Source organism: Muscardinus avellanarius (assembly GCF_963383645.1).
Source record: "Muscardinus avellanarius genome assembly, chromosome: 19".
NCBI lineage: Eukaryota > Metazoa > Chordata > Mammalia > Rodentia > Gliridae > Muscardinus > Muscardinus avellanarius.
The window spans coordinates 31037361-31152360 of NC_137805.1; the positions used below are offsets into that span (position 1 = coordinate 31037361).

Genomic DNA, 115000 nt, shown 5'->3' on the forward strand with positions numbered 1-115000 from the left:
AATTTAAAAAAAAATAGGGTTTAGTTGGGCATGGTGGCACACCCTTGTAATCCTAGCACTTGGGAGGCTGAGACAGGAGGATCGCACAGGTTCGAAGCCAGCCTCAGCTACTGAGTGAAGCTCTCAGCAACTTAGTGAGACCCTGTTTCCAAATAAAATATAAAATAGGTCTGGGAGTGTAGGTCAGAGGTAGAAAACCCCTGGGTTCCATCCCCAGTACAGAAAAAAAAAAAAAAAACCACAAAAAAAAGAAAGAAAGAAGGAAAGAAAAGAAATATTAAATGTACATCCAGCTGTAAAGAGGCAAAGAAAACCAGAAAAATACAGATTTTTTTTTTTTTGAGGGTCTGGGGATGGAACCCAGGGGAATTCGACCTCCGAGCTACAGCCCCTGCCCTATTTTTTATTCTTTATGTTGAAACCGGGTCTCACTGAATTGCAGAGGGCCTCACTAAGTAGCTGAGGCTGTCCACGAACCGTGATCCTCCGGCCTCAGCCTCCCAAATGCTGGTGAGGAGGTAGAAAGGAAAAAAGGCAGATAGGGAAAAGGCCTCGGTAGAAAAAAGTTAATTTCCTGAGTTTCCTGAGGGGCGACAAATATCTGAAATTCCAAAGGCTCAGAGATAAGAAGGACCAGAGCTTCACAAAGCCATCTGTTTACTAATTAACAAACCCAGGAGCCCCTCACCAGCAAGTCTGACAGGAGACTCTTCAGAGGACTTGCAAATACCCTATGCAAATCCTGAGAGCTGTTTCCCAGAATTCCCAAAGTCACCCTAACCAAAGAGGACTTGCAAACGGTTGGGCAATGGCCCTAGGCGATCGGCAAATTGGGGCTTTTCCCTCTCGGGACCCCCTCCCCTTTTGGGGAGCTTCTCTCTCTCTCGCAGGTTGTATTGGCCCTGAGAGAAGGCAGAGTGCATCTGAGGGCACGTGGCTCGGGCTACTCTTGAGTAGTGACCTGAAGGCCTCTGCTGGACATCAAGGCTGATCAGGGCCCCTAGGGGTGACCCGCACCTCTTTTCTGGCAGATTGCGTGGACTCTGGGAGAAAGTAGTTTGTAATTGATGGCACTTGGCTCGGGCGACACTCGGGTAGTGACCTGAAGACAGCTACTGGACATCAGAACCCCGACAGCCTGAGTGGTGTTCAGCCTCTTTTCTCTATTCCCTTCTGGCAGATCGCATGGACTCTGGGAGAAAGCAGCTTGCAACTGAAAGCAAGTTGGCTTGGGCTACTCTCAAGTATTGTCCTGAAGGCAGCTGCTGGACCCAGAGTTCCAGCCCCTTTGGGGTGTTCAGCCACTTTTCCCCATTCCCTGCTGCTTCCAATAGACCTTTTACTCCCCTTCCTGAGGTCTGCGGGTGTCATTCTTCGCTCACCGTAGACAAGAACCCGGTAAGGAAATGCCGAGTTTCTTCTCAAGAAACTCCGTTTCATCTATGATGAAACTCCAGGTTTCTTCTCAGGAAACCCCCATTTCCTCTGGGGAGGGCTCAGAAGAAACCCCCGTTTCACTGGGATTAAAAGCGTGCGCCACCACGCCCGGCTCAGATGTATTTTAAACATATCAAGAGGTGGAAGAAAAGCTGGGCGTGGTGGCACATGCTTTTATTTTTTGCGGGTGTGGGGATGGAACCCAGAGGCATTTGACCTCCGAGCCACAGATCTGCCCTAGTTTTTATTCTTTATTTTGAAAGAGGGTCTCACTGAGTTGCAGAGAGCCTTACTAAGTAGCTGAGGCTGTTCGCGAACCGTGATCCTCCTGTCTCAGCCTCCCAAATGCTGGGATTACAAGCGTGCACCACCATGCCCGGCTTGGCACATGATTTTAATCCCAGAATTTGGGAAGCTGAAACCAGAGAGTCGCAGTTCGTGGACAGCCTCAGCTACTTAGTGAGGCCCTCCGCAACTTAATGAGACCCTGTTTCCAAATAAAATATAAAAAAGGTCTGGTAGAAAAGCCCCTGGGTTCCACGCCCAGTACCACAAAAAAAAAAAAAAAAAAAAAAAAACAGGGAGTGTAGCTTGGAGGTCAAAGCCCCTGGGTTCCATCCCCAGTCACACACACACACACACACACACACACACACACACACACACACACCGCACGAGACACTGCTGACACCGAGAGGCTGCCAGAGATCGGCAGTGTGGCACATAGCTGCTGGGCAAGGGAACTGGTCCAGCAAGCTCCCAGCTATTTGGCAGCCTCTCTCGCTGCACATCTTTCCCTACCGGAAATAATGTAAATGTACTTGTCTCTTAAGATTACATGATTAGTGCCCGGGGGTGGAGCCCGGGTGTCTAGCACCAGGCCATGAATAGTACATCTAGCACCAAAACAAAGTTAGATAGCTGGGTGTGGTGGCACAGTTTGTAATCCCGGTACTTGGGAGCTTTGTAATCCGGGTACTTGGGAGGCTGAGACAGGAGGATTTTATAGGTTCAAAGCCCACCTCGGGCCAGGTGTGGTGGCACACACTTGTAATCCCAGCATTCAGGAGGCTGAGACAGGAGGATCAAAGTTTGCAGACAGCCTCAGCTACTTAGTGAGGCCAGGTGTGGTGGCGCACACTTGTAATCCCAGCATTCAGGAGGCTGAGACAGGAGGATCAAAGTTTGCAGACAGCCTCAGCTACTTAGTGAGGCCCTTTGCAACTTAGTGAGACCCTGTTTAAAAATAAAAAATAAAAAGGCGGGCATGGTGGCGCACACTTGTAATCCAAGCATTTGGGAGGCTGAGACAGGAGGATAGCGATTCATGGACAGCCTCAGCTACTTAGTGAGGCCTTCCGCAAGTTTTTTTTTTTTTTTTTTTATGGTACTAGGGGTGGAACCCAGGGGCATTCTACCTCCGAGCTATACTCCCAGCCCTATTTTTTATTCTTTATTGTGAAACAGGGTCTTACTGAGTTGCAGAGGACCTCCCAAATGCTGGGATTACAAGCGTGCACCACCACGCCCGGCTGCCTTCTGCAATTTATTTATTTATTTATTTATTTATTTATTTATTTATTTATTTATTTATTTTGGTACTGGGGATGGAACCCAGGGACATTCTACCTCCCAGCGACACCCCCAGCCCTGTTTTATTTAATTATTTATTATTATTTATTATTATTATTATTTTTTTTGGTGGTACTGGGGTTCCTGGAAGCCCTTCTACCTCCAGGCTACACTCCCAGACCTATTTTTACATTTTTATTTGGAAACAGGGTCTCCCTAAACCAGCGCGCACAGCTGGCTTCGAACCTGCGCGATCCTCCTGTCTCTGCCTCCCAAGCACAGGGATTACAAGCGTTCGCCACCACGCCCGGCTTAATTCTTTATTTTTTTAAAGAAGTTTATTAAAAGATAAAAATACAGAAAATAGAAATACAGCCCCATGCCAAAATGGCATGAGGAGGTGACTCGAAATGAATACACCCTAATTCTTTATTTTGAAGCAGGGTCTCACTGAGTTGTAAAGGGCCTCACTAAGTATCTGAGGCTGGCTTCGAACCTGCGAAATCCTCCCATCTCAGCCTCCTGAATGCTGGGATTACAAGCATGTGCCACCACGCCCGGCTTTGCCTTCTGCAATTTAGTGAGACCTTGTTTCAAAATAAAGAATAAGAAATAGAGAGCTGGGCATGGTGGTGCAAGTACCTGTAATCCCCACACTTGGGAGGCTGAGACAGGAGGATCGCACAGGTTCAAAGCCAGCCTCAGCTACTTAGTGGAGCTCAAGCAGCTTAGTGAGACCCTGTTTCCAAATAAAATATAAAATAAGTCTGAGAGTGTAGCTCAGAGGTAGAAAACCCCTAGGTTCCATCCCCAGTACCACACACACAAAATAAAATAAAATAAAATAATAAAAAAGAGGAAACAAAAATAGGGCAGGGGTGTAGCTTCTTGGAGGTGGAATGCCCTGGGTTCTATCTCCAGTACCACAAAAAAAAAAAAAAAAAAAAGGAAGGACAGCTGGGTGTGGTGTCATATACTTACAATTCCAGTACTTCTGAGGCTGAGATACCAGGATCACAAGTTCAAGGCCAGCCTCAGCCACTTAGTGAGGCCTCTTCAGTTTAGTGAGATCTCCTTTCAAAATAAGGGATAAGAAACAGGGCTTAGAATATAGCTTGGAGGAGCTAGAATGTCCCTGGGTTCCATCCCCATTGTACAAAAAAGAAAGAAAGAGAAGGAAAGAGAGAGAGAGAGAGAGAGAGAGAGAGAGAGAGAAAGAAAGAAAGAAAGAAAGAAAGAAAGAAAGAAAGTCTCACTGAGTTGCAAGGGGCCTCACTAAGTAGCTGAGGCTGGTCTTGAACCCCATCCTCCTGCCTCAGCCTCCTGAGCACTGGAATTATAAGCACATGACACCTTGCCTGGCTCAAAATGCCTTTTCAAATCTTTATTTTTCTTTGGAGTGATCCTCTCTTTTACACTCTTCAACCGAGCTCTACAAGTTCTTTATAAATTCTGGGTATAAGCCGGGCGTGGTGGCGCACGCTTGTAATCCCAACATTCGTGAGGCTGAGACCAGAGGATCGCGGTTCACGGACAGCCTCAGCTACTTAGTGAGACCCTCCGCAACTCAGTGGGACCTTGTTTCAAAATAAAGAATAAAAAATAGGGTAGGGGGTATAGCTTGGAGGTCAAATGCCTCTGGGTTCCATCCCCAGACCTGCAGAAAAAAAAAAAAAATCTGGATATAACTCTCTTTTTTTTTAGTACTGGGGATGGAATGCGGGGCATTCTACCTCTGAGCTACAGCCCCAGTCCTATTATCTATCTATTTATTTATTTATTATTTATTTATTTTGTGGGTCTTGGGATGGAACCCAGGGGCATTCTACCTCCAAGCAACAGTCCCAGAAACAAGGTCTCACTGAGTTGGAGAGGACCTCACTAAGCAGTAGCCGGGCTGTCCGTGGACCTTGATCTTCCTGTCTCAACTTCCCAAACGCTGGGATTACAATGTGCGCCACCACGCCCGGCTCCCCTTGCAAGGTCTTCTATCATAGTGGAATATTAAACATTTATTTTATTTTTATAGCATGGGAAATTAAGCCCAGGACATTCTACCTCTGAACTACACCCTCAGCCCTATTTTATTGTATGTATGTATGTATGTATGTATGTATGTATGTATTTATTGTATGTATGTATGTATGTATGTATTGTATGTATGTATGTATTCATTGTATGTATGTATGTATGTATGTATGTATTCATTCATTCATTCTGTGTTACTGGGATGAAATCCAGGGCTACACTTCCAGCCCTATTTTTTTTCTGTATTTTATTTTATTATTTATTTATTTATTTTGGTGGTACTGGGGGTGGAACCCAGGAGCTTTTCTACCTCCGGGCTATACTCCCAGACCTATTTTATATTTTATTTGGAAACAGGGTCTCACTAAGTTGCTGAGAGCCTCACTAAGTAGCTGAGGCTGGCTTTGAATCTGTGCAATCCTCCTGTCTCAGCCACCCAAGCGCGGGGATTACAAGCGTGCGCCACCACGCCCGGCTTTTTCCCTGCATTTTAAAACAGGGTCCTACTGAGTTGCAAAGGGCTTCACTAAGTAGCTGAAGTGTCTATGAACCGCGACCCTCCTATCCCAGCCTCCCAAATACTGGGATTACAAGCGTGCGCCACCACGCCCAGATAATTTTTCTGTTTTGAAACAGGGTCTCACTTAATTGCTGAGGGCCTTACCAAGTTGCTGAGGCTGGCTGTGAACCTTTGATTCTCCTGTCTTAGCTTCCCAAGTATTGGGATTACAGGTGTGCATCACTAGTAAAAAAAAAGAAAAGGAGAAGAAGGAGGAGGAGGAGGAGGAGGAGGAGGAGAAGAAGAAGAAAAAGAAGAAGAAGAAGAAGAAGAAGAAGAAGAAGAAGAAGAAGAAGAAGAAGAAGAAGACGACGACAGCGATGACTATGACGACTAAACAAACAGGGTCTTGCTGTGTAGCTGAGGCTGGCCTCAAACCTGTGATCCTTTTATCTCAGCTTCCCAAGTACTGAGATTAGCTGGGCATGGTGGCACACGCTTGTAATCCCAGCATTTGGGAGGCTGAGACCGGAGGATCTTGGTTCCCAGACAGCCTCAGCTACTTAGTGAGGCCCTCTGCAACTCAGTGAGACCTGGTTTCAAAATAAAGGATAAAAAATAGGGCAGGGGGTGTAGCTCGGAGTTCGAATGGCCCTGGGTTTAATCCCCAGACCCGCAAAAAAAAAAAAAAAAAAAAAAAAAAAAAAAAAAAAAAAAAAAGAACACTACTGAGATCATAGGAGCAGGCCACCATACCTGGTCTCTCCCGAGCCTTTGATCAATGGCACTCATTCCTGCTTGTGACCCTACGCCTTCGTTGGGCTCTACTTCCCTTCAGGCTCCCATTTCTGAGCTGACTGGCTCAGAGTCCTGCCCTGTGACTCATGGGACACCAGAAGCCTAAACAGCTGTTGTTCCTTCCTGAGCCTGTGACGATAGCCTATTCCATCCGACACCTGCCACAACAAAATGTCCTCGGCTAGACGGCCAGTGGATGGTATTTGGAGCTCCGACTGACTGACTCCAGAGTCGGGATACTTTTTTTTTTTCCACTAGCAGAGAATAAACTGAGCTTATCTTTGGAATGTCAGCTCTCAGGAGCTGGGCTGCAGCAAGGACAACAGGTGGCTTGCAGACAGAAGGCCTCTGACCTCCCATGGGCCGTGGGAACTTGCTGGTGACCCCTGCCCCCCCACGGGCCGTTCAGGGTTTCATGGTCTTGCTGGGCCCCTCCTTTGCTGTTAAGGCCCTTTCCACCCTTTCCACATGCTATTAAGCATACAGCTGGCTTCGAACCTGCGCGATCCTCCTGTCTCTGCCTCCCAAGCGCAGGGATTACAAGCGTGCGCCACCACACCCGGCTTAGTCTTTATGTTTTATATTTTTTATTTTTTTGCGGGTCTGGGGATGGAACCCAGAGGAATTTGACCTCCGAGCTACACCCCCCTGCCCTATTTTTTATTCTTTATTTTGAAACCGGGTCTCACTGAATTGCAGAGGGCCTCACTAAGCAGCTGAGGCTGTCCGCGAACCGGGATCCTCCAGTCTCAGCCTCCCGAATGCTGGGATTACAAGTGTGCGCCATCACGCCCGGCTCTCATTCAACCGATTTTTACTAAACATCTAGACCGAATTAGAGGCTGGGACTAAAAAGGGGCCAGTGTTTGCCCTGAGGACCAGAGAGACCCAGCCACTCCTCACACTTGGGAAGGGAGCACCGCGAGGCCGTTGGAAGGTTCATCAGAACTGATCTCAGTGTGCTTGTCTGTAAATGGAGGCTTCCGTTGGTTGGTGGGAAAGCACCTGTGTCGAGATGTTGCTGGACAGATTAAGTAAATTCCTGCTTACACAAGACTTACACTAGTGCCTGGCTGAGTAAGTGCTCCGCAAGAGCTTGTTCAAATACATACGTACATGTGTACACACACTCGCATGTGTAAGTGCTTAGGACCCAGAGTAACAGGTGCTCCAATACAGTGTTACAATAATTACAGAGGAGGGTTTTTGTTGTTTTAGATTTTTTGGGGGGGAGGTTCTGGGGGTTCTGGGGGTTAAACCCAAGGGTTTTCTACCTCTAAACTACATCTCCAGTCCTATTTTAGTTTTAGTTTTTATTTATTTATTTATTTTTGTGGTACCGGGGATGGAACCCAGGGGTATTCTACCTCTGAGCTACGCCCCCCCAGCCCTATTTTTTATTGTTTATTTTGAAACAAGGTCTCGCTGAGTTGCAGAGGGCCTCACTTAAGTAGAAGGCTGGCTGTGAACCTGCGATCCTCTTGTCTCAGTCTCCCAAGTACTGGGATTACAAATGTGCGCCACCACGTCTGGCTCCTATTTTATTTATTTATCTTATATTTATTTATTTATTTGTCTGTCTATCTATTTATTTATTTTTGGTGGTGCTGGGGGTGGAACCCAGAGGCTTTCTACCTCCGGGCTATACTCCCAGACCTATTTTATATTTTGTTTGGAAACAGGGTCTCACTAAATTGCTGAGCGCCTGACTCAGTAATTGAGGCTGGCTTCGAACCTGTGCTATCCTCCTGTCTCAGCCTCCCAAGAGCTGGGATTAAAAGCCTGCGCCACCACACCCGACTTTCCTATTTTATATTTATTTATTTATTTATTTATTTATTTATTTATTTATTTATTTTGTGGTACTGGGGTTCCTGGAAGCCCTTCTATCTCCGGACTACACTCCCAGACCTATTTTTACATTTTTATTCGGAAACAGGGTCTCCTAAGCCAGCGCGCGCGCGGCTGGCTTCGAACCTGCGCGATCCTCCTGTCTCTGCCTCCCAAGCGCAGGGATTACAAGCGTGCGCCACCACGCCCGGCTTATTTTTATTTTGAAACCTGGTGTCGCTAGGTTGATGAGTCTCACTACTTGCTGAGGCGGTCCTCGAACCTGCGATCCTCCTGTCTCAGCCTCCCAAGGAAAGAGATTACAAGGGTATTGCCGCCAAGCCCAGCTACAGCTACATTAAGCATGTGAAGCTGATCTTGCTTTCTGGTTCCAAGAGTGGGTCTGTGGCCAGCTCTGGCTCATTGGCCACTCCTTCTGCTTAGATTTGGTGACTGGTCCCAGGATGCATATCTGACTAAAGGTAGACCAGTGGATTTCATCACACAAGCTCTTTTTTTTTTTTTTTTTTGGACTTAGTAACTTAGCTGTGGGATTGAAGCCTAGAGCAGCTGAGAACCAGGTGCAGAAGAAATCTGATGTAGCCAACAAAGATAAAAGCTGAGCTAAGCTATGAAGAAAAACAGTGCTGAAGATGTCACATAAGTCCCTAGTTCCAGCCGTGCCTGAAGCTACGCAGCTCTGCTTCGGGCCATGAGAGTCACTAGAGCCAGTCAGCGGTGTGGGCAAGTCTGAGTTGAAAGTCTTGACTAATACACCACGTCAAAAAGTGATTTACTAGCATGAGAACCACTGTACTAGAGAGTTAGCACAGCAATATTCATTGCAGACTCCACCCAGAAACCCTCTCAACGCCTGACAACAGCTGACTGTTAGGGTTTAAACTGTTGTGTTTGGGAGAACTGTCCTCCCGGGGACCATTGTTAGGCGCCCGGAATCTATTTCTGTAACCGCCGGTCCTCGTTCGGGACTCAAGATCGATATACACGAGTCTGAACTCTTACTGAAGATTTAAATGAGTTTATTACAAGATAGAAATAAAGAAGATAGTTACAGCCCTACACCATTGCAGGATAATATAGCAGGGTGACCCGAAAGGAAGTCACCGAGAATTCCTAGATACACAGTATTTTATAACCAGCCTTCTGACCCAACCAATCCGTCCCGCCCAGGGCCAGTCCTTTTGATGTGGGAGATTCCTTCCTGTCCGTCTGTCCTTGGGGTCTGTTTCTGGTACAGACCTCAAGCCTTTCGTTGCACCCCAAAATGTGTTATTTGATCATCAGATTCTGGTATCTCTAGAAGGCTTCGGGCATCCTCCCATGATTATTCAAGTCTGGGATCTCCTGAGGGTCTATGGTGTCCTTTCAGTTCCTGGGGAAATCTTATCTTTACAATGACAATGACCCTGAAACTATCTGTTGTCTTGCTAATCGCCCTTCTAGCCCTTTCTTTGAAGCTCTATATTTAAAAAACGGGAAATCTTTCCAAATACCGGTACATTAATACATTTTGAAGCCTCTTCCCAATACCGGTAGAAACTGGATAATAATCATATTGTATTCATTTAGTGAAATACTACTCAGCAAGGAACATGAAAATTGCTTACAGTTTCACTAATCCATATGGATGAATCTCACAAACATACGAATGAGCAGGAGAAGAGAGACGTATTCAGTGCATGTACCCTATGCTTCTATTAATTAATTAATTAATTAATGTTTACGGCACTGGGGATGGAACCCAGGGGCATTCTACCTCGAAGCTACATCCCAGCCCTATTTTTTTTATTTTGTATTTTGAAGCAGGGTCTCACTGAGTTGCAAACGGCCTCACTCAGTAGCTGAGGCAGGCCGCGAACCGCCATCCTTCTGTCTCAGCCTCCTAAGTACTGGGATTACAAGTGTGTGCCACCACGCCCAGCTTTGAGTATATTATTAATTTGAAAAAATTCAGTGGGATCTCTACATGTGAGATGTGTTTTTTTCCCCTGTATGTATATTATGCATACAGAAAAAAAGCCAGGTGTGGTGACATATGCCTGTGATCCCAGTATTTGGGGGGCTGACAGGAGGATCACAGGTTCGCGGCCAGCCTCAGCTACTTAGGCCTTCCGCAACTTAGTGAGACCTTGTTTCAAAATAAAGAACAAAAAATAGGGCTAGAGGTGTCATTCGAAGGCAAAATGCCCCCGGGTTCCAACCCCAGTACTGCCCCCCTCAAAAAAAAGAAATCGAGAGTAGGGGAAATGACCAATCTCAAGCTTCATGAATCATATGGGTACCTCTTCTAGAAATGATATCAAGACCGCCAAGTGTGGCCATGCTCACTTGTGATCTCAGCCCTTGGGAGGCCGAGACAGGAGGATTGCGGGTTCAAAGCCAGCCTCAGCAATTAGTGAGACTCTCTCTCGTCAACCTAGTGAGACCTTGTTTCAAAAATAAAAATAGCTGGGGATGGTGGCGCAAGCTTGTAATCTCAGCATTCGGGAGGCTGAGACAGGAGGATCACAGGTTCACAGTCAGCCTCAGCTACTTAGTGAGGCCCTTGGCAACTCAGTGAGACCCTGTTTCAAAATAAAGAATAAACAATAGGGCTGGGGGGCATAGCTTGGAGTTAGAATGCCCCTGGGTTCCATCCCTAGTACTACAAGATAAATAAGTAAATAAATAAGAAAAAGAAAATAGGGCTGAGGGTGCACTCCGTTTATGATCTGTTAGAAGAAACCAGGTTATGCTGAAGTAACAAATAGCCCCAATATCAGAGGCTTAAACCAAATTTGTCTTTTTGGCCCATGTTGTAAGTTCATTGTTGGCCCAAGGAAAGCTGGGGGAAGTTTCCCCTTCCTCCTCTTTTTTCTCTTCTTTTTCCTCCTCCTCCTCCTCCTCCTCCTCCTCCTCCTCCTCCTCCTCCTCCTCCTCCTCCTCTCTCTTCTTCTTCTTCTTCTTCTTCTTCTTCTTCTTCTTCTTCTTCTTCTTCTTCTTCTTCTTCTTCTTCTTCTTCTTCTTGGTGGTACTGGGGTTCCTGGAAACCCTTCTACCTCTGGGCTACACTCCCAGACACCTATTTTTTATATTTTTATTTGGAAACAGGGTCTCTTAAACCAGTGAGGCTGGCTTCGAACCTGAGTGATCCTCCTGTCTCCGCCTCCCAAGCGTGCACCACCACGCCCGGCTTTTTTTTTTTTTTTTTTTCAGGATGAAATCCAGGGGCAGTCTACCTCTGAGCTATACCCCCAGCTCTATTTTTTATTCTTTATTTTGAAACAGGGTCTCACTGAGTTGCCAAGGGCCTCACTAAGTAGCTGAGGCTGTCTGTGAACCACGATCCTCCTGTCTCAGCCTCCTGAATGCTAAGATTATAAGCGTGCGCCACCACACTTGGCTCGGGAGCTTCCTTCTTATTCTGAATTCAGCTGGCTCTGAGGAAGGTCGAGAATGATTTGGAAGAAGAAAAGGGTATGGTAGAGGGCTCACTGGCTCTTAGGGCTGCTGGCAGGAAGTGATGCCTGTGGCCTCTGTTGGAATCTTGCCCCCCCCCCTGCCCCCATAAGCCCAGTTGGCTAGGGGTTGGCCTCTCCTTCAACCAAGGATCAACCCCAGGCTTCCTGGCTCTGCCCCAGCTCTTTATCTGCCTATCTGCACATCGCCTCTGGGAGTTTGAGCTGAGCTGGGGATTTGGCTGTTATTTTACTTCTCTAACTAAGCTCGGGATTGGGCAATGGCTTCCTTGGGGTGGGGCCTGTAACCTTTTGCAGAGTCTGAAGGGCTAAGCAGGTCCCTGTGCTATTGAAGAGTTTTGCCTTTAGGCTGGGAATCCCTTTCTTTATTTGGTTTCCTTGAGCCTGCATTTGGGTATTGACTAGTACGGGGACCCAGTTTATAATCCCGGAGGTTTCTGCAGGCACAAACTTACTTTCTTTCCTTCTTTTTCTCCAACTCCTCCTCCTTCTTCCTCCTGGTACTGGGGATGGAACCCAGGGACATTGTATCTCTGAGCTACACCCCCAGTCCTATTTTATTCTTATTTTGAAACCGTCTCACTGTGTTGATGAGTCTCGCTACTTGCTGAGGCTGTCCTTGAACCTGTGATACTCCTGTTTCAGCCTTCCAAGTACTGGGATATGATATATAGCTATATATTTATGATAGGAATAATAAAAGCACCCATCTCAGGACTGCTGGGGGGAAGGGGATTGTTGCCTAAGGAAAGCTTGTGTCTCTCAGCAGGAGAGTTCACATTGACTACTGTTAATACGATATTCCTTCTGGGGGCCTTTCTACCTCCGGGCTATACTCCCAGACCTATTTGGAAACAGGGTCTCACTAAGTTGCCGAGAGCCTCACTAAGTAGCTGAGGCTGGCTTCTAACCTGTGGGATCCTCCTGTTTAAGCCTCCCAAACACTGGGATTACAAGCGTGCGCCACCACACCCGGCTACCATTACATTCCTTCTGTTCTGGGGGGGATGTCTCTTCCCTCGGGGATTACAAGAGTTCCGTCCGGCTATTCTTTATTTTTGAAACAGTCTCACTAAGTAGCTGAGGCTCTCTGCCTCTCAAATGCTGGGATTAAAAGCATGTGCCACCATGCCTGGCCTGATTTTTATTTTTTACTTGGAAACAGGCTCTGGCTAAGTTACTGAGGTTGGCCTTGAACCAAGACCAGCCTATCTCAGCCTCCCAAGTACTGGGATTACAGGGATGTGCCACCATGAGATCTTGGCTTTATGCGGAACCCGCCAGGTGCTGGTCCCGGATGCAATCTGAGGACAGACCAGGCGTTTGTTTCCTGCCTCGGGGCCTTTGCACAGCTGCCCCCCCCCCCAAGTGGGACTGCAGTTTCCCCAGGCCACCGTGGCTTTCTCATCTTTTAGCGTCAGTCCCTGCCACCTGCGCCGGGAGACCTCCCTGGCCCACTTCCTCTAACACATTCTCCTGTTGTACTGTGTTCCTATCTGCGATCAGAGGCTGATAGTATGAACCGATTTGTTTTTACCGTCTTGGACCTGAATCCAAGTTCCAAGAAGGCAGAGGAGATGCTATCTGTTTTGTCCTCAGTCGCATCCTCAGCGCCAGCCTTTAAGTAACGACACGAATGAATGAATGGATGAACGCACGAACCCACGAACGAGGAGGGCGGAGACCAGGCCCGGCTCCCCAGCCGGGGAGCTCTCCTGCCGCAGAGGGCGCTCGGCGGGGTCGCACTTTGCCGACGGCCCCTGGGCGCCCGCGTGGAGGCGCCGCGCTCGGACCCGCCCGGCACTTGAGCGACGCTCCCCGGCCCGGGGCGGCGGCCGCGCCCGCCAGGGGCCGTCGCCGTGTGCACACCTTCCCGGGGGCCGCAGCGCCGCCGCGGGCCGCGCAGGGGGTCTCCGGCGCGCACGCGCGCGGCTCTTGGGCGACGGTGCCCGGCGCCGGCCCCGCCCCGCCGCGCGCTCCCGCGGCGCTCGGCCGCGCGCCCGCCCGCTTCCTGTGTCCCGGCCGCGGCGGCGGCGGCGGCGGCGGCGGCGGCGGCGGCGGCGGCGGGAGCGCGAGGCGGACGCGGCGTCCTGCAGGCCCGGCCCAGCATGCGCGCCCGCCGGGGGCTGCGGCGGCTGCCGCGCCGCTCGCTGCTCGCCGCGCTCTTCTTCTTCTCGCTCTCGTCCTCGCTGCTCTACTTCGTCTATGTGGCGCCCGGCATAGGTGAGGACGCGCCCGGGACCCCCGCCGGCCTCCCCGGCCCCGGCCGCGCCCTCCGCGCGCCCCGCCGGCCTCCCCGGCCTCCGGCCTCCCCTCCCCGGCCTCCCCGGCCTCCGCGCAGCCCCGGCCGGCCTCCCCGGCCCGCGCAGCCCCGCCCCGGGCGAGTTTGAATGAGCCCCCTAGGAGGGCCGGGCCGGGGCCGCGGGGGTGGGGGCAGCCTCCCCAGGCCCGGACCCCCGGCTCCCGGCGCCGCCCTCCGTGACCTTGGCCCGTCCCCGAGGCCTCGGCTTGCCCCCTCTGTGCAATGGGGACGCGGCCCCGGCCCCTGGGAAGGTCTCGAGGAGGGGAGGAGGACAGGCGCGCTTCCCTCCGGGCGCGCATCGCTCCACCCGGGGCCCGGAGTTGGTCAAGATGAGCGAAATCCTCCATCATCTGTACCTTTCCGGAAAGAAGGGAAGGCGCCCGGGCACCCCGCGGCGCTCGGGGGCAGCCTCGGGGCCGGGCGGAGGTCGTGCGGGGCACGCCGCTGCGGGCGGGCGGGCGGGGGGAGCGGGTCCTGCCTCTGAAGGTCCTGCGCGGCTCGGCTGTGGCGGGTGGTGGTTCAGTAGGGCTTTGTCGCCTGCCGGGGCTGGATGGGCAGAACAGGGAAATTTCCCGATGGACCGGGAGGTTCTCGATTTTTTTTTTTTTTTTTGTGATTAAATCTTATTTCCCTGGATGGTCAGTATTCATGTGGGGTTCTGCACACTGGGGTCTGGGGAGAGAGGAGGCAGGCCGCCTCGGAGCGTCCTAATCCTTCGCCGTCTTATGGACGTGCTCGGGGGTAACATGTGGCTTGTTGGATTTGATGGGTAGATGGTAAAAGGATAACGGATTCTGGCAGGAAAAGCAAACTAATTAGATAACTAATTAGTGGAGTTAATTGAGAAAAGAATTCATTAGCACACTGGCTATTAGGTTCTCATAAAAATGTATGGGTAGTGTGGATTTTGACCTAGAGGCACTCTTCTATTCCACCCCCCTTTTTTTTTCTCCTTTTGGGAACATGGTAGGAATTTCGGGTCCAGGTTCACAGATCAGCTATATCGAAATGGGAAAATACATCCCACGAGGGTGATGGTGACTCTTTGGGCTAGAAAGGTCAGAAGCCAGATTCTCCCAACGGAAATGAAACTCACCCACTTAAGTAAGGTGCCTCTGTGGTGGGTTTTGGTAGATTTCGGCGGGTGAATGATGTATCACTATTACACCTGTTAACTACACCTGTAAAGTCCTGTGTCCCGGATCAGTAAGAGATGCAGAGCGCTTCAGTTTCCATCAGTATCTTCTTAGACCTGGCGTCTGAAAGAGCGGGATCTGTGGAGGTTTCAGATTCTGTTTGTAGGGAAGAGGAAGAGTAAAAGGGATGTTGAGAAGTCTTAGCGTTGACACGACCACAGTTACGCTTGGCGGTTTGTCAGATGTACTTATCTTGCAATTTTACCCCCCCCCCTTTTTTTAAACGAGCTTAATTTTTCAGATGTCTAATTTGGACGGTGCAGGGGCCAGCATTTCCCAAAGGTTAAGGCACTTGAGAGTAACGCAAGCTTTGATGTGTGCCTTGGGATAGGAGGACCTTATTCGAGACAGTTATTAAAATTAGTTTAGAGGCTGGGCGTGATGGCGCATGCTTGTAATCCCAGTACTTGGAAGGCGGAGTGAGACTGGAGTATCCAGGTTTGCCGGCCAGTCTCAGCTACTTAGTGAGGCCCTCCACAACTCAGTGAGACACTGTTTCAAAATAAAGAATAGCAGCAGGGCGTGGTGGCCCATGCTTGTAATCCTGGCACTTCGAGGCAGAGACAGGAGGATTGAGCAGGTTTGAAGCCAGCAAGCTGGTTTAAGAGACCCTGTTTCCAAATAAAAATATAAAAATAGGTCTGGGAGGGTAGCCCGGAGGTAGAAGCGCTTCCAGGAACCCCAGTACCACCACCAAAAAAAAAAAAAAAAAAAAAAAAAAAAAAGCCGGGCGTGGTGATGCACGCTTGTAATCCTTGTGCTTGGGAGGCTGAGACAGGAGGATCGCACAGGTTTGAAGCCAGCCTCAGCTACGTAGTAAGGCTCTCTTAGTGAGACCCTGTTTCCAAAATAAAAACATAAAATAGGTCTGGGAGTATTAGCCCGGAGGTAGAAAACCCCTGGGTTCCACCCCCAGTACCACCAAACCCCCCCCCCCAAAAAAAAAATAGGGCTGGAGGTGTAGCTGGGAGGTAGAATATCCCTGCACTCCATCCCTGGTACTGAAAATAACCTGAGGAGCCAGGCGTGATGACGCACGCTTGTAATCCCAGCATTTTGGAGGCTGAGACAGGAGGGTCACAGTTTGTGGACAGCCTCAGCTACTTAGCGAAGTCCTTTGCAAATCAGTGAGATCCTGTTTTAAAATAAAGAATAGCCAGGCATGGTGGTGCACACTTGTAATCCCAGCATTTGGGAGGCTGAGACAGGAGGATCACAGTTAGTGAACAGCCTCAGCTACTTAGCGAGGCCCTTTGCAACTCAGCGAAGAAGACCCTGTTTCGCAAATAAAAGGCTAAAGAAACGTAGAGCTGGGGGTGTAGCTCGGAGGTAGAAGGCCACTGGGTTTCATTCCTGGTACCAAAAAAAAAGAAAAGAAAGAAAAGGAAGTAACATTAGATTGAACTACATGGAATTCCGTATTTTGTAGGCCAACACAGTTGTACCATAACCACTTCCTATGGTTCAATCTAATACGTTTGCAAATAATGACACATCTGTTTTCTGGCAGGATGGGAAGTGGCAGGCTTGCATTTCCTTCCAGATTTAGTTTTTTCCGGTCCTTTTTGATGTGCTTTGTCAGCCCTTTGGTCCTGTGCTCAGGGTAAAGAGAAATCACCACTCCAAGAATACATTGCAGCTCTCTTCAGAAAGAAGACTGATTTGAAATAAAGATCATGTTAGTTGGTTATAAGTGCGTTAAAGTTACTTGTATATAATACAGTCTGCAAAATTTTAGCCTAACCATTACTTCAGGTTTTTTTTTTTTTTTTTTTTTTTTGAGATCTATTGCTAGTTCTTAAGACTACTGATAAACTGGGGGTTTTCCAAATAAACATATAAAATAGGTCTGGGAGTGTAGCCCGGAGGTAGAAGGGTTTCCAGGAACCCCAGTACCACCAAAAAAAAAAAAAAAAAAAAAGGACGGGCCAGAAAGTGTGAGGACGGGGTAGAGCTGACAGCTGAAGAGGGGAGCAGGGGCCGAGAGCGCGCTGCGAGATGCGGGGCCCCTTCTCTTCAGCCACCTGCCTCATTCTTATTTCCTGGGTCATTTGTTTTACCTGCATGTCAGAGTATCTGTTTTCCTTTCAGGGTTCTGAAGAAAACTTTTATTTATTTATTTTTGAAGATTTAAAGAAGTTTATTAGAAAGATAGAAATACAGAAAATAGAAATACAGTTCCATACCAGACTGGCATGGAGGGGGTGACTTTAAATGAATACACCCTGAAGAAAACTTTGAACTTCTTTATGGCCCCGTAGTTTAAAAAGAAATCTAAGGGCTCAGAGTACATTCCAGCCTGACCAGGTCTTTAAAAGATAACAGAAGCACACTGTTTACAAACACAGTATAGAATGCTGATTTTCAGAAGCCACAGGGAGTTTATGGTGCCATCACAGAGCAGGTGGTACAGAGGTTCCTGACCTCTGCAAATTGTTAAGATGGTAACCGATCTCGAGATCTCGTGCCTGTGCGTAGTTAAGGATAATAGTTTCTGCATTAATGAAATTTTGTTTAAAGATCTGTTCTAGCCGGGCGTGGGGGCACACGCTTGTCATCCCAGCATTCGGGAGGCTGAGACAGGAGGATCTCAGTTCGAGGACAATCTCAGCTACTTAGTGAGGCCCTTTGCAATTCAGTGAGACCCTGTTTCAAAATAAAGAATAAAAATACAGGGCCAGGGATGTAACTCAGAGGTAAAATGCCCCTGGGTTCCATCCCCAGTACCTACCCCCCCCCCCCCCCCCGCCCCTGCACACAAAAAGATCTGTGCTACCATTTAGTCCAATTTCTTCCTTGTTCTTTGATTTGAGGAAAGGAAATGAGGAATGACCCCCCCCCCCCACTGGGCTTGCTTAGTTCCAAGAAAAGTTTGATTTATAGCTAGCCTTTAGAAGGCAGGAACCAGGAATTCTCATTCCACATGACTTGACCAAATGACCTTGAGCAAGTCACTTGATTTCTTTTGATATTTTCAAAAATACAAAGCTGCCGGATGTGGTGGCACAGATCTGTACCCCAGCACTTGGGAGGCTGAGACAGGAGGAGCACAGGTTCAAGACCAGCCTCAGCAGCATAGGAAGACTTTCAACACCTATTGAGACCCTGTGTCCCAAAAACAAAAGGGCTGGGGGTGTAGCTCAGAGGTAGATGCCCCTGGGTTAAAAAAAAAAAAAAAAAAAAGTCAACCAAGCTGTTTGAAACTCTAGAACTGTAATTTTTTTTTTTTTTTTTAAAGAGATACTAGGGATTAAACCCAGGGGCATCTACCTCAGAGCCATATACCCAGCCCTGTTTTTTATTCTTTATTTTGAAACAGGGTCTTGCTAAGTAGCTGCGGCTGTCTGCAAACCGCGATCCTCAGGTCTCCGCCTCCCGAATGCTGGGATTATAAGCGTGCTCCACCATGCCTGGCCCTACACTTTTTAACATAATAAAATTTTCAGATTTTCTCCAGTCAAGTATAGCATGGAAATAATACCTCCTGATATCTCCGTGCATGTAACGCCCGGGCTTTTCTAGAGTGACATACACATGGGGAAATGAGGTTACTTTTCCCTTGCGACCCCCACACACTCTGGCTCACATATTTGAGTCTAGTATTGTGGATTCCTTCTTAGAAGGATTCTGTATTTGGAAAACAGGTTGGAGTTATAAAACTGAACAGCTCCACAATTGACCAGGACTTGGACGATGTTTTATGTTCTCTCTCCAGAGGTTTTACTATATTGGAAGCAAGGTCTTGGGTTTGGAGTCTAAGGAACCCTTCCTTCCTTCCCTCTCTCCTTCCTTCCTTTTTTGGTGGTACTGGGGATAGAACCCAAGGCCATCTGTCTCTGAGCTACACCCCCAGTCCTATTTTATTTTGATTTTGAAACATGGTCTTGCTAAGTTGATGAGTGTCTCACTGTTTGCTGAGGCTGTCCTCAAACCTGTGATCCTCCTGTTCAGCCTCCCAAGTACTGAAATTACAGGTTGGGGCCACTTGACCTGGTTGAGGTTTTCCTCCTCCTCCTCCTCCTCCTCCTCCTCCTCCTCCTCCTCCTCCTCCTCCTCCTCCTCCTCCTCTTCTTCTTCTTCTTCACTGGGCATCGAATTCTACCTCTGAGCTACAGCCCCAGCCCTAATTTTTATTCTTTATTTTGAAACAGGGTCTCACTAAGTTGTGCAGGGCCCACGTGGCTAAGGCCGTCCACCTGATCCTCCTGTCTCGGCCTCCCAAGTACTGGGATTACGGGCATGTACCACCACACCTGGCTTGAAGTTTTAGGAACGAAAACACTCCAGTCCTGGGCAATCTTTGGAAACAGCGATTCAAACAGTGCCAGTACTCCAGCCATGTGCTGGCTCCTGCTCCAGTCCTGACTTTTTCTTCTGAACTGAACTGGCCAGTGAGAGCCACAGCAGATAATCACTGGGAGGGAGGGCGCCCTTTGGGGGAGGAGAAGGGCCAGGAAGTGCCTCACTCACTCACCTGCCCCAGAGTGTTGCACGCCCACCACGGGGGAGGTGTGGTGCTCATCCAGCGCCGCCAGGAGACACACCTGTACCCGGAAAAAGCGAGGGATGAGACACTGAGGAAACTGGACTGAAAAGGGAGACGAGGTTAAGAGCGGGCAAGATAAAGAGTAATCGGAGCCGGCAGGTTGGGCGTGGGCATGGGAGGCGCCCGCGGGCACAGGCCTGCACTATCAGTGAAGGCGCCGTTACTCTGTGTCTAACCGCCAAGTAGAGGGCTCACCTGCCTTTGCGTACTGGCTGTGTGCGTGTACGTGTGTGTACGTGTGTGTACGCGTGTGTGTACGTGTGTGGTACTAGGGATTGCATCCAGGGTGTACTACCTCTGAGCTGCACTCCCAGCCCTGTTTTACTTTTTGTTTTGAAACAGGGTCTCTTTAAATGGCAGAGACTGGCCTCCTGTCCATCGTGTCACAAGCTCCCAAGTACTGGGGTTACAGGGGTGCACCCCCACGTCTGGTTTGACTGCGTATTCTTGTAGAAGTTCGTGAGAATGTTAAAGGAATGTAAAACCTGTGGGTCAGTAGCCTGTCATTTTCCACATACGGGAGGGCTTGGAATTCTATTTTTCTTTTTCTTTGAAGTACTAGGGGTGGACCCAGGAGCACTCTACCTCCAAGTTACACCCTCAGCCCTATTTTTTTTTTTTTAATTCTTTATTTTGAAACAGGGTATCACTAAGTTGCAGAAGGCCTTACTAAATAGCTGAGGCTGTCTGCTAACCATTATCCTCCTTGTCTCAACCTCCCAAGTACTGGGATTACAAGCATGCCACTATGACCGGCTGGAATTTTATTATTTATTTATTTATTTATTTATTTATTTTTACGGTACTAGGGATGGAACCCAGGGGCATTCTACCTCTGAGCTACCCCCCAGACCTATTTTTTATTCTTTATTTTGAAACAGAGTCTCACTAAGTTGCAAAGAGCCTCAGGAAATAGCTGTGGCTGTCCTAGAACCATGAATTCCTCCTCCTTAGCTTCCCAAATGCTGGGATTATAAGCGCGTACCACCATGTCCAGCTATCCATTCCTGGCTATAAAGATCTCATTTCTGTGGGTTTGATGTCCTTACTTTGTGGAGAGCTGCTGCAGGCTGGCGAGGGAGGGGTTCATGTGACATCTTCAGATGGGGGTCTCTCTCTAGGGGCCACAGAGATGCCCGCCATGCCACACTCTTGCTTTAGGACACTTGCCCGGGAACATAAGACGGATTCTGCTTTAGAAATTATTGTGACGAAGAAGGGCAGGAGTTCCGTGTGTTGTCTTGGTTAAAGGGGGAAAAACTCAGAATTTTCTGGGACTGTCTTGGGATATTGAGTTCTTTTCCCTTCCTTTTTTCTCTTTTCAGACCTCTCCTGTCCTCTGGGTGGCCCTTCCCCACTGCTCTCACTACAGCTTTAAGCTCGAAGTGGGCCTGGACTCGTTTGCGCGGTCCAAGCGAGCCCTGTGCTCAGACCCCTTGACACTGGGGAGCGGGGAGCCACTTTAAATAATGCAGAGCGCTTCTTTTGATAGTTGAGTGAGCACTGGCTCGCTGCTGGATACGGCTCCTCCTCTTTTCCAGGTCACAGCCGCAGGCGCTGTGCCCCACTAGGGGAGCCCGGCCACTGTTTCTGAGGTGCCTTGGTTACCAACATCAATTATGAACATGCTCCGAGGCGGCGGCAGCCTCGTAATGAGGAGCTGGGCCCCGGGTACCAGGTGCCGAGGGAGTGGAGCCTGGTAGAGTGTAGGGTCATGGGGTGTTTTGGATTTTTTATTTTGGTGGTACTGGGGATTGAGCCTGAGCCATTCTACCTCTGAGCTACACCCCCAGTCCTATTTTATTTTATTTTTTGTTTTGAAGCAGGGTCTCGCTAGGTGGCTGAGAGCCTCGGGACATTGCTGAAGCTGTCCTTGAACCTGAGATCCTCTTGTCTCAGCTGACTTCCAGGTGCTGGGATGACAGGGGTGTGCCACTGCCTGGCTTTTTATTTTATTTATTTTTGCTGTACTAGGAATTAAAACCAGGGGCATTCTGCCTTTGAGTTACACCCCAAGTCTGATTTTTTTTATTTGGCAGGGTTTCACTAAGTTGCAGAAGGCCTTACTAAGTAGCTGAGATTGGCTGTGAACATGCCATCTTCCTGTCTCAGCCTTCCAGGTACTGGGATTACAATTTTTTTTATATTTTGGTGGTACTGGGGGAGGAACCCAGGGTTTTTTCTACCTCCGGGCTATACTCCCAGACCTATTGTTTACTTTATTTGGAAACAGGGTCTCACTAAGTTGCTGAGAGCCTCACTCAGTAGCTGAGGCTGGCTTCGAACCTGTGCGATCCTCCTGTCTCAGCCTCCTAAGCGTGGGGATTACAAGCGTGCGCCACCACGCCCAGGTATATTTTTTGTGTTTATTTTATTACTATTTTTTTTTTGTGTGTGTGGTACTGGGACACATTGATCAGGGGCATCTACCTCCGAGCTACACCCCAGTCCTATTTTTTATTCTTTATTTTGAAACAGGGTCTCACTGAGTTGCAAACGGCCTCACCAAGTAGCTGAGGCTGGCCTTGAACTTGGATCCTCCTGTCTCAGCCTCCCAAGTGCTGGGATTAAAGCCGGGCATGGTGGTGCACCCTTGTAATCCCAGCATTTGGGAGGCTGAGACAGGAGAATCACCGTTTGAGGACAGCCTCAGCTACTTATGCCCTTTGCAACTCAGTGAGACTTTGTTTCAAAATAATAAAGAAATAGGGCAGGGGGTGTAGCTCAGAGGTAGAATTCCCCTGGGTTCCATCCCCAGATCCACAAAGACAAAAACAAAAACAAATGCTGGGATTATAAGTGTGCGACATCACACCCGGCTGGGTTTTTTTTTTTCTTTTTTTTTTTTATGTACTGGGGATGGAACCACGCCGGGATAAAGAGGAAATAGCCATGTTTGTTTGTTTGTTTGTTTTGTTTTGCAGAGCTGAGAGTGGAACCCAGGGCCTTGCTTATGCTAGGCCAGCACTCTACCATTGAGCAATGCTCCCAGCTCCTGTTTGGTCTTCTGATTCCTTAAAAATTGGTAATTCTAGCCGGGCGTGGTGGTGCATGCTGTAATCCCAGCATTCGGGAGGCCGAGACAGGAAGATTGCGATTTTCGGCCAGCCTCGCTATTTAGTGAGGCCCTCCGCAACTCAGTGAGACCCTGTTTCCAAGTAAAGAATAAAAAAGTAGGGCTGGGGATGTAACTCAAGGTAGAATGCCCCTGGGTTCCATCCCCAGTAACACACGCACACACGCACACACATGCGCACACACGCACGCACACGCACACACATGCGCGCACACGCACGCACACACACACACACACACACGCACACACGCGGTGATTGACGCACAGGAACACCGTCCCTGGGGCTCTCGCCCCTGAGTGGCACAGGCACTGGGTGGCAGGTGGCGGTGAGAGACGGGTGCCAGGCTGGTCCCTTGATGACTCGGAGCCATGCGGTGTGGCCACAGAATCCCCTCTTCCCTTCAACACGTTACAGAACTTGAAGGTTTTGCCAGAGCGTGGGGAAACGGGCAGTGTAACATAACCCTGCTGAACTCTTGCGAGCCTGACGTGGCAAAATTCGGGAAATTGGTATTTGTTTCCTGGTATCGGCTGAATCACACCTGTATTTATCTAACTGCAAGTGATAATAGTGTTTTAGGCAAGTGATACCTGGAAAGTTTTCATATTTGGGGGCCTAAGTTAAAAGTGCCAGGTATAGCCGGGCGTGGTGGGCACGCTGTCATCCCAGCATTCGGGAGGCTGAGACGGGAGGATCGTGGTTCGCGGCCAGCCTCAGCTACTTAGGCCCTCTGCAACTTAGTGAGACCCTGTTTCAAAATAAAAAATAGGGCAGGGGGTGTAGCTCGGAGGTTGAATGCCCCTGGGTTCCATCCCCAAACCCACACACACAAAATAAAAGTGGCAGGTGTCATGGCGCATGCCTCTAATCCCAGTACTTGGGAGGCCAAGACAGGAGGATCATAGGTTTGAGGCCAGCCTCAGCAACTTAGAGAGACTCTTTTTCAAAAAATAAGTAAATAAAGTAAAGTAGGGTTGGAAGTGGAATGCCTCTAGATTCAACCTTTAGTACTAAAATGAAAAAGGAAAATTACATATGTGGCTTTGCATTTGTCCGATTTGGTTCTTTTCTTTTTCTTTTCTTTTTTTTTTTTTTTTGTGGTTTTGGGTATAGAACCCAGGGACGTTCTATCTCTGAGCTATACCCCCAACCCTATTTTATTTTATTTCTCTTTTGAAACAGGGTCTCGCTAGGTGGCTACGAACCGTGATCCCCCAGTCTCAGCCTCCCGAATGCTGGGATTACAACTGTGTGCCACCACGCCCGGCTGGTTATTTTTTATAGCCAAATTCCTTAGTTGAAGCGCCGTTGGTCACACCCCTGGAGTGTGCTAGGTTTAGGTTCGGGGTGCGGTGGTGAACAAAGCCGGGCTCGCTTTGGTCAGGTTTCAGTTCCGCGTGATACTGTCCTTCTAGACGGAGGTGTGTGGCCGAGGAAGCGTTCGGCGAGGTTTCGCTTGGCGTCCCCGTCCATCCCTTCGTTGCCGGGAGTGGTGGTAGGTCCATCTCCACTGTAGACCGTCGAGGCAGCAGAAGACTAAAGAAGCCGCCAGTCTCAGCCGTGGGGCGCGCTGGCTGCGCCTGGTCCTGGGGTGCTCCCAGGGAGCGGAACTGCTCTGCTCTTACCTCCCACACCCTGAACTTGGTTAAAGACGCAGAGGCTCTCTGGGCACGAGGAGGGACGTGCCTACGTGCCGAGGCCTCTCCCAGCAGTCTGGCGCGTGGAGGTCCTCACTGAGCCCAGGGTCCCGTGCCCTGGTCGCCATTGCTCCTGGCGAATTCAGGCTCCTCGTAGCAGGCCGCCCGAGGTCTGGCCTCCCCTCCCCGCTCCAGCCTTTGCCTTCCAGCCACAGGGGTCTCGCCTGGTTTCTGGCATAGGTAGAAATCCTCACTTGCTGACTTCTGTCCTCCTGCTTGTCCCAGGCTCGGAATCAGCCAAGGTGCACGGGCCTTGCCTGTCCACGGTGGTGTCCCAGGGCCTGCGCGCCAGCTGCTCAGGACCCGCTCAGCCAGCAGGGCCCACGGAGGCGAGGCAGCCCGCTCGCCTGCCGCTCCCTTGCGGGTGTTGGTGCTCCTGAGCCTTCAAAGCGAGGAGCTGAAAGGATCAAATAAAAATGCGGATTTGTGAAAATGTTAACATCATAATTGAAAGCATGACTGGGGCGCAGTGTGAGGTGGAGGGCCACATGCCCATTGCAGGAGCTGCTCGGGGGCAGTGGGCCAGGGCTGTGGGAAGCTGGCAGGGCGCCTTTGCCCACTTTTTTTTTTTTCCAGTACTGGGGATAGAACCCAGGGGCACTCTACCTCTGAGCTACACCCCCAGCCCTTTATTTTGAAACAGGTCTCACTGAGTTGCAGTGGGCCTCACTAAGTAGCTGAGGCTGTCTGAACAGTGATCCTCCGGTCTCAGCCTCCCCAAGGCTGGCATTACAAGCGTGCACCACCGCGCCTGGCTTCAAATGAATCCTAACCATACTTTGATGTTGAAATCAAGTAGTTTGTATCTTGTCTCTATGGTGACGCTTTGATAATGCACGTCACAAGTTAATGTACGGTTTGTCTTGTGCCTGAAACGGAGGTGAAAAGATTCGATGAACAGAAGAAAACGACAAGTAACAGGAGGGAGGTAGAGCAGTTGTTCTGAGAGAGACTGGTGAGTGAGCCCAGAGCCTCACGCACGCTGGGCAAGCACTCTCCCCGAGCCGCATCCCTATCCATTTTTATTTCTATTTTTTTCTTTTGAGACGGGGCCCTTAGTAAGCTGGCCCATCTGGCCTCAGAGCTGCCGTCCTTCTGCCTGCAGCCTCTGCGTAGCCGGGGTTCTGGGCGTGCCACGTGCTTGGCGGCGCAGCTGTGCTTTTTGTGTGTGTGGTACTGGGTGGTGATTGGACTCAGGGGCATTCTGCCTCTGAGCGACAACCCCATTTATTTTTTATTTTGAAACGGGCTCAGTAAGTTGTCGAGGGCCTCAAGTTGCTGAGGCTGGCCTTGAACCTGTGATCCTCTTGTCTCAGCCTCTCAAGCACTGGGATTACTGGTGTGTGCCACCATGCTCACTCTAGCAGTTCTTGTGTATTCCTATGGACATTGCTTCTAGGTTGAGCCACACCCTCAACCCTATTTTATTTTTACATTGAAACGATCTCACTAAGTATGAGGATTGCAAGCATGTGCTGCCATGCCTGGCCTTATTTCTAATATTTTTTTGTACGTGTGGTATTGAGGTTTTGAGCTACACTCCCAGCCAATTTTATTTTTTATTTGGAAACAGGGTGTCACTAGGCTGATGAGAGTCTCACTACTTGATGAGGCTGTCTTTGAACCTGAGATCCTCCTGCTTCAGCCTCCCAAGTACAGAGATTACAGGGTGAACCACCACACCCAGCTTTTATTTCTAATTTTAATCAGAAAAAAATTTAGGTGTGCGTGGCACACGCTCGTAATCCCCGCGCTTGGGAGGCGGAGACAGGAGGATCACGTAGGTTCGAAGCCAGCCTCAGCTACTTAATGAGGCTCTCAGCAACTTAGTGAGACCCTGTTTCCAATTAAATATAAAATGGGTCTGGGAGTATAGCCCGGAGTTAGAAAGCCCCTGGGTTCCACCCCCAGTACCACCAAAAAAAAAAAAAAAAAAAAAAAGAAAAAACATTTAGGTGTGCTGGGTGTGGTGAGCACTCCCAGTACTTGAGAAGCTGAGACAGGGACATGGGCTTGTCACCAGTTTCGGCTACTTAGGCCTTCTGCAATTTAATGGAATCTTGTTTCAAAATAAAGAATAAGCCTGATGTGGTGGTGCATGCTTGTAATCCCCGCGCTTGGGAGACAGAGACAGGAGGATCGCACAGGTTTGAAGCCAGCCGTGTGCGCTGGCTTAGGAAACCCTGTTTCCAAATAAAAATGTAAAAATAGGTCTGGGAGTGTAGCCCGGAGGTAGAAGGGCTTCCAGGGAAAAAGAAAAGAAAAGAATAAAAAAAATCTGGCTGGAAATATAGCTCGGAGGTAGAATACTGAGGCTGGCCTCCAATCTGGGTTCAATCCCCGGCTTGGCAAAAAAAAAATAGAAAAGAAAAACCATTCAGGTGAATGCTGTGTCTTCAGCTTTATGGGGAGAGCCGCACTGTTATGATTGAACGTGCCAGCCTTTGCTTTCGAGAGGCAGTTCTTAGGCGATGAGGACCCGTCTTGCTTTTTTGGAAGAGGGACTAGGCAGGAGCACCTTCTGAGATGGGAGCGCTTGGGAGTCTCGCTCAGAACAGCCAGGTCCTTCTGTCTTGAGTGGAAGGTGGAGCCTGTGGCCTCTGCTGCTGAGGCCTGACCAGCGGCAGCTCGCGGAGGCCTGAGCATCCCTGTGGCCTGCAGGTCTCCTGCCGCCCGCCCGCGAGTCTCAGTGTGAGGGGGAGGGTGCGGTTGACGGTTTGGGTTTTGGTGTTGGGTTGATTTTCTGTGTTTTCTTGTTTTTCTGTGTTTTCTTGTTAACTCGGCCTGCCAGCCTTTTTCATTCTTGGTTATGGTATTAGGAGTCTTAATATTTGTAGGTATTAGGTGATTTGGATTTATTTGAATATCATTTGGCACTAGGAAAATTAACTCAAGGTTATAGAAAAGTTTAGACTTAAAAAGTATAGTATAATGGGTCTTTATGAACAAAAGTAATTGCCACCTAGTACTGGGGGTTGAACCTGGGCCTCACACAGGCTAAATAATCTTCCACCAACCTGCGTTCCCAGCACCTTGCTATTTTACTTTTCTTTTGAGACAGTGACTAATTGCCCAGGCTGGCCTTGAACCTGCAGTCCCTCTGCCTTAGTCTCCGAGTAGCTGGGATTACAAGCGTGTGCCACCGGGCCTGGCCAAAGCAATATTTTTGGTGAGATCAAGGCTTGTGTGTGTGTGTGTGTGTGTGTGTGTGTGTGTGTGTGTGTGGTACCAGGAGTGGAACCCAGAGGCTTTCTACCTCTGGGCTATACTCCCAGCCCTATTTTATATTTTATTTGGAAACAGAGTCTCACTAAGTTGCTGAGAGCCTCACTAACTAGCTGAGGCTGGCTTCCAACCTGCACGATCCTCCTGTCTCAGCCTCCCAAGCGCGGGGATTACAAGCGTGCTCCACCACACCTGGCTTGATCAAGGCTTTTCATAAGACATATAAAAGTAAAAGGGCCAGAAGGCCCTCCTTTCCCCCTAACAAAGGAGAACCGGGCCCAGGCTTGGGCTTGTCTGACGTGTCTGCTACAGGGTTCCTTAAAGCTTTGGAGAGCTGAGTGTCATGTTGGCTCAGGTGTCTTGCAGACCTGTGCAAAGGGATGCAAACAGTACACAAAGGCACTGGGACGCCGCAGCGCCGAAGGGAGGTCAGCTGTCAGCTGTCCAGTACGGAGAGCTAAGAGCGGGTCAGGTGACAAAGGGACTTCTTTGTGTCAGCAACTGCAGTGAACTGGACGAGTAAGGGGGGTCTGAAGCACTGGACCTCAGTGAAGCTTCCACAGAATTTCATTTTCGATCGGCCAGACTTTAATTTGAACCCTTGAATTCAGTGTCACCAGCAAGCCCACCTGCAGAGGACAGGCCTCCTCCATGAGGCGGCCTCGCAGTGGAGGTGCGGCGAGCTCCGGGCAGGTGCCTGGCTGCCGCCGTGGCTGCTGCCGCCGCCAACATCCCTTGCGGTGCTCCGCAGTATCCTGGGAGCACTGCTCGTGTTGATGGGGACCTGTGTCCTTCTGGCTCCCTCGGTCTCTTTTCGAGAATTTATTGCTAATTTCTGCAGCTGTACGCATCCGCGTTGACCAAAGTGAATTGGATGTTTACAAGAGGAAGGACGGCAAGAATGCCCCTTGCAGGGCTTGGCTGGCACAGGTCTTGTGGCTTGAGTTCAGGGACATTCCCAGGGGCCGCAAGTTAAACACCCCACGGACGTCACCTGAGTGCCATTATTTCTATTGCTTTCTTAGCTCTGTAAGTACAGTAGTAAAACAGACTGGCATAGATTGACGTTGTGGTTCCAGGTCGTCTTACGTGTGGGACAGGCAGGCTCTCTTCCTCGTGGATTTTGAGACTTAGCAGTGGATTATTTATGTAGGTGGTGTCATCGGAGACATTCCGGGATGAATCATGTGTAATTAGGATCCAGCAAGTGTCGCCGCCCTTGTTCTGTTGAACAATATTTTTAAGCTTATTAAATCAACTTTGAGAGTGATAAAAGGAAATTACAATAATTTATTCATAATCATCCTCACAAATGTTTTCGTTGTTTCCTTCCCATCTTTATATACATACAGATATTTGAAAGTTTCGTACCCTCTGAGTTGCTGGCTGAGGGAAGCAGCAGACGGACCGCCCAGTGAGAGCTGGGCTCCCGGAAGAGCAGACTTGGTCTCTGCCGTGCAGTTTTCCCCAGGGAAGTTCTCTTTGTTATGTCTGGATATAAGATTATTTCCAGCCAGGGATTCTCTCTTTCTTTTTTGGCAGTACTGGGGATGGAACCCAGGGGCATTCTACCTTTGAGCTACACCCCCAGATTTTTACTCTTTATTTTGAAACAGGGTCTCAGTTGCAAAGGGCCCCAGTAAGTAGCTGAGGCTGTCTGCGAACCACAGTCCTCCTGTCTCATTCTTCCCAGTGCGGGATTAGAAGTGTGCGCCACCGTGCCCAGCATTTTTTTTTTTTTTCCGGTAACTGGGAATTGAACCCGGGGTGTTCTACCTCTGAGGTACACCCTCAGCACTATTTTATTTTATTTTTTGAAACAGTCTCACTAAGTTGCACCTGGCTTCACTAAGTTTCTGAGGCTGGCTTGTAAACCAACAATCCTCCTGTTTCAGACTCCCAGGAATTCAAACTGGGATTGCAAGCATGCATCACCACGCCTAGCAAACGCAGGGGCAGTCAGTCTCTGTCCGACACCCTCAGTCCAGCCCTTTTTATTTTATTTTGAAGCAGGGACTCACTGAATTACTGAGGTTGGGCTGCCATCTTTGATCCCCTTGTCTTGGCCTCCCAAGTATGAGATCTCAGGCCTGTGCCACTATGTCTGGTTTCTGGCCAAGAATTCCTTTTTTTTTTTGGTGGTACTGGGGATTGGTCCCAGGGGCATTCTACCTCTAAGTTACACCCCCCACCCTATTTTTTTTATTCTTTATTTTGAAACAAGGTCTCACTGAGTTGCAGAGGGCCTCACGAAGTTGCTGAAGCTGTCCGCGAACCGCGATCCTGCCATCTCGGTTTCCCAAGTTCTGGAGTTACAAGCGTGCATTACCACACCTGGCCTGATAGCAGGGACACAGAGGCAGCGCGCCTGCGCTCTCGCCGACGGCGCAGGGTGACAGAACCATGGCTCCTTTGGAGCCAAGTCAAATCTCATTGTTAAAAACTATTGGTGCCGGGCGTGACGGCGCGTGCTTGTCATCCCAGCATTCAGGAGGCTGAGACCGGAGGATCGCGGTTCGCGGACAGCCTCAGCTACTTAGTGAGGCCCTCCGCAACTCAGGGAGACCCGGTTTCAAAATAAAAGAATAAAAAATTGGGCAGGGGGTGTAGCTCGGAGGTCAGATGCCTCTGGGTTCCATCCCCAGACCCGCAAAAAAAGCAAACCAAAACAACAACAACAAAAAACTATTGGTAAAATTAAGTGGGAGAATTTCAAACTTCAATGGATGTTTCAACACTATGGTTAATTTAACATGAAAATATAGTAGTTATTATTTCTTCCTTTGGAAGAAATTGGATTCCACAGAGTAGAGATCCAGCTTTTCTCAGGACACTGGTCTCCGTGACCACTTTTCCTAGTTTGACAAGTAAACTTAGGCCAGGCCTGGTGGCACATGCCGGCAACCATCCACTTGGGAGGCTGAGACAGGAGGATTGCAAATTTTGAGGCCAGACCGGGCAATTTAGTGAGACTCTGTCTCAAAATAAAATTTAGAAAAGACTGGGGGCACAGCTCAGTGTCGTAGCACTTGCTGAGTTCGTGGGAGGTCCTGTGTTTAGTCCCCCGAACCATGGAGAGGGGGAAAAAGTAAGGAAACTAGGAAAGACCAGAAGCTGTTGGGCCTCGTGTCACTGGTTTCTTGGCAGAAGCCGGGCTGGGCTGCCCTGGCCACGCGCCTCACGCCCCCGTCCTCGGCCGCCTTGTGTGTGGCGTGTGGCTGCTTGTCTGTAAGTCTCCAGTGGAGGAGTTCAGTGTGTGGGGAGAGTTCATCTGTGCGGCTTCTCCAGCATGACCCGGCTTCCTAGCTCTGTGGGACACCCCATTTGGAAGCTCAGAATTAAAATGAGGGTGTTTCAGGCCGGGCGTGGTGGCACGCGCTTGTCATCCCAGCATTCGGGAGGCTGAGACCCGGAGGATCTCGGTTCGCGGACAGCCTCAGCTACTTAGTGAGGCCTCTGCAACTCAGTGAGACCTGGCTTCAAAATAAAGAATAAAAAAAAGGGCAGGGGGTGTAGCTCAGAGGTCGAATGCCCCTGGGTTCCATCCCAGACCTGCAAAAAAAAAAAAAAAAAAAATTGAAAGGAATAAGTTGACATTACATGTGATATTTCTTTTTCTACTCCAGCCTTCACTTTTATTTATTTATTTATTTATTTATTTATTTATTTATTTATCTATCTATTTATTTTGTGGTACTGGGGATGGAACCCAGGGGCATTCTACCTTCGAGTGACACCCCAGCCTTGCTTTTTTATTCTTTATTTTAACACGGGGGTCTTACTGAGTTGCAAAGGGCCTCGCACAGGTTCACGGCCAGCCTCAGCAGTTTAGTCAGGTTTCAAAATAAAGAATAAAAAATAGGGCTAGGGGTATAGCTCAGAGATGGAATGCCTCTGGGTTCAGTCCCCGGTAAAACACACACACACACACACGAATTATAGAGCTTATGGAAGAAAGGGGGTCAGGTATATACCATCCTCAAATTTCATTAGTGACAATTAAAACAGGACCCTAATGAAAACATCAGCAGCTTTACAGTGTTTAATAAATGGCAGAATTGAGCACTTTACTTTGAAAAGGTGCAGAGTTTGCTTGTGGGCGGGGCGGGGCCGACTGGGGCTGGGCTGCTGGAGGCTCTGCAGTGGCAGGAGGTTTTCAGAATGGCCAGGCCCCGACTCCTCCCAGTGCTCAGTGACTCGGAACCCACCCTGAAGTTAAGAAGTTCACGCCAGCGCCTCACTTACTCAAGTCTCAGATGCCTGTTTTATGGCCAGTTGCCCCAGGAACGGCCCTTTTCTATCAAAAGGGTCTAGTTCAGCAGTATTATATTGAGTTGTCCTGTCTCTCGGTATCCTGGAATATCTGGAAAAGTCGGAGTCCTGGCTTGACTTTCATGACCTTGACACTGGGAGGACGGCAGGCCATCTGTTCTGCCTGGAGGCCTTCACTTTGAATCGATGCTCTCTCTGGTTACTCGGGCTCTGCAGCTTTGCAGCAAAAGTACAGATACAATGTCATATTTTTTTTTATATATATATGTAATTGTGGGGATTGAACCCAGGTTACTGTACTGAGCTACAGCCCTTTTTATTTTATTCATTTTTTAATTTTTTATGGTATTGAGGATTGAACCCATGGGCATTCTACCTCTGAGCTACACTCCCAGCCCTATTATTATTTTTTTTAATTTTAATTTTTATTTGTCTTTTTATTTTTCTGTGTGTGGTACTGGGGATGGAACTCAGGGGCTTTCTACCTCCAGACTATACTCTCAGACCTATTTTATATTTTATTTGGAAACAGGGTCTCACTAAGTTGCTGAGAGCCTCACTCAGTAGCTGAGGCTGGCTTCGAACCCGTGCGATCCTCCTGTCTCAGCCTCCCAAGCGCGGGATTACAAGCGTGTGCCACCACACCCAGCTTTTCCTATCATTATTATTATTATTATTATTATTATTATTTTTTTTTTTTGCAGTATTGGGGATGGAACCCAGGGGCATTCTACTTCTGAGCTACTGCCCCAGCCCTATTTTTTAGTCTTTTTATTTTTGAAATAGGGTCTCACTGAGTTGCAAAGGGGCTTTGCAAGTAGCTGAGGCTGTCCGCAAACTGTGATCCTCCAGTTTCCACCTCCCAAATACTGGGATTATGAGCGTGCACCACCACGCCCAGCTTCAGCTCTATTTTATTTTGAAATAAGGTCTCACTAAGTTGTGGAGAGCCTCACTAGGTTGCTGAGCCTCCCAGGTAGTGGGGTTAAAAGCTCTTTCTCTCTTCTCTTTGCTTCTTTCTTCCTTCCTTTCTATTTTTCTCTCCTTCCCTCTTCCCCCCCCCCCCCCCCCGTCTTTCTCTCTCTTTCTTTTTTTCTTTCTTTCTTGTACTGGGGATTGAATCCGGGGCATTCTACCTCTGAGCTAAATTCCCAGCCTGATTTTATTCTTTATTTTGAAACAGGGTTTCACTAAATTGCAGAGGGCCTTGCAAGTAGCTGAGGCTGCCCGCGAACCGTGATCCTCCTGTCTCAGCCTCCCAAGTACTGGAATTACAAGCGTGCACCTCCACGCCTGGCCCTCTCTTTCTTTTCTGTGTTGTTTGTGTGTTGTTACCCAGGCTGGCCTCCAGCTCCTGGGTTCAGTTAATCTTCCTGACTCAGCCTTCTGAGCTGGGACCACAGGCACCATGCCCAGCGTTTGAAATTCCTTAAGACCTTTTTCTGTGTCTCGAAGCTTGGGGTATTCCTGATTTCTTCCTATAGACTGCACTTTTTTCGTTTTTTGAAGAGATAGAAAAAAGGTGAGCCGGGCGTGGTGGTGCACACTTGTAATCCCAGCACTCAGGAGGCTGAGACAGGAGGACTGTGGTTCGTGGTCAGCCTCAGCTACTTAGTGAGGTCCTTTGCAACTCAGTGAGACCCTGTTTCAAAATAAAGAATAAAAAATAGGGCAGGGGATGTATCTTGGAGGCAAAATGCCCCTGGGTTCCATCCCCAGTACCGCAAAAACAAAAAACAAACAAACAAAAAAAACACATTGAAATGTGGTCTTGCTAAACTGCTGAAAGTTTCCCTAAGTTACTAAAGATGGTCTTAGACCTGCATGCTCCTGTGCCATCCTCCCAAGTGCTGGGATTACAGGCGTGCCCCAGGCTTCTGGCTGCCTAGAAGGTGACAGGGTGAAACGTTTAGCACACACAGCTGTGCTGAGCTCTTTTTCAGCCCAGCAGCCTTTCCTCCTAGCTGGGCACAGGCATTTGAGAGGCTCTGTTTCCCAAATGAACCCATCTTCTCCCCTCTCGGGGCTCAGGGGCGCAGGCACATATGCTGACCTGTCTGCAGGGCAAAGGCTGCTCCCCTGGTTTCCTCTCCACACGTCCTTGGCTTTGCACGTGTGGGCGTGTCAACACGCTAGATCTCTGAGGTGTAGATGTGCACAGGAGGACCCCAGGCTTGGAGAGGTAGATGTAGGCGTCCAGTCAGGGCACGCACAGGTAGGGCTGTTGGAGCCCAGTGTGCCTGCCCCTCCCCCCAGCCTGTGCTGTGTGTGCACACACGGGGAGAGGGGTTCATGTGGATGGAACCCCCGGAGCATCTTACCTCTGAGTCACACCTCCAGTACCACCACCAGAAAAGAAAAACAACAACAACAACAACAAAAACCAGGCTTGATGCTGCAAGCTTGTCATTACTTGGGAGGCCGAGACGGGAGGATCACGGGTTCACAGCCAGCCTCAGCTACTTAGGCCCTCCGCAACTTAGACCCTGTATCAGAAGGGCTGGAGTGTAGCTCAGAGATAGAATGCCCCTGGGTTCAATCCCCAGTACCACCCAAAAAGAGAGACAGACAGGCAGGCAGACAGTGATTTTTTTTTTTTTTTTTTGATGGTACTGGGATTCCTGGAAGCTCTTCTACCTCCGGGCTACACTCACAGACCTATTTTATAATTTTTATTTGGAAACAGAGTCTCTTAAGCCAGTGTGGCTGGCTTTGAACCTGCGCGATCCTCCTGTCTCCACCTCCCAAGCACGGGGATTACAAGCGTGCGCCACCACACCCGGCAAGACAGAGACTTTTAAAGAAGTCCACTTAGCTTAGCTGACTGGCGGGTCTTAGGAAGAGCAGCGGACCTCTGCAGCGCTCCCTTGCGGAGCCCTCAGTCCTGCTCTGTGAACTGCAGCTGGTTGTTGTTGAGGGTGCCCACATGCTTTGGTTATTTTCCAGGTACAGAGATGCGCCGTTTTGTGTCTTTGTTCCTCTGAGGCATTCTCCCTTGTCGCCCACGGTGGGCCGGGAGTGGGCGCCTCCCCGGGTGCTCCTGTTGCGGGGCTTCCCGCCCTGGAGTCCCCTGGCACCGGTGCCTCCTGTGCAGCATAAGCACCTGCTGCCAGCAGTCCCATGCAAACACTGGGCAAATGCCCCACCGCAGCCAGGCTCCTCGAAGTCCCATGAAAACGCCACAGAGGAGCCGGGCGTGCTGGCGCACAAGCTCGTCATCCCAGCACTCGGGAAGCGGAGACTGGGAGGATGCGGTTTGCAGCCAGCCTCAGCTACTTAGTGAGGCCCTCCGCAACTCAGTGAGACCCTGTTTCAAAATAAAAATAAAATAGGGCTGGGGATGTAGCTCGGAGGTAGAATGCTTCTGGGTCCAATCCCCAGTGTCGCCAATAAATAAATAAAGTACAGAAAGGAAGTTGTTTTTTTCCTCCCTCCCCTTCTCTCTTTCCCCCTCCTCCTTCTTTTCTGTGGTACTTGGGTTGAGCCCAGGAGCATTCTACCTCTGAGCTGTACCCTAGCCTTTTGATTTATTTTTTAAATTTGGACCAGAATCTCACTATCTTGCTGGGGTTGACCTTAAACCTGAATCCTCCTGTATTAGCCTCCCAAGTAGTGGAATCATAGGCTTGTGCCATTCGCACCTGGAGGAAGCTGGTTTCTTGATGAATAACCATCAAAACAGTAAGGATATTGATTGACCGCAGAACTGGGAGTTAACCCAGGGGTGCTCTACACTAACCCGCACCCCCATCCCTTCTGTTTCTTTTCTCTTTTTCTTTCTTTTCTTTTTCGCAGTGTTGAAAATTGAACCCAGGGGCACTCTAGCTCCAAGCCACACCCTCAGCCCTATTTTTTATTCTTTATTTTGAAACAGGGTCTCACTAAGCTGTGGAGGGCCTCACTAAGGAGCTGAGGCTGTCCTCAAACCACCATCCTCCTGTCTCAGCCTCCCAAGTACTGGGATTACAAGCGTTCGCCACTACGCCTGGCTCCCTTCTACTCCCTTCTATTTCTTTCTGAGACAAAGTCTTGCTAAGTTGCCCGGGCTGGCCTCACGCTTGGGACCCCCCCTTACCTCGCCCTTCCAAACAGGTGGGGTTACCGGCATCTGCTGCTGCACTCAGCTAGTAGGGTGGTTTATATTTAGAACTCTCCGACTCCTGAAATCAGGACGTTTACTTGGTCATCTATCTTACAAGTCCTTAGAAACACTTAGCAAGTTATATGCCGCAGTACTGTGCTCCCTGTAGGACACAGGGAATTTGCTCGAACCCGGGAGAGGATGTACCACGGTGCACCCAGGAGCCAGCCACCCCCGCCCCAAGCTCCTGTCCTGGCTGTGCAGCTGGCTGGCTGGGTGGGCTTGGGCCAGACGCAGTGCCGTTGTACTTCGGCATCAATTTCCTCCTGGGGACTGGCCATCGTTTCTACACAATAGTGAAGAGTTTAGCAAGGTCCCTGCAAAGTCAGAACCCCCCACACGTGTTGGCGATTGCCAGGGTCGATGTCCAGCCTCCTGGGAGGTGGCCATCACAGATATGGTCTTGACGAGTCCACATGTGGGACGGGATCTGAGGTGGAGAGGAGGTGCCCGATCCTGGGCCCAACTCTGCATCTTACACATGGGAAGTGACTCCTGGAGCCCTTTCCGTGTTTCCTCAGCCTCCCAGGCCACACCAGACTAGAGCCAAGTGCCAGACTAGCTGGTACTTTGCAGGTTGCTGCAGCGCCTTCGGGGCTTGTCGGGGGTGGTGGTGTGTGTGGTGACGACACCAGCATGCTTGTGGTTTTTGTTGTTGTTTTGGTTGAGGGTGAGACAAAGAGGCTTGCGTAGAAACAGAAACTGCACACTCAAATACCTATTGTGAATACATTTAAAAAACTTGGCAGAGCCGGGCGTGGTGGCACATGCTTGTAATCCCAGCATTCGGGAGGCTGAGACTGGAGGATCACGGTTCTCGGACAGCCTCAGCTACTTAGTAAGGCCCTCTGCAACTCAGTGAAACCCTGTTTCAAAAATAAAGAGTAAAAATTGGGCAGGGGGTGTAGCTTGGAGGTCAGATGCCCCTGGGTTCCATCCCCAGACCCGCAAAAAAAAAAAAAAAAACCTTGGCAGGTAGGAGGGAGTGACGGCGCACTCTTGTAATCACAGTAATTGGAGGCTGAGACAGAAGAATGCGGTTTGTGGACAGCGTGAGTGAGGCCCTCCACAATTTAGTGAGACCCTGTTTCCAAATAATCAAAAATAGGGCTGGGGGTATAGCTCGGAGGTAGAATGCCCCTGGGTTCCATCCCCAGCATCACACACACGCACGTGCGTGCGCACACACACACACACACACACACACAAAACGTGTATATGTGTATGTGTGTATATCTATATCTATCTATCTATATATATATATTTTTTTTTGGTGGTACTGGGGTTCCTGGAAACCTTTCTACCTCCAGGCTACACTCCCAAACACCTATCTTTTATATTTTTATTTGGAAACAAGGTCTCTTAAGCCAGCGAGGCTGGCTTCAAACCTGCTCAATCTTCCTGTCTCTGCCTCCCAAGCACAGGGATTACAAGCGTGCACCACCATGCCCGGCTATGTATATATATTTTATAGTATGCATATTTTTTCTTTTTAATTTTTTTTCCTAGAGACAGAGTGACTGTCAGATTTTAATCCTCTAAAATGTGGCCTCCACATATCCCACAGAAGACCCGCTCTGGGTGTGCGGTGTACAAGTGCAGGGTCTGAAGCTGGCCGATTGTCGAGTACTGGGATTGCAGGTGTGTCGGTGGCTGGCCCATTCACATACATATTTTAATGGACACAGTGACTGTAGTCGTGGGTATGGCATGGTGTTACAGGTATGCAGCGGGTAGCGGTGCGGCCAGGGCACTCGGTGGGTCTGTCACCTCAGACGTGCATGGTTTTTTTGTGTTGTAAACATTCAGAACCCCCCATTTTGAAATCTTACTGTTGTCAAACACTAGTTTTGCTCCTGTGCTGTGGAGCACTGGAAGTCATTGCTCCTGTGCAAATGCACCCAGTACCAGTTAGCTGTCCTCTCTCTATCCCCAACCCCTCCAGACACTATTCTGTTCTCTACAGCTTTGAGATGACTTTAGCTTCCACGCATACGTGAGAATATGCAGTATTTGTCTTTCTGTGTGTACCTTTCTTTTTTATTTTATTTTATTTTTTTGGGGGGGGTGGTACTGGGGTTCCTGGAAGCCCTTCTACCTCCGGCTACACTCCCAGACCTATTTTTACATCTTTATTTGGAAACAGGGTCTCCTAAGCATGCGCGGCTTAGGAGACCTCCTGTCTCCGCCTCCCAAGCGCGGGGATTACTAGTGTGCGCCACCATGCCCGGCTGTACCTTTCTTTTTTATCAGAATGACTCATTTTTCTATCTATAGGTTGCCTCAAAAATTAAAGGCATAATAAAATCATTTGAGCCTCAAGGAAGTTTTGCCTCAATCAACAAACCATTTACAGCTCTTATCTGCTATCTGTTAGATGATACCGGAGACCAGCTCTCAGGCATAATCTCTTCATTTATGTTCCGTGAACTGATTACCAGGTAACTTGTAGTTCCCCGCAGAGACAGCATTCCATTCTCTCCAGTCAAGGTTTTTAGTTGGTTGTCTGTGGAAGAGAAAGCCAAATAGCCAAGGGCAGTGACTTTTCTTTAGCGTATTTTATACCTCCATGAATTGAAGTAGCATTTCAGGAAACAAGAATAGTCAGATAAAGGATGTAGCCTCTGTTGGACGTGCCTGTCAGTGTACCTTATTTGCCACTGAATACTGTATTATTTTATTGAAAGATACCAGCTGAAAATCAGCTATTTCCCAGAAAAATATTAAGTTTTTTGTATGTGGTATTGGAGATCGTGCCCAGAGGCATTCTACCTCTAAGTTATACCCTCCAGCCCTTAAATTTTTTTTCTTTTGAAACAGGGTCTCGCTAGGTTGCTAAGAGTCTGCGAGGTTCTCCAACCTGAGATTCTCCTGTCTCAGCCTCCCAAATACTGGGGTGACAGGTGTTCACCATCACGCCCGGCTAAATTTGGCTTTTCCGAGATCGACTCTTTGTAGCAGACTAGGAGGTTGCTGGAGAGTAGCGGGCTGAAGGTGGCGTGTTCTGGTCAGGGCGTGCTGCGGCGCCCCCTCCACCGCCTGGCCTCTGATGGCGGGCTGGAGCCTCCCACTAGGACGGTCAGAGCTCTCCTCCTGTGCCCACAGTCACCTGTGCCCTCAGGGAGCGGCCGAGCAGGAGTCAGCCTGGAACCTGGCGCTCCCGCGCTCTTCGCCGGTGCTGTGTTGGGACTTGAATCTTCCCCCAGCCCGTGGGCCAGCGGCAGCCCTGCTGCATCCTCCAGGCTCCTGCTGAGCCTCTGACCTCTGCAGACACCTCCGGGGAAGCAGTCTTGACTCTTTCCAGGAGACTCCGGGCCTCTTGCCTCTATTTTTGTTTCTCCAGACTGGAGATGCTGCCAAGCTCTGCTGGGGTCTCTGCCCTCGGAGTGGCTGCAGCTGCGTGCCCTTGCTCTCCGCTGCGCCCATGGGGAGCCTCTCCGGGGCCTGCCTCCCCTACTCCGCTGCTTTGCTCTCCGTCTGCCCTCTGGCCTGTCCTCTCTGAGGGGCCTCTGGTGGCCATCGCCTCTCAGTTGTCACTAGATGCACAGGCTGCTGTCTGCAGACCTGTAGCCTCAACAGGAAAGGCACCGGAAGGTCTTCACAGCAAAGGTGAGGAACCCGGCAGTTCCCAGGAGCAGGAGCAGGAGCAGAAACGACTTCCCGCAAGCCTTTATGTGACTCTTAACAAATGTTGTTCCTTATTATGTTGTAGAAAAGCTGTTAGCCCGGTCCTTATTAAGGAAGAAGTAGTTTGCAGGTAATTGAAAAGGAATGTTTGTTAATCTAACAGTGAACGGCCAATGTGAACTTAATGTTTATGCAAGACTGCCACGCAGCGGCTCCTGCCTGGGGCTGAGGCAGGAGGGTCACAGGCTGGAGACCAGCCTGCGCAATGTACTGAGACTGTGTCTCAAAATAAACTCAGGGGCCTGGAGATGCAGCTCGCTGTGGACTGCCCCTGGGTTTAAGTCAGTTGTTAGCAGTGAGAGGTGACGTGATTGGTCTAAAGCAGAGCGTCTCTGTCTCAGCACTGTCAACATTTTGGGTGATAATTCTCTTTCTGGGGGGATCCTGTGTACTGGGGGTGTTTAGCAGCCTCCCTGGCCTTTATCTACTTCGATGTGAGGACTGCCTTTTCAACCCAGTTGTGACAACCAAAATGTCCCCAGATAATGCCAAATGTGGCCCGGGGAGCAAAAATCAGTCCTGGTTGCAACAAGTCAAAGCAAGATGTTAAAATTCCTGGTTTTCTCACACTGATCAGAGAAGTGGGATTGGATTTTGAGTGACAGGTCATCGTCCTTGGCCACTGCACTCGTCCTCCTGGGTGGCCAGGACTACCATGGCAGGCCCTGGGCCGCCGTGGTCCTTCGAAGAAGCAGCCGTCTTTCACCGTCCCTTGTTTTCTGGGAACTGGGAGCTTGGGCTGCTTACCCACTTGCTGCAGGGTAGAAGGGAGATCTGTCTGTCTGGGTGTCTAGGTGACCGCAGTGCACAGCTGTGTCTGTCCTCATCCCTGCCTGATGCATGTGCAGCAGTTCCTTAAGACCAGCCTGGCAAATCAGCACAGGAATGTAATGATATGAAGGTAGAGAGGACATAAAAAATCAGGGCTAAAACGAAGAGTTAAAAAGAAAAAAGGTGCCGGGCATGGTGGCGCACGCTTGTAATCCCTGCGCTTGGGAGGCTGAGACAGGAGGATCGCACAGGTTCGAAGCCAGCCTCAGCTACTTAGTGAGGCTCTCAGCAACTCAGTGAGACCCTGTTTCCAAATAAAATATAAAAAAGGTCTGGGAGTGTAGCCCGGAGGTAGAAAGCCTCTGGGTTCCACCCCCAGTACCACCAAAAAAAAAACAAAAACAAAAACAAATAATAAAATAAATAAATAAATAAATAAAAAGAAAAAAGGTGAGCCGGGTGTGGGGGCACACACTTGTAATCCCAGCATTCGGGAGGCTGAGACAGGAGGATCTCGGTTCTTGGCCAGCCTCAGCTGCTTAGTGAGGCCCTCTGTAACTCAGTGAGACCCTGTTTCCAAATAAAGAATAAAAAATAGGGCTGGGGGTGTAGCTCGAAGGTCGAATACCCCTGGGTTCCATCCCCAGTATTGAATAAAAACAAAGGGAAAAGGCCAGGACCAGCTGGTGCGGAACAAGACCTTGGCTTTAAAAAGAAGGGGGGGGGGGCGTGGTGACACATGTTTATAATCCCCGCCCTTGGGAGGTGGAGACAGGAGGATCGCGCAGGTTGGAAGCCAGCCACGCTGGCTTAAGAGACCCTGTTTCCAAATATAAAATAGGTCTGGGAGTGTAGCCCGGAGGTAGAAGGCCCTTGGGTTACATCCCCAGTACCACCTTAAAAAAAAAAAAGGAGGGGAGACAAGATATTTTTAAAAGGGAAATGACTTGGAGTAGACGTTTCTGAATAGAGTGGCGGTGCCAAGAATGACTTGGGCTGTTAGCTCTCTTTCTCTCTGCAGACATTTTCTGATGTTCCAGATCATTCTACCTTGGTGCCAGAGGTCTCATTAATAATGCATGGCTTTGTAATCGTCCTCCCCTCCCCAGGTGCCTCCTGGGTGCTGAGTCAGAGGAGACTGCCTCTCCGTGAAGAGGAGGCTCCCTCTGCAGTGCTCAGCGCCGCCGATTTTATCCGCATTTGTCTTGTTAGCAAGCTTTCACCTTATGGCTTCAGTTTGGAAGATGCATTTTTCTTCTGCCTAAAGAATATGTCTTTAAAAACTCTGGAAAAGTGGGGTCTCGGCTGTCTCGGCTGGCCGTGGTGGCACAACTCTTGTAAGGCCAGCACTTTGGTGGCTGAGACAGGAGGATCACAGGTTCAAGGATAGCTTCAGCAAGTAGTGAGACTCTCATCAACTTAGTGAGACCCTGTTTTAAAATATATATGTAGCCGGGCGTGGTGGCGCACTCTTGTAATTCCAGCGCTAGGGAGGCTGAGGCAGGAGGATCGCATCGCACAGGTTTGAAGCCAGCCTCAGGCACTTTGTGAGGCTTTCAGCAACTTTGTGAGACCCTGTTTCCAAAAAAAAATATAAAATAGGTCTGGGAATATAGCTGAAGGTAGAAAGCCCCTGGGTTCCACCCCCAGTACCACCAAAAAAAAAAAAAAAAAAAAAAAAAGCCCGGCATGGTGGCACATGCTTGTAATCCCAGCATTTGGGAGGCTGAGACAGGAGGATCACGCAGATTCGAAGCCAGCCTCAGCTACTTAGTGAGGCTCTCACAACTTAGTGAGACCCTGTTTCCAAATAAAATATAAAATAGGTGTGGAAGTATAGCCCGGAGGTAGAAAAGCCCCCTGGGTTCCACCCCCAGGACCCAGGTCATTCTGCCTCGAGCTCCATCTCCTGCCCTATTTTTTAGTCCTTTTTATGTTTGAAACAGGGTTACAAAGGGCCGCGGCTCTCCACGAACCGTGATCCTCCTGTCGCGGTCTCCCGAATGCTGCGGTTACAAGTGTGCGCCACCACACCTGGCTGGTGCTTGAATAGTGTGAATTGCATTTGATTTCTGGGATGATGGCTGCTATTTTTCTACTTTTCCTAGCTGTGGTCTGGAAGTGTTTCTTTATAGTCTATAAATTTTATTTTGTAAAAGTAAAAATATTTTCGAGTCACCTTTATGATAGTCTGCGGTAGGAGACAAACAGGACGGCATAGTCAAATAGTTGATTGGGGCAGGGGCGCTGGCGTCGCGCCTCGCTCTTCCCAGCCCTCTCCAGGGCCTGGCCTTCCAGGGCGCCGCGTGGCCGCTCTGCCTGCTGCCTTCCACCACTCCGTCTGGGTGGCAGCTTTCCATTTTCTCTTGGTTGGGAGATGCTCTGAGAGGCCCTGGGTAGAAGATGAAGAGCGGCCGGGCCAGCGGGAGCACTTTGTGGGGAGCGGCTGCGTGCCTGTCTGCCTTTGACTATGGCGCAGCCCGGCAGACTTGTTAAATCCATTCCCCAATACGAGCTGGTGCGCGTAAGTGCTTGATTAGGAGTTTCCTAGAGCGGCAGCGGTCACCGTCGTCATGGGTTTTAAAGGTAGCTTAGAAATCATTGCCTCTCTTCGCAGTCAGAAGAGCATAGGGGTAAAAGTAATGGCACGAGGACTTGGTAATGTCTGTACAACGTCTCCGTACATCTAGACTTACTCAAAATGAAAGGCTTAAACAATCAAAAATCTTGTAAGAAATAACGGTAACTGACTGACTGAAGACACCGTGTGTTCCAGCCACTAGGTTTCGAGTCTCACATTCGCTGGTCACTCTTACGAGGTCAAGAAGTCCAGGCAGGCGTTGTGGGCCAGCCGCACGGCTGAGCAGGGTGGGGGCTCAGACCTCTATCTCAGCTGAATGAAAGCCCCATCCCGCCCCAGGCCAGCGCTGTTCACTGGGAGAGTCATTAGGGCTCTGCAGTGTATGATACAGCTCCACAAACATGCCTGCCTCTCTGTTACAGCGGCCGTAATTCTGCATGGGACATGATGGTTCAGTCATTCGTCTGCAGTCTGGCTGATGAGGACTTGAGCCTACGTAGCCCTCCTCCGAAGCTGATACTTTGAACCACCAAACAGTTTACCTGGCATCGGTTTGGTGGCGCACGCTTGTAATCCCAGTACTTGGGTGGCTGAGCCAGGCGGATCGCGGGTTTCCCGCCAGCCTCAGCTACTTGTGAGGCCCTTGACAAATTAGTGTTTCAAGATAAGAATAAAAAATAGGGCAAGGGGTGTACTGAGAGGTAGAATGCCCTGGGTTCAATCCCCAGTACCAAAAAAACTCCCCCCAAAACAATTTACCTGGCAGTTGATTCAATTTAGAGAGGAATATAAAACCAGAAAATGCCTAGTAGACCAAACAACAAATTTATGTACAAAAAGTTTGCAGCTTCTAGGCTGAACACCATTTGTTCATGAGATCGGAATATTTTTTTTGTGTTTGTGTGTGTGTGTGTGTGTGTGTGTGTGTGGTACTGGGGTTCCTGGAAGCCCTTCTACCTCCAGGCTACACTCCCAGACCGATTTTATTTTTGGAAACAGCGTGGCTGGCTTCGAACCTGCGCGATCCTCGTGTCTCCGTCTCCCAAGCGCGGGGATGACAAGTGTGCGCCACCACGCCCGGCTTGAGATCGGAATAGTTTACATAGGCCCAGCTCGCCGGGACCACAGCCACCTAGGAGGCCAGCCCTTACACAGCTGGCTCGGGTGCTCCGAGCCGGTGAAAAGGCACCAAAGCAGGCAGGTACTCATGCCTGCACCAGGGCTTTCTTATCTGACATCCCACATGTTTGCGGGGGGGTGGGGGGTGTGTGCACATGTGCGTGTTTCTGGAAATTGAACCCAGGAGCATTCTACTTCTGAGCTACACCCCCAGCCCTGTTTTTTATTCTTTTTTTTTTTTTTTTTTGAAACAGGGTCTCACTAAGTTATGGTGGGCCTCGCTAAGTAGCTGAGGCTGTCTGTGAACCGCGATCCTCCTATCTGGTCTCAGCCATCCGAATGCTGGGATTACAAGCGTGCGCCACCACGCCGGCTCTAAAATTTACAGTTTTAGTAAGCATTCGCGTCAGTGGCGCTGCATAGGGCGACAGCACCGTGCCTCCTCCCCATCCCCTTCTAGAACCTGGTTTCCTCCTGGCAGAGGCCGCCGCCCTCCACAGTGCGAACGCCTGGGACTTGCGGGCCCCAATTGCTCCATGGAAGTGGCCTGTATGGACGCTTTCTGTATTTTTGCGTCTGGCTCCTTCGCGGTGTGTTTTCAGGGTTCGCCTGTGTTACAGCATCCTCGGTATTTTCAACACTCCTCTGGCTAAGGCCTCGTATTGTCTTGGTTCTGAGGAACTGTCTGCAGAGGGCTCCCCCTTGGCCTTAGGTCCAGAGCATCATGACCTGTGTGTCCAGGAAGCTCTCTTTGTTTTTGCTTTTGGTGGTATTGGGGATTGAACCTGGGGGCGTTCTGCCTCTAAGCTATGTCTCAAGCCCTGTTTTATTTTTCATTTTGAGACAGGTTGCTGCTGCTAACTAAGTCTGTTGAGGCTGGCTTCAAATCTGCCGTCCTTCTGTCCCAGCCTCCCAGTGCTGGGATTGCAAGCGTGTGCCATGACGCTCGGCCCAGCAGCCTTAGGAGTTTGCTGCAGTGGCCCTTCAGCCCTGCAACCCTCTTGCTTCTTCGATCCAGTACCAGTGGTGTTGAGTGGCTGGCTCACTCTCGGGCCAACGTGATTGGATGGCTCTTTGATACTACGTGATAGCACTTTTTTTTTTTTTTTTTGCGGTACGGGGGATGGAACCCAGGGGCATTGTACTTCTGAGCTATACTCTCAGCCCTATTGTTTTTAGTCTGTATTTTATTTTATTATTTTATTTTATTTTTTTGTGGTACTGGGGATGGAACCCAGGGGCATTCAACCTCTGAGCTACACCCCAGAAGATGCTATTAAAAAGTTACAGCGCTCTCTAATGCTCAAGGTTCTTATGAAAAGGTGGCAGTAATACCTCGGGGAACAAAGAAATCACAAAAATATAACTGTTTAAAGATGAGCACAAACCCTGTCCCAGGGCTGGCAACAAAGGTAGCAGCAGTCAGAAGTCTTTCTCCGCTTTTCAGCATGACTCCCCACCCATCACTCACCAGAAAACAGTGGCCAGTCACCTTCATCCAGGACGAGGGCCACTGCGAAACAGCTTCTGTGACTCAGCTTCTAATTTGCCTGTCGGAGGCCTCAGTGGTCGGCTGGCTGCACGGCCTTGGTGGAAGAGAGCTGCTCAGGGGCCAGGTGTGGTCCTAGGGGTGCCCCAGGGACCCTCCTCAGCTACGCACACCTGCCTTTAGTGTGCACCACCGCCTCCCGCGGGCCTCTCAATTATTTATCCAACAGTGGATTAATTCACAGATGCGATCAGAGCCCTTGGATTCAGTCATTGCCTGAGAGCCATCCTCTGGACTTGGCTGCGCTAGAGACCACGCCTTCAGCATGTGAGATGGGCAGTCCAGACCCAAGCTATAAGGCCATTTAAGCTGTTCTTTCTTTCATTTGTTTATTTAGGTCCTAGGATTTGGACCCAGGGGCATTCTACCTCTGTGTCCAGTGACACCCTAGTTCTGTTTTAATTTTTTTTATGGTACTGGGGATGGAACCCAGGGACATTCTACTTCTGAGCTACACCCCAGCCCTATTTTTTATTCTTTATCTAGAAACAGGGTCTCACTGAGTTGCAAAGGGCCTCACTAAGTAGCTGAGGCTGTCTGCAAACCTAGATCCTCCTGTCTCAGCCTCCCAAATGCTGGGATTACAAATGTGTGCCACCACACCTGGCTCCCTATTTTATTTTTTTATTATTATTATTATTATTATTATTATTATTATTTGTGGTTCTGGGGTTGGAACCCAGAGACATTTGACCTCCGAGCTACACCCCCTGTCCTGTTTTTTATTCTTTATTTTGAAACAGGGTCTCACTGAGTTGCGAAGGGCCTCACTAAGTAGCTGAGGCTGTACGCGAACCGCCATCCTCCGGTCTCAGCCTCCCAAATGCTGGGATTACAAGCATGCGCCACCATGCCCAGCTGCTATTTTAATTTTTGAAACAGGGTCTCTCTGAGTTGATGAGAAGCTCACTTCTTATTGAGCTGCCCTCAAACCTGCAGTCCTCCTGTCTCAGCTTCCCAAGTACTGGGATTACAAGCATGGACGACCATACCCAACTTTAAACTGTTCTTTTAAATGGTGAAAGCTTTTGTGTTCTCCCCCCCCCACACACACACACAGTGGTACAGAGTGGTCTTCTGCCTCTGCGGGTGGACTGGCCCTTTACCTGCTGGCTTCCGAGGACCTCTCTGGTACTTGTGCACCTGCTCTACTGCGCGGTCTCTGGGGCCTTCACAGCCCCTGCAGGAGCCAGGAGGGGCCTCAAGGGGAGGGAGTGCAGGAGCGCTAGCACAGGGTCTTGAGGGCACGCACTCATCTTCCTCTTTTTTTGTTTGTTTGTTTTTTTGTGGTACTGGGGTTCCTGGAAGCCATTCTACCTCCCAGACCTATTTATTTGGAAACAAGGTCTCTGAAGCCAGCGCTGCTGGCTTGGCTTCGAAACCTGCTAGATCCTCCTGTCGCCGCCTCCCAAGCGAGGGGATTACACCACCACCACCACGCCCGGCTTCCTCATTGTTTTTTAAACAGGGTCAGTACCGGCCTCAACCAGTAGCTTAACTTCATCCCTGCTTTTATTTCTCTCCCAGCATCGATCATTTCGTGCAGATGCAGACATAACCCCAGAACGGTGTCCTGCTGTGAGCGTTGTTTTCTTGAGTGTGTTGCAAATTAGCAAGACGCTTCAAGGAAATCTGTCTGAATTCATTTAGACGATTTGGGAAGAGGATTGTAGTCAGTGCCACTTGATTATTTTTCTTTCAGGTGAATTTTTCTATCGCCATTAGTTTAGTTAGCAGCTTTCCTGTAATCCGGAATTTTAATTCACTTTTCCTCAATAGTTAGGTTTTGTGGTGCTGGGGATTGAACCCAGAGGCATCACACCTCCAGAGCCACAGCCCTAGTTTACTTAAGTTTTGAAGTAAGCTCTCCTGAGCTTGCTGACTGCCTCGCTAAATTGCTGAGGCTGTGAACCTGGGATCCTCCTATCTCGGCCTCCCAGGTACTGGGCTTAGAGGCAGGCACCAGCAAGCCCGGCTCCCAGCAGTATCTTAATCCCTTAAGGATTTGCCAGTTGCCCCATCAGGACGGAGCTTTGGAGCCTTGGGGCTGGGGTCGGTGTGTTGAGGGCCCCGTGGCTGAGCTCAGCGTGAGCTGTGCGCTCTGCAGCCTCGCAGCACAGCCAGAGCCTTCAAGATGAAGTCGCTCGCCCCGTTAGCGAGCTGCAGAATGCGCTGCGTGCTGGCAGTGACCTAAGTGTGCGAAGCACGGTGGCGCCTGACAGTTCCAAATGTTAAGACATTTGCTGATTTTAAAAATAACTCCGAGACCGAAAGCCAAGGTAAGAGGAGAGATGAAAGGCTGGGTAGCCATGATGGCTTTGGATCTTTAGACAGTAAAGAAGCAAAGCCCAAGGCCGCGGATGAGCCTGGCTGGGTGCTAGGCGAGGCCCCAGGAACCCTGGCCCTGGGAGGCTGCTCTGGGGCAGCTGGGAAATGTTAATTGGTCTCTGAGGGAGGAGAACTGTTAGGATTCTTATCCCTTGATAAACTTACTCCCTCTGGCAGTCTTGTTAATATTAAAAATAGAGCACTAAATCTATTACAGAGCAGTGTAATTTAATTTTTGTTGCATTTCGGCGTTACATGGTTGCCAGCAGAGGATCCGAATCCCCGGCCTTTTGGCTGAGTTGTAACTGTGTATGTCTTTGTTTTAATTGCAGTGAGGCGGCTTTCATCTGAGAATTAGCCTACAAATGTAACCCAGGAGAGCCAGGGCCGGCTGCCCCCAGGAATGCTGGGTGTTCAGGAGGTCCCGCGCTCTGGCTTTAGTCTGAGTGTGTCTGTGCTTTTGAGGATTGAACCAGGGGTGTTCACTGAGCTATACCCCAGGCCTTTTAAAAATTTTTATTTTGAAAGCCGGGCGTGGTGGCACACACTTGTAATCCCCGCGCTTGGGAGGCTGAGACAGGAGGATTACACAGGTTCAAAGCCAGCCTCAGCTACTTAGTGAGGCTCTCAGCAAGCTATTGAGACCCTGTTTCCAAATAAAGTATAAAATAGGTCTGGGAGTATAGCCCGGAGGTAGAAAAGCCCCCGCATTCCACCCTCAGTACTACAAAAAATAAAATTATTTTGAAGATAGGTGCGGTGATGCATGCCTGTAATCCTAGTCATTGGGAGGCTGAGACAGGAGGATCTAAGGCTCCAAGCCAGGCTCAGCAAATTTAGTGAGGCTCTCAGCAACCTAGCAACCTAGTGAGGCCTTGTTTCCAAATAAATAATTGGGTGGAGTTGTAGCTTGGAAGTAGAATGCCTCTGGGTTCAATCCTCAGTGTCTGTCTGTCTGTCTCTCTCTCTCTTTCTCTCTCTCTCTCTCTCTCTCTCTCTCACACACACACACACACACACACACACACACACACACACACACACACATTCTCTCTCTCTCTCTCTCTCTCTCTCTCTCTCTCTCTCTCTCTATTTCAAGACCGGGTCTTGTTAAGTCGCACAAGCTAACCTGGAGCTCTGGAGCCGCGCCCGCAGCGGTCACAGGAGTGAGACCCTGGCCTCTGCGTCTTCCCTCCCTCCCCTCTCAGCGTCTTCCCTCCCTCCCCTCTCAGCGTGACCTCCTCCTCCCTGAGCGCTCCTTCACTATCCGAGGTCATTTGTGGCTGGAGTTGGGAGTGGCAAGAACTGAAATGATGGACAGGGTTCAGGTTTTACTGTGCATCTAAGCCAGCTAAGCACCAGGAATGTGGACTTGACCTTGAACTCACTGGAAGGCCATCCAGAGACTTCAGCAAGGGAGGACAGGAAGGTGTGTTTGTTCTTTTAGCTCTTGTGTGAAATGATAGGAAAATAATAAATGCAGTTATATATATTTGTACTGAGGTTGAACCCAGGGGCTTTCCACCTCTGAGCTGTGCTGTGCACCTTTGGCGTTTTTACCGCTAAGTTGCTGAGGCTGCCCACCAACATGAGATCCTTGTCCTGGCCTTCCAGGTACTGGGACTCCAGGGATATGCCGCAGCACCCTGCTGAGCAATGAAATTCTTGATTCCAGAAATCAAATAATGGGTTTTGAGGGCTGTCAAATAGCTACTGAGTGTTTTAACTCCAGAGTGAACATTACTGGAGTCTTTGCACCCTGAACTAAAATTCTTGACCCATTTACAGCATTCTTAGTATACTTGGATTTAAGCGTAGTTGGCAATAAATATACATCTAAGAGCAAATTTATCTAACTTTTTTTGGTCCTGAATATTGAACCAGGGGCATTTTATCTCCAAGCTATACCCCTAACCCAGCTTTATTTTGAAAGTCTCCCTAGGTTGATGAGAGTCTCACTACTTGCTGAGGCTGTCCTTGAACTTGCAGTTCTCCTGTCTCAGTTTCCCAAGTACTGGGATTATTACTGATGGATGTGCTTCACCACGCCCAGTTTATCAAACTTTTTTTGTGTGTGTGGTACTGGGGTTCCTGGAAACCCTCCTACCTCCGGGCTACACTCCCAGACCCATTTTATATTTTTATTTGGAAACAGGGTCTCTTAAGCCAGCGCGGGCACCACCACGCCCGGCTTCAAACTTTTTATTATGAGAAATTCAAATGGCAGGAGGATAGCACAGTGCACACACGTGCTTTTATCTAGGGTCAGCATTTTTTGCTGTTTTTGCTTTATTTGTTTTAACACTGTCTAGTTTCTCCCTTGAGCCCTGTGAAATTTAATGGTTAATAGATATCACATTAGCATACATGTCTTTGAAAAATGATACTCTGTACAACCACAACACCGTGTTGCATCCAGGAAGGTTAACAGCCCGGCATGGTGGCGCACACCTGTAATCCCAGGACTTGGGAGGCTGAGACAGGAGAATAGCAGATTTGAAACCAGCCTCAATAATTTAGCAAGGCCCTCAGCAACTTAGCGAGACCCTGTTTCAAAATAAAATAGGGCTGGGGTATGGCTCGGCAGTAGAATGCCGTGGGTTTATCCCCCAGTTCACATTCCCACACACAAAAAAGTGAACAGTAGCCGGGCGTGGTGGCGCACGCTTGTAATCCCGCGCTTGGGAGGCAGAGACAGGAGGATCGCGCAGGTTCGAAGCCAGCCGCACGCGCTGGCTTAGGAGACCCTGTTTCCAAATAAAAATGTAAAAATAGGTCTGGGAGTGTAGCCCGGAGGCAGAAGGGCTTCCAGGAACCCCAGTACCACCCCCCCCCAAAAAAAAAAAAGTGAACAGTATTTTCAGATATCCAGTTCACACCTGGATCTCCACAGGTGCTCAGAATGTCGTTTACCGCTGCTCCCGGCCGCCCCCGGCCTCGCACTTGCTTGGATCTCTGTGTGGCCTGTGCCAGCCGTCCAGCCTCCATCCAGGCCAGTCACTGCGCAGCGCTACGTGCCGGGGCTGCTGGTAGCAGCTCCAGGTGTTCTGCACTCACCTGTTATTTTGCACACAAGAAGATAGTGTAACCGGGTGTGGTGGCGCACACTTGTGACCCTAGTACTTGGGAGGCTGAGACTGGAGGAAGGAGGATTGCTGTTCTCAGCCAGCCTCTGCTACTTAGCAAGGCTCTCCGCAGCTTAGTGAGGACCTGTTTCAAAATAAAGAAGAAAAAATAGGGCTGGGGTGTGTAGCTTGGAGGTAGAATGCCCCTGGGTGCCATCCCCACGGGGGTGGGGGGGTAGTTCCAAGGGCTTGGTTAGATTAGGTGAAGAGTCTTATTAAGAGTGCTCAGGAGGTAATAGTAGCTGTTTCCATAGCTGTGTCACCCAGCAGCACCTGTCTGACTTCTGCATTATAAATATAAGTTTTTCCCTTTGCAATTAAGTAGTCTGTGGGAAGAATTCTTATCTAACATTCCAGAACGTAGTCATAAAGTTTTGACTAATGATTCCAACATCTCTGTGTGGAGTAGGCTGGCCCTTCTGTTGTTTCTGAGGACTTGGTATCGAACTGCTTTGCCGTATGAACATAACATAGTTAAAGAAAGAAAAACTGGGGCTGGAACGTAGCTGAGTGGTGGAGCTCTTGCGTTGTGTATGTGAAACCCTGAGTAGAGTTCCATCCCCCCCACCAAAACCAACAACTAAGAAACAAGAGAAAAAGAAAGGAAAGAAAAAAAGAAAAGAAAAATGAACGTCTGATCATTCCGGGTTCAGCGAAAGGTATATAGCAGAAAGTCTGGCGGCCCCGTGGCTTAGAGACCAGAGCCGGCCTTTCTAGGACGCAGTGTGGACCTGGGGCTGGAGGAAGGGTTTCGCTCTCGGCTGGGGGAGACCTTGCTGTGCTCAGTGTCCTGCCTCAGTGCCCCGACATCAAGTGCTGCCCTGGCTTCTGCCTTTCTGTGGAAGGAAGGCGTGGCCCTGATCTCAGATGTCTGCAGGAAGGATGTATTGGGAAGGCCTTGGCTCCCAAAGGGTGGACTGCTCGGCCGGGGGGGCGCGGCTCATTGGGGGAGCACTCACCTAGCATGTGCAAGGCCCTGGGTTACGTTCCTAGCACCGCAAAGAGAAAAAAGTAGATAACCTCATTAGTCTGTTATAATCTTCCTGACCAACAGTAATGTGATTATAATATATTATCCCCACAGGACACACAGAATAATCTCCTTTCCAAAAGAGGATCAGGACAGACCAAAGAAGAGTCAATGAAAGAGTATGTTTGGGTTTTAGGCCAAACAGAGGGACGTTGTTTTGAGTTATAGCTAGAGGCATCAGAAGCTGTCGGGCGCGTGTCAGCGGTGGGAGCAGGTGAAGTGGAGCGCAGTCTATGGTCAGGGCGTGCTTTGAGTCTGGAGCAACCCAGGAAAGGCCTAGGAAGGCAAAAGCTTGTACGCGTCGTCCCCCCCCCCATGCAAAATGTGCAATCATTGTTTACAAAAGGAAAAGACCATGTCCTAAGGCAGTGTTCTTAAAGTGTGTTCACAGACATTAAATATCTGTTTGAAAAGGGGATTTTCAGTTATTCTGGAAACTGAAATTGTGGGCCATTCTATTCAAATAGATTTTTCTTGAGTGAATTCTTGTGCTGGAACAGAGCGCCTCTGTTTCACGTGGGCTTTTCTGACAGGGGAGCGCTGCATCATAGCAAAGGAAAGTTCAGGCGGCTTTTAACTCCAGCAGAGACGAATGCTCTGCACAGACTGTGTGTGTGTGTGCGTGTGTGTGTGCGTGTGTGTGTGTGTGTGCGCGCGTGTGCGTGTGTGTGCGTGCGTGCGCGTGCGTGCGTGTGTGTGCGTGCGTGTGTGTGCGTGTGTGTGCGTGCGTGTGCGTGCGTGCGTGTGTGCGTGCGTGCGTGCGTGTGTGTGTGCGTGTGTGTGTGGTGTTGGGGTTGGAACCCAGCCACATTCTACCTCCAAGCAATATCCCCAGCTCTGTTTTATTTTTATTTTGAAGCAGGGTTTTGCTAAGTTGCTGTGTTGCTAAGGCTGTTCTGAACCCTACAGTCCTCTTGTCTCAGCCTCCTAAGTACTGGGTCATGGCTTGCTCCACAGTGCCTGGTTTGATGTATAATTTCTAAACTGGTTTGTATACCATATACATTGTGATTTTTTTTTTAATTAACTAAAGACAATACCCCCCATTCAGTACTCAGGATTAAATTTTTACCTTTTTTTTTCTTTTTCGGGTCTGGGATGGAACCCAGAGGCATTTGGCCTCCGAGCTACATTCCCTGTCCAATTTTCTATTCTTTATTTTGAAACAGGGTCTCACTGAGTTGTCAAGGACCTCACTAAGTAGCTGAGGTTGTCCGCAAACCGCGATCCTCTGGTCTCAGCCTCCCAAATGCTGGGATTACAAGTGTATGCCACTACGCCTGGCTTTTTACCTTTGTTTGGGGGGGGCAGTACTGGGGTTTGAATCCAGGGCATTATACCCTCAAGATATACCCCAGCTATCTATCTATCATCTATCTATCTATCTATCTATCTATCTATCTGTACTGGGGATAGAAACCAGGGGCATTCTACCTCCGAGCTCCACCCCCACTCCATTTTTTATTCTTTATTTTGAAACAGGGTCTCACTGAGTTGGAGAGGGCCTCACTAAGTAGCTGAGGCTGTCCACGAACTGTGATCCTCCTGCCTCAGCCTCCCTAATGCTGGGATTACAAGCGTGTGCCATCACGCCTGGCTCCAGCTCTATTTTTTATTATTTATTTATTTATTTATTTATTTATTATTTTTTTTTTTTTGGTGGTACTGGGGTTCCTGGAAGCCCTTCTACCTCTGGGCTACACTCCCAGACCTATTTTTACATTTTTATATTTGGAAACAGGGTCTCCTAAGCCAACGCGCGCGGCTGGCTTCGAACCTGTGTGATCCTCCTGTCTCTGCCTCCCAAGCGCGGGGATGACAAGCGTGCGCCACCACGCCCGGCTTATTCTTTATTTTGAAACAGGGTCTCACTGAGTTGCGGAGGGCCTCACTAAGTAGCTGAAGCTGCCTGTGAACCTGTGATCCTTCTATCTCAGCTTCTGAGTACTGGGATTACAAATGTGCACCACCACGCCTGGCTTACCTTTTTTTTTTTTTTTTTAATTGCTGGGAAGGATGGAGTAGAAAACATAACCTAGGATGGATTTGGTGTTTTCCTTTCTCAAATGGTAAAGGACTAGGAAAGTAAAAGGCTCATCAAATTGTGTCCCCCCACCATTTTTTTTTTTTTGTGTGTGTGTGTGTGTGTGTGGTATTGGGGATGGAACCCAGGGGCATTCTACCTCTGAGCTATACCCCTAACCCTGTTTTATTTTTTATTTTGAAACTGGGTATCATTAAGTTAGGGAGCTCATTAAGTTACTGAGGCTGGTCATGAACCTGTGATTCTCCTGCCTTAACCTCCCAAGAACTGGGATTCCATGCGTGTACCACCATGCCTGGCTCCAAAATAAATTTTGAGATTCTTTACTCTCAAAATATGTGTGTTACCTACCATACCCCATTTTCTTTTAAACACTTCTTATGTGAAAATTGTCGATTTTGTTGCTAAAAAATTCCTTGCATCTTTTTTTTGGTACTGGGTATTGAACCCAAAGGCATTCTACCTCTGAGCTGTCCTTTTTTAGTCTTTATTTATTTATTTATTTATTTATTTATTTATTTTGGTGGTACTGGGGTTCCTGGAAACCCTTCTACCTCCGGGCTACACTCCCAGACCCATTTTTTAAGTGTGTTTTTGTTTGTTTGTTTGTTTGTTTGTTTTTTTAACTTGGAAACAGGGTGTCTTAAGCCAGCAAAGCTGGCTTTGAACCTGGATGATCATCTTGTCTCCACCTCCCAAGCTCGGGGATTACAAGCGTGCGCCACCACTCCCGGCTCTATTCTTTATTTTGAAATAGGGTCTCACTAAGTTGCAGAGGGTCTCACCTAAGTAGCTGAGGCTGGCCACGAACCTGAGATCCTCCTGTCTCAGTCTCCCAGTATCGGGACTACAAGTTCCTGGCCCCTTTTTATTCTTCATATTGAAACAGGGTCCTGCATCCAGGCATGGCGGTGCACGCTTAGAACCCCAGTACTTGGGATGCCGAGACTGGAAGATTGCAGCTTTGAGGACAGCTTAATCAACACTCCACCGGGTGGGGTGGCGATGCTTGTAATCTCAGCATTTCTGCAGCTGAGACGGGAGGCTCGCAGGTATTTGGCAAGCCTCAGCTACTTAGTGAGGCCCTCCATAACATAATGAGACCCTATTTCCAAATAAAGAATAAAAAATAAGGCAGGGGATATAGCTCAGAGGCCGATGCCCCTGGGTTCCATCACCAGACCCACACACACACAAAACAAACAGACCTTACCAAGGGCCCAGCGAGCACTGTGTGGGAGCTCGGCTGAGGAGTCCAGGCCTTGAGCACTGAGAGAAGATTGAGCAGGTTCTTGAAAACCTGGGCCCTGGAGGCAGACTCCGTGTTGTGAAGTCTTGGCTCCACATAGATCATTCATCCAGACCTCAGCCCTCCTCATAAAGCCAGGTCGGCAGCCTGCCTCTCAGCAACTCTGAGGGTGAAAGGAGAGGCACGCCAGCGTCCGAAGTGTGCTGGCACCCAGGGACCCAAGCACATTGCGCTCTGGCGGGGAGGGGTGCTGGGGCGGACCTCGGGGCACTCTGCCTCTGACCTACACCCTCAGCCCTTTTGATTTTTTATTTGGAAACAGGGTCTCACTAAGTTGCGGAGGCAGCCTCCCAAATACTGGGATTACAGGCCTGCACCACCATGCCCTGAAGCCAGCCTCAGCTACTTAGTGAGGCTCTCAGCAACTTAGTGAGGCTCTCAGCAACTTAGTGAGACCCTGTTTCCAACTAAAATATAAAATAGGTCTGGGAGTGTAACCCGGAGGTAGAATCCCTGGGTTTCATCTCTAGTACCACACACACACAAAAAAAAAAAAAAGAAAGAAAGAAAGAAAGAAGAGAGAAAAGGAAAGAAAAGGTAGTACAGATATCCCAGAATGGTAAAAACAAAACCCAAAACCCCCAGTGTTCTTTTGGGCAGCGCTGGGGTCCAGCTCAGGAGCGTCACACCACCGAGCTGCCGCCGAGCTGCATCCTCGGCCCTTTTAGTTGTTTTCTTGAGAAAGCGTCTTGGCAGGTGCATGATCCTCCTGCCCGCGCTGTACGTAGGTAGCTGGGATTGCGGGCTAGACCCCGAAACACTTAAGCGCGAATCTCCTGAGAATCGTTCATTCTGCGCGGTCTCGGCACCGGGGTCGTGCTGAGGCGCCTTGACGCGTGTTTAGTGGTAGCACTGATAGGCAGCCGCCTGCCAGGCCGCTCCTGCTGGCCCGGGAGGTGTCCAAGCCATGCATGTGGTTCCGTCTCTATAGACCGCGCCCCCTTAGGTGAGCCCAGTGGTTGTGTAGGAAACCCCCCGTTCTAGAATCATCCTCCTGCTTACGTTAGCAGGACGATTATACAGGAGGCTTTGGGTCCTCTATTTGCATCACGTTAGGAGGCGCAGGCTGGTGAGGTTGTGCGTGCGTGCGTGCGTGCGTGCGTGAACGAGATCTCTCTTCTCTGCAGCAGCCACACTTCACTGTGTGAGCAGCCGTGGCGTGTGGGGTGAGATGTTGGGCGCTGTCGACTCCTGTTTTCCGACAAGCCTTCCTTCCGCCTGGAGGTTTTAGTGTCCATCAGTATCTGTGCCGTGACCATGACCCAAACACAACCAGAGACAAAGCTGCCGAGCACAGTCCTGGGGCCTGCGACGGCTCTTTCTGTCCTTATAGCCAAAGAGACTGTGTGGGCTATGTCCAGAGATTACTTGCGTGATTTTCTGGGGGCTGTGTTTCCACAGAACCAGTTTATAGATTTTCCTTTTTTGGGGGGGGTTAAATTGTACTGAAGTACAATGTACATATGAAAGCCTGCAACAAGCAGAGCCCGAGGTATTGTGGCGTGCACGGGTGGTGGGGATTGGACCCAGGGGAATTCTACCTCCAGGCTTCACCTCCAGCCCTGTTTTTATTTTGTTCACGGAAACAGGGCCTCATTAAGTAGCTGCCGCTGACCGCAAACCTGCGATCCTCCCGTCTCAGCCTGCCAAGTACCGGGATTAGAAGTGTGCGCCACCACGCCCAGCTTATTTATTTTGAAACAAGGTCTCACTAAGTTGCAGAGGGCCTAAGTAGCTGAGGCTGGCCGCGAACCTGCAGTCCTCCTGTTTCAGCCTCCCCAGTACCGGGTTTACAGCGTGCACCACCACGCGTGGCTTTGTATGGAAGTTTCTGATGGTGCAAATCTGAATGGGGCTAATTTTTCTCAGCTGAATTGCAGCTGTAAGCGGCTCCTCGGTGTAGACACCGGGCCTGGGTACTTGGAATGCGTGCGCCTGTGCCTTCTGGGCCATCACCTCATCCTCACTCCTGGTGGCTGGCGCTTGACCTCCGGAGGTCACCTGGAGCCAGCTTCAGAGCGGCTTTGAGCTGCTGCCCCTGTGTCAGGACCTCAGTCCTGCAAACGCTGCCCCTCGGTCGTCAGAACGTCAGGGAACACGGAGCGTCCTTCCTCTCAGGGTTTGACTTCGCTGACCATCTGCTCTTGGGCAGATATACTTCCTCCCTTAGACCGGAGCCACAGGCTAAGTTTAGTAACAGGACGTTTGTAGGGACCCTTGTGCGGTCCCACACTCTGATCTCCACGAGCTGTCACCGCACACCACAGAAGGGCCGGTCACTGCAGCCTCTCTAATAAGATTAAGGGGATTTCAGGCGGAAGAAGAATCAGTACTGTGCTGTGGCTGTTGTTTATCAGTGGCGACAGCCAGTATCAGTTGAATACCTAACCAAGTGATGGGCCTTTTAAAGTCTCTCTCTCAGCTGGGCACGGTGGCGCACACTTGTAATCCCAGCACTTGGGAGGCTGAGGCAGAGAATCACCTGATGTCATGGTTCTAGTTCAGGGAAGCGGTGCTGGCTTGGGAAGCAGCATTAGGTGACTGACTGTGTGTGCTGTCCTGGGAATTTCTGGGCCTGGAGGCATGGTGCATCACGAATCTCCAAAAGGGCTGCGGCCAACAGGGAACCAGGCTGCCGGTGGGTTCGTTCGCTTGTTCTGGGCTGGCTGCACCTGACCACTCCCAGTGGGTACCGGCCTTGTCAAGGGCTGACAGCTGGCCTGCATTCAGAGAGCCCGGGCGGGTGGCAGGGAGGGAGGCCCCTGTACTGTGGGCGGGGCACACACAAGTGGGGTGTGGGCTGGGGCAGTTGAGAGGTTAAATGAAGGAGGGGGTGAATGTGCCTGGAAACATTTGGGCCCCAACTCAAAGTAGAATTTCCTTTGCAGATAAAGGGCTGCGTCCTGCAGATTGTCTGTTCTTGGAAGGCCTATCTCTGGGTAGAGTGGAGCCATTGAGAAAGTGTTTGTTAAAGTCCCACCCAATCCCAAGTCTGTGAATTTGTGGTTATTTCTTTTTGTTTGGCAATATTTACTTCTCTACTCTTTCTCTTAAAGTATTATGCTATTTCCTGCTGGTAATTAGAGAAAAAAATTAATGATACATGGCGTGTGAGAATTTATTAGTTGAATAACAAGACTAACACATGGGACACTGTTAGCAAACTAAAGCAGATGTAAACAAAAGCCAAGTGTTTTGCCGGGCAAGTGTGATCTCTGTACTTGGGAAGGATGAGACAGGAGGACCGCCGGTTCAAAGCTAGCCTCAGCTACTTAGTGAGACCCTGGGCAACTTAGTGAGACTGTTTTCAAAATAAAGAATTAGAAGCCGGGCGTGGTGGCGCACGCTTATAATCCCAGTACTTGGGAGGCTGAGACAGGAGGATTGCAGGTTCAAAGCCAGCCTCAGCAACTTAGTGAGACCCTGTTTCCAAATAAAATATAAAATAGGTCTGGAAGTGTAGCCTGGAGGTAGAAAGCCCCTGGGTTCCATCCCAGTAAAACACACACACACACACACACACACACACACACACACACACTTAAAAATAGGGCTGGGAATGTGACTCAGAGGCAGAGCACCCTGGGTTCAATCCCCATTATCACAAAAAAAAGAAGCCAAAATGTTGATGATCTATTTCAAATACGGGGGAGCTGGCGTGGTGGAGGCCGGCAGACCTGGGCCTAAGGACTAATGCGATTTGCCCAGCAGAATGAGCAGGCCTCCCCGCAGTGCAGCAGGCCAGAAAGCAGGCCGGAGACGTGAACTTCTGAGCTGGATCCAGAGCTGAGTCCGAGTGGAGAAAGACCCATCTGGTGGCTTTGTACAAAAGATAAAGACCTGAGAGCCAGCTCCTTCTGAGGTCACTTAAGCCCTGCAGGAGCTTAAAACTTAGAGGGAGGGGCTGGTTGTGGCGACCACAGGCGGAGCCAGGTATTAAATGAAGTAGTGAAGAGCCCAGGCCCACCTGGGTCACATCCCAGATGACTTTGGCAGAAATTGCAGGAAACGCCCAAGGCTAGATGCTCTGTGGCTCTGGGTGTCCCAGCCTCTTAGGGTAATTATGAGGATTAAGCAAGATAAAGAATTAGGCAATTTAATGCACAATAAACCTTGGCTGCTGCTTTGATTTATGAAGTAGCGGAGGTCTCAAAGTGCCGCCCTCAGGCCAGGACTGCCTCTCCTGTGAGCGCCTACGTTTTCCCCGCAGTGCCAGGAAGTGGGCGCCGCACTTCCGAGGCTTTTGCAATGTTGACTCACAGCCCAGAGAGAGGATCTGAGATCACCCTGAAGAGCTCTTGCGCCTGTTCCAGGCCGGCTGCCTGGGTTTCCAGCCCCAAGAGCGGGCCAGTTGGTATGTCTCCAGCCCCACACCCACCACCATTGCCAGTGTTGAAGCCAAACCCCAGCTTTGTGTGTGTGTGTGGTACTGGGGATGGAACCCAGGGCATTCTATCTCTGAGCTACACCCCCAGTCCAATTTTTTATTCTCTATTTTGAAACAGGGTCTCGCTGAGCTGCAAAGGGCCTCGCTACCACGATCCTCCTGTCTCAGCCTCCTGAATGCTGGGATCACAAGCGTGGGTGTGAGTCATGACTTACTGCCAGTCCTGGCTGGCAGAACTGACAGCCCAAGGCCACACAGAGGGAGGGAGCGGGGCGGCCAGTGGGAGGCCAGCCAAGAATCTGGTGATTCTGCCTTTAAACACAGCAGCCGGGCTGTAAAACACTCCTTTTCCAGTCATGGGAAAGTGATTGAATAAAAAGCGCTGCTAGGGAACTATGTATGTATTTGTTTTTGTGGTACAGAGGATGGAACCCAAGGGCATTCTACCTCTGAGCCACACCCCAGCCCTATTTTTATTTATTTGTTTACTTTCCGGAACTGGGGATGGAACCCAAAGGCCTTCTACTTCTGAGCAACTCCCAGCTCTATTTTTCATTCTTCATTTTGAAACAGGGTCTCACTGAGCTGCAAGGGGCCTCACTAAGTAGCTGAGGCTGTCTGCAAACCTCGATCTCCCAAATACCGGGATTACAAGTGTGTGCCCCCCGTGCCCGTTTTTTTTTTATTATTTATTTTGAAACAAAGTCTCAGCAATTTGCAGAGGCCTCTCTAAGTAGCTGGAGCTGGCCCCGAACCTGCCATTCACCTGTCTCAGCCTGTCTCATTCACCTCAGGGATTACAAGCGTGCGCCACCACGCCTGGAAACTGTGTTTTCACACCTTACAGTTTCTGAAAAATGGACGGCATGGTATTCTGATGTGCTGTGATCTCCTAGTTTTGAATTCTAGAGAGACTTAGGGACAAAGCGGAGGTCGCTCTCTCTCCAGCTGGCGGCCACTCTCTCCTGACGCAGAGACGCGGTTTAACCTAACCAGCCCTGTGTGAACTGTAGGCTCCTGGATATTCCAGGTGGGCGCTGGCTGCTGAGATTTTCCGTATTGCCTTGGGCGTCTGGGTGGGAGCAGGATTGCTGACATGGTTTCTTTCTCTTTCATTATCTCCATTTTCTCTCCAAAGCCCTAAGGAAAGTGGTTGTAATCTTAGCCCACCCCATTAGGAGTGTTGCAGATCCGGCCTCTGTCTCAGTATTTCCAGAAGCTCAGGGGCTTTGTTTTTTCTATGTGTAGCAGTCAGGTATGGAGACCTGGAGTCTTAAGGCAGCAGAAACCTTTCTAAAAATGCTTTAATTGGCTGGGCGTGGTGGCACATGCCTGCAACCCCAGCATTCTGGAGGCTGAGGCAGGAGGATCGTGCAGGTAGAAGCCAGCCTCAGCTACTGAGTGAGGCTCTCAGCAACTTAGTGAGGCCCTGTTTCCAAATAAAGTATAAAATAGGTCTGGGAGTGTAGCCGGAGGTAGAAAAACACCAGGGTTCCACCCCCAGTACCACACACCAAAAAAATGCTTTAGTTGATTCATAAATTGTTTCTGATCATTGTGCTAGAATGCAGATTAGGTATTTGGAGACCAGGTGGAATATGGTGTTTGTAGTTCAGAGCTTTTCTGCATCTGCTGAATATTGACAGAAATTCCTCCGAGCCTGCCAGCTACCTAAGAAATGTTAGTGTCTTGAAAACATTGAATCCATTATGAAAAATAGGTTTGACTTGTAGGGTATGTATGATGTATGTACATGTGTGTATGGTACCAGGGGTTGGACCCAGGTAGCTACACCCGTCTTTTATTATTATTATTATTTGTTTAGAAACAGCGTTTCACTGGCTTGTTGAGAGTCTGGCTAAGTAGCGGAGGCTGGCCTGGAACCTGTCACCCTCCTGTCTCTGCCTCACGAGCCCTGAGATTACAAGGGTGCACCACACACCCGACTCCTTGGAAGCCAAGCTCAGTGCAGCGGGCGTGTTTTCCATGCTCCGGCTCACCTCTCCTCTCCCTCTGCCCCACAGTGAACACCTACCTCTTCATGATGCAGGCCCAGGGCATCCTGCTCCGGGACAACATGAGGACCATAGGAGCTCAGATGTATGAGCAGGTGGTTCGCAGTGCTTACCCCAAGAGGAACAACAGCCTCAACGACTCAGGTGCGTGCTTACCCAGGGGCGGGCACTCTGCCTCGCGAGAGGGAAGGCCTGGCTGGATTTGACTGACTCCAAGGAGCAGCGCCTGCCCAGGGAGTCCTAGCAGGTGCTGGGTGCCCAGTTTTGACTCTTGGTACTTTTCAGGGAGGCAAAGGGCATCTTTCAGAATGCTCTTTAAGATAACCCTTTTCAGTGTGGTGGCCACCAGTGCCTCGCCAGTACGCAGGTTAGGCGTCCACTTAGGGCCCTGACAGAATAGGCACCAAAAAAAATTTTTTTAAACATTCTTTTTTTTTTTTTTGGTGGTACTGGGGTTCCTGGAAACCCTTCTACCTCCAGGCTACACTCCCAGACCTATTTTCACATTTTTATTTGGAAACAGGGTCTCCTAAGCCAGTGCGCGCGCATGTGCGCGCGCGCGGCTGGCTTCAAACCTGCACGATCCTCCTGTCTCCGCCTCCCAAGCGCGGGGATTACACAAAAAAATTTTTTTAATTACTGTGTTAGGGATGGAACCCAGGAGCATTTTATCCGAGCTATACCCCCAGTCCTATTTTTTTAGTCTTCATTTCGAAACAAGGCCTCACTAAGTAGCTGAGGCTAGCTGTGAAACCCAGATCCTCCTGTCTCAGCCTCCCAAGCTCTGGGATTACAAGCGTGCGCCACCACGCCCGGCTGTTGTTTCTTAATATATTATTCAGAAGGAACAGTGTTTTGCTTGCTTCCTGCTCGTTGCTGCCATGCTCCTTTTGTTGCTGCGTGAAGTGAGTAGAATGACTATTTTCTAGGTTCGCTTATGAAAGGCTCAGCGTGTCGCCTCTGGGGACGCTTGACACCTGTTAGCTGCATGTAACTATGGTGTTGCTGTTGCCAGCCAACAGTGTCGGGGTCCTGGATACTCCGAGCTGGCTGCTGGCTGCTGTCTTTCCATATGCCTTGGGTTTCTGGGTGGGAGCAGGATTGCTGACGTTGTTCCTTTCATTAATATCCGTTTTCTCTCCAAAACCCTAAGAAAAGTGAGTACCTGTCGTTGAATTTGTCCCCTGAGTACTTGTAGAGTAGGCAGCTGTATCCTTATATAAAGGACTCATGTTTTAGCCCTTTGATCTTGGAAACTCTTCCAGTGCTCTTTAAAAAATAATCTGAAGCCAGGCGTGGTGGTGCACACTTGTAATCCCAGCACTTAGGAGGCTGAGACAGGAGGATCACACAGGTTCAAAGCCCGTCTCAGCTTCTTAGTGAGGCTCTCAGCAACTTAGTGAGACTTTGTTTCCAAAAAAAATGTAAAAACGTCTGGGAGTGTAGCCTGGAGGTAGAAAGCCTCTGGGTTCCCCCCCTCCCAGCACCCCCTTCACACACACACACAACCTGAAGCTGGACATGGTGTAGTAATCCCAGATCTTGGGAAGCTGAGACAGGAAGATCGCAGGTTCTAAGCCAGCCTCAACAGTTTAGCAAGACCCTCTACACCCTAGCAAGACCTTGTTTCATTTCAAAATAAAAAAATAAGCCAGGCATGGTGCACACACTTATAATCCCAGTATCTAGGAATCTGAGACAGAAGGATCACAGATTCAAAGCCAGCTGTAGCAATTTAGTGAAGTTCTCGGCAACCTAGTGAGACGTCGTTTCCAAATAATAAAAACCAGGTATCGCTTGGAGGTAGAGTCCCCTGGGTTCCGTTCCCAGCACTAAGCAAATCTGTCCGTACATGGCTGGGGTGAAGCTCAGGGGCAGAGCACCCCGACTCGAAGTCAGAGTTGAAGATTCTGCACCTGTGTAGGGTGCAGAGTGTTTGTGAACGGGGAGTTTTAATTTTCACAGAATCAGCATGAATCCAAACGGACTGGTAAAAGAGACTTTTAATACATTGTAAAAAAAATTGTGCAGAGTGGTGGAAAGATCGCAGCTCGGAGTGCAGCTCTGCCACCCCTGGCCGCGTTCCTCCCCACATTGTGGGTGGCCTGCTTCTGTGTATCTGGAAAGAGGGCGCCAGAGGGCCCTTCCTGTGCCCCAGTGACAGTCCCCAGGAAAAGGGTACTGACTTCCACGTCCTCGGAACCCCACCACAGTGAAGGAAAGGGATTATCTCTTTTTTTGTCATACTAGGGTTGAACCCAGAGGCATGCTACCTCCAAGCTACACCCCCAGCTCTTTTTTTTTTTTTTTTTTTGGTCCCTGGGGATGGAACCCAGGGACCTTCTACTTCCGGGCTCTACTCCCAGACCTATTTTATATTTTTTATTTGTAAACTGGGTCTCTTAAGACAGCAAAGGCTGGCTTCGAACCTGTGCAATCCTCCTGTCTCAGCCTCCCAAGTGTGGGGATTACAAGCGTGCACCACCACGCCCAGCCCCCCAGCCCTATTTTATTCTTTATTTTGAAACCGTGTGTCACTAAGTTGAAGAGGGCCTCACTAAATAGCTGAGGCTGTCCGTGAACTGCGATCCTCCTGTCTCAGCCTCCCAAGTATTGGGATTACAAGCGTGTGCCACCATACCCAGCTATTTCCTTTCCTTTCTTTCTTCCTTCTTCCCTTATTCAGTTCTCTCTCTCTTTCTTTCCTTCCTTCTTTCTTTCCTTCCCTCCCAGGTTTATTCTACCTCCAAGTTACACCTCCACCCCTATTTTATTTTTATTTTGAAACGGGGTCTCACTGGGTTGGGTGAAGCTGTCCTCGAACCTGTAGTCCTCCTGTTTCAGCTTTCCAAGTATAGGGATTACAAACAGTACCACCAACCTGGCTGACATTTATTTTCCTAATGACATAAATCCTGGAGAAGGAAAACTGGAAAGGAGACCCCAGCAAAGATTTGGAAGCTGGAAAGCCAATGAGCCAGTTAGAGAGGCCTGGCCAGGTCCCAGGGCACTGACCGCCAAGGCAGCGGCAGGGAAGCCGGAGCCAGCCAGTGCACCCGGGCACCATTGCCCAGGGCGCGGAAACGGGGCAAAGGTGGCACTCAGCCAGCTGCAGCCAGGTCCCAGACCCCCCATCCTGGCGGAACACTAGAGGAAGGCCCTCAACCTGGGGACACCCGGCAGGGTGGTGCTTGGAAAGCCAGAGATTCTTCTGTCCCAGCCTCCGTGGCCCCTTCGCTTCCAGGCTGCCACCAGCCAGCACTGCACGGTTCTGCAGGGGTCAGAGTGGATTTCTCTGTGGAATCCGACCAACCCAGAGGAAAGACCTACAGACACCAGGGGTTTCCCAGCCAGACTTCCTGCTCAGGGCAGCAGGGCTGGAAGGGCTGGCCTCAGACCTTCAGAGAGCAGCAGCTAGCCATGTCAAACAAATACGGAGAGCAGGAGGGAGCTGTGGTCACCAGGGCAATCCCAGGCATTCCACAGCTGAAGGCCATGGATTTCCAGCCTTACAGGCTCACCTGCAATTATACCTGCCTGTAAGCCCAGCTGCTTAGGTTGAGACTGGAGGATTCAAGTTCTAGGCCAGCCTGGGCAAGTCAGCAAGAAGACCCTGTCTCAAAAAAAAAAAAAAAAAAAAAGGCCAGGCTGGAGCTGAGTGTAGGACACGTGCTTGACATTTGCCAGGCCTGCATTCGACCCCTACAACTGCAGTAAGTAAATATAGCCCACCAATGGCCAGCACTGTTTCCAGCCTAGACTTTATAAGCTGAACCATGTAGGTGCATGAAGTTTGAAAACCATGTACCTCCCATTTCTCCCTTTCAGGCATCCGCCTAGAGCGTGTGCTGCACGAAGGTTGAAATCTAGCGTAGGGAAGTGAGGTTCGGTGGCGTCCTAGACGGGGAAGGCAGCGGCCCGGCAGCACGCGCGCACGTCTGTGATCCCTGTACTTGGGAGGCTGAGACAGAAGGATCACAGGTTCAAGACCAGCCTCAGTGAGACCCTGATTCTAAAAAAAAAAACACCAAAAACAAAAACACAGGCGTGGTGGGTGGCACACGCTTGTTTGTAATCCCAGCACTTGGGAGACTCGGGAGGCTGAGACAGGAGGGTTGCACAGGTTCAAGGCCAGCCTCAGCTACTTAGAGAGGCTCTCAGCAACTTAGTGAGACCCTGTTTCCAAATAAAGTATAAAATAGGTCTGGGAGTATAGCCTGGAGGTAGAAGAGTTCCACCCCCAGTGCCACAAAAAAAAAAAAAAAAAGGAAGGAAGGAGTGGGAGTGTAGCTCAGAGGTGGAATACCCCTGGGTTCAATCCCCCAGTACCAGAGAGACAGAGACCGTGGTGGCCTTGTGACAGCCGCAGGCAGGAGGGCCAGGAGGTGCCACGCGCCTTCCCGGGGGGGGGCGGTGAAGGTGTGCTTGGTCCTAGGAGGGGGCGGGGCAGGGAAGGCGCGTTAATGTGATTCCACAATCCCATGTGAAACTGGGTCCCTGCAACAAGACCATGGAGAGAACAGCATGCTTGCCTTTCTGTGCTTCTTGGCTCCCAGGACGGGGACGGGCAGGCAGGACCGGGAGAAGGCGGCACGCAGGACCCCTCGTCTCCTGCACTGGAAGTGGGCACATTAGACCAGATTGGGAACGTCAAGCCTGGCCGTTGGGCAGCAGAGGGGAAGTCGGCACAAATGCCGATGGTCAGTGAGGGCCGAGAGTGTCGCTCTGGGGCCGGGCCTGGAGGCACATGTGTGTCATCCCAGCATTGGGAGGCTGAGACCGGAGGATCATGGTTCGTGGACAGCCTCAGCGACTTAGTGAGGCCCTCTGCAACTCAGTGAGTCCCGGTTTTAAAATAAAATAAAAATAGGGCAGAGGGTATAGCTCAGAGGTCTAATGCCCCTGGGTTCCATCCCCAGACCTGCAAAAAAAAAAAAAAAAAAAGTGTCGCTCTGCAGAACAGAATGGGAGGAGGCGCTGCTGCTTGGATTTCACTTCATGACAGCTGGCTCCGAGCCGAGTGCATCAGAGCCCATAGCACCCACGTCGGGGAGGCGCCCATGAAAGCAGGACCCTCTGGTTTCCTTTCTACGCTGGCTTTGGCTTTGGCCCCGGCACAGAGCCGACCAGTGCCTGCTGCCGCCGCCGGCCGCCGGCCACCGGGGAAGGACTGGCAGAGGCGGGCGGGCACTGCGATGACTGCGGGACGCTCTGAGTTGCCTTTCCCTCGCCTCCCCAGATTACCCTCTTGACCTGAACCACAGCGAGACCTTCCTCCAGACCACGACGTTTCTTCCCGAAGACTTCACCTACTTTGCAAACCACCCCTGCCCCGAGAGGCTCCCTTCCATGAGTGAGTAGTCCAGCCCGCTCCCTGCCTGCCTGTACACGGGGCCCCTGGGTCCCTGTGCCCCACGCCTCTGCCATGCTCCAGGCCGCCACCCGCTTCGTGGCAACCTGGGCCCAGTACAGCGTCCCAGAGAGAAGGCAGGCAGCCGCTTGGGGCGTTTCTCCGGTCAGTCTTCATTGTTTCGAACTAGCTGGATGTGACAGGAACCTGCCCGCCTGCCTCTTCTAGGGATTTGAGCCCGGGCAGCCTTCCTCTGAGCTCGTTACCCTCATCCAGCTTTTTTTGCCCCTCCCCCCTTCTCTCTCTAATTTTGAATGGTCTCAGGGGGGCATGGTGGCACAGACGTCTAATCCTAGGACTTGGGAGGCTGAGACAAGGAGATCGTAGATACAAAGCCAGCCGTAGCAACTTAGGCTGTCTACAACTTAGCAAGACCCTGTTTCCAAATACAAAAATAAAATAGGGCTGGGGGTGTGGCTCAGAGGTAGAATGTGCCCGGATTTGATCTCCAGTACCAACTAAATAAATAGGAATAGGCTTCTAACAGGCCTGAAGCTGGCGTTGTCAGATCATCCTTTTACTCCCACGTTTGTGTGCATTTATTTTGATGCTGGGAATTGAACTCAAGAGAGCCCTCCTACTGAGCTGCACTTTCAGGTCTTTTTGCTTTTTATTTTGAAACAGAGTCTCACGAAGTTGCTGAGGCTGGCCTTGAACTTGGGGTCATCTTGTCTCAGACTCTTGAGTACTGGGATTGCAGGGCATGAGCCACCAGGCCTGGCTTTCACTAGCGTGTGTGTGTGTGTGTGTGTGTGTGTGTGTGTGTGTGTGTGTGTGTACAGAGACTGGGGATTGAGGCCCCCCCCCCTTATGGTTCCCTGGATGGAACCCAGGGGCATTCTGCCTCCAAGCTACACCCCTGCCCTATTTTTTATTCTTTATTTTGAAACAGGGTCTTGCTGAGTTGCAAAGGGCCTCACTAAGTAGCCGAGGCTGTCTGCGAACCACGATCCTTCAGTCTCCGCCTCCAGAATGCTGGGATTATAAGCGTGCACCTCCATGCCTGGCTAACTTTATTTATTTATTTATTTATTTATTTATTTATTTATTTATTTATGGTGGTACTGGGGTTCCTGGAAACCCTTCTACCTCAGGGCTACACTACTCCCAGACCTATTTTTATATATTTTTATTTGGAAACAGGGTCTCTTAAGCCAGTGAAGGCTGGCTTCGAACCTGCGCGATCCTCCTGTATCCGCCTCCCAAGTGTGCGCCCCCACGCCCAGCTAAGCCCATTTATTTTGAGACAGGGTCTCACTAGTTTGATGAGAGTCTCACTGCCTGCTGAGGCTGTTCTCAAACCTGCAAGTACTCTGATTGTAAGTGTGTGCCTTCACGCCCAGCAAGTGTCGTTTTTGATTCTTAGCCTCTATCAGAGCCCAGTGTCTTGAGTTCCTGGCGATTGGGTCGAGAGTGACTGGGATCTGGGCTTGCCTCCGGAGTGAGCTGACGTGGCCTGAGCACGGCCACTCTTCTGCCGTTCTGCTTAATCTTAGCTGCTGGGCTTTTGCCTCCTTGCCAGATGGTAGTGTGCGCTGAAACGCAAGGCAGATGGTAGGAGGGAGCCCCGTCCTGCTGGAGCCCCTTCAGTGTGAAGCTTCTGCTCCTCCAGAGCCCCCTGGATGAGAGACTGCCGTTTTCTGGCCTTCTAATCCATTTTCCCTCTCTGTTCAGAGGGCCCAATAGACATAAACATGAGTGAAATCGCAATGGACGACATCCATGAACTCTTCTCCAGAGACCCTGCCATCAAGCCCGGAGGCCACTGGGCGCCTTCTGATTGCATACCTCGATGGAAGGTAGGCGCAAGGCCAGGCCCCAGGGCTGGGGGCACGTTGGCCCGGCCGTCCTGCGAGCCACCCACATTCAACAACTGACGTCTCAGGGTTTGGACTTGATGAGGAGGAATGGGTTTCCACAAACGCTCTCCCATAGCCACAGGAATCTGCCTCGTTCTGATGGTGAAGCACGGCCCTCTGTCCCCCCAGGAGCATGATGGGAGCGGGGCGGAGGGTCTTAGGGACGGGTTGGCTGAAACCATCTCAAAGCCAGCGCCTCATGCTCAGCCTCCAGGGGCCAGCACAAGCCCGCGGGGGAGCGATGGGGGAGCCCAGCTGGGCGCCGAGGTTTGCTCAGGGTTGTTCTGGGGTGCAGTGTAGGTCAGGCTTCTGGCATCAGCCTGAGGCCCTTGTTTCAACCAGGAGCTTTTAAAGTTCATGTTCTGTGCGGCTCTGTTAGGTGCTGGGTAGAGTTGATTATCAGTGAGCTGCTGAAAATACATACATGCATTCCCTCTCAAACACACGCACACTGCATAAGCATGTAAGGTGTAACGCGTATACATTTAAAAGTTTATTTTGGGCTGGGGGGCACATGCTTGTAATCCCAGCATTTGGGAGGCTGAGACAGGAGGATTCAGGTTTATAGACAGCCTTACTACTTAGTGAGACATTCTGCAACTTGGTGAGACCCTGTTTTATTTTTTTTATTTTTTATTTTTGGTGGTACTGGGGGTGGAACCCAGGGGCTTTCCACCTCCGGGCTATACTCCCAGACCTTTTTTTTATATTTCATTTGGAAACAGGGTCTCACTAAGTTACTGAGAGCCTCACTAAGTAGCTGAGGCTGGCTTTGAACCTGTGCGATCCTCCTGTCTCAGCCTCCCAAGCGCGGGGATTACAAGCGTGCGGCACCACACCCGGCTGAGACCCTGTTTTAAAAATAAAGAATAAAAAATAGGGCTGGGGGTTTAGCTCAGAGATATAATGCCCCCGGGTTCCATCTCCAGTACTGAAAAATAAAAAAATTATTTTGGCTTCTCTGTTCACACATCTGTTGGCTGAGGTGTAGACGGCCTGTGCTCCTGGGGCTGTGGCCTGGGTTGGACTCGTCTGCAGGCCTGTGATGGACGGGGCTTGCTGTGTCCATTGACTTCCAAGGGAGGGTTGCCAGCATAGGTCTGCTTTCGGGGCCACGGAGGGTGAGATGGCCAGCCTCCCAGAACCCCCCAGGCGCTGACCGGACGTGTGCTGTGACCCCTCCAGGTGGCGATCCTCATCCCCTTCCGGAACCGCCATGAGCACCTCCCAGTCCTGCTCAGACACCTGATCCCCATGCTCCAGCGCCAGCGCCTGCAATTCGCCTTCTACGTGGTCGAGCAGGTGAGCGGCCTTTCTTCTTTCTCTCCTCCTCCTCCTCCTGCTCCTCCTCCTCCTCCTCCCTCTTCTTCTTCCTCCTCCTTTCTCCTCCTTCCTCCTCCTCCTCCTTTCTCCTCCCCTCCTCCCCTCCTCCTCCTCCCCTCCTCCCCTCCTCCTCCCCTCCTCCTCCTCCCCTCCTCCCCTCCTCTCCTCCTCCTCCTCCTCCTCCTCCTCCCCTCCTCCCCTCCTCCCCTCCCCTCCTCTCCTCCTCCTCCCCTCCTCCCCTCCTCCCCTCCTCCTCCTCCCCTCCTCTCCTCCTCCTCCTCCCCTCCCCTCCTCCCCTCCTCCTCCTCCCCTCCCCTCCTCCCCTCCTCCTCCTCCCCTCCTCTCCTCCTCCTCCCCTCCCCTCCCCTCCTCTCCTCCTCCTCCCCTCCTCCCCTCCTCTCCTCCTCCTCCTCCCCTCCCCTCCTCTCCTCCTCCTCCCCTCCTCCCCTCCTCCTTCCTCTTCCTCCTCTCCTCCTCCTCCTCCCCTCCCCTCCTCCTCCTCCCCTCCTCCCCTCCTCCTTCCTCTCCCTCCTCTCCTCCTCCTCCTCCCCTCCCCTCCTCTCCTCCTCCTCCCCTCCTCCCCTCCTCCTCCTCCCCTCCTCTCCTCCTCCTCCTCCCCTCCCCTCCTCTCCTCCTCCTCCCCTCCTCCCTCCTCTTCCTCCTCTCCTCCTCCTCCTCCCCTCCCCTCCTCCTCCTCCCCTCCTCCCCTCCTCCTTCCTCTCCCTCCTCCCTTCCTCCCCTCCTCTCCTCCTCCTCCCCCTCCTCCTTCCTCTTCCTCCTCCCCTCCTCTCCTCCTCCTCCTCCCCTCCCCTCCTCCTCCTCCCCTCCCCTCCCCTCCTCCTCCTCCCCTCCTCCTCCTCCCGTCCTCTCCTCCTCGTGTTCCTTCTCCTGTTCCTCCTCCCCTCCTCCTGTTCCTCCTCCCCCTCCTCCTGTTCCTCCTCCCCCTCCTCCTTCCTCCTCCTCCTCCCCTCTTCCTGTTCCTCCTCCCCCTCCTCCTCCCTCCTCCTCCTCCCTTCCTCCTTCTGTTCCTCCTCTCTTCCTCCTCCTCCTTCCTCCTCCTCCCCCTCCCCTCCTCCTGATCCTCCTCCCCTCCTCCTTTTTTTGTGGATCTGGGGATGGAACCCAGGGGTATTTGACCTCCGAGCTACACCCCCTGCTCTATTTTTTATTCTTTATTTTGAAACAGAGTCTCACTGAGTTGCAGAGGGCCTCACTAAGTAGCTGAGGCTGGCCATGAACTGCGATCCTCCGGTCTCAGCCTCCCGAATGCTGGGATTACAAGCGTGTGCCACCATCCCTGACTGCTTCTTTCTCCTCTGAGACAGCAGTTCAGGCTGAGGTCTTAGACCGCGCTGCCCTGAGGTGGGATGGGAGCAGAGACGCCCGTGCTCACTGTGAGGCGCCGCCGGCCAGCAGGCTGGAGCCTGGGGTGGAGTGCCGCCGGTGGCAAAGGCCACTTGAGCGGGGTTTCTCTTGGCTGCTTTGGGTGGTGTCTTCTGGCTCCAGTCTAGGAAATCCCTGTTACGGCGAGGAGCTGCTTTGAGCTCCAGCACACGGCCTGAGCCAGAGGACGTGCCTGCTTTTTTTTTTCCATACTTGGAGTGGAACCTGGGGCATTCTTGCTGGTTCCTGTACATGCCGTCCGGTGAAGGGTGGGTTTTCTGCCTCCCGCAGCCTTGAGGAGAGAGCTTGGCCTTGCCACCTCTTATTTTCTGAGGCCTGGGGACTGAACCCAGGGCCCGTACACTGTACGCACGAGGCAAGAGCTCTCCCGCCGAGCTCCATCCCGCCTCCTTTATTTTGGAGATCGAGGCCCTGGGTAGTAGTACTGTGTGTCATTGGCCTCCTTGATTTTGAGGAGATCGAGGCCCTGGGTGAGTTGTACTGTGTGTCAGTGCAGAGGGCGCTGGGCCTGCTCACGCGAGCCCGGCATGCTCCCCAGTTCCTTCTAATACATCCTTTGGTGTGGAGGGCAGTGGGGATTCTGCTTTAAGAATCCTTTGAAAAAGAGAAGTCTGCTTTTCTCAGGTTGGCACCCAGCCCTTTAACCGCGCCATGCTTTTCAACGTCGGCTTTCAAGAAGCGATGAAGGACTTGGATTGGGACTGTCTGATTTTTCATGACGTCGATCATATACCAGAAAGTGATCGCAACTACTACGGATGCGGGCAGATGCCCAGGCACTTTGCAACTAAACTGGACAAGTACATGTATCTGTGAGTAAGCACTTCCTCTCAATTAAAAGAAGTTACAAAGGCTAAAAGGTGCAAAGGTGATTAAATAAACCATCTTTGTAGCAGTTAGTTACAGTCCAGATGTCCATCAGCCAGTGCATGGGTAAACAAAGTGTGGTGTGTGCATACAGTGGAATACTATGGAGCAATGAATAGGAATGAAGTGGTGGTAAGCAGGACTCGGTTGAACCTTTAAAACGCTGTGCTGAGTGAAAGGAGCCAGACACATAGGTCGAGGTTGTAGGGTTCCGGTTACTGCAGAGGAAATGCCCAGTCCAGCGATTCTGTAGAGACAGACAGCAGAGTGGTGGCTGCCTCGGGCTGGGGACTCCGGGGGTGGTGGCTGACGATGGGTGTAAGGTTTTTTTTGAGGAGTGATGAAATATACCAGTAATGAGTTGTCGTCATGGTTGCACAACTCAGTCACTGTTCTGACAACCACTGAATCGCACGCTTCCGAGTGAACTGTATATTATGTCAGTTTTATCTCAGTAAAGCTGTTAAAAATCAAGTAAAGCCGGGCGTGGTGGCGCACGCTTGTAATCCCTGCACTTGGTGGGCAGAGACAGGAGGATCCCGCAAGTTCGAAGCCAGCCACGCTGGCTTAAGAGACCCTGTTTCCAAATAAAAACATATATATAAAAAATAGGTCTGGGAGTGTAGCCCGGAGGTAGAAGGGCTTCCAGGAACCCCAGTACCACCAAAAAAAAAAAAATCAAGTCAAGGCGGTGTGGTGGTGCATGCTGTAATCCCAAGTACGGAGGACCGCAGGTTCCCAGCTAGCTGTGGCACCTTAGCACGACCCCGAGCAAGCCAGTGAGACTCTTTTCAACATAGAAATGAAATGAAGCCAGGGTACAGCTTAGAGGTCAAATGCCCCTGGGCTCCATCCCAGCACCACACACACAGAACGACCAAGCAGGAGCCTGGTGCTGTGATGCGCGTCCGTAGTCCCGGTAAATTAGCAAGGCCCTGTTTCAAAATAAAAAATTAGCCAGGCGTGGTGGCGCAGGCTTGTAATCCCAGCATTCCGGAGGCTGAGACAGGAGGATCGCAGTTTGCAGACAGCCTCAGCTACTTAGTGAGGCCCTCTGCAACTCAGTGAGACTCCGTTTCAAAATAGAGACTTAAAAAATAGGGCTGGGGGTGTGGCTTGGAGGCAGAATGCCCCTGGGTTTCATCCCTAGTACCGCCAAAAAACAAAAAAAACAAAAACCCGAGCATGGATGTAGCAGAGGCAGAGCGTCCCTGTGTTCAGTGACCAGCACCCCCCCTCCAGTCAAGCAGGGAAAACGAGTCAGGTCCTTGGAAGGAAGAAGGGCAGTGCCAGGAGAGAAAGCAGGAGGTGCGGGCATCGGTGTGGAGGATTCGGTGGGTGTTGGGAAGCCGAGAAAAAGTCATCCTTTACCAGGCAGCACGGTGCTCTCTCTGCAGGCTTCCGTATGCCGAGTTTTTTGGTGGGGTGAGTGGCTTGACGGTGGAACAGTTTCGGAAAATCAACGGCTTTCCCAACGCCTTCTGGGGCTGGGGCGGAGAAGATGATGACCTCTGGAACAGGTACCGCCCTTCCCTCCCTCTCTCCTGCCCAGACCCAGCACAGGCCACCAGGGGCCACTCGCATCTATCTCTAGGCGGCCACTTGTGAAAGGTTAAGAAAAAGGTGAAGCCGGGCGCGGTGGCGCACGCCGTAATCCCAGCATTCGGGAGGCTGAGACGGGAGAATCCGAGTTCACGGACAGCCTCAGCTACTTAGTGAGGCCCTTTGTAACTCAGTGAGACTGCTGCAAAATAAAGAATTTAAAAAAAAAATTAGGGATTAGGGCTAGGGTGCAGCTTGGAGGTAGAATGCCCCTGGGTTCCATCCCTAGTACCACAAAAAATAAAAAAGGGTGGAATTAGCACTCACGTTATGTTGACGATATCTTTAACGTGGTATAGTCAGAATAGTATTTCAACTGGGCGTGGTGGCGCACGCTTGTCATCCCAGCATTCGGGAGGCTGAGACCGGAGGGTCGCGGTTCGTGGACAGCCTCAGCTACTTAGTGAGGCCCTCTGAAACTCAGTGAGACCCTGTTTCAAAATAAAGAATAAAAAATAAGGCTGGAGGTACGGCTTGGAGGTAAAATGTCCCTGGGTTCCATCTCTAGTACGGCCCACAAAAAAAGTATTTCAGTGTGAGTGACAGATGACATTACTCATCTCATTCTTAGCAGACCTTTGGACCCGGGTGTGTACTTTACACCCAGCGCCTCCCTTACTGCCCGGCCGCTGTCCCGCTGCTCGTGGCCACGTGGTTCCCGGCCCCACGCCGGTCAGAGCAGCTCTGCCCTGCACCGTTCTTTCTCTGATGGAGTTTTAGGAGCAGCTGAGTTGTTTTCTATTATAAGCGAGACCGGAGCACTTGGAGTCAGGGAGTGAGGTGTGTGTGGAGGAGTCCCGGGGATTGAGCCCAGGGGCATTCTGCCTCTGAGCTGTGCCCATAGCCCTGTTGTATGTTTTCATTTGAAACAGGGTCTTGCTAAGTGACTGACCCTCACTAAGTTGCCAAGGCTGGTTTCTAACCCCTGATCCTTCTGTCGCAGCCTCCTGAGTGTTGGGATTGCAGGCGCGGGCCACCACGCCCTGCGCGTCAGGTCTCTCAAGCTGTATTATAACAGAGAGCCCCCTGCCTGCCCTAAGTTGAAACCTAAAGCTTCCTGGACATCTGCGCGCCGTGTCCATGTCACTGCACTCTGCGCCAAGGGCTGGGATCTCGGGGATCTGTGCACAGCACAGGCGGGCCTCTGCTGTGGCCGAGGCCGGCCTCTCACCAGTTGTGTATACACAGCTTCACAGCCCTGCGTGTATGCAGAGTGATAGGTAAATAGTAACCTTGTAAGAGACGACTGCAGAAGAATCCCCACTGTGTATTTATTTGCTTTCTGGCTTAGCTTTGAAAAGTTAGTATTTAGGCCACTTATAATCCCAGTATTTGGGAGCCTGAGACAGGAGGATTGTGGGTTTAAGGACAGCCGCAGCAATTTAATGAAGCTTTCAGCTACTCTGTGAGATCCTGTTTCAAAATAAAAAATAAAAAATAAAATAGATCTGGAGGTATAAAAAATAAAATAACCAGGAGGTAGAAGGTTCCTGGGTTCCCCTAGTACCACAAAAGTCAATAATCAATAATCAATCAATCATGCCCAAGTATAGCTGGGAGTAGGAAACCCCTGGGGTCAGTCAATCCCTAGTCACACACACGCACACACACACATACACGCACGCGCGCGCGCGCACAACAAGGCAGGGTCGTGGGGGCCTCCGTTCGTGACTGCGTCTCCGTCTTGCAGGGTGCAGAACGCAGGCTATTCTGTGAGCCGGCCGGAGGGCGATGCGGGGAAATACAAGTCCATCCCTCACCACCACCGGGGAGAGGTGCAGTTCCTGGGAAGGTCGGTGCGCGTACTCTCACTCACCCTCCCACTGGCGCTGGCGTGTCTGAGCGCGCTGCCGCCCGCACCCCCTTCCCACAGCTGCTCCGTGTGCTCTGTTGTAGCCGCGAGTGGACATTCGGGGCGGCCTCAGGTTGTGGGGAATGAGGACCGGAAGGCCGGGGCGTCGGGAGGGTCGGGGCGGCCCCACCCCAGGTAGCTGAGCTGCTCTTCCCCGTCTCTTCGTTAATTGCAGGTGGGGCGGAGTGACGCTCGTCCACGTTCACGAGCCACTCAGTGGGGTGGGCCATTGTCTGGGCAGCGGTTCTAACTGCCAGCCGCTCCCCTGGGAGTGAGAGGGCAGCGCCACCGCGCTGTCCTCCGCCAGTTCTCAGTAGCTGCCTCTGGCGGCTGCGCTGAGACCCAGGAGAGCCACTTGAGTGGCTTGGGGATGGCGGGGCCTGGTGCGAGGCCGTAGCAGGCCGGCCGCCTCCGCCCGCTGACCTCCGCCCGGCTTTCCAGGTACGCCCTGCTGAGGAAGTCCCGGGAGCGGCAAGGGCTGGACGGCCTCAACAACCTCAACTACTTCGCGAATGTCACGTACGACGCCTTGTACAAGAACATAACTGTGAACCTGACGCCCGAGCTGGCCCAGGTGAGCGAGTACTGAGGGTGCCGGCCGGGTCTGCACGGGAAGAGGAGGACGCCGCGCCGGGAGGGAGCACGACCGGGCTGCGCAGCCACCTCCGCCTGGGACCTGCGGGATCGGCCACGGCTCCTCCGCCAGCTCTGGCTTCCTGCTCCCACAAGATACGTCTGTCCTGCTGCCCCGCCCGCCCCAGCGTCCTGCGCGAGCCACGGTCTCCAGAGCCAGCCGACGCCGCACCCTCTGCGTCACTGGTGGTCTCTTTGGTTTTGGGTGGGGATCGAGGGTGGGAGGGAGGGATTTGGGGGTGACGAATAGACATGATTATATAACAATTGCTTCTTGAAGAAGTACAGTTGTAAATAAGCCATGTAAAACGCCTTTTTAAAGTTTAATTTTATAGCTGGCTCCAACTCAAAGCGAGGGTTTATATATTAGGTCAGTGACTGGGTTGGCCAACGCAGGAACTCAGTTAAATTAGTCCGAGACGGCCGCCTCCCAGATGACGGTCATTCTGGCGGGAGGGCACCGGGCAGGCCGCTGCCCACCGGCCCTCCCTCCTGCCCTCGGCTGTGGGTCCCCCTCCCGGCAGGCGGCCAGGTACGTGTGCGACCAGGCGTCTGCCGGACGGAAGGCTGCTCGCCGGAGCCCGCTCCTCTCCCTGCGTGAAGCAGGCCACTGGGGGTTCACGCCCGCGCCCACTTCTCTGGGCTTTCCGTTTTTGTCCTTTTGAAATCACAGAGTGGGTGTTGGGCGCCCCCCATTGTCTTCTTTCTCCTGTGGAACTTGGCCACTGTTGTGAGAGCTGCGCCAGCGGCCTCAGGGGTTCTTCTGTCTCGCTTGTCGGTTTCTGGAAAGATCCTTTGCCTGCATTGCTCTTTGTGGGCCACACAGAGCTTACGGGCAGTGGAACTGGGCAGAGTCCAGCCAGGGTGCACGTGGCCGTGCCTGGTGCGCTCAGCTGGGCCGACGGGTGACCACAGCGGAGCCTGCGTTCGGGCTCGCAGAGCGCCACGAGCTGTTGCGGCGGGGCCTCCGTGCGTGTGGACTCGTGCCTCTTGGTTTTCCCGGAGCCGGAGCCCCCAGCCCCTCTCTGTCCTCGTCTGCAGAATTCAGGGAACGCCAGGCCCTCCTTTTCCCCGAGACGTTCTGAGTTGTGACGCGAGGGCTTTCTGAAGAGAACCTCACTTTTTCTTTAATTGCCTTTTTTGCCTTCACCTTAATTTTCATGGTTTACATGGGTGTGTGTGCGTGTGCATGCGTGTCGGGCGGGCTCTGCCGCCACGTGCACTGGCCCTGTGGACGTATGATCCCCACGCGTCACGTGGGCGGGATCGGCCAGGCCTCGTCCTTCTGTTCGTGTTTTGTTCTTTTGGAGAACAGAGCGGTACTTAGGAAACCAGTCGCATCGCAAAGCTCTTATCGGCTCGTATGAGAGAGCAGGTCCTGCCCTTGAGCGCTGGTAAGTTGTGTCGTGTCTGAAGAGTTTTACACGTTTCGTGCTTTACGATGCCTTCCTTAGGGGACATCGCACACTGACGTTCACTTGGCTTCCCTGTCGATGGTGCGCAGAGCAATAACGACCCCTGCCCGTCCCGCTCCCCGCCCCTGGAGGCCACGCGGCCTCCGCTGTGACCACCTGTGATGTCGTTGGAACGACGCGACAGGACAGGCTCTCCTGGGGGATGGCGTGTGAGCAGCAGGGCTGTGCACCAGTGTCATGGCCACCGAGACTACTGTCAAAGGCTAGCACTGGATAAAGAGCAAAGGCCGACGCGAGGACAGAAAGTCTGTTTTTCACTGCTTAAAGTAGGGACACCTAGATTCCCGTCTGTCACGTCCAAGTTTGTTTTATTAGCGTGGGAGCTGCCGGCGCGCAGTTGATCACCGCCCATCAAGTCAAATAGCGTATGGGAAACGGAGGAGCTCAACACACGCAGCCAGGCACGTGTGCTGTTACGAGCGTGAAATTATCAGGTTGAAAAAAGAGCTGGGGCTCGCACGTGGCCTATGCGTGCTCCAGCAGCTGAGAGTCCCCAGGCTGCTGCTGGTGGCCCATAGCGGTCCTGTCTGTGGTCGCCGCAGGCACGAAAGGTGCCCCTTCCACACTGGTGTTTTGGAGGGGCAGTATTTGCAAATAAATAGATAAATAAATAAATAAAAATTTATTTCAATGTGACAGGGACTCTCCGCAGAGCTCCTCTGCCCAGACATTAGCAGCCGAGCAGGAGCCGCAGGCGTTGATCGCGTCCACGCGCGGTGACCGTGGCGTCGAGCGTAGCTGGCTTACCTCCATCACTACATACTTCAAGCTTGCTCTTATGTTTTAAGAGGTGCCAGGGGTACATTTTTGCACTGAAATCTAAAGATGTTTTAAAAAACACTTTTCACAGAAATAGTCCTTTGTCATTACATTATTTACTCGTGTGTTTGTACATTTTTGTATGTTAATTTATGAATGATTTTTTCAGTAAAAAATACATATTCAAGAACCAAGTGTTGGTGGTTGTGTTTTTATCCAGGGTGGTTGGCTGGCCGCCGGGGCCCTTCCTCTCCTGGGGAGGCTCGGCACGGCCGCTCTGGCGTCCCGGAGGCGAACACCCGACACCCACCGCGGCCCACGCCCACCCACGGGCTTGAGAGGCAGCGAAAGTCTGCGGGGTTTGGTTCCAGAAGGTTCTCTTAAGACCAAGCCCGGGTTTCTTCTCTGCCTGGTCCTGCTCTGGAGATGATAATCATAGACTGCATTTACGGACGGTTTACCACTCAGTATTTATTAATGGAGTGTGAAGTTGTGTGTCCAAGTGCCCGGGGCAGGGCTCACAAGCCCAACGGCCGGCGGTGACAAAGTACAAAATTGCAGCCGCAGCAGCGCTGTGCGCCGCCAGCGAGCCGGGAGGAGGGAGGCGGCCCGAGCAGAGCCCGCGAGCGGGGCAGGGCTTCCGCGCCCTGGCAGACAGGCTGCAGCAGGCAGGACTGCGTGGCATGGGCACCCCCGGCTGTAATCACAGCCACCCAGGAGGCTGAGGCAGGAGAACTGCACATGTCTGAGGCCAGCCCGGACAACTTAATAAAATCCTGTCTCAAACTCAAGAGGGCTGGCGGTGCGGCTCAGTGCGGAGCAGCCCCGGGCTCTCTCCCTAGGACCGCCGCACGCCGCGGAGGGGCCCTCGAGATGCAAGGGGGACAGAGAGGGGAGGTAGCTAGCACAGGCGGGGTAGGACGCTGCGAAGGCAGAGCCCCGGGACCTGGGGGGCGGGAGGAGCCCTCTGAGCCACCGCTCCCACCGCCGTCATCCTGGAGCCAGGCACAGGGGAAATCGAAGTTAGAGGTCAAGCTGGAGAAGCCCCAGCCAATGCCCAGCCTCCAGGGAAGAGGCCACCTGCCCACGCCGGGGTTCGAACTCAGTGAGACCGTGTGGGGCTTCTGACCCTTGGAATGGTGAAGAGCAATGCATGTGTGCTATTTTCAGTTAGCAGGCTTGTAGCAGTTTGCTATAGCAACAATAGGGAAGAAATACACACAAGGCTTTAGAGACACGGGTTTTGAAGGAAAACAGCGAAGAGGCTGTCACGTGAGTTGGCCAAGGGCCAAGGGGAACCGAGCCCTGCCGGTGGCCGCGTGCGTGTGGGTGGAGGGAAGAGAAGGTCCCGGAGCAGTGGCGCAGCCGAGGGGTGGACAGCGGGGGCCCAGGGAGGAAGGCGGGCACCGCGCAGCCCGCTGGAGTCCCTTGAACCCTGGATGGAGAGCAGGAGCCTGGCAGGAGGGGCCCAGGATGGGCAGGTGGGACAGCAAAGGAGGCCCAAGAGGGGGGGGCCCGCCCTGCAAATGCAATCAAAGAGTGAGAGAAGAGTGAGAAAGAATACATACTAAAGCCCTTGAGCCCCGAGGCGGCTGCTGCCCCGTGTTCTGGAGCAGGGCTTCTCCGTCGCACACTTGACGTTTGGGCAGGACGGCCTTTCGCGTGGGGGAGGCTGGGGCAGCATGCGCAGTCCTTCGTGAACAGCCCTGTGAATCATCAGCGTGAACGTGTGCAATATAACTCGATCACTGGCTTTTGTGTGTGGTGTTTAGGTACCGGGGACAGAACCCAGGAGAAAACGGGGTCTCACTGAGTTGCAAAGGGCCTCACTAAGCAGTAGCTGAGGCTGTCCACAAACCAGCCAGCTGATTTTTTTAATTCTTTATTTTGATTTAAAAAAATTTTTTTTCAGGTGTGGGGATGGGACCTAGGAGCATTCTACCTCTGAGCTACACCCCCTGCCCTATTTTTTATTCTTTATTTTGAAACGGTCTCAGTTGGGGAGGGCCTCACTAAGTGGCTAAGGCTGTCTGCGAACCTGGATCCTCCTGTCTCAGCCTCCCAAATGCTGGGATTGCAAGTGTGTGCCACCACACCCAGCTTCCCTTTTTATTTATTTATTATTATTATTATCATCATCATCATCATCATTATTTGGTGGTACTGGGGGTGGAACCCAGAGGCTTTCTACCTCCAGGCTATACTCCCAGACCTATTTTATACTTTATTTGGGAACAGGGTCTCACTAGGTTGCTGAGAGCCTCACTAAGTAGCTGAGGCTGGCTTTGAACCTGTGCGATCCTCCTGTCTCAGCCTCACAAGCATGGGGATTACAAGTGTGTGTCACCACGCCCGGCTTGCCTTTTTAGTTTGAAACAGAGTCTCACTAGGTTACTCAGAGTCTTAAGTCTGCCCTCAAACCTGCGGTCCGCCTGACTCGGCCTCCGCACGCTGGGATTACAGGCGTGCACCCCGCACCCGGGTCTTGCTCTTCACCTGTCAGATGGAGACGGATCATCCGTTCAGCGAAGGTTCAGCACCTGCACTGTTCCTGGCGTCTGCAGAATGGCAAGACCTGGACGAGATGCTGGGGACTGAGCGCTGAGCAAAACTGACCTTGTCCCCATTCCAGTTGAGAAGGAAGACCACGAAAAAGATGGGACGCCTCCAGCCCTATTGTGTTTATTTTTATTTTTGTGGTACAAGAGATTGAACCCAGGGTCTTTCTACATCTGAGCTATGCCCCCAGTCCTTTTTGGGGTTTTGTTTGTTTGTTTTGAAACAGGGTCTCACTAGGTTGGCTAAGAGTCTCACCAAATTGCTGAGACTGGCCTCAACCCTGTGATCCCGTGTCAGCCTCCCAGCGATTAGGATTATAGGTGCGCATCACCACACCCACCTTATTTATTATTTAGAAACAGGGTCTTGCTGAGGTGCTGACAGTCTCCCAGGAGGCTTTGCTACACAGCGGCCACGCAAGAAAGAGAGAGGACGATGGGGCCGGGCGTGGTGGCGTGGGCTTGTCATCCCAGCGTTTAGGAGCAGGTTCAGGGCCAGCCTCAGCTACTTAGTGAGGCCCTCTGCAATTCAGTGAGACCCTGTTTCAAAATAAAGAATAGAGCTGGGCGTGGTGGCGCACGCTTGTCATCCCCGCGCTTGGGAGGCTGAGACAGGAGGATCGCACGGGTTCGAAGCCAGCCTCAGCTACTCAGTGAGGCTCTCGGCAACTTAGTGAGACCCTGTTTCCAAATAAAATATATATTAAAAAAAGGTCTGGGAGTATAGCCTGGAGGTAGAAAGCCTATGGGTTCCACCCCCAGTACCACCACCAAAAAAAAATAAAAATAAAAATAAAAAATAGAGCTGGGAGTGTAGCTTGGAGGTAGAATGACTCTGGGTTCCATCCCCAGTACTGAAAAAAGAAAGAAAGGAAGGAAGGAAGGAAGGAAGAAAGAAAGAAAGAAAGAAAGAAAGAAAGAAAGAAAGAAAGAAAGGGAAAGGCCTCAGCTACTTAGTGAGATCCTATTTCCAAATAATTCAAAAATAGGGCTGGGGGCATAGCCTGGAGGTAGAATGCCCCTGGGTTCAATTCCTGGTACCACCAAAAAAAAAAAAAAAAAAAAAGAGCTGGGGATATAGCTTCAAGGTAGAATGCCCCTGGTTTCGAGCCCCAGTACCAAAATAAATACATAAATAAATAAATATACCAGAAGCAGGGCAGCGAGATGGGAGAAGCCCAGGGCCTCCGCCCAGGGCCTTGGCCACTCAGACCTCCCTTCCCAGAGATGTCCCCAGCCCTGGTTTTGGGTTTCAGATTTCCATCATCCGGTCACTGCGGAGCTGGTGCCCCAGCTCAGGCCCTTTCCAAACCCTGACTACAGCAGTCACCTGAAAGCTGGCCACGCCCCCTCATGCGGAATCTGGAAAGTTCCGCACTCTGGGCGGGGAGCTGTCCCTGCAGTTTGTGGTCACAGCGCCGCCCCTGCTTCCAGCTACACACACAAGCAGACAGCTCGGGTGTTGCTAAGCCGGCCCTGCCCTGCACTGGCTCCTGGCAGGGTCGGGAGGCAGATGGCTAACTGATCCTCCTCCAAACGCTTATCTTTAGGGGGTGCAGTGGGCACAGCCCTTGGGACCAGCTCAGAAAGCGTTCACTGTCTCAAATGAAAGTCTGCTATTTCTCTCTCTCTCTCTCTCTCTCTCTCTCTCTCTCTCTCTCTCTCTCACTTTCTCTCTTACGGTACTGGGGATGGAACCCAGGGGCGTTTAACCTCCAAGCTATACCCCCTGCCCTATTTTTTATTCTGTACCGAGTTGCAAAAGCCTCACCAAGCAGCTGAGGCTGTCCGCGAACCGCGATCCTCCTGTCTCAGCCTCCCGAATGCTGGGATTACAAGCGTGCGCCACCACGCGGCTTCCAAGGTAGGTTCTTACGGAGGACGGACGCAGCATGAGTAAAGCTGTAATTGAGGCTCACTGTCCGGCCGCATGCCCACTCACAGGTATTTATTGAGTGCCTACTATGCGCCAGGCACGTTGCTGGGTACCCGAGGTTCACCCACAGCGCTGAGCTGGGCAGACTTAAATCCCTGCCTTCATGGTCCGGAACACGGCGCTCTTGGACACGAGGGGACGCGCGCTTTCAGGTCTGGGGGCTTCCTGCCGCACTGCCAGGGCCTCCAGGGCTGCGGCCTCCTGGCCTGGGGGCCTGGAACAAGGACTCGGCCCTTCTGGGCCTTCGTTTTCTCATCTGTAAACTGAGAATCATCGTGTGTTCAGTTTGAGTGAAATAACAGCTGTCAGATGCCCAGCGCACATCATGCACTCAATAAATGCAGACTGCTTTACCAGCCGGGTAGCTGGACTGTCAGGAGCCAGGGTCTCAGCCGGCGCGGGGCGCACACTCGTCACCCCAGCATTCGGGAGGCTGAGACAGGAGGATCACGGTTTGCAGCCAGCCCCAGCTACTTAGTGAGGCCCTCTGCAACTCAGTGAGACCCTGTTTCAAAATAAGGATAAAAAATAGGGCTGGGGATGTGGCTCAGAGGTAGAATGCCCCTGGGTTCCATACCTAGTACCGCAAAAACAAAACAAAACACGCCAGGCGTGGTGGCGCACGCTTGGAATCCCCGCGCTTGGGAGGCGGGGACAGGAGGATCGCGCTGGTTCCGAGCCAGCCTTGCTGGCTTAAGAGACCCTGTTTCCAAATAAAAAAATATAAAATAGGTCTGGGAGTGTAGCCTGGAGGTAGAAGGGCTTCCAGAAACCCCAGTACCACCAAAAAAAAAAAAAAAAAAAAAAAAACCCACAACAAAAAAAACAGGTTCAGCTGCTGAGTGGCCCCCGCCTTTTATCTGGGTGGGGTTCTGCACAGGAAGGGGGCTGTGGTGTGGTGTGGACCTCGGCTTCCCCACCTCACACTTATCTGTCCCACCCTTCTGTCCTCTGGGCGGGGACCCAGTCTCAGCCATGGCCCAGAGTCCACCCAGCTCAGAGGGTGGGGCACTGCAGGCCCAGAGAGAGCAGAGGGCTTGCCTTGCCGCAGCTTCAGCCCGGGTTAGCTCCGGCCCAGGCCTGGCCGGGACCCCTGCGGGCAACGCCTGGCGCCACCTAGCGGCCGAGACTTGGAAGACAGGCCCTGAGTCGCCGGGTGACAGGTACCCTTCCCTCTCCAGAGCCCGTTTCTGCCTTTGTGAACTGGGAATGTAATGGCCAAATGCTTTGATAGGAAGTCTTACGCGGCACTCAGGGCGGAGTCGTGCCGCTGCTCAGAACCGTCCACAGGCTCAAGGACCTGGACAGGAGTCTGTCCCCCACCCCGCGCCGCTCCCCTTCTGGCCGTGTTGGTGGCACATGCCTGGAATCGCAGGACTTGGGAGGCTGAGACAGGAGGATCGCAGCTGGAGGACAGCCTCAACAAGTAGAGAGACTTTCATCAACCTAGAGAGACCCTGCTTCCAAATAAAAATAAAAAGAGCCGGGCGTGGTGGCGCACGCTTGTAATCCCAGCACTTGGGAGGCTGAGACAGGAGGATCGCAGCTCACAGCCAGCCTCAGTTACTTTGAGGCCCTTTGCAACTCAGTGAGACCCTGTTTCAAAATAAAAAATAGGGCTGAGCATGTAGCTCAGAGGTAGAATAACCCTGGGTGCCACCCTCAATACTGCAAAAATAATAATAATAATAATAATAATAATAATATAGGGCTGGGGATGTAGTGTGGAGGTAGAATGACCCTGGTTCAATCCCGCCCCCCCCCCTTTCTCTCTCACACACGTAGAACACCCCTGGGTACAATCTCCAGTACTCAAACAAACAAACAACAACAAAAAAAAATAGTAAAACAGAGCTGGGGGTATAGCTGGGAGGAAGAACACCCCTGGCTTCAATCCCCAGAACAACAACACCACACACACACACACACACACACACACACACACACCCCTCTGCCCGGAGGCCACATTCTTGAGCTGGGAACCTGGTGTTACCCCAGGGCAATGAGTGAAATTATTAAATAATTAGCGATCCTGGAGATAAGCCAAGGTTGCTCTGGAGCGCCTGGTCCTACCCACTGGGTGGAGCTGCCCGCCCTGCCCGTGAGCGCCTTGTGTGCTGGGCCACAAACCCAGCTGGGAGCCTGGCTGGGGAGTGGGTTCCTCCCTCATTTCACATATGGGTAAACTGAGGCTCGGAGTCACCCTGGGACTTGCTCAGGGCCCCACACCTGCTAAGTGGGGCGGCCTGGGGAGCCTGGGGCCCTCCTGGTGGGGGTGCTGCCGGCGCCTGCTCCTGGGTGGCCCACCTCTGCTTGGTGGGCCGGCCCTGCCTGGCTGAGGGACCCCTGCCCTGCTGTGGCCGCCGATGGGAGCCCCCTGGGGCCGGCTAGTGGGCCCTCGCCCACCTCCAGGGACTCCGAGCTGGGTAAAGGGGTGTGGCTGGGGGGCAGCGAGGCTCTGGGTTCCCAGGGCAACTTTCTCCTGCAGGGGGTACTTGGCAGTGGCTAAATTCTGTCTTGGCCTTTGTCCTGGGATGGAAGGAGGCTGCAGCCCCGGAGGCCCAGAGGCCCAAGGTGCCCCCAACCGGAAGCCTCGGAGGATGCGCAGCCGGCCACGCTCGCCGGCGGCCTGGCTGGACCCGCTGGCGCCACCTGGTGGAAGCGCAGGCATTACAGCGGAGCCCGCTGGGATCCGGTGTCCCAGCTAGTAACCGGGATCCATCAAGATCAGGGGCTGAAGCTGTCGCCGCCCTCCCTGGGGACACAGCCAAGTGCCTTTTTTTTTTTTTTTTTTAGGTACTGAGGGTAGAACCCAAGGGCTTTTCTACCTCTGGGCTACACTTCCAGACCTATTTTATTTTATATCTTATTTGGAAACAGGGTCTCACTAAGTTGCTGAGAGCCTCACTCAGTAGCTGAGGCTGGCTTCGAACCTGCGCGATCCTCCTGTCTCAGCCTCCCAAGCGCGGGGATTACAAGCGTGCATGCATTCTACCTCTGAGCTACACCCCCAGACCTCTTTTATTCTTTATTTTTAAACAGGGTCTCAGTAAATTGCAGAGGGCCTCACAAAGTAGCTGAGGCTAAAACGGGCATGGCGGCGCACACTTGTAATCCCAGCATTTGGGAGGCTGAGACAGGAAGATCTGGGTTCGCGGCCAGCCTCAGCTATTTAGTGAGGCCCTTTGCAACTTAGACCCTGTTTCAAAAATAAAAGAATAAAATATAGGGCTGGGGGTGTAGCTGGGAGGTAAATGCCCCTGGGTTCCATCTCCAGTATCCCCCCCCCCAAAAAAAAAGCAGCTGAGGCTGGCCGTGAACCAGTCATCCTCCTGTCTCAGCCTCCCAAGTACACGGCCAAGTGTTTTTTATCTGGGCAAATTCAAACTACACGTCCACACCTACGGGCAACCAGAAGAGACGCGTCTAGAACCGAGTCAGACCCGGGCATGGCGGCGCACCGCACCCTTGCAATTCCAGTGCTTGGGAGGCTGATGTAACCAAATTCCGGTACCTGCTCCAATTTGCTGAATCAAACGATTGGCACAAGCCTTTGGGAAGAAGAGAAAAGAAAATGTATTGATTTGCTAGCCAACCAGTTGAACTTAAGAGTTCACATTCAAACCCTGGATTCTCCCAGAACAAAGAATCGAGTCCCTTTTTTTGGGGGGGGGGGAGGGGCGCTGTGCTGGGGATGGAACCCAGGACCATCCTACCTCTGAGCTACACCCCAGCCCTATTTTCTTTTTTCTGGTGGTACTGGGGTTCCTGGAAGCCCTTCTACCTCCGGGCTACACTCCCAGACCTATTTTTACATTTTTATTTGGAAACAGGGTCTCCTAAGCCAGCGCACACAGCTGGCTTCGAACCTGCGCGATCCTCCTGTCTCTGCCTCCCGAGCGCGGGGATTACAAGCATCTGCCACCACGCCCGGCTCATTCTTTTATTTTTTTATGGTGCATTTTAGTCATACATCTTAGTGGGGTACAAGATGGAGGAAGCAGACACACACACATCATCACCTCTCGGCCCCTGCTCAGTCCCGCCCGTCTCCCTCCTTTGGCTCAGTGACTGACTTTGACAGCTGTGGGTGTACGTACGTACGTACGTCATGCACATTAGGGCATTTCCCCTCCTCCACCCCCTCAGTCAGGGCGCCTTATTTGCTCATGGATGGTGTCTCCTTCTTCCCCTAGACTTCCTCCTGTGATCCAGGGAGAGAGCATCTGATTTTTTATTTTTCGTGACTTGCCAATCTCACTTAGCATAATGTCCTCCAGCTCCATCCGTTTCCCTGCAAATGACGTCACCGTGTTTCTCTTTATGGCTGAGTAGAATTCCACTGTGTACCTACCCCACAGTTTTGTAATCCGGCCATCTATTGACGGCCATCTTGGCTGGTTCCACAGTTTGGCCGTGGTGAACTGTGGACGTGGATACGCAGGCATTAGTGTGGTCGTTTGGTTTTGTTCTTTTGGGTAGACGCCCAGACGTGGTGTTGCTGGATCATAGATAACGTTCGTTCCCAGTCTTCCGAGGATCCTCCATACTGTTTCCAGAGTGATGGCACTACTTTTCAGTCCCACCAACAATGTTTCGGAGTTCCCACTTGTACACATCCTCACCAGCATTTGTTGTGTTCTCAATGATTGTCATTCTAGTTGGAGTTAGTTGAAATCTTAGGGTATTTTTTTTTTCCAGTACTGAGGATGAAACCCAGGGGCATTCTACCTCTGAACTACACCCCCAGCCCTATTTTTCATTGTTTATTTTGAAACAGGGTCTCACTGAGTTGCAAACGGCCTCACTAAGTAGTAGCTGTTGGTGTCCTCGAACCAACCTCAGCCTCCCAAATGCTGGGATTACAAGCGTGCCCGGCTTCGCTTGCCCAGTTTTTGATTGGGTTGTTTTTTTGGTGTGAGTTTCTTGAGTTCTCTGTGTATTCTAGATATTAGCCTTCTATCGGAGGAGTAGGTGGCAAAAACCTCCCATTCTGTTGGTCTGGTGTTTTTTTTTTTTTTAAGGTCTGGGGGCCATTCGACCTCCAAGCTACACCCCCTGCCCTATTTTTTTATTCTTTTTCATTTGAAACAGGGTCTCACTAAGTTGCCGAGGGCCTCACTAAGTAGCTGAGGCTGTCCGCGAACCGCGATCCTCCGGGTCTCGGCCTACGGAATGCGGGGTTACAAGCGTGCGCACCGTGCCCGGCTTGGGCTGAGGTTTTTGATAGTTTCCTTTGCTGTACCGAAGCTCGCGGGCCTGGGGCGGCGCCCGCTTCTGGCCGGGGACCAGCGGGAAGGGCTGCCGTTCTGCAGAGCGACCAGCAGGGGGCGGCGGTGCCCGGGGCCGGCTGCAGGTGAGAAGGGAGAAACCCTAGGGACACCTGGCTTTCCTCCCGCAGGGACTCGGGGTGCCCAGGGACGCCCCTTTTTTTTTTTTTGCGGTACTGGGAATGGCACCCAGGGGCATTCTACCTCGGAGCTACATCCCTATTTTTTATTCTTTATTTTGAAATAGGGTCTCACCCCCTTACAAACAATGCTTGGGTATGGGCAGACAGATCCTGCACCTCTGCGCTGGGGCCCCAGCTGTTAAAAAAACCTTCTGGGCGCAGGAGAGTATATTTGTGTGTCCAAAAAGGAAAGCAGGTATTTTGTGACCAAGAGGGTAAACGGATAGAACCTAATTATTTTACTTTGAATACTATCAAAATATCATTTTGTTTGAATTATTACAGACAGGACCGGGGTGCAGCTTAGGGGCAGAGGGTTTGCCTGGTCTGCCTGAGGCCCTGGGTTGCCTCCCAGCACTGCTAACAACGAGCCCAGCGTGGTGGTGCACGCCGGTAAACCCAGTACTTGGGAGGCCGAGACAGGAGGATCGCAAGTTCAAGGACAGCCTCAGCAAGTATTCTCATCAATCTAGCGAGACCCTGTTTCAAAATAAAAACTTAAAAAATGGCAGAGGTACAAAGCCTCCGAATTCAACCCCCACTATCAAAAAGTAGAAAATAAAAATAAAAGCCCTACAGTCACAGCCTCACCATGTCAGAGAATCAGAAAGTGGCACGGCCGACCACACCTAATTCTCTGTCTGTATCTTTGCTGCTTTTCAAGAAAATATCATGGCCAGGCGTGGCAGGGCGCGTCTTTACTCCCATGGATTTGGAAAGCTAAGACAGGAAGGTCACAAGCAAGTCAAGCCAACCTGGAAACTTAGTGAGGTCCTGCCTCAAAAGGAGATATAAAGGACCGGGAGCCGGGCGTGGTGGCGTACGCTTGTAATCCCCGCGCTTGGGAGGCTGAGACAGGAGGATCGCGCAGGTTCGAAGCCAGCCTCAGCTACTTAGTGAGGCCCTTTGCAACTCAGTGAGACCCTGTTTCAAAAATAAAGAATAAAAAATAGGGCTGGAGTATTTCTCAGAGGTAGAGTGTCCCTGGGTTCCATCCCCAGTACCGCAAAAAAAAAAAAAAAAAAAGGAGGGGGGGAGGTCTGGGAAGACAGCTCAGGGGGGAGACTGCCTTGGGTTCAATCCACAGTACCAAGAATAAATAAATCAATAAAAGCCGGGTGTGGTGGCTCATGCCCATAATCCTAGTATTTGGGGGGGCTGAGACAGGAGGATTGTGGCCAGCCTCAGCGACTAGTGAGACCTTATTTCAAAATAATAAATATAGGGCTGAGGTATAGTTTAGAGATACAATGGCCCTGGGTTCGATCTCCAGTACAGAGAGAAAGAGACTCTGTTTCAAAATAAAAAGGGCCGGGGGTGTAGCTCTGCGGGAGAAGGCCCCAGGTTCAATCACCAGAAAAAGAAGAAAGAAGGAAGGGGGAGAAAGAAAACATATCAGGCGAGGACATTGGAGTGCGCTCTGCCCCGCGGTGCACTACTTTTTATTTGGAAATAGGGTTTCCCTGAGTTGCACAGGGCCTCACTAAGTAGCCGAGGCTGCCCATGATTCTCCGGCCACCATGCCTGGCTTCATACTTTATATATCTCAATGGCCTCCCCGCCCACCTTTAGGAAAAGCAACTAGACTTGTTCCGCACAAAGAAAGCGTTGTATCATTTGCAAACCTGGGAGACTTACAAGCATGGAAATGAATACACGCAGAATAAAGAATGGTATTTCCTTCTGGCCGGTCACTGGGCCCCGCCTGGTGATTCGCCTGGTCATCCCGCGCTGGGCCTTTGTACGGGACAGGTGGGGGGGTGTGAGCAGTGGGTGGGGCTTGTGTTGGGATGCTCAGGGCAGTCCCGTGAAGAGACCCTGGTGGGGCACCCAGCACCCAGCACCCAGAGCTCTCCAGAGCCCTGGAGCTCAGCCGGATCATCCCCAGCTCACCCGAGCCTCCCGGCCGCTTCCAGACCCTTGCCCCTGCAGGTGGGACAGGGGATCCTGGCCCTGCCTCGGCTGCCCTACTGCTCTGATCCTCCCGGCCGAGGGCCTTCAGGCAGGTATACAGCTGGTGCTCAGCCGGGCCTCCGAGAGCCTGGACTGCAGACACTTCAGTGTCTGATTGCTACTTTTGTTTTCTTTTTGATAGCAAACGGTTTCCTGCGCCACCAAATCTTTCCTGGGCAGGGTTTGGGAACTATTTTCAGATGGAAAATAATTTGGGAGATGAGGAATGGCTAAAATTATAGGCCCTTTGGTAGCCAGCTCCTACTGGGACAAGCCTGCGGCTCCTGGAACTTTCCCGAAACTAGGAGGGTGGGCGGGCCGCGGGGAGGCTGGCTGAGGCTGTGGCGCTGGTGTCCAGTTCCCTCCCCGCCAAGCCCTGGGGTCAGGCTGCCTGAGGCTTGGACAAGCCCAGGATCCAGGCCCTTGACACAGCTCAGAGCAGGGGGTCCGCAGGTCCCGGTCCAGGGACAGTCCACGGTGCAGAAAGGAGAGATGGGAGGAAATGAAGAGGCTCAGGGTCATCCGGCTTTTATTTTTATTTATTTATTTATCTATTTATTTTTGTGGTACTGGGGATGGAACCCAGGGGCATTCTACCTCCGAGCTACACCCCCAGCCCTATTTTTTATTTTTTATTTTGAAACAGGGTCTCACGGAGTTGTGGAGGGCCTCACTAAGTAGCTGAGGCTGTCCTTGAATCGCAATCCTCCTGTCTCAGCCTCCCGAAGGCTGGGATTACAAGTGTGCACCACCACGCCTGGCTCATCCAGCATTCATTCTATTTATTTATTTATTTATTTATTTATTTATTTATTTTTGTGGTACTGGGGATGGAACCCAGGAGCCTTCTACATCCATGCTAAACCTCCAGACTTATTTTATATTTTATTTGGAAACAGGGTCTCACTAAGCTGCTGAGGGCTAGCTTTGAGTCTGCGATCCTCCTGTCTCAGCCTCCCAAGTACTGGGATTACAAGCATGCAGCACCATCCCCGGCTCTCATCCAGCTTTTATTTATTTATATATTTATTTATTTATCTATTTATTTCAGTACTCACTAAGTAGCTGAGGCTGGCTTCAAACCTGCGCAATCCTCCTGTCTCAGTCTCCCAAATGCTGGGATTACAAGTGTGAGCCACCATGCCTGGCTTCATCCAACTTTTTTTTTGGTGGTACTGGGGTTCCTGGAAGCCCTTCTACCTCTGGGCTACACTCCCAGGCCTATTTTATATTTTATTTGGAGACAGGGTCTCTTAAGCCAGCGAGGCTGGCTTCGAACCTGCGCGATCTTCCTGTCTCCGCCTCCCAAGCGCGGGGATTACAAGCGTGCGCCACCACGCCCGGCTTCATCCAACTCTCAGCAACTCAGTGAGACCCTGTTTCCAAATAAAGTATAAAATAGGTCCGGGAGTATAGTCCGGAGGTAGAAAAACCCCTGGGTTCCACCCCCAGTGCCACAATAAATAAATAAGCAAATAAATAAATAAATAAATAAATAAATAAATAAATAAATAAATGGACAAAAAGCCCAGTGTGGTGGTGCAGTCTTGTAACATCAGTACTTGGGAGGCTGAGACAGGAGGATCGTGGTTTGTGAACAGCCTCAGCTACTTAGTAAGGTCCTCGGCAACTCAGTGAGACCCTGTTTAAAAATGAAGAATAAAAAATAATGCTGGGGTGTAGCTCAGAGGCAGAATACCCCTGCGTTCCATCCCCAGTACCATGAATAATAATAAAATAATAATAATAATAAATTAATTGATTAAGTAAAATAAAATAGGGTTGAGAGTGTAGCTCACAGGTAGACTGCCCCTGAGTTCAAACCCCACAATACATGCATGCATACATACTAAAAAGGGCTGCTGGTATAGCTTGAAGCTTGGAGGTAGAATGCTTTGGATTCAAACCCCAGTACATAGATGCCCCAGTGAATACATGCTTGCAAACATAGGTACAGACAAGCAAACAGTATTATCCTGTGTGGAAAATTCTCCTTTGGGGTCTCGGCCCTGTCGCCGCCGCCATTCCCGGGGTGTCTGCGCGCCTGGGCCCGGGGCCTCTTCCTGGGCTACGGAGCATCTATTTCTTTTCCTGTTTCAGCAGACCGTGTGCTTGTCTCCTTTCGGTAGAACATTTTTCAGGCGTGAGGAGACCTGGGCCAAGCCCATCTGCTTTGAAGCCGGGAGGGAGAGGGCTCCAGCGGCCGGGTGACTAATCCTCATCCTGCTGGGCGGCCCGCCATCCCCAGGGCCGAAGCAGCTGTCCACACTGCCTGAGAGAGACCCAGAAGGACCAGGGCTGGCCACAGGCGCCTCCTGGCTCTCCATAGGCCCAGGGCCCCTTGGGGGATGGGAGCTCAGTCCTTCCAGGCTGAGGACGGGGACTGGCACCAGCCCCTCTGTGGCACAGGAGGTCGCGTGGGGCCGGGAGCTAAGTCACAGCTCTAGGACTGAGTCTCTCTGAGCCACTGTCTCTACAGCAGGGAGACCAGGGGACCCTGGCACATGTGAGTCACCTGCCCTGTCCCCCCTCCAGCTGCCACATCCTTCCCGTCAGCCACCCTGTCACCGAACCACCCACGGTGACACGGCACAGAGCGGCCAGCCACAGGCTGTGTGTGCCACCACGCCCGGCTTCATCCAACTCTCAGCAACTCAGTGAGACCCTGTTTCCAAATAAAGTATACTTATTACTTATATCCAAGATACTCTAATACCTGGAGCCTGTGAATATGGCAATTTCGGGAAAGGGGACTTAAAGTTATATACTGAATTTTTCGAGGAGTACTGGGGATGGAATTCAGAGGATTCTACCTCCGAGCTACACCCCCAGCCCTATTTTTTAGTCTTTATTTTCAAAACAGGGTCTCACTGAGTTGCAGAGGGCCTCGCTCAGTAGCTGAGGCTGTCCGCGAACCTGGATCCTCCTGTCTCAGCCTCCCAAATGCTGGGATGACAAGCGTGAGCCACCACGCCTGGTTCGAGTTCGCCATTTTAAACGAGGCATGCAGGTGGGGAGGGCCCCGCTGAGAAGGTGACATTCAAGGGGTGCCTAAAAGAAATGAGGGTAGGAACCATACACTTCATGGGGGACACTGAGCCAGGCAGGAAGAGTGTGGCAAGGGCAAAGGCCCTGTGGTGGGAGCAGGTTTGGTGTTTTCAAGGCGCAGCAGGCAGAGTGTCGGGAAGAGGGGCCAGAGGATGCTGGGGGTGTCAGATGAACTCTGACGAGGTGGGCTTGGCAGTAGGAGCTGCCGGGCAAACACATTCTGAGGCCCTAAGAACGGTGTAGGGCCGGCCGCAGCCGTGGTGACAAAACATGTTTTAAAAAGCAGGACTTTCACATCCCTCTGCCCGGGCCTGCTGAAGCGGTTTCCAGCCACTGGACCGAGGAGGACGTGTCCCCTCGCCAGTTCTTGCCTCCCAGGGCAGCCGGTTGCTTGAAAGTAATCTCTGGATCTCGGCGGCGCCTGATACGGCCTGGGCCGGGGTGGAAGGGAGGCTGTGTGTGCTGGGCAGCACCATGGTGCCCTCTGGCTCACCCCAGAACTGCCAGGCCGCTGCGATGTCTCCTCCGCGCGTGGCCCGAGCGTGGCAGCTGGCTCCGCCCCTCCCATGCCTGAGCCTCGCCCCGGGGCTTGGTGGTCACATTCTCCGGCCCCGAGGGCTTAGGTTCACCAGGACTCTCCAACAGTCCGCCTCCTGCCTCTCTGCCACGGATGTGGTAACATGGCTTGAATTAGTTGGCCAGCACTTAAAGATTGAGAAACTTCTTGTAAAACTCGAGATTTCTGGCTTCTCTTGAGAAATCGGAACGTGTAGTTGGTAGCGTGGGTGCCGGTGCTGAGCTGCAAGGCCTCCGCGGCCCCTGCCCACCCACTCGGTCATTTCTGACCCTGGCCTGACCCGCAGGCTGGGCACCTTTGCAGCCCGTTCTCTAAGGGCCTGACTCTGAACTGAAACCCTTTGAGTGGTTTTGTTTTTTCCATTTATTATTTATTTATTTATTTTGCGGTACTGAGGATGGAACCCAGGGCATTCTACCTTCTAGCTACACCCTCAGCCCTAATTTTTATTCTTTATTCTTTATTTATTTATTTATTGGTGGTACTGGGGGTGGAACCCAGAGGCTTTCTACATCCAGGCTATACTCCCAGACCTATTTTTTTATATATTTTATTTGGAAACAGGGTCTCATTAAGTTGCTGAGAGCCTCACTAAGTACTGAAGCTGGCTTCGAACCTGCGTGATCTTCCTGTCTCCCAAACACAGGGATTACAAGCGTGCGCCACCACATCCAGCTAATTTTTATTCTTTATTTTGAAACAGGGTCTCACTGAGTTGCAAGGAGCCTTACTAAGAGTTGCTGAGGCTGTCATGAACTGAGATCCTCCTGTCTTAGCTTCCCAAATACTGGGATTATAAGCATGTGCCACCATGACCGGCTTTTTGTTGTTTTGGGGTTTTCTTCTTCTTCTTTTTAGTACTGGGGAGCGAATCCAGGGACATTCTGTCTCTAAGCTAGACCCCCAGCATGATTTTATTTATTTATTTATTTATTTATTTATTTATTTATTTATTTAATTTATGGTGCTGGGAATGGAACCCAGGAGCATTCTACCTCCAAGCTACACCTCCAGCCCGATTTTTTATTTATTTTGAAACAGGCCCTCACTAAGTAGCTGAGGCTTTTTATTTTGAAACCAGGTCTCGCTAAGTTGCTAGGGGTGTGTCTTACTAAGTTGCTGCTATGATTGACCTTGAACCCGAAAGATCCCCCTTTTTCTGCCTCCCGAGTGCTGGGCCCCACTCCCTTGCGTGTTTAATGCGTGCAGGACCCCAGTGCCAAGGTGGTGGGGGGAGGAGCAAAGAGGGGGTGTGGCCTCCAGGGTCACACAAGGACCGGGCAGTGACAATTGGCCTGTGGCCCCCATTCACCAAGCACTGAGAGCCCCTACTCAGGCACAGGGGTCTGTCTGTGGCTGATGCGGTCCGCCAGCTGAGTCTGTAGCCCACGGTTTCCTTGGTATGGATTTGGGAGCAGGCCGCTTTATCCATGGGCCTCAGCTTCCAAACCCATAAAGCACAGACCACAGGCGCTATAGGTGGTGGGGTGGCGGGGCTCCCAGTTCCAGTGAGCGTCTCCTGGGGCACAGCTGCTGTTGGCCCTGTTGGCTGGGGTTGGAAGGTTGTCGACTGGGGAAAGTGAGGTGGCTGCGGGTGACCCGCGCCCCGGAGGACCCGGCGGTAAGGAAGGGGCGGGGGTCATGAGAGAGACAGCAGGTGTGACCGCGGCGGTCTTTGGCCTCAGCCCACTCACCTGGGCCCCCCTGGGATCTGACTCGGGCCCCTGAGTGGGACACACAGGCGGCTGGGATGGGTGAGTGGTCCCCAGACGCCGGGTGCAGCTGGGGTCGGTACTGGAGGAGGAGAAGGGAGGAGAGGGAGAGGCGGCGGCCCCTGGCAGGAGGAGCCGGGGTTCTTGGCCAAAAAGAGCAGCGGTTTTCCTGACAATCCCAGGCTCACCCCGGGCTCCCAGTGTGCCTGGGAGAGGCCACAGACACCCCTCCAGCTCACGAAGGCTCCTCTTCCCGCAGGAACCATCTCGGAGGAAATGTCTTTGCCATTATTCACTCTCTGAGGTCGCAGCGCCCTCCCCAGCCTCAGGCCACTGGCCTCCTTCCCGGGAGGGAAACCGCAGTTTTCACTTTTTCCGTGCGGGAGGGCACTGGGCGGAGGCGCGTCCCTGAATCCTGGCCTCCCCCAGCCCCTGCCTTGAGCTCTGCTCCTCTCGGAGTCTTCCGGGACAGAGGGAGGGAGGGTGAAGCCCAGAGAGGCCAGCCTGGCCCCTCTTCATCCCTCACCGACCCAAGTGCAGTAGGCCTTCAAAGAATGTTCCTTGAGCCGGGCATGTTGGCGCACACTCGTCATTCCAGTACCCAGGAGGCTGAGACAGGAGGATCTTGCAGGTTCTCTGTCAGCCTCGGCTACTTAGTGAGGCCCTCTGCAACTTAGTGAGAACTTGCTTCAAAATAAAGAATAATAAAAATTGGGCTGGAAGCTGGGCGTGGTGACGCATGCTTGCTGAGACAGGAGGATCTCACAGGTTCGAAGCCAGCCTCAGCTACTTAGTGAGGCTCTCAGCAACTTAGTGAGACTCTGTTTCCAAATAAAATATAAAATAGGTCTGAGAGTGTAGCCTGGAGGTAGAAAGTCTCTGGGTTCCACCCCCAGTACCACCAAAAAAAATAAATAAATGAAAATTGGGCTGGGATATAGCTCAGAGGTAAAATGCACACACACACGCTTTCCTTGGATGGATAGGAGAGGTGGATGGGTGGAAAGAGGGATTGGTGGATGGATGATTGGCGGGTGGAGGAGTGGGTAGATGGGAAGATGGAGGGATGAGAAGACAGAGAAAGGATGGACAGGTAGGTGGGTGACGGAAAACTGAGCAAGTCAGTGGATGGATCAGAATATGGATGGATGGATGGGTGGGTGGATGGGTGGGTGGATAGATGGATGGGTGGATGGATGAGTTGATGGGTGGATGGATGGGTGGGTGGGTGGGTGGGTGGATGGATGGGTGGGTGGGTGGATGGATGGATAGATAGATGGATGAGTGGATGGATGGATGGATGGATAGATGGACAGGAGAATGGATGAGTAGGTGGGTGGGTGGGCAGATGGGAAGTGGATGGGTGAATTGTCAACGCTTCATTCTGAGAATGCCAATCTTGGAGGGAAGTTACTGGCTCACCATGATCCTGGCCTCAGGTCCTCCAGGCCTACCCACCTTCCTCCCTGTGGCTCCCCCTGGGTCCAAGGATCTCCAGGGAGAGTGGCCTTCCCAGGGCAGGAGGGCAGAGGAGCAGGAGATGAAGAAGCCAGATAGAAGCCGTCCTTCCTGGGTCAGCATAACTGTGGAAGGTGCGTCTGGACAGCCATGATGGCGGCCTGCCAGGGCCCAGGCTGCCAGGCAGCACCACTAGCTCCGTGGCGAGTCCCTGGCCAGGTCCCTGTAGCTCTCGTCCCCTGCTTGCTTGGAGATGACGCCCCCATCAGAGAAGGCTGTCGGGAGGGCTTATGAGCCCACACAGGGCGCTATGCACTGGCCTGGCAGGCTTAGTCTCAGTAAATGGTGACCATTATAGCACGGCGTGGTGGCGCACGCTTGTCATCCCAGTACTTGGGAGGCTGAGACAGGAGGATCACAGGTTCCCAGCCAGCCTCAGCTACTTAGTGAGACCCTGTTTCCAAATAAAATATAAAAAATAGGTTTGAGAGAGAGAGAGTGTAGCCCAGAGGTAGAAGGCCCCTGGGTCCATCCCCAGCACACACACACACACACACACACACACACACACACACACACACACACAGAGTGACCATTATTTCCTGCACTGTGACTGTTCCAAGTGCTTTCCACAACTGAGCTCCTTTGATTCTTTGAGATGTGGATTCATGGTTTTCCCAATTGACAGATGAGGGCTGCAGAGGGGCCCTTGGAAGGCTCAGCAGAAGGAAGTCCTCTGCAGACCGGTCATAGCAAGCAGGAAGGGGAGGGCCTTGGGGTCCAGGGCGGCCTCCCTGCCTGGGGGGGTTTCTGGGTATGCGGGAATGAGCGGGGAAAGGGGAGGCCTCACTTTGGAGCTAGCCTGTCTCAGCTGCCCTTCTGACAGCTGCCAATTATCTTTGTAAGGAAGATAAAGCAACCCTGGGCTTAGAGTCAATATCCGCAGAGGCAGCCGGGGAGAATTTGGTAACAGTCGCCTCTCTGTGGAATTTATTCGTACAGTTTTCCTGCTATTTATGGCAAGCGTGCAATAATACTGGCTTTTGTTTTTAAATCACTGTGGTGATTTCTTTAAAGAAGTTTCTTCACATCAAAATAAACTGATTTAGGAAGTTGGGCATGGTAGTGCACGTTTGTGATCTAAGTACTCGGAGGCTGAGACAGGAGGATCTCAGGTTCGCAGCCAGCCTCAGCTACTTAGGCCGTTGACAACTTTGTGAGACCCTGTTTCAAAATAAGGAATAAAAAATGGGGCTGGTGGGGGGGTGTAGCTCCGATACAGAATGCCCAAGTTCAATCCAGTTCTGCAAAAAAAAAAAAAAAAAAAAAAAAAAATTAAAAAACTTCAGCCGGGCATGGTGGCGCACACTTGTAATCTCAGTACTTGGAGGCTGAGACAGGAGGATCACAGGTTCATAGCCAGCCTCAAGTACTTAGTGAATAGCTTACACACACACACACATACACACACACACACACACACACACACACACATGCACACACACAATCATGGATCTTCTTACCAGGAAAAATAAAGGATACATAGGTGTGTTCTGACTTACCAAGTCTTTCCAGTTGGTGGACAGCTCCACCCCAAGCCCGTGCTTGAGTCTCTAGGAAAAAAACAGCCTCCCACCACAGATAACGAGTCTCTTTGCCTTTCTCAGGGGCCCTGAGCACCTGTTGTTTTGTTTTTGTTTCTTTGTGTTTTTGGTTTTTGTGTTTTGTTTTGTTTTGTTTTGTTTTGTAGTACTGGATTTGGAACCCAGGGGCATTCTACCTCTGAACTATATCCCCAGCCCTATTTTTTATTTTTTGTTTTGAAACCGGGTCTCACTAAGTTGCAGAGGGCCTCACTAAGTAGCTGAGGCTGTCCATGAACCTGCGATCCTTCTGTCTCAGTCTTCTAAGCACTGGGATTACAGGTCTGTGCCACCACGCCCAGCCCTTTTTATTCTTTATTTTAAAATGGGATCTCACTGAACTGCTGAGGCTATTCCTAAGTGGCCGAGGCTGGCCTTGAACCTGCGATCTTCCTTTCTCTACAGGCATGCAGCCCCACACTCAGCTGGCGGTTTAGTGAACGCCATTTCCTGTGGGAAAACTTGCACGAAGCCTCCAGTCCTCCCACCAGGACTTGCAAACTGTGGGCTCATGGAGGCCCAGAGGTTAGAGGTGACTCTGAACAAGGGCAGAAATGTCCGGCAGCCTGGGGGGAGAGGTCCTGCTTTCTGGCACCCGGGGGAAGCGCCCCTTGGCGGGACCATCATCTCTGAGGAAGCCCAGAGCCCACAGAATCTGTTCAGATCTTGACTCTAATTACGACACTCTCGCTCTCCGTCATAAGTCCACCTTCCCTATCGGCTCCGAGGCAGGCCTGTCGCCGCGCCAGCTGTCTAAACAAAGTATTTTTGAGTCCAGAAAAAGAGTTTCTTCTCTGAGCAAGATTTTATTTTTGTATCTTAATTATCCCCTCACCTCCATCCAACTCTCCTGCTCAAAAAGATCACAACTGGGCAAAAAAAAAAAAAACAAAAAAAAAAAAACATAACATTTTATTCCTGAATGTTTCTTAAGAAAACGAAGACGTTTTGGATTCCAGGCTTCCCGAGGGGTTGACTGTGGTGGTCCAGGACCCCACTCTGGAAGGGCTGTCTGTTTGTTCGTTTGTTTTGTTGTACTGGGGATTGAATCCAGGGGCATGCTGCCTCGGAGCTACACTCCCAGCCCTTTTTATTTTTTACTTAGAAACAGAGTCTCACTAGGTTCCTGAGGGTCTTGCTATGTTGCTGAAGCTGTCCTCGAACCTGCGATCCTCCTGTCTCAGCCTCCCAAGTAGGGGGATTACAGGTGCGCACCACCACACCCGGCATACCCTGAAAGGTTTTGATGTTCGTCATCTAAAACGGAACAGATGTGTATTCCTAGAGCCTCACTGCTCTCCTGACCTCTGACCACTGGCCCAGCCTCTTCTGCTCGGGTCTAACTCCACAAGTTTCTTGGACCTATCTCTATGTCTTCACTGCCCACACAGGAAGGAAAAGACAATCCACAGTCTAAGTATTTAACCTGAGCAGGGAAGCCCTATTTTTTATTCTTTCTTTCTTTATTTTTTATTTATTTTTATTTTTTGCGGGTCTAAGGATGGAACCCAGGGACATCTGACCTCTGAGCTACACCCCCTGCCCTATTTTTTGTTCTTTATTTTGAAACCGGGTCTCACTGAGTTGCAGAGGGCCTCACTAAGTAGCTGAGGCTGTCCGCGAACCGCGATCCTCCAGGTCTCAGCCTCCCGAATGCTGGGATTACAAGCGTGCGCCATCAAGCCCGGCTTATTCTTTATTTTTGAAAGAGTCTCGTGAAATTGCAGAGGGCCTCACTACGTAGCTGAGGCTGGCCACGAACCTGAGATCCTCTTGTCTCAGCCTCCCAAGTACTGGGATTACAAGTGTGTGCCACCACGCCTGGCTAGATGCAGTATTCTTCACTGCCAAGGTAACACCCGGTGTCCCGGAGGCCGAGCCCGGCGGGAATCTTGTCCCCCGCTGCTCTCTGAGCCTCCAGTGCCTCCCCTGGGGAGCGAGGATGCCGCGGTGGTTCTTCTAGGGTGATTCTCCCTGGGAACCTTTGGCGCTGCTCTCGGTGACGGCTTCTCCGCTGGGAGAGGGTTTGCTATGGCCCTCACCGCACACAGTGCCCCAAACCAGCGCTGGCCAGGCACAGATTCCACAGTGTGAGGTCCAGGAGTCCAGAACCGAGTGATGCCCGCTGGCGACATCAGCATGGCACCCGCTGACCCATCCCCTCTGCCAGCCCCACCCCTCACCTGCCCAGGCCAGGGACCTCTTCCACAATGGAGCAGCCATGGGTGGCCCACCTGACCTTGTGCACAGAGGCCCCCCAGCCCTGGCCACGCCGGCATCCCAGCCCCAGGCCTGCACCCGCCCCAAGTGGCCTCCTGTGCCCAGCGCCACCACAGCATGACTAACAGCCAGCGTGATTTGAACACTCGGAGGACTTCCGGATCTACACCAAGGGCTTTATGTACATTATCTTTCTTTCTTTTTTTTCCTGGTAGTACTAGGGATGAAACCCAGGGGCATTCTACTTCCGAGCTACATCTCCAGCCCTAGTTTTTATTCTTTATTTTGAAATAGGGTCTCACTAAATTGTGGAGGGCCTCACTAAATAGCTGATCCTCCTGTCTCAGCCTCCTACAAGCGTGCATCACCACGCCCCACCTTCCTCTAGTTCTGAGTGTGCCTGGTCTCCCAGCCCGGGCACCTGCACATCTGGGTCCCCGCTGGTGACATCGCCAGCCTGCCTCCTCCTGTGCCAGGTCGGATCCTGCGGGCGCTGGCCTGGGAGTTAGGACTCCTGGGTTTAGCCTCTTTGGAGAGCGGTCTCATGAGATAACCGTGGACTTGGCCTTCACGGTTGTCAGGACTCAGTTTCTCCACCGAGCCCTGAGGTTTGGCCTGAGGTGGCCCTGTGCGCCGGGTTGGGAAGAACAGTTTCCATCCGCCCTGCCAGGTCTGGACGCCCTGCGGGGTCGCGGGTCAGCACACTGCGTCTTGGCAGGTGCCGGGCGCTAACTCATCCCTGAGATGTTCCAGGGAATCCAGCCCTGGAACCTCAGCTGCGGTTGCTTTGGCCAAAAATCCATGTTTCTCCCCACCTTATCTCTGACGGGCTCACTCATAATATTTAGACGCTTGGCCACAAGTCCAGTGACTCACAGGGAGAGTAGCTGCGGCCGGCTCCTGACCCTGCGCCTCGCACCCCCGCCCTTCCTAAAGGGGGAACCGGCTCCTCTTCCCCTTCGGGAAGGGAGAGGGGAGCTGAGGACCAGCGCGGGTAGAGGATGTGCTCACGGCCACGGAGCCTCATGACGCTACGTGTGCATTAGTACTTACTGAACACCTACTATGTGCCAGTGCTCGCGGAGGGTGCTGGGAAGGCCGGTGGACAGACAGGAGAGAGAAAGGGTCTGTCCCCAGCTTTTGTGGCCAGCCAAGACTCTTGATCATGTTCAAGGTTACCACTTACAAAGCTCTTAATTCATTGCAGTTCCTTCCAAGTGCTTTAAGTGATGTGTTTATTTAATCTTCATGATAACCCGATGAGGTCACAGCAGTCACTTTATAGACAAGGAAACCAAGGTACAGTGAGTTCAGACACTTGCTGAAGAGTGCATAGCTGCTTAACTCCCCGTGCCTCAGTTTCCTTGTCTGTCAAAAGACAGTCTGTATCTCATTGGATTATCATGGAGATTAAGCACATCACAAGCAGGGCGTGGTGGCCACACTTGTAATCCCTGCACTCGGGAGGCTGAGACAGGAGGTTTGCAGGTTTGCGGACAGCCTCAGCAACCTTGTGAGGCCCTCTGCAACTCTCTGAGACCCTGTTTCAAAAACAGAATAAAAAAATTGGGCTGGGAGTGTAGCTCAGAGGTAGAATGCCCCTGGGGTTCTATACCTGGTGCCACACACAAAGAAAATAGGGCTGGGGGTGTAGCTTGAAAGTAGAATGCCCCTGGGTTCAAGCCTCAGAACTGCAAAAAATAAAAAAATAACCCAAACACATCACTTAAAGAATATTCTTGTAACTTCTTATTTTAGAAAGTACCCTTTCCCCAGCGAGGTTGGGATCGGAGTCTGCCATGAGGCAAGGCCGGTGCTGGGGCCTCCGAGGCCGGGATCAGAGCCTGCTGAGGGGCGAGGCTGGTGCCAGGGCCAGCAAGGCCGGGATTGAAGCCTGCTATGAGGCAAGGCCAGAGCTGGGGCCTCCGAGGCTGGGATTGGAGCCTGCCATGACGCAAGGCCAGTGCTGGAGCCAGCGAGGCCGGGAACAGAATCTGCCGGGTGACCAGGCCGGTGCCGGGGCCTTCGCGAGTGGGATCAGAACTTGCAATGCAGCATACACAGTGAAATATCAAAGAAAAATAAAAAATCAGATGCTCTCCTAATATGCAAAAACTAGGAAGAAATGGGTAATAGGAGGGAATCTAGTGGAAGAAAGGACCCTACAGAGGAGCAATTAAGGTGACCAATCAGAGGGGATGGGAAGGGGGAAGATGGAATCTCATTAAAACATAAGATGTATGTAAAAAAATATATCAATTTTTAACACTAAATCAAGCATGGGATCGAGGGAGGGGGAGAGAATGGGATGGGGATTGAATAAAGGCTAACTGGATGATGTGTGCTTGGATAGCCACACAAGTCTTGTATTCCATTGTGATGTTTGATTGCAATGCACCAATAAAAATTTATTTAAAAAATTAAGTAAATTACACATTTTTTTTTTTGGTGGTACTGGGGGTGGAACCCAGAGGCTTTCTACCTCCGTGCTATACTCCCAGACCTTTTTTATATTTTATTTGGAAACAGGGTCTCACTAAGTTGCTGAGAGCCTCACTAAGTAGCTGAGGCTGGCTTCGAACCCGTGCGATCCTCCTGTCTCAGCCTCCCAAGAGCGGGGATTACAAGCATGCACCACCACACCCAGCTGTAAATTATACATTTTAATTTTAGCAAAAAAAAAAAAAGAAAGAAAGAAAGAACCCTTTCCCTGACTTTGGTGGTGAACCAACCTTGTATCTGTCAGCTATTGCTGCATAACACACGGCCCCCAAACCCAATGGCTTAAAGTGGTATGGATTTGTTGCTGCTCCCAAGTCAGTGGATCCTCCTGGCAGTGCTGGTCCTAGCAGGTTTCGCGCAGGTGTGGCCAGCTGCAGGTTGGGTCGGCCGCTCAGCTTGACTTGGCTGTGCTTTGTTCCAGAGTCAGGAGGCTGGTTGGCTGCTGGCTGCACGGGGCTGGCCTGGGCTGGCCTCTGCTGGGCTCTCCTTCACGCCATTTCTCCTTCTGCAGCAGATCAGCGCAGACTCGTTCTCATGGTAGCTGCACAGAGTTCACAGAGAATGGGAAGAGGCTGCAAGGACCCTGGAGTCTATGCTGGGGACAGGCAGGCAGCCTTCCCTACTCCCCAGAGCAAGTCCCCAGGCAGCTCAGAGTGTAGAAATATGCTCATGGTGAAGGGCTTGGGTGCAGGGGAGACAGCAGTTAGGGTGTGGGTGCAGTAAAGCATGTCTTGCTCTAAAAATGAGCAGGAGACCCAGGCCTGGCCAATATGAGCATCTCATATAGCTGTAGAAACTAGTAAGGGAGCCAGGCGTGGTGGCGCACGCTTGTAATCCCAGCATTTGGGGGGCTGAGACGGGAGGATCGCAATTCGCAGGCAGCCTCAGCTACTTAGTGAGGCCCTTCGCAATTCAGTGAGACCCAGTTTCAAAAATAAAAGTGAGACCCTGTTTCAAAAATAAAAAGACTAAGCCGGGCATGGTGGCACATGCTTGTAATCCCAGCATTTGGGAGGCTGAGACTCGGGGAGAATCCAGGTTCGCAGCCAGCCTCAGCTACTACTTAGTGAGGCCCTCTGCCACTCAGTGAGACCCTGTTTCAGAATAAAGAATGAAAATTAGGGCTGGGGATGTAGCTCGAAGGTAGATTCCCCCTGGGTTTCATCCCTGGTACATCACACACACACACACACACACACACACACACACACACACACAATAATAAATAAACAAATAAATAAATAAATAAAATAAAAAGACTAGGAACTAGGGCTGAGGGTGTAGCTTGGAGGTACAATGATCCTGGGTTCCATCCCCAGTACCAAAAAATAAGCAAAAAAAAAAAAAAAAAAAAAAAACAGGGCTGGGGGTGTAGCTCAGAGGTAGATGCCCCTGGTTTCAATCCCCAGTACTGGAAAGAAAGAAAGAAAGAAAGAAAGAAAGAAAGAAAGAAAGAAAGAAAGAAAGAAAGAAAGAAAGAAAGGAAGGAAGAAAGAAAGAAAGAAAGAAAGAGGAAAAAAGAAAAATAATTAGTAAGGGGATTTGAGTCTGACTTTTTAAGACTAGCCCAAGCCAGTCCTAGACTTCTTCCAAGACTGTAGACAAAAAGGGCCACCTTGATACAAAACAGGAGAAGCTTCCTGAACGGGAAGCCCACCCGGAGGAAAGCACCGCAGACAGCCAGAGAGAAATGAATCCTGACGTTATCCCTGGAGCCGCTGGATCCTGCGGTACCTGAAGCCGAGATTCCAGCCCTGAACTTTCTAAAGTCAATACATCTTTTTTTTCCTTCTGGTTAACGAGCAGAGGAGTTTTTCCTTCAGGGATTAGGTGTGCATAATCAAAGCGGCTTGCATTCTTGCCAACAGTGGAGACACAATTAACAGGAACCGAGAAGGCGAGGTTTGGAGCCAGACATCCGGGAGTCTGACGCTGCCTCTGTTACTTGCCAGCTCCCCAGACCGGGTGAGGGCCTCCGACCCTTCCCGCCGAGTGGCTCCGAGGACCCAAGGCCACCTGTGACGTTCAGTCCAGGTACTTCCTGACCTTGACCTTTCCAGGGGGCTCAGTTTCCCTGCGACTAAGATGGGGTGTCCAGGCAGATGCCCTCTAGGAAAAAGGCCCAGGAGGGAGGGAGACCCAACAATGGAGCTCGTCTCCGAACACCAAGCAAAGCCTGTTTATGGGAATCTTTTTTTTTTTTTTTGGTACTGGGGATGGAACCCAGGGGCATCTACCTCTGAGCGACACCCCAGCCCTATTTTTTAATTCCTTAATTTGAAACAGGGTCTCACTGAGTTGCTAAGAGCTTCATTAAGTAGCCGAGGCCAGCTGCATGCACTTATCCTCCGGTCTCAGCCTCCCAAGAACTGGGATTACAAGGGTGTGCCACCACGTCTGGCTCTGAGAATCATTTAAATGATTTTTTTTTTTTTTTTTTTTTTTGGTGGTACAGGGGATGGAATCTGGGGGTATTCTACCTGGAGTGGGAAAGGCGGCCCGGCCAGTGGCTGGACCCCAGACGCCATGGCCCTGAGCTCTGGGGCCGCCAGCCCCTGTTCTCCCCGCAGCCCCGTCCTCATCTGCAAAGCCTGCAAGCAGCCACCTGGCCCAGCTGGCAGCTCTGGGGGCGGCGTCTTCCATCGGGCTTGGCCAAGTTCGGCCAATCAGAAGCTCCCTTGGCGCTTTGAAGCCCCAGCCCCACGGTTCCTGCAGACAGTTCTTCCCAAGTCCTTCCTTCCAACACTCCCCCTCCCCAAAACGCATACCTTTTTTTCCCCCTTGAATTAACCAAGGTGGGCTTCTGCTGTTTGCACAAAGCCAAGTTCTCTGCCTGATACCAGGGTGGCTATCTAACTTCTGAAGTCAAATGACAGCCGGTGTGGTGGCGCACGCCTGTGATCACTGAACTTGGGAGGCTGAGACAGGAGGATCCCAGGTTCCAAGATGGCCTCAGCAACTTAGTGAGTCTAGGCATGTGTCCACGAAGCTGCCCCAACAGGGATGGAGGAGGGAGAAGTGTCCCTCTCTAATCTGCGTCTGATTGTCTCAGAAAAAAACTAGAGAGGCTTACACAATGAGAACGTAAAAATAGGTCCCCTGTTGAACTCCAAGTGTGGAGCAGATACTTTCATATCCTGTTTTCTTTAGCCCTTGTAATGGTTTGGACTTAGAATGTCCTTCTAGCCCTGATACAAACCAGGCAGCCATGTTGGCTGCCAAGGAAGGGTCCCTAGGGGTATGGCCTTGGGGTGATAGATGGCCTGTTCGTTCTCTCTCTCTCTCTCTCTCTCTCTGTCTCCATCTCTATCTCTCTCTTCTGGACTCCGTCATCTGAAAGCAGAGCCTTGCTTCCTCCCTCTCTCTGCTTCTAGCCACCATGCCCTGAGCTCTGCAGACCAGACCTGGTCTCACATGGACTAAACCTCTGAAATCTCCAGAACTGTGAGCAAATAAGTCTTTCTCGATTTAAGTTGTGTAGTGGTCAGGTATACTGGATCACAGCAGTGAGAATGCTGACCAGGACAGTCCTCAGAATGGAGAACAACTTTTAAAAATCGCAGGTGGGCTGGGCGCGGTGGCGCACACTTGCAATCCCTGCACTTGGGAGGCTGAGACAGGAGGATCGCACAAGTTCGAAGCCAGTCTCAGCTACTGAGTGAGGGTCTCAGCAACTTAGTGAGACCCTGTTTCCAAATAAAATATAAAATGGGTCTGGGAGTGTAGCCCGGAGGTAGAAAGACCCTGAGTTCCATTCCCAGTACCACCACCAAAAAAAAAACCCAAAAAACAAAAAACAAAAAACAGGTGATATAAAGAAAGTCAATTCTTGGCAAATGCATGTGTGTGTAATCTTTGTCCTACCTCTGAGCTACATCCCCAGCTATATTTTACTTACTTATTAATTTTTCAAAACAAAGTCTTGGTAAGTTGTTGAAGACCTCAGTAAGTTGCTGAGGCTGTCCTCAAAACCTCTATCCTCCTGTCTCAGCCTCCCAAGTACTGGGATTACAAGCATGGCCACCATGTGTTTTCCGTCTGGCCTGTTTCCATTATTTTTCTTTTTTTTTTTTTTTTTTTGTGGGTCTGGAGTTGGAACCCAGGGGCATTCGACCTCCGGGCTACATCCCCAGCCCTATTTTTTATTCTTTATTTTGAAACTGGGTCTCACTGAGTTGCAGAGGGCCTCACTAAGTAGCTGAGGCTGTCCGCGAACCGCGATCCTCCGGTCTCAGACTCCCAAATGCTGGGATTACAAGCGTGAGCCACCATGCCCGGCTTATCTTTCTCTTAATTGTGTCTTAACCTCAGTGATTTTTTTTTTTTACCTGTGTACAACCTTGTGTTTCTTATCTTCTTTTTCTTGCAACATTCTTTCCGAGTTCTTCAATTTCTGCCTTAGTTTCCTTCACAGAGGGAACTGTCTGTTAATTTTTTAAAAAATATGTTGCTGGTCTGGGAGTATAGCTTGGAGGTAAAAGGCCCCTGGGTTCCACCCTCAGTACAAAAAAAAAAAAAAAAAAAGAAAGAAAGAAAAATTATGTTGCTGAGCTGGGTGTGGTGGCGCACACTTGTGATCCCAGCATTTGGGAGGCTGAGACCGGAGAATCGCAGTTCGTGGACAGCCTCAGCTACTTAGTGAGGCCCTCCACAACTTGGTGAGACCCTGTTTCAAAATAAAGAATAAAAAATAGGACAGGAGGTGTAGCTCAGAGGTCTAATGCCCCTGGGTTCCATCCCCAGACCCACAAAAAAAAAAAAAAAAAAAAAATTATGTTGCTGGGTGTGGTGGTGCACACTTGCAATCACAGTCTTTGGGAGGCTGAGACAGGAGGATTGCAGGTTCACAGCCAGTCTCAGCAACTTGTGAGGCCCTCTACAACTTAGTGGGACCCTGTTTCAAAATAAAGAATAAAATAGCCGGGTGTGGTGGCGCACGTTTGTAATCCCCCGCTTGGGAGGCGGAGACAGGAGGATCGCGCTGGTTAGGAGCCAGCCTCGCTGGCTTAAGAGACCCTATTTCCAAATAAAAATATAAAATAGGTCTGGGAGTGTAGCCCGGAGGTAGAAGGGCTTCCAGGAACCCCAGTACCACCAAAAAAAAAAAAAAAAAAAAAAAAAAGAATAAAATAGGGCCAGGCATAGTGGTGCACGCTTGTAATCCCCGTGCTTGGGAGGCTGAGACAGGAGGATCACATGGGTTCAAAGCCAGCTTCAGCTACTTAGTGAGGCTCTCAGCAACTTAGTGAGACCCTGTTTCCAAATAAAGACTAAATAATAGGGCTGGGGTGAAGCTTGGAGGTAGAAGCCCCTGGGTTTAATCCCTAGTACCACAAACAGAACAAAGAGAAAAAAAAGAGAGAAGGAAGGGAAGAAAGAAAGAAAGAAAGAAAGAAAGAAAGAAAGAAAGAAAAGACGTTTTCTGACAAAGAGACAGTGCCTGTAACATTTTCCTTTCCCGACCATCTGTTTGTAGTCTTCTGGATACGGACCTGAGGAGACCGGGCTGGAGCACAGGCCGGCGCAGGGTGCCGAGGGCTGCCCTTTCCCAGGCTGAGGCCCTGCTCTGCGGGGCTGGGTCCTGACGTCGTCCTCATGACCCCGCAGAGTCAGATAAGAAAGCAGAAGCCGGGCGGGGTGGGAGACTTGCGAGACGTCTCATTTCTGCCAGACGGTGAACATCTGGCGGACACTGGGGGACTCCTCCAGCGGAGGAATGTTCCGGTGCGCAGCGCTGGCCAAGGACTTTCCCAAGAGGCCACCTGTGCCGTGGGCCTCACTTCCTGCATGAAGGCTGGATGCCAGGCCTGGAGCCCAGTGGCCACGCCCTGCGGCCACCAGCGGCGAGCCCCGCGCTCAGACGAGGAGGTCGAGGAGGTCGAGGCTAAGAAAGCAAAGAGACTCGCCCTGGGTTCTGGGAAGCCAGGGAAGGACCACACTGGGAACTGAGCTGGGCTCCGGGTGCCCAGCCCTCCCGTGGTGGGCAGTGGGTGCGGAGACCCCAGGGCAGCCCCGGCTCTTTCCTCTGGAGGCCCCGCTTGGTCTTCTCAGCCCTTGGGATGCAGGAGCTGGGAATCCATGCTGCTTTTGTGGACCTCTCGTTTTTTGCAAAAGGTCACAGCCAGAGAGCTGGGTGCCCTCCCAGCCCGACGGCCACAGACAGCCTTGCATGGAAAGAAAAATAAGAAGCCTGAGGTCTCAGTACTTGGGAGGCCGAGACAGGAGGGTTGCAAGTTTGAGGATTGCTTCAGTAGCCTAGTGAGACGCTCAACAACCTAGTGAGAACCTGTTTCCAAAGAAAAATAAATAAATAAAATTGGGATGGGGGTGTAGCTTGAAGGCAGAATGCCTTTGGGTTCAACCCCAGAACCACAAAAGAAAAAGAAGGAAAATGGTAAGAGGAAGCCGCTGTCCTGAGAAAGACAGCGCTTCTGGAGAATCTTACCTCGCCGAGTCCTCCCTCCAGCCGTGACTGGAAGCAGATCTCAGTTAGGAAGGCTTCTGGCTGCACATAAGAAAAAAATTTGACTCATGACGTCTTCAAGCAGACGTTCGAATAGCTCACAGCACGAGAAGGACAGGGCGGGCGCGTCGGGCATGGTGGTCCGCAGCTGGCTTTGGGTGCTGCAACCCCCTTCACCCCCGCCCCCGCCACGGCCCCCAGCGAAGGAGGGTACAAACAGAGAGGGAGGAAGGTTCCAGAAGCCCCCAGCACAGGGCCAGAAGGGCCCACTCTGGACAAACCATAGGCAGAGACAGAGGGCTTCCCTGCCTGGCTCAGACCAGGGGTGGTTTGTTCTTGGGAAGGGGCCAGGGCAGCCTCCCCAAGCGGCTGCTCTCAACAAACCAGGGTCTTTGGGCCAGGGCGAAGCGGAGCCCCGCACGGCCTTCTCACGCTGATGCACGGGCAGGGTGGCCCCTTCCCGGGGGGCGCCCTGGGGTTGAGGTGGGACAGGGGCATTGGGGACTTGACCACTGGCCAAGCTGAAGCCGGGGGTGGGATAGGGGAGAAGAGCTGGCACTTACTGAGCACCTATTGTATGCCAGGCCCTGTGCGGGGAAATTCATTCTCTTACCAACCTGTGTGTGTGTGTGTGGGGGCAACGGGGATGGAACCCGGGGGCATTCTACCTCCAAGCTGCACCTCCAGCCCTGTTTTATTCTTTTATTTATTTATTCTTTTATTTATTCTTTTATTTCTTTCTTTCTTTATTTATTTATTTATTTTGCAGTACTGGGGATGGAACCCAGGGGCATTCTACCTCTGAGCTCCCCTCCCAGCCTTATTTTATTCTTTATTTTGAAACAGTAGCTGAACGAATCTGGCCGCAAATCTGTGATCCTCCTTGTCTCTGTCTCCCAAACACTGGGATTATAGGTGTGTGCTTACGGTTTAACTCACTCTTCAAACAGCCTCACGAGGAAGGAAGTGTTTCTCCTGTTTTGCAGGTGAGAAAACTGAGCCGGAGACCTGACCGCAGACATTGTGAGGAGCTGACTGGACCGAGCACCTGCCGGCTGTCTTTCAGGGTGCGGCCGTGTGTCACGGCTCAGGGAGCTGGTCACCTGCAGACTGCCCGGGCTCAAGCTGGGTGTCGGCCCAGCTGCTGTGAACCCCACTGCCGGGGACAGTCTCCAGAGCACCTCAAATTCCCGAGGAAACCCCCCAGGCCCTCGTGCAGCGGTTTTTGGAATTGTGGGCTCCCTCAAAGGGCACGCTGGGTAAAGCACCAGAGGCTCCAGAAACGCCTCCTCTCCCGCGGTTCTGGATCTGGGTGGCACCGGGTTCATCTGGCCGCCCTGATGGCTGTGATCAAGCGACAGTGACTCTAGCCGGGCGTGGTGGTGCACGCTTGTAATCCCAGCATTTGGGAGGCTGAGATAGGAGGATCGCGGTTTGAAGACAGCCTCAGCTCTTTAGTGAGGCCCCTTTGCAACTCAGTGAGACCGTTAAGAAAAAAAAAAAAAAAAAAAAAAAGGATAGTGCCGGGCGTGGTGGCGCACGCTTGTAATCCTCGCGCTTGGGAGGCTGAGACAGGAGAGGAGGATCGCACGGGTTCGAAGCCAGCCTCAGCTACTGAGTGAGGCTCTCAGCAACTTACTGAGACCCTGTTTCCAAATAAAATATACAAAAGGTCTGGAAGTATAGCCCGGAGGTAGAAAGCCTCTGGGTTCCACCCCCAGTACCACCAAAAAAAAAAAAAGGATAAAAGAAAATAGGGCAGGGGGTGTAGCTCGGAGGTAGAATGCCCCTGGGTTCCATCCCCAGTACTGCAAAAAAAGAAAAACAAACAAACAAAAAAAAAACGTGGCGTGCAGCAGCAACCATCCCCAAACAAACAGTCGAGCGGAGCGCACCGAGTGAGATGGGGTGACCGTGACACGGTGGTCACAGTCAGGACAGGACGGCTGGGCAGAAACAGGAGGATGTGGCCCAGAGCACGACCTGGGGAAGTGGGTGGGACTGGAAAGGGTGAGGTTAGTCAGTGACAGAGAGTAAAATAGCAGGTGTTCTCCCTCCTGTGGGAAAGCTCCTGAGAAAGGGTCCCAGGAGGGGCTCCAGAGGGGGAAGACACCGCAGAGGGCACGCAAGGCGACCTGAGGGCGTGCGAGGGGAACTCCCTCGTGTACACGGTGTACATTCACAAACATAGCACGGTCACTGGCTAAGCCCATACGGGGGAGGGAGGGAACGGGGAGGGCTAAATGTGTGCCGCATGCCTCGCCATCTCCCCAGTACCCCTTTATGACTACAGCGCAAAAAAAAAAAAAAAAAAAAAAAAAAAAAAAGCCGGGCATGGTGGCGCACACTTGTAATCCCCGAGCTTGGGAGGCGGAGACAGGAGGATCCGCAGGTTCGACCAGCCTTTGCTGGTTTAAGAGACCCTGTTTCCAAATAAAAAATATAAAATAGGTCTGGGAGTGTAGCCTGGAAGTAGAAGGCCCTTGGGTTCTATCCCCAGTACCACAAAAAGAAAGAAAAAAAGAAAGAAAGAAAGAAAGAAAGAAAGAAAGAAAGAAAGAAAGAAAGCAAACCAGGCGTGGTGGCGCATGCTTGTAATCCCAGCACTTGGGAGGCTGAGACAGGAGGATCGCACAGGTTCGAAGCCAGCCTCAGCTACTTAGTGAGGCTCTCAGCAACTTAGTGAGACCTTGTTTCCAAATAAATTATAAAATAGGCCTGGGGTATAGCCCAGAGGTAGAAAGCCCCCGGGTTTGACCCCCAGTACCACCAAAAAATAAAAATAAAAATAAAAAATAAAAAAAATAGGGCTGGGGATGTAGCTTGGAGGTAGAATGCTTCTGGGTTCCAACCCTGGTATTGCAAAAACAAAAAAACAAAAACAAATAAATAAAGAAAAGAAAATTAGAAAAGTGTGACCTGTTGCCCCCCCCCCCCCAAGAGTGGTCTGGGCAGAGTGAATAGCAGGCTCAAAGGCCGGAGAAAGTTGGGGAGGGCCAGGGAGAGCCAGGGCTGGAGCAGATGACCAGGAGGGAGGCTGGGGTCTGGAGGAAGGGGCTGGCGGAGCTGCCATCCTGTAGATTCTGGTGAGGCCCTTGTGCTCTCAGAGAGCAGCTCAATGACAGCTTCAGACTCTGGTCAGGGAGCTGAGAGCTGGGAGGGGCTCCCCCAGGGCAGCAAGGGTAGAGAGCTGGCTAGAGCCAGCCCCCCCGGGGGGGGGGGCCAGGACCCTGTGTCCTCCCCCCACTGCAGACAAGCCAAGCACCAGCAGCTCACAATTCCCCCTCCCCAGGGGCATTTTACCTCCAAGCTACACTCCCAGCTTTTAAAAAAATATTATTTATTTATTTATTTTTGTGGTACTGAGGATTGAGCTCAGGGGCATTCTACCTCTGAGCCACACCCCCAGCCCTTTTTTATGTTTTATGTTTTATTTTATTTTATATATTTTTTTTTGTGGTACTGGAGGTGGAACCCAGAGGCTTTCTACCTCCGGGCTATACTCCCAGACCCATTTTTTATTTTATTTGGAAACAGGGTCTCACTTAAGTTTTTATGTTTTATTTTGAAACTGTCTAAGTTGCAGAGGCCCTCACCTGGCGGCTGAGGCTGGCCCTGAACCTGCGATCCTCCTTGTCTCAGCCTCCCAAGGACTGGGATTACAAGCGTTGGCCACCACGCCACACTTACTTTTAGTTTGAAACAGGGTCTCATAAGTTGCTGAAGCTGGCCTTAGAATCTGAGGGCCTCCCACCTTAGCCGCCCAAGGGCTGGGATCACAGGTGCACGCCATCTCGCCCTTTTATTCGCCAGCGCATCAATTCCCCGCAGCCTCCCCTCCCCAAGCACACCAATTAAGCCCTCCCCTTTCCCAGGTATGAAGCCGAACTCAGGTAGAGCCGCCATCCCAGGGCTTCCAAGGGGAGGAAATGGAGCTGCGGGGAGCCCGGGCTCTGTCTGCACCCTGGGACATCCTTTGCAGACCCGGGGCAGGGGGGCTGGCACCCTAAGCACCAGGCAATCCACTCTGCACCCTGGGACATCCTTTGCAGAGCCGGACGGGGGGCTGGCACCCTAAGCACCAGGCAATCCACTCTGCACCCTGGGACATCCTTTGCAGAGCCGGACGGGGGGCAGGCACCCTAAGCACCAGGCAATCCACTCTGCACCCTGGGGAGATCCCTTGCAGAGCTGGGGCAGGGGGGCCGGCACCCTAAGCACCAGGTAACCCGCATACAACATGCAGGGCG

At 51.4% G+C, this 115000-nt stretch overlaps 1 protein-coding gene across 1 annotated transcript; it reads left to right on the plus strand.

Annotated features, from left to right (window-relative positions):
* Positions 1–13751: 13751 nt before the first annotated feature.
* Positions 13752–76950, plus strand: B4GALT5 (beta-1,4-galactosyltransferase 5; the record flags this gene model as incomplete). Its single annotated transcript, XM_080716591.1, has 9 exons — positions 13752–13866; positions 62054–62188; positions 67284–67397; positions 69129–69253; positions 70499–70615; positions 72665–72852; positions 74305–74427; positions 76200–76301; positions 76803–76950. The coding sequence occupies 9 exons, from the start codon at positions 13752–13754 to the stop codon at positions 76948–76950; spliced, it is 1167 nt and encodes a 388-aa protein (XP_080572717.1).
* Between the last annotated feature and the right edge of the window lie 38050 nt (positions 76951–115000).